This window comes from Sus scrofa, chromosome 12 (assembly GCF_000003025.6).
Source record: "Sus scrofa isolate TJ Tabasco breed Duroc chromosome 12, Sscrofa11.1, whole genome shotgun sequence".
In the NCBI taxonomy this organism is placed as follows: domain Eukaryota; kingdom Metazoa; phylum Chordata; class Mammalia; order Artiodactyla; family Suidae; genus Sus; species Sus scrofa.
The window spans coordinates 23,573,334-23,676,293 of record NC_010454.4 but is presented as its reverse complement, the minus strand read 5'-3'; the positions used below and the strand labels follow the sequence as shown (position 1 = coordinate 23,676,293).

Sequence of the window (102,960 nt, the reverse complement as noted above, 5' to 3'; positions counted from 1 at the left end):
AGCCCCGAGGTTGTGTGGTTGTGTCAGGTGTCACCAGCTTTCTGGATGTGCCGGAAGCATGGTGTGTATGAGGTGCTTCTGAAACCAGAGCTGCTCTCCCCACGCCAGGGGAAGCTCCTATTTTAAGTTTCCCATGTGCCGAGCCCTCTTGTGAAGCAAAGAATCCTTTTATAGTGCAGGGACCGCCCTGATGGGTCTGTTTGGTATGCCTGGATTTTGGCATGTAGGGTTTCCTTAAAGGGGAGCACGCCTGGAATCTCTTGCAGGGGCTGGAATGGCCGGGTGGGGTGGGTGCCAGGGCCGAGGGGCTTGCTCCCCTGTGGTCAGTGCCCTGCCCCTCTTTTCTCTCCAGTGAAGTCCCCTCCCCGCGTCCCCCCCTCCCAGGCTTGGCTCAAGGCCAGACAGAGGAGAGGGGAACAGCTGCCGGGGATTTCCAGAGCTTCCAGGGGGAGGTGGGCGCCACCCCTCCGCTCCTCCTTCTGCCCCTCCCCTCCAACCCTCTCCTCCCTCCTTCTCTTCCCTGCTTCTGTGTTCCCTTCCAATCTCCTCCGGTCCTTTTAACTCCTCTCCTCACCCCCACCCTCCTGAAGGGCAGGGTGACAGGGAGGAGAGGGGAGCAGCCCCTTCTCCGTGCATGGGTGCATGTGCATGTGTGCGCGCGTGCGGGGTAGGGGCGTGGGGGGGGGTGCAGGCAGGGCAGGTGGAGCTGGGAAGGCTCTGAGTGCTTGTGGCAGAAGCAGGGCTGCAGGCCATTCGCTGACAGAATTTCAAAGCCCTCACGCAGAACCATGGAATTTAGCATCCTGGAGCTCCGAGGGACTACCTGGCTTAGCTCCTCCCAGATCACAGACAGAGTAAAAGCTCATTTACATAGAGAGGCTTATGGTATGGTCATGGAGAGTCAATGAAAGAATGTTTGTAAAGGAGTTCCTGTGGTGGCGCAGTGGTTAACGAATCCGACTAGGAACCATGAGGTTGCGGGTTCGATCCCTGCCCTTGCTCAGTGGGTTAAGGATCCGGCGTTGCCGTGAGCTGTGGTGTAGGTCGCAGACTCGGCCCGGATCCTGAGTTGCTGATGGCATAGGCTGGCACCTACAGCTTCGATTGGGTCATATGCCATGGGAGCGGCCCTAGAAAAGCCAAAAAGCCAAAAAAAAAAAAAAAGAATGTTTGTATAGACCATGGCACGTATTAGGTGCTCAACACATTTTGATTCCTTGCAATCTCCATCTTGCTGTTTTCAAGCCCCTGCTAGGTGATGTCACCGTCCTTGTTAAGTCATCTGTTAACCTTGCACACACGCTCCCACATGCATAGTCCCAGCCACCGGGTCGGCAGTTGCCTGGTGTCACACAGTGGAGAGCCTGCGGGGCTGACACCCCAGCCCACGTCGTCCTCTTCCTCTTCCCAACCTGTGGCACAGGTTTCCCAGCATGATTCCCCTGAAGGACTGCTGAGAACGCCAGGGCCCAGGCATCTCTCATCACCCCCCTGTCCTGACCCTGGGGTTTCACTGGGTGTGGCTGCCTTGCCCTGCTGCCAGCCCAGAGAAGCTGCGGCCTCTCCGTCCACCCCCACGTCAGCTGTCCAGAGGGTGCCAGGCTGGGGCCCCAGCTGTTGTGCAGGTTGCCAGTGCCTCTGGCTCTAGCCTGGCCAGGGGGCTGTAGCCTCCCCCTCCACCTCCCTGTTGAGGGGTGTTCAGGTGGCATTCCTCTCATCCAGGATTCCTCAGGAACCTGGCAGCAGGGATGAGGGTGGAGATGGGCAGTCTGGAGTGGACAGTTGCCCCAGCCTGCATCATTCAAGAAGCTGACAAGGGGAGCTCCTTTCGTGGCTCAGCGGTTAAGGAACCCAAACTAGGATCCATGAAGATGTGGGTTCGATCCCTGGCCTCGCTCAGTGGGTTAAGGATCTGGAGTTGCCGTGAGCTGTGGTGTAGATTGCAGACACGACTCAGATATGATGTCACTGAGGCTGTGACGTAGGCTGGCAGCTGTAGCTCCAGTTCGACCCCTGTCCTGGGAACCTCCATATGCCGCAAGTGCGGCCCTAAAAAAAAAGCAAAAAAAGAAGAAGAAGGTGACAAGGTGCGAGGTCCCCTCTATGGGATGCTTGGGGCTCTGTCAGAGCTGGGCCCCACCCCCTCCCCAGCTCTCCGCCTTCAGGTCCTGCCTGTGGGGGGCCTTCAAGGTCTAAGCCAAACATTACCTCACAAGGCCCCTGCCTCCTCCCCTCCTTATCCTGCTTTGCTCAACGCCCTGCTTGTAGCCCCCCCACAGCACCATCCCAGCCATCCTCTGCTGTGCTTGTCGCTTGTCCCTATATGCGCTCTTTGCTGACAAGGACCCGATCTGGTTCATTCTCCACTACCCCACACCACCGCAGCTTGCATGTAGTTAGCACTCAGTAAATGGCTTTTGACCTGACTGAACTGGACTCCCACCTGCCTTGGAGATGAAAATTTGTGGGTGTGGGTTGCTTTGAGGGGACAAGCCGAGGACCTGGAGGCTGAAAGCCAGAGTCAGGAGAACAGATCAGGTCTGTCCTCAGCCCTTCCCTCCAAGGGGTGCCCTCCTAATCTTCTCCACCAGGGGGTGCTCTTTCCCCTTCTGCAGAAGGGCCAGAAGCTGTGGCCAGATTAAGGCCACCCGCTCTACAAGCCGCCTTCCATCCATTGCTTTGACTCCATTATCAAATGCAGTAGGAGGCTGGCGGCAGACAGGGAGAAGGCCTACTGTTTTCATCTAACAGAGGGTGAGACCGAGGTTCAGAGAATGTACTTTTCCTCAAAGACATTTAGCCACCACGTGGGCAGGATGGGAACTTGAACCCAGATCTTTGGACTTTTGGTTCAGGGTTCTTTGATGACACCATACGACCCCTTGCCAGCTGCTGGGCCAGGCTCAATCTTGACTCTGAACTGCTCTGGTCTGGAGACTCCCTGACCTCCCCACGCTCCCCTCCCAGCCTCACCTGGCTCTGGGGAAGGTGGGTTCTTCCTCAGGCACCGACTCTGGGTTCGTTTTCCTCTACCCCATTCTTCCTCCCCTCGGGCCCTCTCTCCCCTGGCTCCTGCTCCTCCACCCAAAAGTCTGCTCCAGTGTCCCCCACCCAAATGGAACCATGCCTCACCGACTCACCTGTGCTGCCCGGCCATCTCTTCCTGCTCATTCTGTCAGTGGCCCAATTCCGTTTCACCACCCTAGGTGCTCTTCCTCACCGCACAGTCTGGCCCCCGCCCCAGCCATCCCCTGCTCTACGCAGTGCCACTTCCTCCCGCTCTGTCCTCTCAGTCGTCCTGGCTGCCTCGTCCCCCCCCACACACCCCGAAAGATGGGTGCTCCTCGGGTCCTTCTCACATCTGGTCTCCTCGCTGCGCTGTCCCTGGAGAATCTGAACGACACTCCAGATCCGCCGATGACTTCCAACGCCAGGTCTCTAGTTCTAGACTATTTTTTCTTTTCTTCTTTTTAGGGCCACACCCGAGGCATATGGAAGTTCCCGGGCTAGGAGTCGAATCCGAGCCGTAGCTGCCGGCCTACACCACAGCCATAGCAACTTGGGATTTGAACTGCGTCTGTGACCTACACCACAGCTCATGGCCACACTGGATCCTTAACCCACTGAGTGAGGCCAGGGATCGAACCCTCATCCTCATGGGTACTAGTCAAATTCTTAACCCTTGGAGCCACAATGGGAACTCCTAGCTCAGGACTCTTTTCGGGGAGATGCACCCAGGGTTTAATTTGCCAATCACAACTCCATTGGCCACACAGCCTGCTGGTTAGGTATGTGGACTCTGGAGCCCAACTGCCTGGGCTCATATCCTGCATGGCCTTGGGTAAGATACTCAAGCTCTCTGGGCCTCATTTTCCTCTGTGGAGGCACCAGTTCAATTCCTAGCCCAGCACAGTGGGTTAAGAATCCAGCATTGTTGGAGTTCCCATAGTGGCTCAGCAGTAATGAACCCAAGTAGGATCCAAGAGGATGCAGGTTCGATCCCTGGACTTACTTAGTGAGTTAAGGATCCGGCATTGCCATGAGCTTTGGTGTAGGTTGTCGATGAGGCTTGGCTCTGGTGTTGCTGTGGCTGTGGCACAGGCTGGAAGCTACAGCTCAGATTGGACCCCTAGCCTGGAGACCTCCATAGGTGCAGCCTAAAAAAGCAAAAAAAAAAATTAAAAATTAAAAAAAAAGAATCCAGCATTGCTGTAGCCGTGGCACAGTTCCACTCAAATTCAGCCCCTGGCACAGGAACTTCCATATGCTGTGGGTGAGGCTGAAAAAGAAAAATAAATACATAAAATGAGGAGTTCCCATCGTGGCGCAGTGGTTAACGAATCCGACTAGGAACCATGAGGTTGCGGGTTCGATCCCTGCCCTTGCTCAGTGGGTTAACGATCCGGCGTTGCCGTGAGCTGTGGTGTAGGTTGCAGACGCGGCTCGGATCCCGAGTTGCTGTAGCTCTGGCGTAGGCTGGTGGCTACAGCTCCGATTCGACCCCTAGCCTGGGAATCTCCATATGCCGAGGGAGCGGCCCAAGAAATAGCAACAACAACAACAAAAAGACAAAAGACAAAAAAAAAATAAATAAATAAAATAAAATAAAATGAGAATATTATAACATCTATTTCATAGCTCCTTTGTAAGGCCAAAGTGGAATAACATATACAAAGAATTACTTAACCCAGTATCTGGCATGTCATGCAAATACTCCAGAAACGTTGAAGTTGTTCTAAAATCTTCCATCTCCTTCCTCCAACCCCCGGTTGGTCCCTAAGATCTGGGAGCCTCTAATAATTGGTACCCCTGACCCCTGTGTGACCCCCTCCCCCACTCCTGGCTGCCCTCTCCCCACCCCTTTCTTGTCTCCATTGTGCCACGGTGGCCCTGGCACATCTCCGCTTAAATCCCTGCGCTGGGCCAGGCTAGACTCTCCACGGTGACTTTCCCACCCGCATTTCCTTCCTCATCCCTCCACGCTTCCTGCCACGTACCTTCCGCTGGGCTCCAGCCACAGGGCTAGAGTCTGCTCTCTCCTGCCTCCCCACCTTTGTCCATGATAGTCTTCCTCCCTGGAGTGCCCTCCCCCCGCCCCGCATTGCCTACCCCACTTCACCCCATCCAGGAAGCCCTTGAAAGTTCATAGCCACCTGCTCCTGGAAGCCTTCATCTGTTTCTCCAGTCTTCTGTGGCTCCTTTTCTGGAATCTCAAGCTAGAATCAGGATTGGTAAGACCAGGACCCCCGAAGGCAAGGAGCTAAGCCTATATCTTCATACCCCCAAGGGGCAACTCCACTTTCCCACCACAGTAAGCATTTGTGAATGAAGGAAGGTGATTGGGCTGGGAGAGAACTTTCTTTTTATTTTGTTTCTGGTTTTTAGAATGAGAAAGTTATTGTTAGCACATGGACAAAATTCCTCCTGATAAAAAAAAGGATAACTGGGAGTTCCCACTGTGGTGCAGCGGAAACGAATCCGACTAGGAAGTATGAGGTTGTGGGTTCGATCCCTGGCCTTGCTCAGTGGGTCGAGGATCTGGCGTTGCCGTGAGCTGTGGTGTCGGTCACAGACGTGGCTCAGATCTGGCGTTGCTGTGGCTGTGGTGTAGGCTGGCAGCTGTTGCTCTGATTAGACCCTTAGCCTGGGAACCTCCATATGCCATGGGTGCAGCCCTAAAAAGCAAAAAAAAAAAGGGGGGGGGTAGCAATAACTTACTTCGCACTGAGGGTGGGAGAAGTTTAGAAAGAGGGGGCGTATTAAGAGGTTGTTCAGGAGTTCCCATTGTGGCTCAGCGGTTAGTGAACCAGTCTAGCATCCATGAGGACTAGGTTTGACCCCTGGCCTCACTCAGTGGGTTAAGGATCTGGCGTTGCCGTGGGCTGTGGTGTAGGTCAAAGACTCAGCTTAGATCCCGTGTGGCTGTGGCTGTGGTGTAGGCCGGCAGCTTCAGCTCCGTTTGGGCCCCTAGCCTGGGAACCTCCGTATGCCAGTCTACAAAGACAAAAAGACACAAAAGGGGGGGCCTTCATTGAGGGACCCCCTCCATCCCACGTTGGGCTTTACTGCCTCTAAAGCCCAGAGAAAGAGGGCGTCAGGAATCGTGTGAATTTGGGGGTGGATGGTGGCATGCAGGGAGTGAGACCCAGCTGTCAGAGGGGATGGGAAGCCAGGACAGAAAGAAAGGATGAAAGAGGTGCTGGAGAAGATGGAGTGGGGAGGGCCGGCACAGGATGGAAGTGCAGGTCAAGGTGCAGGAAGAGGTGGGAAGGGCAGCGGGGTGGGGGGAAGAGCGCACTTTCTGGGAAGTGGGAGAGGGTGGGGGAGGTGGGTGCAGTGCATTGTGAGGGAGGAATTGCCTGCCGGCCAGTGTGAGCTCATTTCCTCTCACCGCCTCCTGCAGTGTCTGAGGGCATCAGGCGCTGGAAAAAGTGAGCCAGGGGCACCCCAGAGGCCACCACCCGCCTCCCCTCCTCCCCAGCCTTGGTCCAGTCTGGATCTCCGATGCCATCACTCCCCCTCCCCTACACAGACCACCCATTTGTCCTGAAAGGAAAGGACCCCAAAGCCAGGGTGGCCAGGGTGGCAGCAAGCCTTGGACGGTTGGAGCTGCAGGGCAGAAAGAGTCCGAGCAACGCAGCTGAAGGTTAAGCAAGAAAATACAGACAGTATGACGGATTACAATTAGACGGCAGGAAGGACTTCTCAGAAGTGGGATGTAATTCTGGCTGCACCTGACCTTGATGAGGAGAGGTGGGGAAGGAAGAGGAGTCATTAACTGCCCCTTCATCATTACAAAAGCATCTCTTTCCATTGACCCCCCCCCCAGGAATGTAAAATAAATTTAATAGGGAGTTCCCTCTGTGGCTCAGCAGGTGAGGAATGTGTCTAGTGTCCCTGAGGATGTGGATTCGCTCTGTGGCATAGGCTGACAGCTGCAGCTCTGATCTCCCCATAGCCTGGGAACGTCCATATGCCACAGGTGCAGCCGTAAAAATAAAATAAACGTATGATTTAAAAACAAGTCAATATCTTCTTCAGGCTTACAGGACTAGGGATGGCCTAGCTGGTGTCTGGGCCACAGCAGCCCCCTACAGGGCCTAAGTCCCTGATTGTCATGGGGTGAGGGGGTCCAGGGCTTGGGGCTGATTTGTTCTCAGCAGTCAGGGGGGTGGTAAAGCACATAGATTTTATGAGGCTCATTGCCCCAGAGGAGGGGGGCCATTCCAATAGGCAGAGGTGGCCTTCTCACTTTCACTGCCTGCCTTCCCCTAATCCTATTCCTATTGATCTGTGGCTTCTGCCTTCCCTTCTTCACAATCTGGGTGAAAGAATGCAGGAGACCTTTAAAATGACAAGAAGGCATGGAAAGAGGCAAGCATAGGCTTTCCCCCTATAGAAAATAGGAGGTAGTAAGGATGTCAGTTAGAGAGCAAAAGAACTTGGCAGCAGAAACTAAAGACTGAGGGACAGTCCCTTCCCAGACCATCAGGGGATGGGCTGCAGGGCTCTTGCTTGGGGGCAGGGAACTGAGAATCTGACTCAGGACCCCGGTGGGTCTTCGGGTCCAGCTCAGAGCGAAGCCGAGAAGGGAAGCTGGAGGGTCTCTGCTCAGAATGTCATCCATTGCAGAGGGGGTCTGTGGACTGTCTAGAGGCCTGAGCCACACTGGGGGTCCGAAGGGCTGGATCACCTGCTTCTCTAGTACAGCCCCCATTTCCCTGCCTGCATGGGATCCTGGGCTGAGACTGCCTCGGAGGGGCGTCCTAGGTTGAGGGGCATGGAGCCCCTGAAGGTCCCCCCCCCGCCCCGCCCCATTCCCTCCCCGGTGGGTATAACCATCACTGTCCTTGTCTCAACCCCCGTGAGTCTCTGGATGGAAGGCTCCCTAAGTCTTTTCTCTTTCCCATTCTTCCAACGTCCCTTCTCTTCATCTTCGTCTCTGATTTCCTCTGCCATTCTCTACCCTGTCTCTGTCTTGTCTGCCTCTCTCATGCTTTCTGTGTCTCTCTGTTCATTTCTGACTGGCTGTGTTTCTCTCCGCCTCCCTTTCCCTTCCTTCCTCCCTCTCTTGGTGCTAGTTCTGGGTTCTGTGCCCTTGTCCTCTTTCCTTGGCCGCTCGGATAACCGTCCACCTAGGCCAGACCCCTGGAGGCCGGCCCAAACTGTCACCCCGAGACCACCTCTCTTCCGTTGGCCGTGTTGCGCCTTCCAGCTCCCCTGCCAGCGTGGGTCCCAGCTTCAGCCCTTTGTACCAGTCGGCTACCCCGGCGAGAGGCAGAGGGTGCGCCCCGTCGGGAACTCAGGGGGCGGGGCGAAGAGACGCCCCACCCCCTCTGCGCTCGGCCCCGCCCCTCCCGGGTCCCGGCCGGCGCCCCTAGCAGTGCCCTGGCCGCAGAGACGCCGCTGCCGCCCGATGAATGGAGTCGCCTTCTGCCTGGTCGGGATCCCGCCCCGCCCGGAGCCCCGGCCCCCTCAGGTGAGGGCACTGAGCCAGGGGAGGGGGCGGATCCAGGCGCTGCCGGGGAGCTGACAGCAGGGCTGGGGTCGCGGCGCCCCCGTTCGGAGGGCACAGCCTGGGGTGCTCAACGCGGACACCGCGGGCACGGCTGCCGGCAACATCTTCTGGTGGCCGGGGAGAGGGCCGGAGCCGGAGCTGCCCTGGGCAGGGGGCGCGGGAAGGAGGAAGGTAGGCAGGGGGCCGAGATGGCGCACGGGACTGCCAGGGCTGGGGGCACCGACCGGAGCGGCGGTGCCAGGCCCCGGGTGGCCAGGCAGCGGGGGCGGGAGGCCCGCGCCTTTTGTCCGGGTTTTTCAGGCGGGGCGCCTGCCGCCGTTTCCTCTGCCCGAGTTTTCGTTTTCCGTTGGCGAGGCCCCGGCACAGCTGGAGGGAGAGGGAGTGGGGGAGGGGGTTCCCGGAGCGGGATGTCCTTGGCCACTGTGGCCGGACACCCCCTCCCTGCGTCACCCTCTCCCCAGGCCTGGCCCGACCCTCACAACGAGCTGCCCGGAGCGGGCCCGCCGCCCCCTAGGTCCTGGGGAAGAGAAGCAGGCCTGGGACCCCCGGGTCCTGCCGGCGCGGCTGCCCTCTCCTCTGCCCCCTCGGACTGGCTGTGGGTGGGTCTGGGCGCGGGGTGCCAGGGGTATTACTCAGCGCTGGGCTGCTTTGCTTGGGTTCTTTCATCTGCCAGCTGCTGAGGCTGGGAGGGGCCAGCAAGGGCCCCCGGGCCCCACTGGGGCCAGCCCTCTACCTCCGAGCCTGCTGGAGCACCCCAACAGTGATTTCCCCTTTCCAAGTGGAAGGGTTGAACACCGACAGCCCAGTGGTTTTCTGAGCTTAGGAGAGAAGGTCCCTGGGGTCCAGGTTGGGATCAAGCCTGGACTGAGGCCTCTTCCTCTTTTGACAGGGCGGGGGGATTTAGGGACATCCCTCCACAACCCTCCCCTCGGAGTTGGAGGTGGGGTCTGGGGCTTTGCAAACTCAGACTGGTGTGTTTCTCAGGAGCTGGAAGTATGCAGCGTTCTCCCTCCGACTCTCCCTCCACCTTTCAGCCAAAGTCTTTCCTAATTACAAACTTGAATTTCAGGATGGACAGGGGATGGAAGTGGAGGTCATTATCCTTGAATCCCTTGGGTCCCCCCACCACACACACACACACACACACACACACACACACACCAACACACACACACACCAACACATACTTCATCTCCTCGGATCTCCACCTCCAGCCCCACCCTGTGGCCCCACTGTGGGTGGAGGGCCTTTGATTCCTTGGGGTTCTCCTTCTCTGCCAGGACAACAGCCCCATTCCCCAAAGTGGCCGCTTTCCCTGAGATGTTCTCATTGGCATGCGATCTGAATCTCCATTACATAACCAGTCATTTTGCCTCCAAACACAGCCCGCAGGCCCCCAGCCTCTTCTTCCACTTGCTCACAAGGTGGTTGGGTCCACCCAAGGTTGCTGGGAGCTCCAAGTTCCCACATGGGAGGCCCCACCCTCCCCTTGGGAATGATGAAAGTGGTAAATCCTTCCATGCTGGATTTGAGGGTCTCAAAATCCCTGGGTGGGTAGTCGTGTCTGAGACCACACAGTGATAGTGCCCGGTCTAGAACCCACGTCTTCTGATGGGAGACATAGCACAAGATGAAGCTCGGGGGGGGGGGAGCATTATTAGGAAAGTGGCTTTGGAACACCGTGGGGCAGGCATTTGAGGATCCCAGCTCAAACAGAGAGGGACTGGACCCTGGGAATAGGTTTTATGTTTGGGCAGCTTGGATGGGAACCTCTGTACCCCCACATCAGGCCAACCCTGAGCTCATGGCAAGGGGAGCAGGAGGCCCAGGGGTGCAGCATTTTTGGCACCGAGTGGGTGATGAGGGAGGGTGCTGGGTACAGAAGAGGGCCGCACAGGTGTGGGCAGAGGCATTTATTGCTTCATCCTTTGTCACAGGGGTACTTTGAAGGACTTCATGATATATCAGGTTAAAAGAGAGTCTACAGAGGAGAATGAGGGATTGCAGTTAGCCATTTGGGAGAACTTTTTGGAAGAGGCTTATAAGCTGCAACTAGCCTGGAGCATCTGGCAGGGAAGTTTTCTCCAGTATAGTGAGTTAGGAGATTGCTGTGATGTTGGATTCCAGTGTAGAAATCTGGAGATCCTTCAAATGGACTTTGAGTGCCAACTTAAAAAGAAATGTTTTGGGGAGTTCCCGTCGTGGCACAGCAGAAACGAATCTGACTAGGAACCATGAGGTTGCAGGTTCCATCCCTGGCCTCACTCAGTGGGTTAAGGATCCAGTGTTGCCATGAGCTGTGGTGTAGGTTGCAGATGCGGCTTAGATCTGGTGTTGCTGTGGCTGTGGTGTAGGCCGGCAGCTACAGCTCTGATTAGACCCCTAGCCTAGGAACTCCCATATGCCTCCGGTGTGGCCCTACAAAGCCCTCCCCCCAAAAAAATTGTTTTGGAGTTCCCATTGTGGCTCAGTGGGTTAAGGACCCAATGTTGTCTCTGAGGATGTGGGTTTGATCCCTGGCTTTGCCCAGTGGGTTAAGGATCTGGCATTGTCATAAGCTGTGGCATAGGTCGCAGATATGGCTCAGATTGTGGTGTAGGCCCCGGCTGTGGCTCCGATTTGACCCCTGGCCCAGGAACTTCCATGTGGTATGGGTGCAGCCATAAAAAGGAAAAAGAAGAAGAAGAAGAAAAAAAAAATAGTCTAGCTGATAGCTAAGACATAGCAATTACTCTGGGCAAGGATTTACTTAAGTTACCTCATTAATTAATTTATTTTTTTCAAGCGTATATTTTATTTATTTATTTATTTGGCTGCACCCACAGCATGTGGAAGTTCCCCAAGCCAGGGATCCAGCCTGCACCATAGCAGTGACCCAAGCCACAGCAATAGCAATGCCGGATCCTTAACTGCACCAGGAACTCCTTAAGTTACGTCATGTAATCCTCACAAAACCACCATGATGTAGGTGCTGCTATTGTCCCCATTTCACAGTTGAGGACACTGAGGCACAGAGAGCCAATAGCCTGGCCAAAATCACATTAGTAACAAGTGGCAGAGGAGTTCCATTGTGGCTCAGTGGTACCGAACCCAACTAGTATCCATGAGGATGCAGGTTCAATCCCTGGCTTCACTCAGTGGGTTAAAGGATCCGGTGTTGCCATGAGCTGTGGTGTAGGTCACAGACTCATCTCAGATCTGGTGTTGCTGTGGCTGTGGTGTAGGCCAGCAGCTGCAGCTTCAATTTGACCCCTAGCCTGGGACCCTCCATATGCCATGGGTGCGGCCCTTAAAAAAAAAAAAAAAGTGGCAGAGCCAGGGTAGGAACCCAGCAGTCTGGCTCAAGTCTGTAGTCTCGCCCCATTACCCTGCTTCTCATGACCTGCCTTGTCTGCTGTCACTCCCACCTTGAATCCGGGGATCCATCTTGGACACCGGCCAAGATCAAGGTCAACCTTCTGCTGGATGGGAGCTTGGTTGCTTGTCTTTCCGCTCGGACAGGGATGGGGACAAGAAGCCTCAGGGTGGTGAAGCCCCAGGTGTCCATCTGTCTTTGGTGGGTGGGGAATCAACTTGTTTACTCCTCCAGCCTGCCCATCCCACCCAGTGCCAGCCCATCCCACCCAGTGCCAACCCACCGCACTTGGGCCATGGCTTGGTTCATGGGTGTTTTCCTTCCAAAGGGGCATCAGGCCTGCTCTGTTGGCTGCAGGGGTTCAAAGGTGAGATATTGGCTTGGTCAGGGATTTGGACAAAGCCTGGTTTTAATTATCCTGCTCTCTCTCCCTCCCCAGAGAGAGTCATGAATAGGGCCTGTGGGAGCTGGCTCTGCCTTCCCCCTAGCACCCTCCACCCCCTTCAAACAAGCCGCCTTTAGATCCAGGCCCCTTGTTTCATGTGAAATTATGCCAGCTCGTCAGCAGGGCAGTGCCAGTCAGCACCAGGCAGGCATCTTCTTGTCACTGCTTCAACGGGACAGCAGGCGGGGATGGCCTCGGGACTGGACTCTGGGGCGAGGTGAAAGCTCTGTGGTGGTGGAGCGTATTCATCACCTGCCAGAGTGAGTCAGGACCAGAGCAGTCAGCTTGTCCAAGAGCGGGGAAACTGAGGCCAGAGAGTGCCCAAGGTCAGAGAGCCCGGGAGTGGTGGACATGAAGCAGGGGGCGTGGTGGTTCTGACCCCCCCTGGGTTCCCAGGCCATGCCTTTCCCCACACAGTTCTGTCCTGGGTGTCCCCGCTCCAGGGCAGGGTTCTGAGGCTAGGCCGGGGGAGGGGAAGGGGGGGAGCAGGGATGAGTGGACAATGTGTCCTGTTCATCTCTGTGTCCCAGTGGCCAGCACAGTGCCTGGCACAGAGTGGCCCTCTCTAAATGTTAGCGAAGTGCAGGCCAGGGAGCAGCCCCTCCCCTGGCCTCCCAGGGTGCCCTGCGCCCAGCTCTGCCCTGGCTTTGTGATGCCTGGTCTACACGCCAGGCTCCCCTGCTGGATTGGACTCATTTGATGGCAAGAAAAGTAAGCATTGCAACTACTTCCATAGAGCCTGCCACTGGGTACATTATCACCATACCATCTGACAGATGAAACTGGCACAAAGAATTATGTGGCTTCCTAAGGTCACACAACTAGTAGGTGGCAGAGCTAAGGAACTGACTGTGCTTATTCCAAGCAGCCGCAGAGGTATTGTGTTTATCTTGGTATCCACAGAGCCTGGTATGCAGTCAGTACTCAGAATGTTTGTTGACTGACTGACTGACTGACTGACTGACAGTGTATGGGAAAAAACCACAGAATTCTGTAATCTAATCCCTTGGAAGTAGCTGGGGTCTTGGGAAGGTAACCTAGAGCTGCATCATTGTGTTATCTGTGCCAGGAGTGACTGAGTCAGACCTAGAGAGGAGGAGTTCCCTGGTGGCTCAGCAGGTTGGTGGTTGTCACTGCTGTGGTGCAAGTTGCTGTGTGACTTGGGTTCTATCCCTGGCCCCAGAACTTTTACGTTAAAGACAAAGAAACAGGAGTTCCCATCATGGCTCTCAGTGGTTAACGAAGTGACTAGTATCCATGAGGACACGGGTTTGATCCCTGGCTTTGCTCAGTGGGTTAAGGATCTGGCGTTGCCATGAGCTGTGGTATGGGTCGCAGATGCTGCTCAAGTCCTGCGTTGCTGTGGCTGTGATGTAGGCCAGCAGCTGTAGCTCCGATTGGACCCCTAGCCTGGGAACTTCCATATGCCACAGGTGCAGCCCTAAAAAGACAAAAGACAAAAAAAAAAAAAAAAAAAAGACAAAGAAACAAACAAAAACTCACCCAAAATCTAGAGAGGCAAGGAAAGCTCGCCTACACCCTGTATCATCATCCTCCAAGGCTTAACAGGGCTGGTAGGGCCCCCAGCTTGTTGGCTTCTCTCTTGCTCTCCCTCCCTCTCTCTCCCAGTTCCAAGGGGGCAGTGCGACACCTTGAGCAGGTGGGAAAAGACTACAGGTTGGACTGAAGCTGTCTGTTCCTTTTGCATCTCTCTGGCCCTGAGATGTTCAGCCCCGTACCTCCCCTTGGTGGAAGGTTCTGTGCCTTTCAAGTTAGAGGGTGGACGGAGTATCCGGTTTGGGACAGGGCCTCTTATAGGTACCTGTTCTCCACCTCTCCCAGGAAGGGGTGTTGGGTGTCCAGGCACCTCTAGTCCTAAACCTGAGGCCCAAGGTCACCTCCTGAAACCTCCTCCCACCTGTGTGTCCCTAGGCAGGTGATCCCTTCCCCTCTTACTCCCTCTGCTCCCCATTGGCTAGTTTGAAGGAGCATCAATCTGTCCCTGTCCCCAGCCGCACTTCATGTGCTGACAAAGGCTGGTGGGAGCCAACTAGGAAAAAAAGAAGACTCCACGTGAGGGGTGTGGTCTGCCCTCTAATATAAGCAGGAACCCGTGGGAGATGAGAGGACAGGGCCTGGCACGGCCCCTGGTGCTTGGGGAGGAACCATGGGGTGTCTGGGCTCTGCCTTCAGCCTGAGGAGGTTCAAGTTTCAGCTTTATCCCTTATTCACTCCGTGATCTTGGCCAAGTTGCTTAGTTGTTTTTGGCCTCAGTTTTAGCCCTGAAATAATCCCTCAAAATTGTTGAGAGGATTAAATGAGGTAATACAGATAAAGAGGCTGACATTTGATAATCTCAACTATTAGCAGCAACTATTATTAAACAGACAGTACTCAATGGATGGAGGTGAGAACAACACATTTTGGGCTCAATAAAGAGAATCCTTGGAGTTCTCTTGTGGCAAGAGTGGGTTGAGGATCCAGGGTTGTCACTGTAGTGGCCTGGATCACTCCTGTGGCACGGGTTCCATCCCTGACCCAGGAACTTCCACATGCCCCAGGCACGGCCCCCAAAACCCAAAAAATTAAATGAAAGAATCCTTTATGTTTGGAGTAATCTGAAGAGGAAATGAGCCGTCGCTAGAAGTAATGAGGCCCCTGTCAGTGGAGGGGAGCAAGCAAAGGCTGGACTAGAGGGAATTCAGGCATTGATTGAAGGGTTGACACAGAAAACCTTAAGGACCTTGCTTTGGAATCAGCACCGTATGGTAGGAAATTAGAGGAGCAGATGAGACCTGGTTCCCACTGTTGGGAATTAGGAAGAGGAGTGAGAGTGGCTGTATGGTTTGGGCTATGAGGATCCTCTGGGGAGAGGGAGTCCTGAGAGGCTGCCTGGAGGAGGCCTGGAAGGATGAGTATGGGTCTGATGGGTGGGAGAAGTGGAGAGGCCATTGCAGGCCCGGGAAGGGCTTGGTGGGAGTTCCCATCGTGGCACAATGGTTAACGAATCTGACTAGAGGTTGAGGGTTCGATCCCTGGCCTTGCTCAGTGGGTTAAGGATCTGATGATGCCGTGAGCTGTGGTGTAGGTTGCAGATGCGGCTTGGATCCCGAGTTGCTGTGGTTCTGCTGTAGGCTGTTGGCTACAGCTCCAATTCGACCCTTAGCCTGGGAACCTCCATATGGCGCCAGAGTGGCCCTAAAAAAGGCAAAAAGACAAAAAAAAAAAAAAAAAAAAAAAAAAGAAAGAAAAGACAAAAAAAAGGAAGGGCTTGGTGGCTGAGGGGCAGTGAGGTGCCTGGACTGCTGGCTCTGAAGTCAGCCCAAGGCTGCATCCACATCCTGGCTGCCCCAAAGGGTGGGGAGTATGGTGGGGGTGGGGAACTGGTAGCTCCCTGACCCCCCGCCTCCACCCCCAGACCCTCCTGGATGAGGGGCCAGGGCTACTCCCTGTGGCAAAGAGCCAGGGCCTGTAAGGAACGGAACTGGGGAAAGAAAGACTGCTTATGCCCCGTACATTTGGGGGCGTCCGGGGGTCGGGGGAACAGTGGGGCCTTTGTCCCCAGCCACCGGGAATCTGGCCGAGCCGCCAGCCCTGGGTCTGGCTGGGCCCTCGGCAGGCAAGTCCTCTTTGAAGTGACCCTTTCAAAGCACAGTCTGAATCCCTGGGAGGAGAGAACTTGGGGCGGGGTGTGGGGATGACTGAGCCCCGAAAGCCAAGGGTGGAAAGAGACCTAGGGCCGGCCCCTTCGGGCCAGGCGAGCTGGCAGGAGGTGTGTGGGCGGGAGGAATGCAGCCAGGCTCAGAGGACATGGGGGAGCTGTGTGGGAGGACCACCACTCGGGGGGGGGGGGGGGGGGTTGCCCAGCAGGGGTGACTGTAGGCCTGGTTTCCAACCATGCCTAGCTTGGATTCTGTCTGGGCTCCTAAATCTGCGGCTTCTTCCTTTTTAGTTTCCTCAAAGAGGAGTTTCCCGTTGTGGCTCAGTGGTAACGAACCTGACTAGTATCCAAGAGGATGAGGGTTCGATCCTTGGCCTTGCTCAGTAGGTTAAGGATCCGGCGTGGCTGTGAGCTGTGGTATAGTCAGACTTGGCTGGGATCTGCTGTGGCTGTGGCTGTGGTGTAGGCCGGCGGCTACAGTTTCAATTTTACCCCTAGCCTGGGAACCTCCCATATACTGTGGGTGTGGCCCTAAAAAAAAAAAAAAAGAAAGAAAGAAAGAAAAAAAATTAATTTCCTTAGAGTGTGAGAGCTCCTTAGAGAACCTCAGTGTAGATACAGGACTTCAAGCCCTCGTAGGAGGGAGGAGTTGAGAACCAGGCTCTCCGGAGAGCCCCCGAAAGGCTGGAAGGAAAGGCTGCAGTGCAGAACCCTACCTTCCACCACGGAGCTCCCCTCACTCTCAGTGCTGAGGAAACTGTTCTCCACAAAAGCAAGGCATCGGGGAGAGAGGCCCCTGGGAGAGGGAACATCTCTTTCATTTTAGGTGGATGGATATGAGAGGCCACCCTCTCTCCTGCTCCAAGGGAAACTGAGGCCCAGAGAAAGGCAAGACAGAGAGGCTAGAAGCAGAGGCAAAAAGGATAGGTACAGAGTTCCCATTGGGGTGCAGTGAAAACGAATCTGATTAGGAACCATGAGGTTGTGGGTTCTATCCCTGGCCTTGCTCAGTGGGTTAAGGATCTGGCATTGCCGTGAGCTGTGGTATAGGTCGCAGACACAGCTCGGATCTGGCGTTGCTGTGGCTGTGGCTGTGGTGTAGGCTGGCAGCTGTAGCTCCAATGAGACCCCTAGCCTGGGAACCTCCATGTGCTGTGGGAGTGGCCCTAAAAAGACAAAAGACAAAAAAAAAAGACAGGCCAGGCACAAGCGGGAGGAAGGAAGAACAAATGAACTTATTGACTTAGAAAACAAACTTTGTGGAGGTGGAGGGCAGACCAAAGCAGACAGGTGGAGGGCGCGAGGGACGGACTGGGGGCTTGGGGTTGAGTAAGTGCACTGAAGTATGTGGAATGACTGGGCAGCAGGGACGAGTCTAGCACAAGGAACTCTACCCAGTGTTCTGTGATAATCTATATGGGAAAAGAATCTAAAAAAGAATGGATGTGTGTGTGTGTATAACTGATCACTTTGTTGTGGAGTAGAAATTGTCACAACATTAGAAATCAACTGTACGTCAATAAAACCTTTAAAAACGGGAGTTCCCATTGTGACTTGGTGGGTTAAGAACCTGGCTAGTATCCATGAGGATTCGGGTTCGAACCCTGGCCTCGCGAGGTGGGTTAAGGATCTGGCGTTGCTGTGGCTGTGATGTAGGCCAGCAGCTGCAGCTCCAATTCGACCCCTAGCACGGGAACTTCCATGTGCCACGGGTGCGGCCCTAAAAGGCAAACTAAAGGATAAAAAAGTGGGAGGAAGAGGAAGGATGGATGCCAGGTGAGAAGGGGGTTCAGGTTGCCGAGTTCTGACCCAAAGGTAGTAGAGACATGCCCATGGTCTCTTCAGCTCTGACCTGCTGTGACTCCATGATGGGGGGAAAGCAAGGGGCAGGTTTCTTTTGGATTTTTTGGGCTGAGCTTTGAATCCCTGTCTCCTCCGGCCTCATGGCATTCTCTCTACTTGGGAAGATTCTTCTAAATCTCCCTATCCTCTTCTAAGGGTGGGGCCCCTAGTTGCTCCCCAAGAGAAGGGGAGGAGGGAGCTGAGTGTCCCAGGTTGTGATGGGGGACTGTGGGCGGTTCTAGTACTTTCCCTATCATGCACCGGCATCTGCCAAGCTTAGCCTTCATTAGCTCTAATGAAGCCTTGGCACCGTGCCCCCCTCCGCCCGGCAGCACCTGGTGCGGGTGAAGGCTGCGGGGGCAGCCGAGGCTGGACCTAGAACCCAGGAGGGGGTGGGGTGTCTCTAAGAGGGGAGAGTGGGAGTCAGGAAATGGGGGTCACACAGCAAGGCTGGGACTGCTGATGGGATGAGAAACAGGGCCCCCTCCTTTCCCACTGGGACCTTGTCCTTCTCTGGTGGCTCCCAGATGCTTAGATCCCCACAGGGTGAGGGAGAGCATTATCTGAGACTGGGTGTGGCCCAGGGTGCTGAGGACATTCCCAGGCCTGGCTTGCAGGAGAGTGTCCCTTTCCGTAATTTCAGCCTGGGGCAGGAGAAGGCTCCAACTCCAGAAACTCGCGGCTCCATGCCTGGGAAAATCAGGCAGCGGCTAGATCTTCATGCAAACTGGATTTTGTTCATTTGGTGCCCGTCTCCTGTGTGCCCTCTCTCTTCCAGTTGCTCTCTGTGGGTCTTGGGACCTGGATGAATACGACATAGCCCTGTTCTCAAGGGGGTTCCTTGTCTGCTTTTCTCCCCGCCCAAAACCTCCATTCAGATTTTATAGGGGGCTCTGATGGGGGGCCCATCGCAGCTCAGTGGTAATGAACCCGACTAGTATCCATGAGGACGAGGGTTCAATCCCTGACCCTGCTCAGTGGGTTAAGGATCCCGAGATGCTGTGGCTGTGGTGTAGGCCAGCATCAGTAGTTCCAATTCAACTCTTAGCCTGGGAACTTCCATATGCCACAGGTGTGGCCTTAAAAAAAAAAAAAGATTTTATGGGGGGTTCTGAGATGTGCAGCTAGCCTATCCGCCAGTCCAGAACACCCCTTGCCACCTCTCCACAAATATTACATAAAAACAATCCTGATCTAACTGAGGAGGCAGACTCACAACAGATACAAATGAATATCTTCACTGTGGCATCATGTGAGTGTGAACGTTGTCATAAAAGTGGTCACAGGGTTTAAAGATGGAAATGGTGTCACTGGGTAGAATTGCTGTACAACTTGGTTCAAAACCAGTTTGTGGAATGATTAATCTCCTTTCTCTCAATTCCTGTTTCTAAACCTATTGCTAAGTTGAGGATTCTTTAGAAGAAGTTCAAACTTCTTTTGATGGATTTTCAAGGACCATCATGAAGTGGTTGTGTATTTACTGATACAAGAACCAAGACCCTGAGAGGGTGAATTACTCCACCAAAGGTCACGCAGCATCCGAGTTTAAGTCTGATGTGGGCAACATGATTTTGTCCTGCTTCTCCATGGTTCTGCTTGCACGGGGATTCTCCCTGTGCCTGCTTGGAGTTTGGGTTTGCTCATGAGTGGTATGGAAGACCCCAGGTTCCCCAAGGAACTTGACTTGCTCCCATAGATGGTGTGGAGCCACCAAAGGGGGTCAGGAAGTGGCGGCAGTAGACCAGGTGAGGGATGATGAGGGTTGACCGTGGAATTGGAGATGGACAGGACAGGATCGGAGTGGAAAGTATCACCCTCTTCCCCTTCCCAGGAACCTGCCATATCCCATCTCTTTGCTTTGTCTGATATATCCTCTCCTGCCTTCTGTTTCACAAACTCCTATTTATCTGTCAATGCCCAGTTCAAATATCTTTCTCTATAAATCTACCACCTAGCTTCCCCACCACCATCCTAAACTGCCAATTCCTCAAATATATGGGAATTTCATCTTCTGGGCACTAGACTAGACTTTAAGTCCCATGAGGGTAGGAACTTTGTCTTTTTTTTTTTTTTTTTTTTTCTATTTTAGGGCTGCACCCACAGCACATGGAGGTTCCCAGGCTAGGTGTTGATTCGGGGCTGTGACCTACACCACAGCTCACAGCAGCTCGTGATCCTTAACCCACTGAGCGAGGCCAGGGATCAAACCCTCATCCTCATGGATCCTAGTCAGGTTTGTTAACCACTGAGCCATGAAGGGAACTCCAGGAACTTTGTCTTGTTCACTGCTCTATCTCCAGCTTCTAGACTAGGCCAAGCTGAACGGCTGTTGTTGACTGATTAACTGAAACTTCCCACAGCACTTTGCACTGCATTGTGAGAACTGCATAATAATAACAGTAGGAGTATTGGTTTCGACTAACATTTATGGAACATTTCAGTGCCAGGCTCTGCTGTACTGAGCACTTTATACACACTCTCTCTTTAATCTGCACAACAGTCTCATGGAGAATAGATTGTCTCTTTTATAAAAGCAGAAACAGAAGCTCAGAGAGGTTAGGAACTAGCCCAAGGATACACAGCTAGGAAATGGGATCAAGTTGGGATTCAAAACCAAGTTCTTCAGAATCCTGTTTAGGAGTGTTTAAACACTATGCTTTGCAGCCTTTTAAATTTGTCTCATCTTTGCCTCCTCATAAAATCAGGAACTGTTTTATTAATTTAAAAAGATCTTTTTTTTGGAGTTCCTGTCATGGCACAGCAGAAACAAATCCGACTAGGAACCGTGAGGTTTCGGGTTCGATCTCTGGCCTCATTCAATGGGTTAAGGATCCGGTGACGTATGTTGCAGATGCAGCTTGGATCTGGTGTTGCTGTGGCTGTGGTGTAGGCCAGCAGCTATAGCTCTGATTTGACCCCTAGCCTGGGAGCCTTCATATGCTGTGGGTGCAGCCCTAAAAAGACAAAAAACAAAAATAAAATTTAAAGTTTTTTGTTTTTTTTTAAGATCTTTTGTGGACTACTGAACTAAGATTTGTTGAACAATTCCCATGTGCCAGGCACTCTCACAGAGTCCTCTCAAGGACCCCATTTACAGCTGAGGAAACTGAGGCTTGGAGAGGGAAGGGCTGGACTGGGATCACACAGCTGGCGCCTGGTCTTAGGTCTCTTTGACTGCTCACCCTCCCTGACACCTACTCAATAGTTCCAGAAAGAAAGAAAGAGGAGCCGGGCTCTGAGGTTGACGGACTTGTTTGGGGGCACACGAGGGGCTGGAATGGGCCACTGAATGGGTCTCCTGCCCCCAGCCCAGTGTGTTTCCTCACTTCCTGAGGAGGAAAGGAGTCCAGAGGCAGGGATGGGTCTGTTGTAATTTCCTAAATGTCCAGCTGCCTGTGAGACAGATGAGCTCCAGAGGAGAGGCTGACCTGGCGCTGGGGTGGGCAGGGATGGCGTCCCAGCAAAAGAGCCCTACCGGGGCCTTGACAGAAGAGGGTGAGAGGCCTTCAAAGGATGGATACACACATTAGTGTGACCTCAGCCACTGGGTGACCCGAAGGTTTGGGAACCTCTGCTGCCCGCCGCGAGGAAGCGGGCGTGGGCAGGGGCCCGGCAGGGTGCTAACGCCCATTCGGCACACCTTCCCAGAAGGGCAGAAACCCGCCAATCAGATAGGCCAGCTGCTGTCTATTTGCATGTCATCTGCATGGCCACACCTCTTCACTCCTGCCACTCAGCCTCCACGCCCAAGTGTGCCTCCTTGGCCCGCCGCCCCATTTCAGGACCCTGTGCAGGGCTGGCGGGCCTGAGAGCGCTGGGGCGGGGGCTGCGGGGCGTGAAGGGCCGACCCTGGGGCTGGCGTAGTTCGCATACTTGGCGTTACTCAAGTCTGGCTGGCCCGAGGCTGCCGCCTTTCCGCGCTCCTCCCTCCCACCACTCCTCTTTCCTCCTCTTCTCCCTCCTCCCTTTGTCTCCACCTCCACCTTCTATCTCGGCCCATTTTCCTGAAAACTAGGGGTGGCAGGAGGAAACTGAGGCCTGGAGAGGGGGCGTGTCTTTCAGCCGGGCCTCCAGGGAAAAACTGGTAGTAACGAGGCATGTAATGAGGTGGCTGAGGGCCTGGGCTCTGCCGGCAGAAAGACCTGGGCTTGAATCAGGGCCGCTGCTAGTGGTGGCACCCTGGCAACGTCCTTAGCTTGCAGTTCGGGAAGTTTTTCAGAAACAGTCAAGCCGAGACCTGGAGGATAAGGAATCAGTTAAGGGAAGATGGAGGAAGGAGAGAGACAGATGTTATAATCCAGGGAGAGGGAACTGTGGATATGATGGGCCAGCCCTGAGTGGACAAGGGCTTGACCAACTGGGGGAAGGGATAGAAGACCCTGCAGAGGAGATGCAGCAGCTCCCCTTTTCTCCCTACCTCTTACTCTCTTATTCTGGTAACCTCACTTTCTGAATCTGGTTCCCATTGAGGAAGAGTGGGGGGGGAGGGTAACAAAAAATGGACAAGGATCTGAAGCTGCTTCTGCCCCAGGTAGATGCTTCATCCCCATCTCCTGGGGATGGGGTTCTGCCAACCATTTGCTTCTCTGAGGAGAGGCCCCTTCATTCCCCTACATTCAGAAGCAGCATGCCGAGCACCTACTTTGTGCCAGGAGCCCTGCCAGGAGCTGGGGATTTGACTACCAGACATGGTCTCAGCCCTTCCAGATCTCACCACTCCAAGGGGGAGATGTTGGTCAAAATAAGCTCATAAATATATAGACACCATCTCAAGAGAGCTGTGAGAGGGTGCACAGAGACCTGACCTGGTCTGGGGACCAGAGGAGGTGTCTCTGGCAAGTGACTTTTTTGCTGAGAACAGCAGGGTGGGTAGGAGTTAATCAGGGTGTGGGTTGGTGAGGCAGGGAGGGAGCTGGGGAAGAGAGAAACAGCATGTGCAAAGGGCCTGAGGCTGGAAGGGTGCCTGGTCCTCAAAGGAACTGGAAGGAGGCCAGGGTAACCAGAGCATAAAGGAAGGAGCGGGGTGGTGGGCGTGGAACACAGAGGCATGTCCCTCAGGGCCTGGTGGTCATATTAAAACAATTAGTCTGGACCATGAGGGGCCAGAGAAGTGATGGGAGCTTGGAGCAGAGTGTCCACTATGGTGGACATGGTGAAGCGGGTGGACTCAGGGGACGTTTGGGAAGCAGGGCCTACTCTCTGATGGGTGGGATGAAGGGCTGGGGCCATTAACACCCCCCCCCATTAATTGGTTCTCGGAATGCTTTCCCAGCAACTTTTTCAGGCTGCTATCCCTAGCTTCATTTTATAGCTGAAGAAATGAGAAAGCCTGTGTGACCTTGAGGTCACACAGCCAGAAAGACGCGAGGGCCAATACCACTGGCAAGTGTCACCCTTTCTCCAGATCAGCCTTCTCTATGCTGGGCCGGGGGTCTCTCTCTCACCAGCCTCCTATCCCCCCACCTCCCCACCCCCACAGGTGCCCAATGAGTTTGCTCAGAACTCCTTCCCTAGCACCAGACTGGGTGGGGGGCCCAGAAAGCCAAGGTGGTGTGTGCGTGTGGGTCACACTTGTCCCAAGAGGCTGCTCTGCTGCTAAATGAGGTAATGCATGAGAAGCATACCTGGAACATAGTAAGGATGCAACAATTATTAATTTCTGCTGTGGCTGCTACTGTGTCCCCAAATGCAGAGCCAGGCACATGGTGAGGGGGAGGTTCTGGGCAGAAGGCGATGCCGTCTGTCTTCTTGTGACCACACAGCCCAGCCCAGAATCCATTCCAGCTCCCTCATAGGCAGAAGCCCAGGGGAGGTTGTTTGTCCCTGAGGAGCCACCATCCCCTCCATCCTTCCAGCTGCCTCTGGGGCATCATAGGCTGGATTAGGGAGAAGTTCAACTCTTAGGCTGGGTGATGGACTGAACTGGTCAGGTTGAGCAGGGCCTGGGGTGAGGGGGTGGTGGTTTCAGGGGTGGAGCTGAGAACCTCTCCCTGCAAGGGAGCCCCATATGCCCTTGAGGGAACTTTCCCGAATCTGTTGAGACCTGCCCGGGGAGGGGATGTGGTCTTGGCTTGACTAGGACTGAGTGTGCCCCTGAAAGAAACCAGTGAGCGCACCTGTCAGCTCTGCCCAGGTGGTCAGACAATACGAAAAACTTCCAGAGAGGGGTGTGGGGGCCCGGAGGAAGAGCCACGCCGAATTCTCCCCCAGTCTCCTCTGATGTGAGCTGTTCAGATATGATGATTTTGGGGAAGAGTCACTGCAGGCACAGTGACTGCCCCTAACACAACCTTGTCTGAAAAAGGGCTCTGGCCTCTGTCTCCAGCACTTCTAGACCAACCAACAAAGAGAGATCCTTCTTAAGATCCCACAGTCGTTCTGTCCTTCTGCAGAAGACCCTCTTCCTCTGTGGGCAATAGGGCCTGGAGAATGCAGTGGGGGAGGCAGAGTGGAGGAGATGAGGGCACCCTGCCATCTCTGGGCTGTGAGGGAGGTAAGTGACAGACCTGGGCCAGCAGGGGGCTCTGCCGCACGCTGGACCTGCCTGCGTCTCTGGCAAGACAGTGCCTCCTTCAGCGTGTTGGCATGCTTTTCTTGGTGTGTGCATGAGAGAGCGTGCAAGAGCAAGGACTGGCCTCCGTGTGCACACCCTTGTGTGTGTGTATATGTTACAGGTGGTATGTAAGCATATGTGGGCTTGGAAAAGACATGCGTGCCATGGGCTATTGGGCCTCGGCAGGGGGGTCAGGAACCCCACCCTTAGCCTGGCTTTTGCTAGGAAAACTTCCAGGGTCCCGACACCTTGGCATGCAGCATCTCAAGAGATTGTGTGCCCATCAGTCCAGCCTCCGAGAGATGGTAGATCCTCAATGCCAAGGACCTACTGCGTGTGAGGTTCAGAATCCCCTGGCAGTTTGAGAGCTCCCCCTGTGTGGGGACTACTAGGGCCCCAAAGATGAGCCAGGGGCTCAGAGAAGTCACAATGGAGAGGGGTTCGATGAACAAGGTCCTCCAAGCAGGAGGTCCCCAGCTGTCCTGGGCAACCTCTGTGGGCAGCGCCTGCTCCTGGGCCCCATTGGAAGACCCATTCATATGTTCCATCTTCCTTCAATAATATTTGTTTTCTCACTTGATTTCGGACTTTGCCGTTCTTTCTTATGTGTGTGTGTGGTAAAATATGCATAACTTAAAATTTAACATTTTTAGGGGGTCCTCTTGTGGTACAGCGGGTTAAGGATCCAGCGTTGTCACTGAAGTGGCTGAGGTCGATGCTGTGGTACAGGTTTGATCTGTGGCCTGGGAATTGCACATGCCGTGGACACAGCCAAAAAAAAAAAAAAAAGTCTATCATTTTTAAATGTACATTTCAACCGTTTCATCTTTTTTTTTTTTTTTTTTCTTGCTTTTTAGGGCCACACTCAAGGCACATGGAGGTTCCCAGGCTAGGGGTCAAATTGGAGCTGTAGCCACTGGCCTACACCACAGCCACAGCAATGCCAGATCCAAGCCCGGTCTGTGACCTACACCACAGCCCACAGCAACGTCGGATCCTTACTCACTGAGTGAGGCAACCCCAGATCCTTAACCCACCGATCAAGGCCAGGGATTGAACCCACATCCTCATGGATCCTAGTCGGGTTCGTTAACCACTGAACCATGACAGGAACTCCTGTTTCATCTTTCCAAACTGAAACTCTATACCCACTAACCAATAACTCACATTCCCTTTCCCCTAGCCCTTGGCAGCTACCATTCTATTTCCTGACTCTACGAATCTAGGTGTCTCCTATAAGTAGAATCATACAATATTTGTCCTTTTGTGTGTGGCTTATTTCACTCAGCATCGTGTCTTCAAGATTCATCCATGTTGTAACATGTGTCAGAATTTCCTGGTTTCTTAAGACAATAAAGTTCCATTGTACGTATATACCATGGTTTGTTAATCCATTTTTCTGTCAGTGGCCATTTGGGTTGTTTCCATAGTTTGACTCTCATGAATAATGCTGCTGTGAACCTCACTATATGAATAGCTGTTTGAGTCCCTGCTCTCACTTCTTTTAGGTACGTGGCCAGAGGTGGAATTTGCTGGATCCTACTGTAATTCTACATTTAATTTTTTGAGCAGCCACCACATCGTTTTCACCATTTTGCATCCCTACCAGCAAGGCACAAGGGTTCCAATTTCTCCATAATCTTGCCACCAGCAAATCTTTATTTATTTATTTATTTATTTTGCTTTTGGGGGCTGCTCTTGCAGCATATGGAGGTTCCCAGGCTAGGGGTCCAATTGGAGCTACAGCTGCCGGCCACAGCACGAGATCCGAGCAGTGTCTGCGACCTACACCACAGCTCCCAGCAACTCGGGATCCTTAACCCACTGATCGAGGCCGGAACCCACAACCTCATGGTTCCTAATCGGATTTGTTTTCCCTGCACCACAACGGGAACTCCATCAGCAAATAATTTTTGAGAGTCCTACTGGCACGACAAAGACATGTCTGAAAATTCAGTTGCCCTTGCTCTTAGGAAGCTCTCTGTCTAATGGAGGAGGCTCAGGCCAGGCCTTTGAGCAGTCTCCAGTCTGAGGGGAAAGACACAGGCCATGACCTCTGAAAGATCTTGGACTAATAGGGGGCACAACAGCCACCATCCTGCTCTCAGGGAGCCCTTTTTTTTTTTTTTTTTTAAAGGGCCGCACCCGTGGCATATGGAGGTTCCCAGGCTAAGGATCAAATTGGAGCTATAGCTGCCGGCCTACACCACAGCCGCAGCAACGCTCCAGGAGCCCAATCTGATGGAGGAGGCATAGCTTCTTCCTTTTGGGGAGCCTCCAGACAGGCTCAGAGACCAGAATGGATACGTGGAGGGCCTGCACTGAGACAGTTGAGGGGCTGCTGAGTGGAGTAAATCAGGGGGTTAGAGAGGGCTTGTGGTGGGCCCTGTCCCACGCCGGCCACGGTTGCCTGGGCGATGGCCCCACTGTTTACTTTGTGGCTGGCTCCAGACTTACCCTTTTCTGCAAGTGCTCATTTCCCACCATGAGGAAAGAGACTCATCTGAATTCCCCCTCCCTTGGGCGTCCCTGAGGAGGGACCTGGCTCTCCTGCTGGGAGGAGGCCTTGCCAGCCTGGCACCTTTGTCACCATGTCCCTCGTCTGCCCCAGGCTCCATCCTGGGGGGAGGTGTCTCATGTCACCTACCCCTTCCCCCCTCCCAAAGCGCTTACAGACAAGGCTCTGGGCCTGTCAAAGTCCTGCTAGGTGAGGGGGGCTCCTGGTGAGTCCTTCCTGCTTGGGGGACCAGCAGTGGGAGGTGGTGGTGATGCCCATGAGAGCAGGTTCATGGCTTTGTGCCGACCTCCTTGACTGCGTGTGTCTTTGTGTCCTGGTGGCTGAGTTTGTCTGCAGGCTGAATGAGCATGTGTTTGGGTGTGCGAGAGTGTGAATAACCCAAAGACAATGAAACCATCTTGCATTGACCTGGAGGGCATGCTGCTAAGTGAAATAAGGCAGAGAGAGAAAGACAAATACCGTATGTATGATCTCACTTATATGTGGAATCTGAAAAAAAAACACCCAAACCCCAAGTTCACAGAGAACAGATTGGTGGCTGTCAGAAGTTGGGGGTGGGTGAAACGAGTGAAAGGAGTCGGAAGATGTGAACTTTCTATTTTTTAATTTTTTTAAAATTTTTATTATAGTTGATTTAGAATGTTCTGTCAATTTCTGCTGTACAGTAAAGTGGCCCAGTTATACATACATACATACATATATATACACACACATTCTTTTTTTTTTTTTTTTTTGTCTTTCTTTTTTAGGGCCGCACCCATGGCGTATGGAGGTTCCCAGGCCAGGAGTCGAATCGGAGCTGCAGCTGCCGGCCTACACCACAGCCACAGCAGTGCAGGATACGAGCCACATCTGCGACCTACACCACAGCTCATGGCAACGCTGGATCCCCAATCTACTGGGCGAGGCCAGGGATCAAACCCGCAACCTCATGGTTCCTAGTCAGATTCGTTAACCACTGCGCTGGGACGGGAACTCCTGTTTTATTCTTTTTTATGGCTGAGTAGTATTCCATTGTGCATATGTACCACATCTTCTTAATCCATTCATCTGTCGATGGACATTTAGGTTGTTTCCATGTCCTGGCTATTGTGAGTAGTGCTGCAATGAATATAGGAGTGCATGTATCTTTTTCTTGTCTGGATGTATGCCCAGGGGTGGGATTGCTGGATCATATGGTAGTTCTATATTTAGTTTTCTGAGGTACCACCATACTGTTTTCCATAGTGGTTGTACCAATTTACGTTCCCACCAACAGTGTAGCAGGGGTCCAAAAGGTGCAAGCTTTAAATTATAAAATAAATAAGTCCTGCGGATGTCGTGTACAGCTCAGCAACTATAGTTAATCACAGAGTATTGCATATTTAAAAGTTGCTAAGAGGGTAGACCTTGGAGTTCCCGCTGTGGCGCAGTGGGATTGGCAGTGTCTCTGGAGTGCTGGGATGCAGGTTCTATCCCTGGCCCAGCCCAGTGGGTGAAGGATCCAGCAGTGGCATAGGTTGCAGCTACAGCTTGGATCTGATCCCTGGTCTGGGAACTCTATATGCCATGGGACGACCAAAAAACAAAACAAAAACAGCAAAAGAGGGTAGATCTTAAAAGTCCTCACCACAAGAAAAAAACTCCATAACTAAGCATGGTGACAGATGTTTAGCTGGACTCATTGTGGTGATCATTTTCCAAACATGTGTGAACATCCAATCATTGTGCTGTGCACCTGAAACTATTATAATAGTATATGTCAATTATGCCTCAATACAGGTTTTTTTCAAAGAAAAAGAAAAACAGGAGTTCCCATCGTGGTGCAGCAGAAACGAATCCTACTAGGAGCCATGAGGATGCGGGTTCGATCCCTGGCCTCACTCAGTGGGTTGAGGATCCGGTGCTGCCGTGAGCCGTGGTGTGGGTCACAGACGTGGCTTGGATCCCGCGTTGCTCTGGCTCTGGTGCAGGCCAGAGGCTGTAGCTCCGATTCGACCCCTAGCCTGGGAACCTCCATGTGCCGTGGGGGTGCAGCCCTAAAAAAAAAAAGAAAAAGAAAAACAAAGACTTTCATTCATTGAAGTCTTACGAAGCGTTCAGGACTTTACTTAATTCTTCCAACATCCTATGAGGAGGAACTTAGGGTAGTTCCCATTTTACTGGTGAGGAACCGAGAAGGTTAAATAACTCACCCAAATTCTCACAGCCAAACAGTGGTAGAGATAAGGACTCAGACCCAGAGGTCCTGAATTCCAGAGGATTCCAGGGCCCATGCGCTAACTCCTGTGCAACACTGTCACTGAAAAACCAGGGGATTCTGGAGATCCCACTCTGGCTCAGCAGAACCCACTAGTATCCATGAGGTTGTGGGTTGGATCCCTGGCCTCGCTCAGTGGGTTAAGGATTCAGCGGTGCCGTAAGCTGTCATGTAGCTTGCAGATGTGGCGCGGATCCCACATTGCTGTGGCTATGGCATACGCTGATGCGTCCCTTAGCTTGGCCCTATAAAGCAACCCCCCCAAAAAACCCCAAAAACAAAAAACTAGGGGATTCTGTGCAGCTTAGGATCATGTGGCTCTGTCTTTGAAATGACCATGGGTGTTCTGGAATCCCGAGGGCTTCCTCCTTCCTTTTTCTCTCCCCCTCCCCTCCCCCAGCCTTCCTTGGCTATGGCCCAGTTTCCAGGCAGAAGGGGGGGTGTCACAACACCCCAACGCAGCAGCAAGACTGGCCCTGGATGGGGAGAGCACGGGGTCTGGAGAGACCCTCTGAACCACCCCTTGCACACAGGCCGGACCGAGTATGGGGTCCCCAGGCTGCCAGTGATGTGGGCTTGTCTACACACTGAGGGTGTTGGGGAGACGGGCTTGCCTGGCCGGCTCGTCAGCCTGGCCTGTTGGGGCACGTCGGGACTGCACACAAGTGGTGCTGGGAAGCAGGCCTCCCAGTGGGGCAGAAGGGTGGAGGAGGGCCGAGGGGGTGGCTGCCCTTGAGCAAGGAGACTGGGGCAGGGGTCAGCGGCGCAGGCGTGGGCGGGGCGGGCATGCCTTGGGTATCGCATTGCCGGCATGCCTGGGATGGACGGGCTGGCAGAGGATTTGCTCCGTCTGTGTGTGAGGCCGAGGGGCGGTTATGGGTCCCAGTTTGGTGGTGTGTGATGGGTGTGTGGAACCATTCGGAGCTTTAGATTCTCTTGGGGCGGGGCAGGGGGGACACATTGTTTGTCCTGTTGGTTGGAGCCTACAATCTGGGAGGAGACACTCAGCAAACTGGAGGAAGGAAAAGTAGGCGAATTGACCCCGAAGCCCCTCTCACTCACTTCCTGAACCACACGCCTTTCGGTGGTATCAGTTTCCCTCCTTCTCACATCACCCAACCCTTGGGCCCCAAGAGGTGCTCCTGTTCCCCAGATCCCCGTGGTCAGGCGGGCCCCTCACGCTTCGGCTCCTCCAGCCCATCCCACTCTCTGGTTTAAAGGCTAACCTGGGAGGCCCCTAACCCCACCTGCAAACTGTCCCCGAATAGAGAGAAGAGGCCTCAAACCCCTGACACAGGGACCGCTTTGGTATGTGTAAGGGGGGGGGTCTCCCTTGGTCGGGGGCGGGGGGTAAGGCAGCTGGCTTGGGCCTGAATCTGGAACCTGGAGACCCCTAAAGATTTCAGGAGCTAGGACAACACTAGTAGAACTACCCTGAGGGTCAGGTCTTATCCTCTAAGGTGTCCAGCCCCTGGCCAGGCACCTGGCCCACAGCAGGCACCCAAGATGTGGCTGTTGAATAGATAAATGCGATGATAATGGAAAGAGATCTGAGTTAAGGGTTAGAAACCTGGGATGGTCCCAGTTTAGTCCCAAGTGAGCCTCGAACCAGTCACATGTCTTTGAGCCTCAGTTTCTGCATCTGAAAAATGGGTGTAAAAGCAATCTCAAACATCTGATTTTTTTTTTTTTTTTTTTTGTCTTTTCGCCAATTCTTGGGCCGCTCTCGCAGCATATGTAGGTTCCCAGGCTAGGGGTCGAATCGGAGCTTTAGCCACTGGCCTGTGCCAGAGCCACAGCAACTCGGGATCCGAGCCGCTTCTGCAACCTACACCCACTGGCCTGTGCCAGAGCCACAGCAACTCGGGATCCGAGCCGCTTCTGCAACCTACACCGCAGCTCACAGCAACGCCGGATCATTAACCACTAAGCAAGAGCAGGGATCGAACCCTCAACCTCATGGTTTCTAGTTGGATTCGTTAACCACTGCGCCACGACGGGAACTCCTCAAATATCTGATTCTTAGGGTAAGTCCAATGAGACCAAGTGAAAGTGCTTTGACGCAGTAAAGAATGATGATCTCATTTGGAGAGAGAAAGACTGGATGCCCTCCCTTTGGGGGTGTAGCCCCCAAGCCCTCCCCAGGGACCTTCGGGGAAGATCTGATTGAATGGATTTTGCAAGCTGGTCAAAGTAGAGGATGATGGGAGGGACGACTTAGCCGGGGTAATTCCTGACTTGGGGGGAGGAAGCTGGGGGGAGGGTGTAGGGAGGAGGACTCACACCAGGCAGGAAGCCTTGGAATAGAATCTCAGCTACGCCTGGTATTTCCCAGCCCTTGGCCCCCTCCCCCACCGCACTCTGGGGCCCACCCCACATTCCTTTCCCAAAGGAAATGGGGGAGGGGGCTGAGAGGCTCCCTAGGCCTGGAAGAGCATTTGTTCCAACCAGGCCCTACTGGGTGTACTCAGCTCCTGACCTCTCTGTAGAGGAGGCTGGGGTGGATGGGGCTGGGGTGGGGAAGGTGGGGGTTTGTGTTGGAGGAGGCTGTTTCCTAATTGGGGGGGCCTAGTTGCTCCTGCCAGGTTAAGAGGGCAGGAGATGGGCATCATATATGGCTTATCGTTTCCCAGGTCTCTGCAGCCCTGGACACAGAAACCCCCATGCTGCTTTCCCACCTCGCCTCTCCCTGCAGCCCTCAGAACCCTCAGCAGTCTCCTGGGAGGGAGGTGGGTTCCTGATCCAGACACACAGCAGCACCTGTTGGCCATGCGAGCCTCCATGGGGCGTGAGAGGAGAGAGTGGGTCCATTTCCTCAGAACCTGGGATTGAACTCGCGGCAAGAGGAAAGGAAGTTAGGCAGCTGGCCCCTTGCTGGGAAAGCAGGTCAGACTCTGAGTCAGGACATCCCTGTGGTCACTGCTCTCCATTTGGGGCGGCCGAGTCTGACACGGCTGAGGACATCTTGGTGATGCTTCCAGCTGGTCTGAGGACCCGGTCTTGGGAGAGCAGGACAAGGGCAGAGGTGGTCCTGGATCCAGGGTCCTTGGGTTTTCCAGTGATGGGAGGGCAGGTGCTGATGGAGAGGCCAGGAGTCCTGGTCCCCGTGACTGTGGTCCTTTCTCCCTGCTCTGCCCAGAGCCCTCCTGACTCAGCGCTGGTGGCAGCCTCGCTCTTCCCTTCCCGTCCCGGCTTCCGCCAGGGTGGGGGTGGGGGTCCAGCTTCTGCGCAGGGGGCCCAGCGAGCAGCAAACAGGAAACAGGAGAACAAAACCGCTCCCTGGCCCCCCACACGCCTCACCCTCACCCTTCCTCCTCCCTCCCTCGCTCCTGCCCACTCCCATGGTCCTCTGTTCCTCCTTCTACGCCTTGGTTTTCCCTCTCTCCGTGCCCCTCTGCCTCTCTCCTCTACCTCCCACGGATCCTCCGTCCTGGCCTGTCCTTGCTGGGGACAGCAGGTGACAGGATCAGGGAGGGAAGGGGGACCTGACTCTTCTACCTGGTTGTCCCTTCTGGCGGCCACCCCCTCAAGGGCCCAAGCCTTTGACTCGTCCTCCCCTGACCCTTGGATTTGGGAGTGGAGTTGGCCTGGATCTGCCCCTCCTGCCCCTGGCCTCGCTGCCCTGGATGCTGGCTAGAATTCTGGTATAAGATCCAAAGTTGGAATGAGGGGCTCTGGCCTTGGAGTCCCGTTGCGGCCATAACAAGCGGGGTGCTTCTGCCATTCCCTTCTCTGAAAACAGGGTCAGGGCAGTGGCCCCGGGCCCCGGGAGTGGCTGTGGAGGGAAGCACACCACTTGGGAACCACCACCGTCAAGTGGGAGAGAAATGGCGATGGTGCTGACACACCTATGAGCCCCACCCGGGAAGGGGCCTGGGAAGAGGGAGAGCCAGGAAGGGGAGGGCAGGGTCTGCCATCATGGACTGGGGCTTCCTGTCTGACTCACATGCTGGGGCGAGGTGGGCGCCAGCTTGGAGCCCATTGTGGACTTGGTGGTGGCCCTTCTGGGTAGAGCCAGTGGTCCGGGGGTGCTGGGGGAGGGGGTTGGTTACATGTTCCCACGAGGGGTGTGGGAAGGGTATAGCATGACTCTAGTGTGGGTATTATGAGAGACTGCTGCCCTCTGTGCAGGACAGTGTGTGTGTGTGTGTGTGTGAGAGGGAGAGACCAGAGGGGATATGGCGGCAACGCAAGGAGCAGGAGCACTAGGCAGTGTGTGTGTTTTCTATCTGCCCCCATGCCATTTGTGGGTGTCTCTGTGTCCTGTGTGTGAAATGTATGGCTGGGTATGTGGGGGGCCTGCTGTGCTTTCAGGGGCACCTGCTTGCACATGTGTCTCTGTGAGGTGTGGGGGCTCTTGTATTCATGGGAGGGAGTCCAAAGTGTGTGTGCATCCAGAAGGGTGGCCACGTGCAAATGTGTATGTGCGGGGAAGAGTGTTTCTGTGGGGTATGTGGACAGAGGAAGAGGGAGTGAGAGTGTGTGGTGGTGGGGGGCGTGGGGTGTATGGATGTGTGTGTGCTGCCGGTCTGTAAGAGTAGGGAGGGTGTGCATTTACACGGGTGCCCTGGAACGTGTATTTCTCTGGGGCGCAGGAAGCTGGATGAGCTTTGGCCTGGAAAGAGTGCACCGTGCGCGGGCGGGTGCAGTGAGTTTTGTGTGAGTTCGGGGGGTGGGGGGGCCCTGCCCGCCTGTACGGGGTGTGCAGTTGTGACTGCGGGGGCGCTGTGCAGGGCCTCTGGTGTGTGGGTGTGTGAGTATGTGGGATGGGGCGGCCGCGCACAGGGGCCGCCCCGGAGGGGGAGGCGTCTGCCCTGTGCGACTCGCCGGCGTGTCCGGGCTCGGGCGCCTTCGGCCGGGAGGCGCGGGAGGCGCGGAGTCGCTGCAGCCGTCCTGCCGCCGTCCGCGCGGGCCGTCCGTCCCCTCGGGGCCCCCGGGCCCCGGGCCCGCGGCTCCGGGGGGCGGGCGGGGACCCTCGGGGTCCGCCCGCCGCCCCGGGGGCCGAGGACGCCGCCCGCCGGGCGCCGAGGAGCGGCCGCTGGCCCCCGCGCGGCGCGCCCGGCTCCGGAAGCCCGGCCCTCGGCGCGCTGGGGCCGGGGCGGCGGCCGGGCCCCGGGGCCCCCGCCGGCCGCGGCGCTGGTGGGCAGCGCCGTGTGGCGCGTGGAGCGCGCGGGGGCCGGGGGCTGGCGCTGGGAGCGCGCCGTCGGCGTGGACTGCAGCGCCCCGGAGCCGCGCTGCCTCTGGCTGCCCTGCCTCGGCCACAGCGACCGCCGAGCGCCCGGGCCGCGCCCGGCCAGGGTGAGCCCCGCGGGGCCAGAGGGGTCGGGGGCAGGGTCAGGGGCAGGGCCCTGGGTAGGCCTCGCCGGAATGGGTGGGACCCGGTTACCTACTCCCTGTGATCCTTGAGGTGTGTGCGTCCGGTGTTCCGGGACCGATGCCCCGGAGTAGGGAATGAGTGAGGAGCGGAAGAGATGCAGGTGAGGGCGTCAGGGTTCTGGCTGAGAGCTTTTCCACGGGTGCTGGATGGCACACACACCTCCTCCCCCCCCCCCGCCCTGGTCTGGGTGGTGGCCTCCAGTGGGCTTGAGCCTCTTGGCTTACAGGCGATGGAAAGATGGAAGGGACCAGGGTTGTTTGAAGAGATGCAGGGCATGGAATCCTGGAGAGTTTGGGCCGGCACTGGATCTGGGTCAGAGGCAGACAGGGGTACCACTAATGGAGCAGGCGGGGCGTCACTCTGCCCTCCCTGTAGGGGACCTGGGCACAGGGACCCACAAGGGTTTTCAAGAGGGTCAGGGAGGCTGAGGAGGCAGCCTGGGCCCCAGCAGGTAGTGAGTGATCTCAGGATGAGGACTGACAGGGCTGGAGAGGGGGTGGGGATAGAGTTTCTGATGTCCGGGATGGACCAGGCTGGTAGGGTGTGAGTCACAGTGGGCACCATGCCCAGCATGAATGCCATGCTCCCTGCAGTGACCTCTTTATGCTCCTGGGGAGGGGAGGAGCAGGACTCCTGGGTTCTAGTTCCTGGTGTTGCCAACCCACCATGTGTCCAGCTCCATCTCCTTTGTGGCTCTGGGGGCATCTGTCCTTTTCCCACCATCACTTAGTATTTTTGGATGTCTCTTTCTTTCTTTCTTTTCTTTTTTTTTTTTTTTTTGTCTTTTTCTAGGGCCGCACCCATGGCACATGGAGATTCCCGGGCTAGGGGTCTATTGGGAGTTGTAGCTACGCCAGAGCCAGAGCAATGAGGGATCCGAGCCACATTTGCGACCTACACCACAGCTCATGGCAACGCCGGATTCTTAACCCACTGAGCGAGGCCAGGGATCGAACCTGCAACCTCATGGTTCCTAGTTGGATTTGTTAACCACTGAGCCACGATAGGAACTCCTGGATGTCTCTTTCTTTCCTCATATGAGGGTGGGAGCGTTTGGAAATAGACCTGGGCCAGAGAGCATTAATCAGTGACACCCCTGTGTCCCCCAAGCCTCTCTCTCCCGCCTTGTCTCTGTGCTGACCTCACACCCAGGGGATGTGTGTGAACTGTACCCCTTCCCCATCTCCTCGCCTTCCATTCCATTGCTGGCTCCTTCTCTGTTTCTGCATCTATTACCTCCCTCCCCGTCAAGATGAGACTGAGAACCAGTGTGGTCCAGGATCTGAGGGGAGCAGAGGAGAAGAAATCCATGCATATATAATAGCGTGAAGGATTGAGGCTAAACCCAGGGAAGAACTTCCCACAGGGGCGCTGCCAAATCTGGCCACTGGTGGGGGCTGCGGTGTCTCCTGTTCAGGCAGGGGTGTGGTCGCTGTGGCAGGGGGATTACCACACTGACATTCTCAGGAGCCTAGTTGGCAGGGATGGGGGGAGGGAGGCTGGAAGGAAGGAAAAGAGGAAAGGGAGAGGCAGAGATAAGGGAGGGGGCGCCGGTGGTGCCTGGGTGAGGAGGGGACCTGTGAGGGAAAGGCATGCCCACTGCCCTGGATTGCAGGCCCCCCTTCCCTCAGGAGTGGCACCCCCAGGCAGCTGGCAGTTCCAGGCAGGATGTGTGCTGGGGGAGGGGTGGGGGGCGTGCGGGGACCTGTCCCAGCCACTTCTCGTCACTGGGGCAGCTGGTGGCTTAAACCTTAATCCAGGACACCAGCAAAACAATAGGCCCTGCAAACAGCCTCAGCCTAGAGCCCGGGTGGAGGGCATGCAGGGGAGGCAGCCCACGCCGGGGAGAAGCAGGGCTTCTGGTAGGAGGGGGCAGTGGAGGGTCCCCGGAGGCCCTCTTCTCTCCCTGATCAGTTCCTTGCCAGGTCAGCAGAGATAGGAAATCCAGGGGATTTCAGACCTCAGCAGAATTCCCAGAGAATTTTCTCCTCTGGACTCCTCAGACCCCCATGAGGCCATGGGGCCTGGCGGGAGCACCCAGACTGTAGCCACAAGCGGAGGGAGCTGAGGGGCCATCGCTGGACCTCTGGTTAAGGCCTCCTGGACTGAGGGGTCGTCCAACTTTTGTTGGGACCCCTGTGAGGACAGAGAGCTCACAACCTCGCCTGAGAAGCTTTCCAGATGCATGTGGTTAGAATGGTCTCTGGGGCCAGAGTCTCACCCGGCCTCCCTGGATCTTCTACCTGGCTGTGTCCTCTCAGAATGTATGAAGCAAGCCTATTGCCTCTGTCACATTTTTCTTTAAGCTTCTGAGATTTAAGGCTATCTTCTCCCCAAACCTCCCAGCCCATGCAGCCCAGCCTTCCAGGCCACGCACAAATCCCTAGCTTAGGGCTGGGCACAGGATCCGCTCCTGCCAGATGTGTGAACAGGAGGGTGGGCGGATGCTTGCAGGACCATCTTCTGTCTTCAGATCAGTACATTTAAGGGGCAGCTTTGTGCTGGGGAAGCAGGGGGAACTTTCAGGTGAAATGGGAGCTCCTCACCCCAGAACAGCTGGGCTACTTCCCTCTGCACCCAGCCGCATCTTTCTCCCTGCAGCGGAAGGCTCCAGCCTGGTGCCAAGGAGGCCTGAGGGGGTAAGGCTGTTTCGGGGTGGGGGTGGATTCTTGCCCTCTGAGGGGTTTGGATGAGGGATATTCCATAGGTTAGGCTGCCTGAGATTGGGGTGGAGCCCCCGAAAGAGCCCTTCTGGCTTTTCACTAGGCAGCCTGCCTTTGGCGCCCATCTCCTCCAATCTCCCCAGGCACCCATCTCTCTGACACCCTCCTGTCACCCACTTTCCCTCTCTGTGTCCGAGCAGGGCATCTGAAGGGAATCCCCTCAGGCACTATCCTCCTCTTCTCCCTCTCGCCCAGAAACAGACCTGTGTGCTCTGGAACCCTTGTCTTCCGACACCCTCGGCCCTGTCGTCTTGGGGAATCTCAAGTATTCCGGGCGGGTGGGTCGGCCAGAGGGCAGCGGAGTGTCCCCTGCCTCCCCTCGGTTCCCCCCTCAGTTCCAGTGAACCAGCCAGGCCCCTGGGCTGTGTCCTGAGCCACAGTCCCTTCGGTTGTCTGATGTCCGGTCCACTCCCTTGTGGTTCTTCGTCCCCCATCTGTTCCCACTGCTGCCTCCAAAGGATGCATGTGTGTGTTAGCCCGATAGGTGTGTGCTTGGTGCGCATGTCTGTGTGTCTGTGCACCTTTGCATGTAAGTGTGCTTGTCCATGTGTTTGTGGTGGGTTCTGTCTGCGTGGGTGTGTATAGAGGTGCCGGTGTCTGCCTACGTGTGTGTGTTTCAGGTTGTGCAGCAGACAGGGATGAGTGTAGATGGCAGCAGACCGTGTCCATGAGCACTGGCTGAATTGAGCTCAACAAGCACCTGGTTCACTGCACAGTTATTTCCCTGGACACAAAAATGTCAGGAGGAGGAGATTCCGTTGTGGCTCAGTGGTTAACGAATCCGACTAGGAACCATGAGGTTGCGGGTTCAATCCCTGGCCTCGCTCAGTGGGTTAAGGATCCGGCGTTGCCATGAGCTGTGGTGTAGGTCACAGATGCAGCTCGGATCCCATGTTGTTGTGGCTCTGGTGTAGACCGGTGGCTACAGCTCCGATGAGACCCCTAGCCTGGGAACTCCATATGCCGCAGGAGCGGCCCTAGAAAAGGTAAAAAGACAAACAAAACACAAAGATGTCAGGAGGGGATTGAGGAAAGAAAGAAGGCTGATGACGAGGGAGTTCCCATTATGGCGCAGCAGAAACGAATCAATCCGACTAGTATCCGTGAGGATGCTGGTTTGATCCCTGGCCTCACTCAGTGGGTTGGGGATCCAGCGTTGCTGTGCAGAGGCGGCTCGGATCCGTGTTGCTGTGGCTCTGGCGAAGGCCGGCAGCTGCAGCTCCAATTCAGCCGCTAGCCTGGGAACCTCCAGAAAAAAAAAAAGAAGGCTGATGAGGATGGGAGAGATAGGAGGGGAGAAGGGGGGGTCAGGGGCACAGGAGGGTCTGTGGGTTCCAGGAGTCCCTCTCGGGTTCCTCTGGGCTGGTATGCACACTGGCCTCTCACCCTTGCTCCCTGTGCTCCCGCAGCTGCCACTGGGCCCCAGAGATGGCTGCTCTCCTGGGCGCCCCCTCCCCTGGCAGGGCCCGAGGACGCTGCTGCTGCACAAAAGCCTCCAGGACGGTTTTGGCTTCACGCTGCGCCATTTCATCGTGTACCCGCCTGAGTCCGCCGTGCACTGCAGCCTGAAGGTACCGCCCTGTGCCTCTGCCCGCCTGGCCTGAGGGAGCTTGGGGGGGGGTCCCTCTGTATTGTGCCCTCCATAGTGCCGCTGTGGCCTGGGGAAGAGGGTCACAGAGAGGCAGGGGCAGCCCTTATGGGTAAGCCCCCTGCCTGTTCTGGGCTCAGCCTTCTCAGGAAAAGGATGGCTCAGGACAAGGAGCTAGAGGTGGGGGAGCCAGGATGCTCACCCACAGCCTGGACTCTCAGCCTCTGGAAGGTGAACAACCTCTCAGAGAGGTGGAGTTCTGGGGCCCCCTTGTCCACTGGCCACTTCTGAGCTGGGTGGATTGCACCCCCTGCCAAAGCCTGAGCTCTTGGGGTGGGGTCTGTCCCTCGCACACCTGGCCTCAGCCGCGTGCCCGGGGTGGCGGGGGGGAGGGGGGCCCTTGGGCTGGGCTGAAGAGCTGGGCTCCAGTCCGGGTACAACCCCTAACTCGCTGTGGATCTTGGGTGGTGTAACCCTCTCCGGGCTCCGCTTCTTCTGCTGTCCCCTGAGGGCATTTATCTCTTTGAGCCCTGAGAATCCTTCCAGCCCTAATGTTCACATCAAGTTCTTGAGTCCAGGAACTAAGGCTGCTCAGGCTAAGCCAAGGGGTGGCCTGGGTGGCAGGGGGGGGGGGAATGGGCCCCTGACAGTGAAGCAGGCATGTGTGCAGGAAGGCAGGAGGGGGGCCCAGGCAGGAACCAGGGCTCCCCAGGAGGGCCAGCTTCCCCCCTCTCCCAGCAGGAGGGGAGAGAGTTGTCTTGGAGTCCATGAACCTGTCTCTCCCCTCCCCCAGGGCTGGGACCAGCCTGCACAGCTGTTGAGGGACTCTCCCTCGGGGAGCTTAGTCCCAGCTGCCTGAAGACCAAGGCATTGGATTTCTCTGCCTGTGTCTGTGTGCCTGCACGTGTCTCTTTGTATGCACACGTGCGTGCATGGTATGCTAGTCATGTGCATGCAGGCGTGTACCTCTTGACATGTGCATCGAGGTGTCTGTATAGGATATGCTGCACGTGTCTGTGTCACTGTGCAGCTCTCACCCCTGTGTGCCCGAGTCTGGGGGCCCCTGCATAAACTCTTCCCATTGGCTGCTTAAGGGTCTAAGTGGAGGTTGACAGTGTGGGGGAGGGGCGCGGCCGCACCTCCATGCCCAAGCCCCCCAACCCCCGACCCCAGTTCCCTGGAACCTCTGGTCCTTCCTTCCCACCTTCCTTCAGGGGATCCTGCTGAGGGTGACTCTGCAGCAGCAGCCTGAGAGGTCTGGCTGGGGAGGGGACCTGTTTCAGAGAGACCTCCGTCACACGGGGCGCTGGAAGACCCCAGGGCAGGGCAAGCCAGGGACGGGCTCCATCCCTTTCCGGAACATGCCCAGGGCTGGGAGCCTGCAGGGACCTCACCCGTCTAAATGCATCCATCTGCCTCTGCCACCCGCTCACTGTGCTGTCAGCTCACATCAGCGGGCACGCTCCCTGCACAGGAGGGCAGGGGCAGAGGGACTGCTCTCCAGCAGAGCCCAGCGGCCTTCCTGTCCTGGCTGGGCCGCCCAAGCCTCCTGGGTTCTGGCCCTGGCTCCTCTCCTGTCTCTGAGTGGTCCTGGAAAAGTCACGGCCTGTCATCTGTAAAACGGCTAGATCATCCATGGAAAAGATTAGTCTGAATGACCCCAAAGGTCCGAGGCAGCTCTCAACCACCACATCCTGCTGGCCCGTCCTGTCTGACTTCTCTTGTCCTTGCTCCTCTCTCCTCCCCACGTCTAGTGCCCTTCCCCCCACTCAGCAGGATGATCCCAGAGGCCTCCCCATTGGGTCTCCTCGATTCTATTAGCCCTGCACCTAGATGCCAGAAGTATTTTCACATCTACTCTCTCCCACTCGAGAAGCTTTGCTGGCTCCCTCTCTCTCTCCTTTCAACCTGAGAACTTTAGTCTGACTCCCATCACTTGCTAGTGTGGAGTGTCTTTCACCTTCAGCTCAGCTGATCGAGTCCTATTTCTGCCACGGAGTGCCTGCACATGCCAGTCGCCTCACCCAGAATGCCGTCTCCCAGCCGTCCTCACACTTGCCCTAAAACCCTCTCCCCCAGGGGTTCCTGTTGTGGCTCAGTGGAAACAAACCCAACTAGTATCCAGGAGGATGCGGGTTTGATCCCTGGCCTCCCTCAGTGGGTTAAAAGATCTAGCATTGCCGTGAGCTGTGGTGTAGGTCGCAGACGAGGCTCAGATCTGGCATTGCTGTGGCTGTGGCGTAGGCCAGCAGCTGTAGCTCTGATTCGACCCCTAGCCTGGGAACGTCCATATGCTGCAGGTACAGCCCTAAAAAAAAGCAAAAAAAAAATCTTCCCGCAGAGGGACACTAATCAGGCCTTCCCTCCCATTCTCTAAGAGCTGATAGCCGTTGTTTACACTTGTCACGCCTGCTTATCAGTGTCTGCCTGGGTCCTGTCTGCCTGTTAGTGTTTGGTCCCTCCTCTGTCTGGCTTTGAGCTCCCCAAGGGATGGGTGATGGGTCCCCCCCTTGGATGGGGGGCTTTCGGATGGCGGAGACGCTGATGCAATAGGAGCAGCAGGTGTAAGAGAGGGCTTCTGCTACTGGGGGAGATTGCCTGGGACGTGACCTCCCTGAGGACAGCCCTCTGCCCCCTCTGGCTGCTGGGCTCGTTGAAGGATGATAAGAGGGGAGGCTGCTGGGCAGGGAGCATTGAGGGGCCCGCCCAGGTGGAGCCGGGCCTCCCCCTGTGCTGCTGAGGGCCCACACCCGCCTCTGTCCCCCCCACAGGAGGAAGAAAATGGAGGCCGAGGAGGAGGTAAGGAGTGGCCGGGGGCCGGGGACTGGTCCTCCAGCCTGTGTCTCTCCCTGTCCCCCAAGGCAGCCTGGATTCTGCTGCGCCCCCACCCTTGACTGCCATTCCTGCCTTTGCTCATTGGACATCTGCTCTCGCTCTTTCTCCTCCCTTTTCTCACATGTATCTCCCTTCGGGCCTGTCCATTCTGTGCTGGGGGTGGCGTTCTGGGGAGCAGATGGGTCTCTGAGCCCCGGTCCCCGCCCTGGAGTTCCTCCCAGCCTTGACTGAGGCAGAGGCAGGGCCCACAGGGCCCTGGGAGCTGGAAGTAGAGTGCTGCTATCAGGGGTTTTCCTTGGGGACAGAGACACTGGGGTTCTCAGGGCATAGGGAGGAGCCCTGAGGTCTTTCTCTTTTCAGATATGAGCCTTAGTCCCCTGGCTGTCACCCTGGCCCTCCAAATGGCCCCTTACCGGCACCCAGGCTCCCTGGGGTATTCAAAGGCAGAACCCCTTAAACAGGCAGACTTCCTTCTCTGCCACCGGGGCTTCTGCTGAACAACCACGGGGACACTGTCCTCCTGAGTCCCGGTGGCAGAGGCCTGCGGTGGGGAAGGAGCCCGCTGACCTAGAGCAGGCCCGTTTCTCTGATGGGACAGTTAGTGGCAGAGGATATTGCTGAGGCATAACGTGATGTCCTCTGGGGATGAGTCCCTGTCCCGGGATCCTCAGGCCTCTGCTTGAAGCCCCCGACCCTGGGGAGCGGGGTGGGGTGGGAGATGCGGGTGTTGGCTGTGAGTTTCAGCACCTCGCCCGGCTCTCCCTGGTCTGGGTGTGGACATTCTCTGTGCATGCAGGTGGCTCTCCCTGCTGTGTATCTCTTATGACACCCTTCCTTTGTCTTATGATGGGCGTGTGTGTGTGTGTGTGTGTGTGTGTGTGTGCGCGCGCGCGCGCGCCCGCGTGCGCATGCACGTGTCTGTCTGTCCCACTGGACATTGAGTGTGGGAAGGGCAAGGGCCACGTCTGTCCACCCTTTGTCATCTACTTTCTTTTTCTGAGTAAGATTTGTATTTTTTCTATTACAGTTGATTTACAATGTTCTTTCAATTTCTGCTGTACAGCAGAGTGACCCAGTCATATATACATATGCATACATTCTTTTTCTCACATTATTTCCATCACGTTATCATCTACTTTCTAGCACAGTGTTGGGATGAAAGAGCCATTTAAGGAGTGACTCTGTGTGTCTCTAGAGGCGTTCATTCTCCCAGCAGTGTGTCCTGTGGTCTGATCCTGTGCATCCGTGTCCCTGTGGATGTGTGGGTCTGTGTTTGTGTCCATGTGAGTATGGTCATTCTCTGAGTGTGTGTCCCCTGTGTGTGTAGCTGTGCATGGGTGTGACCTTCAGCCGCCACCCCCAGCTAACCTGGCTGCTGCTCACCAGGACCCTCCCCCCGGCACCGCCTGGAGCCCATGGACACCATCTTTGTCAAGAATGTGAAGGACGATGGCCCTGCCCATAGGGCGGGGCTTCGCACAGGTGAGCTGTCCCAGTTACCTGGCTCATCCGCACCCCTCTGGGTCTCTTCTCCCCACCCTCCGGCCAGGAGGGAGTTCTGGGATCCAGGTGTTGGGGAGGTTCCTGTCCCCCATTGTCACCCATATGTGGTTCAGGGGCTCTCAGATGGGGCCATGGACACCCTTTGGCCTGCTCACCTGGGGCCCTGCCCCTTGTCCCCAGGTGACCGACTGGTGAAAGTGAATGGGGAGAGCGTCATTGGGAAGACCTACTCCCAGGTCATAGCTCTGATCCAGAATAGGTGAGCGCCCTGCCTCTCTTCTCCCATAAGCCACCCCCCCCGCCCACTCCCCCCCCACCTCCTTGGCCCTGGTGGTGCCCTGGCGACCAGGATCCCTGTTCTCCCAGACCCTGTTGCCTCAGCCTGGCCTGACCCCCTGCCCTGTCTCTGTAGCGATGATACTCTGGAACTCTCCATCATGCCCAAGGACGAGGACATCCTCCAGCTGGTGAGTCCCGCCCTGCTGTCTGAGGTGAAGGACCCTGGGTGCCGGGGGCAGGATACATCCCTTCTCCTTGGGCCTCCCTTCTGCGCCGGTCCCTCTGGGAGGCAGAGCAGAGAGTGTAGGGGGCAGCCCCAGCCTGGCACTGCCTGATTGAGCTTGTCAGACCCGAACCCGGGGCTGGGACTGCTTGTTGCTTCATTCAAGGCCGAACTGTGCGCGAGAGGGGGAGGCGCTGGCCTTGGCCGGCAGGATTCCTGCCAGGGTATCTGGAAGGAGGGTGGCCCAGCGGGCCCTGCCACACTGGCACGTTCCTGTGGCTCCTGTGAGATGCCTGTTCCCCGCCCCCCTCCCTGCCTGGGCCCAGGGAGCATGCCTCCTGTAGATGGGTCCCCCCCCCACACACACACACCACACTTCACCCCACTGTCGTATGCTTCCATTCACACACCATACCCTGCAACTCTTGATACATAAGTAGAACACACTAGAAACACAGCCACACAACACAGCCCCACCCTTCATTTAGCACGCTGTACACCACGGTGGTAACGTACACTCCACGCCAGACACTCCCCACCAGGCACTTGTCACGGTACACACCACCCCGCAGTACTGCCCACAGGCACCCAGGACCTCACATGAAACCTCACAGCCCATCACACATGCCTCGACGTCTCAGATCCCCACGACACCACACCGAGTGGGTCGCAGCACACACCCTCGAACTTCTCACCACAGCACAAACACTCATGACAGCCCAAGTGCTTCCTGTCGTCCCAACACGTATGCCCACAAACATCACAGCCTGCCTCATCCCAACACGGGCGTGCGTGCCCACCCGTGTCACAACAACCCACACTTACGCAATCACGACGCGCAGTGCAAATGCCTAGAACTCGGCCTTCAGCCCACAGTGCAGGTACAGACGTGGCCCGCAGCAGCCCTGCACTCACAGGTGGACCCGTTTACTCTGCACTCTCTGTGCGCATGCCCACAGGCAGACACATACACGCACACGCACACACGTGCACGTGCGGCCTCTCTCTCTGTTCCCCCCCATCTCTGACCCAGAGCCCAGGGCAGTCCTCTCTGCCCAGTTCCCTAGTCTTAGGAGTGCCAGCCAGATGCCAGCTTGCTTGCCCCCAAGGTCACTGCCCCCCAGGAGAGGGCTGAGGGCCAAGCCTGGGAGGCCCTGGGAGCTGCCGGGCTGGCTTCTGCCCTGGATGTGCTCTCATAACTGCTGGTAATCACAGTGCCATGCTTGGCACTCTGCCTTGCTGGGAACCTCCACCCTGGTGACCTCCATTATCCCCTGGTCCTTCCTGGGGAGGGGGCGGCAGGCAGGGGCCCCAGAGAGGTGGATGGCTCTCCCCAAGTCTCAAAGACCCCGCCTGCACACCCTTTCCCAGACTGAGGGAGGCACGCTGGGGCGGGGGCGGGTGACAGGGCGGGACCTAGGGCGTCGCTCTCTCCCTTCGGAGGGGGGTAGGGTGGGGCTGCAGCCTTGAGCGCGGGCTGCCCCGACTCGGGTGGGCAGGCAGCCCCAGATGTCAGCATCTGGGGGCCTGCGCTGGCCCCCCCCCTCCCCGGCTGGCCAGAGGGTGGGGCCCAGGCATTCCTGTGGTTGGGAGCCAAGGCTGGAGGCCAATGGGGCCGCGGCAGCTGCTGACGCCACCGCCGACGCGGCGAGGCCCCTCCACACCCATCCACCCCTCCCTCCTCCTCCCGCCAGCGAGAGAGAGCCGGTGGGGGCCGAGGGCAGCCGCAGGGAGGGAGGGCAGACCAGGGGTTCGGAGGCCAGGGCCGGCACCGGGGTCAGTGGGGCTTCGCGGAGGGCGGGGGGCGGGTGGAGGCGGGGCCGGGATGCTGCCGCCACCACCGTGATGCGGGGAGTCGGGGGAGCCGGCAGGATGGCAGGAGGGAGAGGTATGTGAGTGGCGCTGGCCGGGGCGTGTGGGTCGGAAGGGGGCTGAGTACGGGGGTGTGGTTTAGCGCATCCTCATCACATGATGTGCCTGAGACTGGAGGTGTAGTTATTTGTGTGTGTTTGTCTCATTGTGTTTCTGTGTGTGTGTGTGAGTGTGTCTCTGGGTGTGTATTTTCCTGTGTCTCCTTGCGATGTGTGTTTGGTTTCCCCTCCCTCTGTGATACTTCCCCCTGAGCTAGGCCCCCCAGGCCACCCATCAAGGGCCAGGCTAGGCCAGGGCCACAAGGCCACTGTCCCTGGGGGCTGCCTCCTTTTTTGGCCCGGCCTGGGCGCCGGGTCTGTCAGTCCTCAGCAATGCAGCGTCAGCCTCAGCTCCCAGTGCCAAATTCCAGGCCTGGGGTGGCAGAAGGTGGCCCAAGGCTCCTCAGTCGGCCCGGCCCCTCCCCCAAGCCTGGCCCAGAGGAGCGGGAGGCGGGCAAGTCCCTCTTCACCAGAGTGGCCCCAGCTGTGCCCCCCCCCCGCCCCCCCCGCCTCCACCCACCCCAGCCCACCCCACCTGGGTCACACCCCTTAGGCGGCTTCCTTCCCTGTCATCTGCCACCTGACTGGTCTCTGATGGGGTCTCCCAGCTCCGCCCGAGTGTCTTTGGGCACCGGTGGGCATGAGGAAGCAGGGAGGCAGCTGAGGCCAGCGTGGGGGGAGGACCCCAGAAAACAGATGTCGGAATATTTGTGGCTAAAGGCAGTCCTTGTCATAAGTCTTAGAAAATTCCTGGCTCTTTCCTGAGTGAGTGTGTGACTCTGTGTGTGTGTGTGAAGACTCTCAAAGCCTGCTTATTTCTTTGTCTCCCTCCCGGTTCTCTTTCACCTCCCCTCTCAGGGCCCCCCTTCTGTCCCCTTCTCTGGGGGGTCTTGACTTCCCAGGGCTGCTGCAGCCCTGCCTCTGGGGCCTGTTCAGCCCCGCTCACCTGCTTCTGTGTCCCCGGCCAGGCCTACTCCCAGGACGCCTACCTGAAGGGGAACGAGCCATATTCTGGAGAGGCCCGAAGCATCCCAGAGCCACCCCCGATCTGCTACCCCCGAAAGACCTACGCCCCACCAGCCCGGGTCTCCACCTGGGCCACTATGGTGCCTGAGCCACTCTCAGCCCTGCCCAGTGACCCCCGGAGTCCTGCTGCCTGGAGTGACCCGGGGCCCCGCATCCCATCTGCCACCCGCACCCGTCTGGACAGCCCTTCCTTGGGGATGAGCCAGCCCCGACCCAGCCCTGGTGCCTTCCCCCGCCTCCCTTCGGAGCCCCGGACGCCTCGTGCCTTCCCGGAGCCTGGCAGCCGGGCGCCTCCCAGCAGACTGGAGTGCCAGCAGGCTTTGTCACACTGGCTGTCGAACCAGGTACCCCGCAGGGCGGGGGAGAGACGGTGCCCTGCCATGCCTCCTCGGGCTCGCAGTGCCTCCCAGGACCGGCTGGAGGATGTGACTGCCCACCGCCCGTGGCCCTGCTCCACCTCCCAGGGTGCCTTGAGCCAGCTGGGCCAGGAGGGCTGGCACCGCGCTCGCTCGGATGACTACCTGAGCCGGGCCACCCGCTCAGCCGAGGCGCTGGGGCCAGGGGCACTGGTGTCACCCCGCTTGGAGCGCTGCGGCTGGGCTTCCCAGCGTCCTTCTGCCCGCACCCCCGCCTGCCCACCCAGGGACCTGCCCGGGCCCCAGGCCCCACCCCCGCCTGGCCTGCAGGGCCTGGACGATATCGGGTACATCGGGTACCGGAGCTACAGCCCATCATTCCAGCGCCGGACTGGCCTCCTGCATGCACTGTCCTTCCGGGACTCACCCTTTGGGGGGCTGCCCACCTTCAACTTGGCCCAGTCCCCGGCCCCGTTCCCACCGGAGGCCTCTGAACCACCAAGGGCCGTCCGGCCAGAGCCCAGCCCCCGGGCCCTGGAGCCTCCCGTCGAGGATCGCCGTGACGAAGTGGTCCTGAGGCAGAAGCCGCCGACGGGCCGCAAGGTCCAGCTGCCCCCTGCAAGACAGATGAACCTTGGGTTTGGTGACGAGTCCCCAGAGCCAGAGGCCAGTGGGCGAGGGGAACGCCTGGGCAGGAAGGTGGCCCCTTTGGCCGCTACCGAAGACTCTTTGGCTTCCATTCCCTTCATTGGTGAGTGACAGTGCGGGTGGCTGTCTTGGGAGACTTGGGTTTCTGTGCCTGGTTGTACTCCACCCACCCACCGCTGTGGGTGGAATTCTGGGTGGGGTACTGATGGGATCAGCTCGTTTCTTTGTCCGTTCATCTGTCCATCCATCCATCCATCCTGCTGTCTCCCTCCATCCTTCCATTCGTTTACCTTCCAACCTTCTTTCCATCCCCCTGACTTCCCCTCTCCCTCCTTCCCCCCTTTCCTTCCATGCTTCCCTCCCTCCTTCCTTTCATCCTTCCTTCCATCCTTCCATTCTTTCTTCTTCTATCCTTTCTTTGTTCTTTTCACCCTTTGTTCTTTCCATCCACCCTCCATCCCTCCATCCCTCCCAGATTTGTGTCACGCCCTGTGCTAGGCTCCATGCTCTCCTGGAGTGTGAGGTCCAACCGTGGGGACAGACAATCAGACAAGAACAGTCCAGTTGGGAGCTCCCATCCCTGCTCAGCAGTAATGAACCCGACTATTATCCATGAGGATTCGGGTTCGATCCCTGGCCTCACTCAGTGGGTTAAGGATCCGGCGTTGCCATGAGCTGTGGCGTAGGTTGCAGACGCGGCTCGGATCCTGCGTTGCTGTGGCTGTGGTGTAGGCTGGCAGTTGCAGCCCCAATTGGACCCTTAGCCTGGGAACCTCCATGTGCCACATGTGCAGCCGTAAAAAGCAAGGAAAAACAAAAAAAAAAAAAAACAAAAAACAGTGCAGTTGGATGGGTGCGTGATAGGCATACAGGCAGCTCTACAAGACAGAAGGGCTACAGCCAGACTGGGGCGTGGTGGCCAAGGAGAGAATCTTGGAGGAAGATTTCGGCTACAACTTGAAGAGTTAATCAGAGGAAGAATATTCAGGAAGAGAGGATAGACTATGCAAAGACCCTGGCGTGAGAGGTGGGATGCCCTTCCAGGTCACGGGGAAGGTCTGGAGGGGCCTTGTCAGTCGCTGGCGGGTTTGGGCTTTATTCTGAGAGCAGAGGGAACACTGACAGTGTGCTGCCTTGAGATGAGATGTTGGGTAACGGAGAGATGAGAGAGTGGCGAGGTGGGAGCTTCCCGGGTTTCTGGCCTCGCTGGAGGGTGGTGCCCTGACTCCAAACTGGGGAAGAGAGGGAGCGAGGCAGGAAAAGTTTCCGGTTTGCTGAATAAGAGGCGCTCATGAGGGAGCAGGATGCGCTGGGCTGGGTCTGGGGGCTTGGGAGGAAGGCTGGGGTGCAAGATCTTGGGACTGGGAGCCGGGAGCCCAGAGATGGTAACGAGCTGAGAGTAGTGAGCTCACCCTCGGGCAGCCAAGGGAGTGAAGGAGAAGAGGCCTGGCCAGGAGGGGAGGCACAGCCCTGGCCTCCCCCAGGCAGCCTCAGACGAACAGGGCAGGCCCAGCCTTTTGTCTTAGTCAGCACCAGATCTGAGGGCACGAGGTAGTCTACAGTTTCAGGGGACTTCCAGTCTGAGGCGGAGACGAGGCACTCACCAGCTGATGGGGGAGATGGTCCTTTTAACCTCAAGAAGCTCCCAGTCTGGGAGTTCCTGTTGTGGCCCAGCTGAAATGAATCTGACTAATATCCATGAGGATGTGGGTTCCATCCCTGGCCTCGCTCAGGGGGTTAAGGATCTGGCAGTGCCATGAGCTGTGGTATAGGTCACAGACACAGCTTGGATCCCACGTGGCTGTGGCTGTGGCGTAGGCTGGCAGCTACAGCTCTGGTTAGACCCCTAGCCTGGGAACTTCCTTGTGCTGTGGGTGTGGCCCTAAAAAGCAAAAAAAATAAAAAAATAAAATAAAAATTTAAAAAAGAAGCTCCGAGGAGTTCCCATTGCAGTGCAGCAGAAATGAATCCCACTAGGAACTATGAGGTTGTGGGTTCGATCCCTGGCCTCGCTTGGTGGGTTGAGGGTCCGGTGTTGCTGTGGCTCTGGCGTAGGCTGGCAGCTGTAGCTCCCATTAGATCCCTAGCCTGGGAACTTCCATATGTCGTGGGTGCAGCCCTCAAAAGACAAAAGACAAAAAACGAGGAGTTCCTGTCGTGGCATAGTGGTTAACGAATCTGACTAGGAACCATGAGGTTGCAGGTTCGGTCCCTGCCCTTGCTCAGTGGGTTAACGATCCGGCGTTGCCGTGAGCTGTGGTGTAGGTTGCAGATACGGCTCAGATCCCGCGTTGCTGTGGCTCTGGCATAGACTGGCAGCTACAGCTCCGATTCGACCCTTAGCCTGGGAACCTCCATATGCCGCAGGAGCGGCCCAAGAAATGGCAAAAAGACAAAAAAAAAAAAAAAAAAAAAAAGGCAAAACAAAACAAAAAAACTCCCGGTCTGATGGGAGAAGCACAGTCCATGGCCTCAGAGAGCCTTCAGTCTGGTGGGGCCCTCAGGAGCCAGGTCTAGGGTGGGTGGCTCCAACCCCACTCCTGGGTGCCCTCAAGTGTGATGGGGCTCAGCTTCCATGTGGGTTTGGTGGGTCGGTTCCCTGCAGGGCCTTGGAGGGCTTTTGGAGCCTCAGGACTGTGGTTCCTCGGATGTGAACGTGGGGCTGGGGGGTAGCAGACAGGTTCAACCTTCTGGTGCCTTCACCCACCACTCCCTCTGCTCTCGCAGACGAGCCCACCAGCCCCAGCATCGACCTCCAAGCCAAGCATGTCCCTGCTTCTGCTGTGGTCTCCAGCGCCATGAACTCAGCCCCCGTCCTGGGCACCAGCCCATCCTCCCCAACCTTCACCTTTGCCCTCGGCCGCCATTACTCCCAGGACTGCAGTGAGTGCTTCCCGCAACCCCAGCCCCACCCCGATCCCTTGCTGCCTGGTCCGCTGGGTCCCTGCTGGGCCCGCTGCCTGATGTCTGGCCTCTTCCGCCTGGCTTCTGCTCCTCCTGGGGCCCCGGGGGGAGAGTCCCCTCCCGGCCCTGCCTGGATGGGAGGGCTCCTGGGAAGCCCCCTGCCTGCTGCCCCGCTGACCCTGGGACCCCCTGTGGCTGGCTTCGCAGGCAGCATCAAGGCCGGCCGCCGCTCCTCCTACCTGCTGGCCATCACCACGGAGCGCTCCAAGTCCTGCGACGACGGGCTCAACACCTTCCGGGACGAGGGCCGGGCTCTGCGGTGAGCAAGGGGGCCGTGGCGGGGCTCCCGGCCCTGGGGTCCTCCACACACGGGGGCAGCATGCTTCCTCCCCCCCAGGGCCTTTGAGCCTTGGGGGCGCCGGGGAGGCCCTGGCTGGGCTTCCCGCACCCCTCACCCTCGGTCCTCACTCCCCAGGCGCCTGCCGAACCGCGTACCCAGCCTGCGGATGCTTCGAAGCTTCTTCACTGATGGGGTGAGTGGTACGTGTGTGCAGGCGAGGGGGTCAGAGAGCTAAGGAGGGGCCCGGCCTTGGCCTTGGACGTGGCCTGTGACTTCTATGATCTGAAATGGGCCGTTCCAGCTCATCTTCCCCTTTCTCCCTTGGGTCATCCCCACACTCCCCGAATGTCAACCAGGTGACCCACCTTCTTCCCCGGGCTCTGTCATCACCTAGAGACACTGAGCCCTCCCTCCCAGGGCCTTTGCACTGTCCTGCCTCTGCCCCCCACCGTCTTCCATGACCCTGCCATAGCCACCTGACCCACTTTTTCACTTTCTTCAGATTTCTTAGGACTCCCCTGAAATTTCAGCCTTTATTTCTTCTTCTTCTTTTTTTTTTTTTTTTTTTGTTGTCTTTTCTAGGGCTGCACCCGCGGCATATGGAGGTTCCCAGGCTAGGGGTCTAATTGGAGCTTGTAGCTGCCGGCCTACGCCAGAGCCACAGCAATGAGGGATCCGAGCTGTGTCTGCGACCTACACCACAGCTCATGGCAACGCTGGATCCTTAACCCAGTGAGCAAGGCCAGGGATCGAACCCACAACCTCATGGTTCCTAGTCAGATTCCTTAACCACTGAGCCACGACGGGAACTCCCTACTTCTTTTTTTTTTTTTTTTCCCTTTTTGTTTTTTTTAGGAGCTGCATCCTGGGCATGGAGGTTCCCAGGCTAGGAGTCGAATCAGAGCTACAGCAGCCGGCCTACTCCACTGCCATAGCAACGAGGGATCCGGGCCACATCTGTGACCTACACCACAGCTTCCAGCAACACCAGATCCTTAACCCACTGAGTGAGGCCAGGGATTGAACCTGCGTCCTCATGGATACTAGTCGGGCTCATTTCTGCTGAGCCACAACGGGAACTCCTCCTTCTTCTTCTTCTTCTTTTTTGTAATGTTTTATTGAAATATAGTTAATTAGGGAGTTCCCGTTGTGGCGCAGTGGTTAATGAATCCGACTAGGAACCATGAGGTTGAGGGTTCGGTCCCTGCCCTTGCTCAGTGGGTTAACGATCCGGCCAGCGTTGCAGTGAGCTGTGGTGTAGGTTGTAGACGGGGCTCAGATCCCGTGTTGCTGTGGCTCTGGCGTAGGCTGGCAGCTACAGCTCTGATTCGACCCCTAGCCTGGGAACCTCCATATGCCACGGGAGCGGCCCAAGAAATGGCAAAAAGACCAAAAAAAATGAAATATAGTTAATTTACAAGATTGTGATAATTTCTGCTGTACAACAAAGTGACCCAATCACACACATACACACATCCATTCTCTCTCGGATTCTTTTCTCACATAGATGATCACAGAATACTGGGTAGCGTTCTCTGTGCTGCACAGAAGGTCCCTGTTGACTAGTCGTTGCATGTACCTCTGTTCCACATACCTTTACTCCTGACATTTCATGCCACCGTCACCACTTTGCTTTCGCCTTGCACTTCTCGTATTATACAACGTATGTATCCATTTCCTTTCTTACGTGTCTCCCCATGAGACCGTAAGCCCTGGAGCTCCCGTCGTGGCTCAGCAGTTAGCGAACCCGACTAGCATCTATGAAGACACAGGTTTGATCCCTGGCCTCCCTCAGTGGGTTAAGGATCTGGCGTTGCTGTGAGCTGTGGTGTAAGTCACAGACGAGACTCAGAGCCTACATTGTTGTGGCTGTGGTGTAGGCTGGCGGCTACAGCTCCGATTCGACCCCTATCCTGGGAACCTCCATATGCCGCGGGTGTGGCCCTAAAAAGACACCCCCCCCAAAAAATAGAATGTAAGCTCCATAAGGGCAGGGATTTCATTTGTTTGTTCACTGCCTGACCCCTCTGGGTATCTGGACAGGGCCCTCACTGGGGAGTATTTGCATCGTGTCTTCAGGGGACTGGGGATGCCCTGGAAAGGGAGGGGCCAGGGTTGAGAGTGATGGAGAGGCCCAAGCTTCTAGCCTCAGGACCTGGGGAGACACGGGATTGGTTCTGATTATTGGACGGGCTGGAAAAGGCATCTTGATGTCAAACCCTCAGTATCTTTGGTTCATTTAACCCCTGATGACACTGTCACCTGGCTTATTCCTCATCACTTCCTCTGCTTATTTAACTCTCCCCTGACCTGTCACCTCTACTGCTGCAGTCCTGCTGATACGATCACTTCCTCTGTTTAACTCCTTGTGGACATGACTCCCTGCTCCACCGACTCGGGCTTTGTTGATGTTCCCACTTCCCGTGTTGGTGTAACTCCATGCAGGCACGATCACTTCCTCTGTTTCCTTAATTCCTTCAAGTCTCTAAAGTGACACGTGGTGAGGCATGTGGCCTGCAGGTCACAGCCTTTCCTCCTTTCTGGCTTCCCCATCACACACATCTCCTGACCTCAACACAAGTGATTCAGAGAGGGCAAGCAAGGCCCAGGAGGCCACACAGCACAGCAGAGCCCCGTGGCAAAGGCACACGCCAGGCCCGTGTGTCTGCGAGTGGTCCATGGGATTTCTGAGATGCTGGCACTGTGGGAGCCACCCTAAATTGCCCTCTGTTGTCTCTCTGCAGTCCTTGGACAGCTGGGGTACTTCTGAAGATGCTGATGCTCCTTCCAAGCGACACTCCACCTCTGACCTCTCAGATGCCCCCTTCAGCGATATCAGGAGAGAAGGCTGGTTGTATTATAAGCAGGTCCTCACCAAGAAGGGGAAGGTAAGATGGCTGGAGGAATGAGCTGGAGGTGGACGGAAGCTGGCTCCAGCAGAATTCTCCAGATTTCCCTTCGCCCATCCCACAGCCTCTGGAGCTGAGGAGAACCAGCTGAGGTGGCAGCATGAGGGCCAGAGGTTAGATGCTAGAAGCAACTTCCTGGGGGACCTAAAGAACGGATGAAAAAGAATTAACTAGAGAGGCGGTCTTTGCTCTGGGCTGGATCTGATGACATTGCGCTTGGAATTCTGACAGCGCCATCGCATGGCTGATTCCTGGCTGGCAGATCACTCCCAGCATGACCACTGGGGCTCATGGACAATGAGAGAGCAAGGCCAGGGTGATTCTTTTAGCGGGGGCTGAGGCCCCTAAAGAAAGCAGAGGTCAGCCTTTTTCAAGGCCAGAAAAGGTTTTAGTCTTTTTTGAGGAAGTTCCTGTGCCAGGGATCGAACCTGAGCCACAGCAGTTGACAGCTGCAGATTCTTAACCACTTGGCCACCAGGGAACTCCAAGGTTCCAGTCATTCTGCCAAGGGCAACTAAAAGCCCCTGAAGCCTTTTCCATTAGCTTCATTGTGAGTGAATTAGGGCGAGAGTGAGGCCAGAAGACCATCTAAGGGCGGCCACGAAGATCCAGATGAGAGATGAAGGGGGCTCGGGTGGGGCAGGGAGATTAGCAGCATCCCAAGGGGAGAAGGCAGGGCCCCCTGGGCCCACGGAGTATGAATCTCCGGATCTAGACAGCACCCTGGGCCTCGGAAGAGTGGGGAGGAGGGAGCCCGGCTGCCGCCGTCCCTCCCAGCAGCCCAGGCAAAGCAGAGCAGAGCAGTTACCGTGAGCCTGGGCTGGGCTCTTGTCTGTGCCATGACTCCAGGGAGCTCGGGCGGCTCGCCTGTCTATGACTCAGTTTCCTCGTCTGTAAATGGAGCTAATCATAACCCTGCATCACACTCCCTGGCTCAGGATTAAATGCCATCTCAGCAAAAGAGTCTACCCGGTGCCTGGCCCCAGGGAGCTGCTCTTCTGCTTATCTCTCTTATTTGAATTTTCTACCCTGCCTTCCAGGGGTCTTGGACCTGGAAAGAACATAAGCTTTAAAGTCAGACAGACTTAGATTGTCTGCCCAGCCACTTATCAAGGATAAGGCTTTGGGCAACCCCCTTGACTTCTTTTTTCTCTTTTCTCGTCCTCTTTCTTTCTTTCTTTCTTCGTTTCTTTATTTTTTTCATATTTGGCCACCCTGCGGCATATGGAGTTCCTGGACCAGGGATCAGATCCGAGCTGCAGTCGCGACCTAAGCCGAGGCTACAGCAACGCCAGATCCTTAACCCACTGTGCTGGGCCGGGAATCGAACCTGAGTGCCAGCGCTTCCAAAATGCTGCCGATCCCCTGGCACCACAGCGGGAGCTCCACCCCCTTAACTTCTAAGCCTCACTTTTCTGATCTGTTAAGATGGGGCCGGTGTGAGGGTGAAGTGGGGTGTGGAATCCAGGCAGGGTTTGTGCCCGTCTGTGCTCTCGTCCAGCCCGCGGATAGTGACCAATGGCCTGCCCGGCTCCAGTTCTCCGATGAGGTTGCAGGGATTCAGTGGTGAGGGAGCCAGGCCAGTCCTGCCCTGCTGGGGTTCATGCTGAGCAGAGAAAGCACATCTTACATAACAGTTACCAGTTATGATAGGGGAGTTCAGGGGAGCATATGACCCTGACCTCAGCAGGGTAGGGGGGTGTCTGGAAGGGTGTGTGGGGATCCACAGAGCAGGGAGGGAGGGCAGTCTGGGAGAAAGGTGGGAGTGGGTGCTGGGCAGCTGGGAGCCAGGGGCAGGAGAAAAAAGCGAGGTGAGGAATCGGGCGGCCGAGCAGCCCATCACTCAGGCTAAGCCTTTGCGGGGATTTAAAGTCTCAGGGGTGGGAGGTGAGCCCAGGAGGGAACTGTTACATCTGTGAGAGGAGGAGACGGTGCCATTGCTGTTGTCCAGGTGAGCCAGGTGGGTGGGGCCTGATCAGGTTGTGGCATGGGGGCTCCAGAGGAGGGTACAATTTAGCGAGATTTAAGGGGAGGGCAAGCCTGGGCTCGCTGATGGCTGGGCCATGAGGGAGGGTGGAGGAGGCAGTGCTGGTTCCTGGGGTCCCAGCTTGGGCTGTGGGGACGGTGAATGATGGGACCCTCCCCTGAGCCACAGGGCACTGGAGGGGCAGGTTTGGGGAGAGGAAGCCAAGAGGTTCCTTGGGGGCCTTGTGGAGTCTGAGGCCCCTGGGACTCATCCTGGTGGAGGTGTCCTGGCGACAAAGGCTCCAAGGGAGGCCCACCTGGGGAGGGCATTTGTCTATCAGTGTGGACGCACCTGCAGCCATGGGTGTGGGGACACAGCTGGGCCTCAGGAGGAAGTGCGGGATGGAGACCAGGGAGGAGGAGCCAGGTGTGGACAGACCCTTCCAACGCAAGGCTTGAGCCCCTCCGAGGGCCTGGGGAGAACTCCTGACTCCTGCCTGCCTTGTAGCCTGTCCCCCAGCTCTGGGCAGCCTGTGGCAGCCCAGCCACAGTGTCCTGGGCAAGGAGAGGAGAGGACCTTCCACTCCCATCCTAGTCCCTTGTGGCCAGGGAGTCAGGAGATGGAGCCTGAGGTCAGCTTCAGGCCCTGGGTCTGTCCAGGGTCCTGATCACCAGCCAAATGTATGCTCCAGCGAGTCCAGCCTCCTCCACCCTCCAGCCCCCAGCCTCTTTCAGAGACCACTGACTGTCAGGCAGAGGACGGGCTGGGTGGGTGTGACACGTCCCTGCAGCCACAGACCCAGCCTTTGAGCTGGATGTGACCTCGATCACCTGTTTTACCAGCAGGCCTTAGTGAGGCGGTGGGGGAGGGGGCCTGACTTGTCCAAGGTCACCTCGCTGGTTCAGTCTCAAAGTGGCACCCTCCTCACCACCTCAGGCTGACACTAAGCTTGTCTCCTGCTCTGAATGTCCTTGTCCTGTGTCCGGCAGATCTAAGGTGATGGGCAAAGGTTCATGGCCAGACCTGGAGTGTTCACCTGCCAGCCCTGAAGTTTCCTCATCTGATTGGCTTTGAGAACAGAGGCTCTTGCTGGGTGTGGCATAGGAAGGGGGCCATGAGCCTGAAGAAAGGAGCCCCGACTTTGATGGGGAAGATCCTGCAGGGTGCTCCAAGGATGATTGATTCATTGATTCAGTAAATATTGATGAGTGAATATTGATACGTGAACCAGCATGGCTCCAGGCTCTGGAGTATGGAGCTGAGAGGGCAGTCGAGCTCCCTGCCCCAGGAATTTTCCACCTACTGGAGAAAGCCTCCTACAGCCAGGACCCCGAGATTGCAGTGAGCACTCAGGGAAGATGAACAGGGTGATGTGGTTGCCTTTGAGCTGGGAGGAAGGGGGGAGCTGCCGTGACAGGGAAAAGTGCTTAGAGATGGCCTTGCTGAGGAGGTGATTTTTTTTTTTCAATTAAAAAAATTTTTATTGGAATTCCTGTCGTGGTGCAGTGGTTAACGAATCCAACTGGGAACCATGAGGTTTCAGGTTTGATCCCTGGCTTTGCTCAGTGGGTTAAGGATCTGGCGTTGCCATGAGCTGTGGTGTAGGTCACAGACACGGCTCAGATCCTGCGTTGCTGTGGCTCTGGTGTAGGCTGGTGGCTACAGCTCCGATTAGACCCCTAGCCTGGGAACCTCCATGTGCTGCGGGATGGGCTCAAGGAAAGGCAAAAAGACAAAAAAAAAAAAAAAAAAAAAAGAAAAAATTTATTTAATTTTAATTTTATTTTTATGTTTTGTTTTTTAGGGCCACACCTGTGGCATATGGACGTTCCCAGGCTAGGGGTCAAATCATAGCTGTAGCTGCCGGCCTACACCACAGCCACAGCAATGTGGGATCCAAGCCGTATATGTGACCTACACCACAGCTGACAGCAATGCTGGATCCTTAATCCACTGGGTGAGGCCAGGGATCGAACCCTCGTCCTCATGGATACTAGTTGGGTTCATAACCTGCTGAGCCACAACGAGAACTCCAGGAGGTGACATTGATGACAGTTGAGCTCAAACCTTAAGGGTGAGAAGAAGGCAGCCACATGAAGAAGCGAGAGCAGGGGCTCTGGGCAGAAGGCACAGCAAATGTGAAGACCCCGGGGAGAGGAAGGGCTTGGCTCATTCACTGGCAAAGCTCCCTGTGGCTCGCTCACCATTGTGAGAAAGAAGAAGAGAAGGTGGTTAGGAGAGGGAGGGACCCGATCAAAAAAGACCCTAGATTTGATTCCAGGGGTAATGGGAAGCCATGAGAGGTGCTAAGCCGGAGAGAGACAGAATCTCGTGGATATTTCTCTCTCTCTCTCTTTTTTGTCTTTTTAGGGCTGTTCTCATGGCATGTGGCAGTTCCCAGGCTAGGGGTTGAATTGGAGCTGTAGCTGCCGTCTATGCCACAGCCACAGCAACACAGGATCTGAGTCTCGTCTGCCACCTACACCACTGCTCATGGCAATGCCGATCCTTAACCCACTGGGCGAAACCAGGGATCGAACCTGCGTCCTCATGGATGCTAGTCAGATTCATTTCTGATGATCCATGACGGGAATGCCTTGTATGCATTTTCAAATGCTTGCTGCAGCCGCTGCGTGGAGAATGGCTTGCAGACGGGAGAGTGGAACCTGGGGAGGTTTGTGCAGTTATCCAGGCAAGAGGTGCTGATGGTGTGGACAAGACGGTGGCAGGAAAGAGGGAGTCAAGTAATATTTTGGGAGCAGAGCAGTTGCGGCTTCCTGATGGATTGCATGTCTAGGATGAGGAACAGAGAGGAGTCAAGGGAAACTGGGTGGATGTATCGAGCTGGAAAAGATAAGGGTGGAGGTGGAGAACAGGTCTGATGGGGAAAGTCAAGTGCCACATGGTGAGCAAAGAGCATCTGCAATGCCCGTGGGACAGGCAGGTGGGGACACTGAGCAGACAGCGGGAGGTACCAGAGAGGCTGGGCCGGGGGTATATCTGGCCATCACTATCAGCAGACAGACAGGCTTCAAAGCCACAGGCATGGACAGCATCGTGGGAGAGGTATGCAGAGGGAGGAGGGCTCAGGACAAAGTTCTGGACCTCCCCCCTCTTTCAGGGAAGGGACTCAAGCTCAGCTCTGTTGACATTTTGGGCCAGATGACTCTTTGCTGAGGGATTGTCCTGGGCATCTGGCATGCTTAGCAGCCTCCTTGCCCTCTCCCCAGCTAAACAACCGAAAGTGTCTCTAGGCAAATATCCCCTGGTGGCACTTCGCCCTAGTTGAGAACCGCTAGTGCAGAGGATGTTGGGAGTGGGGGGAACCAGGGAAGTCACCAGCGGAATTAGGAGGAAAACCAACGACCATAGGGTTCTGGATGCCAAGAGGGAAGGAGTGACTGCAGGCAAGAGGCTGTGCCAAGGACTGAGAAGGGCCCAGAAGCCACCACTGACTTTAGCAGCATGGGGACTGGGTGCCCTGACGAGCAGCTTCCTGGGAAGGGGTTGCTAAGTTATCCTGAGTGAGAGGCCAGAGAGAGGGGAGAGCAAGTGTGGTTGGCAATTTTTTTAATTTTTTTGATTTTTAGGGTTGCACCCGAAACATATAAATGTTTCCAGGCTAGGGGTCCAATCGGAGCTACAGCCACTGGCCTACACCACAGCTCATGGCAACGCCAGATCCTTAACCCACTGAGCGAGGCCAGGGATCAAACCTGCAACCTCATGGTTCCTAGTCAGATTCGTTTGCTGCGCCATGAAGGGAAGCCCTGGTTGGCAATCCTTGATTAGTTTTGCCATGAAGGGGAGCAATAAGTAGGTGGACCGGTGATGGCTTAGAAGGATTTTACTTAATGTAAGGTGGATCATGTTTGGTGATGGTGGTGGTAGGGTGGGGGGCTGTTTGCCCTTTGGAGCCCCCCCTGCCGGTTGTCTGGGGCATTGCCGACCCCAGAGGAGTATCGATGCCAGCATTTAAATATGTTAGCATTTTATTTATTTATTTATCTGGCTGTGACTGTGGCATGTGGGAGTTCTCAGGCCAGGGATCAAACCTGTGCTACAGCAAGGATCCAGTCTGCCGTGGTGACAAAGCCAGATCCTTAATCTTCAACTGGGGAACTCCTCAATATGCTAGCTAGCATTTACAGAGAAGGTTGGGGACCCTCTGGGGGCATCGAGAGCGCCGGGTAGAGGTGTCCAGGCAGGTGAGGGCTGAGAGACTGGGGGGACCGTGGAGGCTGCCCCAGGTGCCTGCAGGAGTGGAGCAGGGGGCTCCTGGCGGGCAATGGGTGGGGTCCCCACTGCTGTCCCCTGTCGGCAGCTTCTAGGCCCCCCCTGGGGCCCTGGGGGCGGGGAGGGCAGGCCTGGCCTCTCACCCCTCCCCTCCCCTCTCTCCCCCCTCCCCTGTCTCCCTGCAGAAAGCGGGCGGCGGCCTGCGCCAGTGGAAGCGGGTGTACGCCGCGCTGCGGGCGCGCTCCCTCTCGCTGAGCAAGGAGCGGCGGGAGCCCGGGCCGGCGGCGGCGGCGGGGGCGGCGGCGGCCGTCGCAGGTGAGGACGAGGCGGCGCCCGTCTGCATCGGCTCCTGCCTGGTGGACATCTCCTACAGCGAGACCAAGAGGAGGCACGTGTTCCGGCTGACCACCGCTGACTTCTGTGAATATCTCTTTCAGGCTGAGGACCGGGATGACATGCTGGGCTGGATCAGAGCGATCCGGGAGAACAGCAGGGCCGAGGGCGAGGTGAGGGCCGGGCCGGCCCCAGCCGGGCCGGGGAGGGCGGGCGCAGGCCCCGGGCGCCCTTCACCTGCCGGGCTTCTCCCTTCGCTGCTCTGAGCCTCAGTCCCATATTGTGTGAGATGGGGTAACCGGGGGACACTGGACAACCGTGCCCACCTAGGGTTTGGTGTGAAGGGAGGATGCGTGGGACAGTGGCTCACAGAGGACTTGGCATCCTCAGGGTTTCATGACTGGCAGGAACCAGAATAGCTGGGGGAATGATAATTATTATTCTCATGTTGTTATGTCTGCCTTGGGCAGGCTCTGGCCCAGAGGTCAGCTCCAAGCCAAGCTCAGGCTCTTCTTGCTGGAGGTTCCAGAGTCAGGGGTCTCCTGTGCAGCGTATTACAGAATGAGGTGCCCCCGGGCCAGAACCGTGGCTGGCGCCTCTGACAGAGCTGGCCTGTCTGCAGGGGCACAAACACATTGACCTTGGGAGCAGGCCAAGAGGATTGGCCTTTGGCAGCGGGCAGCGGGGGCTGAGCCAAGGGCTTTGGCAGAGACTTCAGGAAATTTTTCAATGGCGCCCCCTCCTGGGCAGCCACAGCTGCACACCAGGGGCCTGGGCTGGGGTTTCTGCCTCTGCTCACCCCCTCTGCCAGGTGCCCCCCACAAAGGTACTTTCACACACCTGCACAGAGTTATGTAGGGGTCTTGAGCTTGGGGGCTGGTCTCCCCCAAGAGGATGGTAGGCTTGGGCCCTGGTCCAGATGTGCACCTGCTCTGGCCACGGGGACAGGGGTGCTAGGGCATGCTGAGGACACGAGGTCTCATTGAGCCAGGCCCTGCTCCTCAGTACATTGTTTCTCCTCACTGCTGGGCTGAAAGTACCTGGCACCTGGAGCCCTTTTCTAGGGGGACTGGCTGTGCTGTCTCCAACAGGGCACGATCGGGGCTGGGGAGGTCCCAAGTCACCTTCATTATTGCAAGAGCTGCCCCTCTTGGGTACCTCATCTGTCCCTTGCCAGGACCACCATCAGTGCTATGTGCAGAATTCTGCAGCCCAACCCTGAGGTTGCCATGTTATCTCCCCCTGTTACTGCCCAGGAGACTGAGGCTCAGAGAGGCTAAGCGGATTACCCAAGGTCACACAGCTGGTGAGGGGTTGCTCGGGAGTCCAGCCCTGGTGTTTCTTGCTCCAGGGTCTGTATCCTCCAGCTGGCAGATGGAGGAGAGGGGAGGCGAGGCCGAGGCAGGGGCCAGGGAGAAGCCCTGGGTGGGCTGGCCATAGGCACTGATGGGGTCTGCTTTCTCTTCCCTTCTCCTCCAGGACCCCGGCTGTGCCAACCAAGCTCTGATCAGCAAGAAGCTTAATGATTACCGCAAAGTGAGGTGAGGCCCAGCCTTCATGGAGCAGCCCTGGCCGTGGGGTGGGGGACACCCTGGGCAGAGGTCATCTTCCTGGCTCACCTCCAGGCCGGAGGGCCACCCCCGAAACGCCCTCTGCTGGAGGCCAGGAGGGTGGCAGGGGCGTTAAGGCCTCCAGTCCCCCGAAGGGCATGCAGGGGTGGCCTCAGGGCTGGAGGGGAAGTCTGAAGTGGTGGGAGGCCAGGGCAGGGGGCATGCTGGTCACCCCCCCATGAAGACCTCTCCTCTCCCCTCTTCCTACACAGCCATAGCTCTGGGCCCAAAGCCGATGCCTCCCCAAAAGGCTCTCGTGGCCTGGGGGGCCTCAAGTCTGAGTTCCTCAAACAGAGTACGGCACGAGGCCTCAGGACTCAGGACCAGCCTGCAGGGAGCAAGGGTAGGAAGGCGGCTGCTGAGGGGGTGGCGTGCACGCATGTGTGTAGGAGGGTGGGGGGTCAGCCTGTGGGTCTACATGGGAGCGGAGGGCGTGTGTGTGTGTGTGTGTGTTGGGCTGTGTGTGGGTCTGTGGCTGTGCATCTCGGTTATCCTTGTGTGTCTGTCTGTGTGTGTACACCTGTGAGGGTCTGGGGGCTCTCTGAGCCTCAGGGCTGGAAGGGCCTGGAACTTGATGTCTTTCTTTCTGTGACATCCGGGTGGTCCTTCAGTCTCTGCTTGTGCCCCTTCGGGAGAAGGAAGCTCATCCTCTCTGCAGGCAGCCTTTTTCATCTTCACACAATTTTTTTGCCTTTTTTTAGGGCCACACCCATAGTATATGGAAGTTCCCAGGCTAGGGGTTGAGTCAGAGCTATAGCCTGTGTCCTCATGGATACTGGTCCCGCTGAGTCACAACAGGAACTCCCATCATCGCACATGTTTGGCTCTTAGAACGTTCTTCCTTTGGTTGAACTAGAATCTATGGCCGCCACCTTGTTAAAAAGGGGTCCACACAGAAGTCCTGACTTTACTCTGAAGCCACTTCTTTGGGGCCACACAAAAGTCCTGACTCTACTCTGAGGCCTCTTTTCTCCAGGGTAAATACCCTCCCCTCTTTGGCCTTCTCTGTTGGGGTGTAATTTCCCATCAGCCCTCAGCATCCCAGTTGCTTCTCTCACAGGGTCCCCGTGTGTCCAGTGTGGGAATGCGAAGGGGGTGTGTGTGTGAGCAAGTGCGGTTGCTGCCCCTCCCAGGGCCCCCAGCTCACCCCGGCTCTCTCTGCCTCTCCCAACCCCAGATGACAGTGCCGCCACCCCCAAAACCCCCTGGGGCATCAACATCATCAAGAAGAACAAGAAGGCAGCGCCCAGGGCATTTGGGGTCCGGCTGGAGGAGTGCCAGCCAGCCACGGAGAACCAGGTGGGTTCCAGCACACTCCAGAGCCAGCAGGGAAGTGGGGCGAACGAGGCAGCGAGGCACTTTGGAACCCGCTCTGCACCTCGTTTTGCTGCCACAGTTGGGCACACGGCCCAGGGAGGGAGCCGCAGAGCTGAGACAGAGCCCAGAATCCCTGACGCCCAGCTGGTGCTCCTCAGACTATGGCCAGGCTTTCGTGCTATTTCCAGCCCCCAGACTGGAGGTGGCGAAGGCCTTTGTACCCGTGCCCGTGGGTTCTGCCTTGCACTGCTCCTAGCTTGCCCTCCCCACCTCCTCTGGCCCATTGGTGGAGAATGTTGGCTTTTTTTTTTTCATATGTTGAAGCATATATAGTTGCTGTACAATATTGTATCAGTTGCAGGTATTCAGTACAATGATTCACAATTGTTAAAGGTTATACTCTGTAGGAGTTCCCGTCGTGGCTCAGCGGAAGTGAACCCAACTAGTGTCCATGAGGATGTGGGTTCAAATCCTGGCTTTGCTCAGTGGGTCAGGGATCCCACGCTGCCATGAGCTGTGGTGTAGGTCGCAGACACGGCTCAGATCCTGTGTTGCTGTGCCTGTGCTATAGGCCGGCAGCTATAGCTCCGATTGGACCCCTAGCCTGGGAACCTCCATATGCCACAGATGTGGCCCTAGAAAGATTAAAAAAAAGTTATGCTACTCCATAGTCTTTAAAAAATATTGTCTGTTTCCTGTGTTGTACTATATATAAATGTATTTTTGGCTGCCCTCCCTAGCATATGTAGTTCCCAGGCCAGGGATCAGAGCTGAGCCACAGTTGCAGCCTATGCTGTCAGCTGCGGCAGTGCCAGGTTCTGAACCCACTCTGCTGGGCAGGGGATTGAACCTGCATCTCAGGGCTCCGGAAAGAATGGAATTGGTGAATTTCATTATGCCACCAGTTCCGTTGCATCATAGTGGAAACTCCTGTACAGTATATTCTTTTTTTTTTTTTTTTTTGTCTTATTGCTATTTCTTTGGGCCGCTCCCACGGCATATGGAGGTTCCCAGGCTAGGGGTCCAATCGGAGCTGTAGCTGCCAGCCTACACCAGAGCCACAGCAACTCGGGATCCGAGCCGCGTCTGCAACCTACACCACAGCTCACGGCAACGCCAGATCGTTAACCCACTGAGCAAGGGCAGGGACCGAACCCACAACGTCATGGTTCCTAGTCGGATTCGTTAACCACTGCGCCACGATGGGAACTCCCCAGTATATTCTTATAGCTTCTTTTATACCTAATAGTTTATACCCCTTACTCCCCTCCACCTGTATTGCCCCTCCCCGCTTCCCTCTCCCCACTGGTAACCGCTAGTTTGTTCTCTAGATCTGTGAGTCTGTTTCTTTTTTTTCTTTTTTCTTTTTTTTTGCCTTTTTGCTTTTTCTAGGGCCACTCCCACGGCATATGGAGGTTCCCAGGCTAGGGGTCAAATCGGAGCTGTAGCCACCGGCCTGCGCCAGAGCCACCAGAGCATCTGCAACCTACACCACAGCTCACAGCAACGCCAGATCCTTAACCCACTGAGCAAGGCCAGGGATCGAACCCACAACCTCGTGGTTCTTAGTCGGATTCATTAACCCCTGTGCCACGACAGGAACTCTTTTTTTGTTATATTAACTAGTTTGTTTTATTTTTTTAGATTTCACATGTAAGTGATATCACACAGTATTTGTCTTTCTCCGACTTATTTCACTTAGCATAATGCCCTCCAAGTGCATCCATGTTGCTACAAATGGCGAAATTTTATTCTTTTTCATGACCAAGTACTATTCCATTGTCTATACACTACATCTTTATCCATTCATCTGTTAATGGGCGCTTAGTTTGCTTCCATATCTTGGCAACCATAAATAATGCTGCTATGAACATTGGGGCACATGTATCTTTTTGAATTGGTGTTTCTGGTTTTCTCAGATACATACACAGGAGTGGAATTGCTGGGTCGGATGATAGCTCTAGCCTCAGTTTTTTGAGAAACCTCCATACTGTTTTCCACAGTGGCTGTGCCAATTTACCTTCCCACCAGCAGTGTATGAGGGTTCTGTTTTGTCCACATCCTCGCCAACACTTGCTTTTTGTGGTCTTTTTGATGATAGCCATTCTGACAGGTGTGAGGTGGTATCTCATTATGTTTTTTTTGTTTGTTTTTTGGCCACACGGGCAACACGTGGAAGTTCCCTGCGTCAGGGATTGAACCCTCACCGCAGTTGTGACCTGCATTGCAGTTGCAACCTGCGCCACAGCTGCAGCAAGGCAAATCCTTAACCCCCGTGCCACAAGGGAACTTGTTCGTTATGGTTTTGATTTGTATGCCGTGGTGATTAGTGATTGAGCAGCTCTCCATGTGCCTGTTGGCCACCTGCGTTTCCTCCTAGGGAAAAAGTCTATTCACTTCTTCCGCTCATTTTTCAATCGGGTTGTCTGTATTTCTGATGTTGGGTTGTAGGAGATCTTTGTATATGTTGGCTGTTAACCCCTTATTGGTCATATCGCATGCAAATTATTTTCTCCCGAGAAAGCTGTTCTTACCCTCCCTAACACCCCAGCCTTGCTGTGTCCCCAGCGTGTCCCCCTGATCGTGGCTGCGTGCTGTCGTATCGTGGAGGCACGGGGGCTGGAGTCCACGGGCATTTACCGAGTGCCAGGCAATAATGCAGTGGTGTCCAGCCTGCAGGAGCAGCTCAACCGTGGCCCCGGTGACATCAACCTGCAGGACGAGGTGAGTCTGTGGAAGGGGGGCCACTGTGGTGCGTGTGTCTGTTGTGTCATTGTGCTCTGTGATGTGCCCAGCACTGGACCAGGGCACCACAGTGGACAAGACAGGACTTGCCTCTGAAGGCCAGCCCGAGGATGGGCATCGCCCCAGCTGCCGCCCAGCAGGTGGATGCGTTCATGGCCTGGGAGCCTGGAGGCAGAGGCTGGAGGCTGACAGAGTTTTGGGCCTCGAGGATGAGTCAAGTTCACAAAAAGCCAGTGAAAGCCAGGAAAGGGCACTCCAGGCAGAGGGAACAGCCTGAGGGAAGGCGGGGGCCCAGAGCTTTGCCAGCAGTCACCACGCCTTCTCTGGAAAGGGCCAGGTGGCAAGTATTGCAGCCTTTGGTTACCACGCGGTCTTTTGCAAACACTCCTCCTCCTTCTTCTCTTCCTTCTCATTTTTCTTTCCTTCCTTCCTCTGTCCGTTCTTTTTTTTCTTCCTTCCCTCCTTCCTGTCTGTCTGTCTGTCTGTCTTTTTCCTTCCTTCCTTCCTTCCTTCCTTCCTTCCTTCTTTCTTTCTGTCTCTCTCTCTCTCTTTCTTTCTTTTTAAGGCTGCACCCATGGCATATGGAGGTTCCCAGGCTAGGGGCTGAATTGGAGCTGCAGCTGCCGGCCTACACCACCGTTCACGGCAACGCCAGATCCTTAACCCATTGAGTGGGGACCAGGGGTTGAACCCATGTCCTCATGGATACTAGTTGGGTTCTTAACCCACTGAGCCACCACAGGAACTCCTCGTCCTTGTTTTTCCTCACAATCCTTTAAAAATGTAAAAACCAGTCTTAGCTCAAGGGCCACAGGAAAACAAGTTGTTGGCCATGGTTTGCAGACTCCTGGTTAGAAGAAGAGGAGTATGTAGTGTTTGCTGAAGTGGCTGCAGCTCGGGAAGAGAAAGGGCCGATCAGATGAGACCAGACCAACTCGTGAACGGATCTGACAATCACACTTCAGAGTTTGCAGCAGGTTATAATGACTATAAATGGAATATAACCTTTCACAGCTGTGAATCACTGTGGTGTACACTTGAGACTTATAATACTACACATCAGCTATGTCTCAATTAAAAAGAGAAGTGTTGGTGTTTCTGCTGTTGTGCAGTGGATTAAGAATCCAACTACGGTGGCACTGATTGCTACAGAGGTGTGGGTTTGATCCTTAGCCTGGCAAAGTGGGTTAAAGGATCTGGCACTGCCACATCTGTGGCATAGGGAGCAGCTGTGGCTCAGATTCAGTCTCTGGCCTGGGAACTTCCATATGCCTCTAGTGCAGCCAATTATTAAAAGGGGGCTGGGACTTCCTGTTGTGGCTCAGCGGTAATGAATCTGACTGGAATCCATGAGGACACAGGTTCGATCCCTGGCCTTGCTCAATGGGTTAAGGATCAGCGTTGTCATGAGCTGTGATCTTGCTCGAATCTGGTGTTGCTGTGGCCGTGGTGTAGGCTGGCAGCTGCAGCTCTGATTCGAGCCCTAGCCTGGGAACTTCCATGCTGCGGGTGTAGCCCTAAAAAGACAAAAAAAAAAAAAAAAAAAAAAACCAAAAAAAAAAAACCACCAGGAGTTCTCATCTTGGCTCATCGGGTTAAGGACCCAATGTTATCTCTATGAGAATGTGGGTTTGGTTCCTGGCCTTGCTCAGTGAGTTTAGAATCCAGCGTTGCTGCAAGCTGTGGCATAGGTTGCAGTTACAGCTCTGATCCGGTGTTCCAGTGGCTGTGGCGTATCCCTTAGTTGCGGCTCTGATTCAACCCCTGGCCCAGGAACTTCCATATGCTGCAAGTGTGGCCATAAAAGAGACAGAGAGAGAGAGAAGTGTTTAAGTCAGGAAAAAAATTACTTCGAGGAGCTCTAGTTAAAGTAGAGCAAGCACTGTCCATCCAATCTTTCCTACTGATTAAGCCTAAAAATCCTGGGCAGGATATATGAATACCATCAATAACTCTGAAGAATGGATACAGCAGACCAAAGAGGTCAAGGCCATGAATGCCGCATTCCAAGGAAGATCAAGGCCATCTAATGGAAACTCCCAAACTGTCTTTCCTGTCTAAGAATGTTTCTGCACTTTTTTTTTTTTTTTTGGTCTTTCTGTCTTTTTTAGGGCTGCACCTGCGGCACATGGGGGTTCCCAGGCTAGGGGTCCAATAGGAGATGTGGCCTCCGGCCTACATCAGAGCCACAGCAACTTGGGATCCAAGCCGCGTCTGTGACCTACGCCACAGCTCATGGCAACGCCGGATCCTTAACCCACTGGGCAAGGCCAGGGATCGAACTCACATCCTTGTGAATGCTAGTTGGGTTCGTTAACTGCTGAGCCACAACGGAAACTCCTGATTCTGCACTTTCATTGCAACTCATGCTCTTCTGCTCTCATGGAGAGAGATGTTCATGTCTGCAACCCATGTTTCCCTATTTTCTCTAGAATTCTGCTCTGTCAGTCATCTCCCCTTTCTCTTTTGCTGTGAACTGAATTGCGTCCTTCCAGAATTCATGCGTGGGAAGCCCTAATTCCCAGGATGACTGTGTTTGGAGAGGGCCTTGTAGGAGGTGATTAAGGTTAAATGCAGTCGTAACGTCGGGGCCCTGATACAACAGGGTTAGTGTCCCTTGTAAGAGGAGGCCCCAGAGAGCTCCCTCCCTCCTTCTGCTTTGTGAGGACACAGCAAGAACCAGGGTTGCCTGCAAACCAGGAAGAGAGCGCCCCACCAAAAACCGAATGTGCTAACACCTTGATCTTAGATTTCCCAGCCTCCGGGGTTTTAAGAAAATAAATAAAGCTGGGGCAAATATCCAAATAAATATTTCCGTTTTTAAAAAAGTTTGCAAGAGTTCCTATTGTGGCTCAGTGGTAACAAACCCGACTAGTATCCATGAGGATGTGGGTTTCATCCCTGGCCTTGCTCAGTGGGTTAAGGATCTGGTGTTGCCATGAGCTGCGATAAGCGTCGCAGACACGGCTCGGATCCCGTGTTGCTGTGGCTGTGGGGTAGGCCGGCAGCTGCAGCTCTGATTGGACCCCTAGCCTGGGAACTTGCATATGCTGCAGGTACGGCCCTAAAAAGAAAAATACATACCCACTTGCATACGTACATACATACGTAAACTTTGCAGCAGGGTCAGTGTTTCCCAGAATCCTGAGGTTCCCCAGAGAGGCTGTGGGAGGCCAGGGGCAGGTCAGGACCCCCCCACCCCATCCTTGTTTGAACCTAGTGTTGCGTGCTTTGCTCTGTCTGCTTTTTTACGTCGATTTTTTTCCTGTTGAGCTTTCACATGTGATTTTACTTGACAAAAAAGACTCTGCTGGAAAAGATGTTTTGGAAAACCATGAGCCCAGGCAGTGAAGTCCCCTGAGTCACATACTCTGAAGCTGTATGTGAAGTCATAAGACAGTTTTCCTGCCCTTGGGAAAAGATTGGGAGACAAGACAAGTACGTGTGAAACAGCGGACAAGAGAAAAGGCTGATTCTCCTCAAGGACCAGGCTGTGTGATGAGGAAGGAGGGGTTGCTGGGGGCTGGAGCAGCGGTGACCTTGAAATGTTTGAATCTTTGAAGGATGAATAAGGAAGGCAGTCCAGGCAGGGGGTGCCGGCATTTTCCAGAATCCCAGAGAAAGGTCTGGGTGTCAGAATGGACCCACCTCCTAAGCTTGGGGGAGGGTGAGGCCCAGGGCAGGAGACAGAGGGCTTTTGATGGCTTCATTAAAGCCTTTGACCTTGAGCCAATGGACAATAGGGAGCCTTTGATGGTTCTTCAGCTGGGGAGGCATAAATGAGAGTGGGGTTTGAGAAAGTAGTGCTTTAGCTTTTGCCTAATGGGTATGAACCAGGGAGGCCCAGAGCAGGGCATCCTCGGTGGAAGAAATTACCAACATATTGGAAGTGGGAGGGGTCAGGAGGACCGGCCGGGGGTGGGGGTGGGGGGGAGCGGATAAGGAGGATGGGAGCAGTTCTAGGACTTGGCTGCCAAAGGGGCTGGAAGAGCCAAAAGGTTGAGCTGCAAGCTGGTATCTGTCCCTGGCAGACCCTGGGGAATAGGGCAGGAGGGGGAGGACGTGTCAGGCAGCGGCCCTGTTGGATTCTGGGTGGCAGTAAGTCACCCACATGGGTTAACTGAGGCTGATGCATAATCAGGCTCTAGATGGAGGGTGGACTGGGGGGTGGGCTTAGGGTCACTCTAGGGCACAGAGGTGAGAGGATGGAGGGAGCTGCTGTTTGGGGAGAGGGTGGGCCCCTGGAGACTGCAGGGGCCAGGCTCTGAGTGGGGCAGAGGAAAGGGGAGCCCAGGCGAGGCTCAGGTTGGGGGGCAGATAGGACAGAGCAGAGGATGGGTCAAGAAGGGCAGGGCAAGGCCTTGGGTTTGGCGGCTGGGAGATGAGAAAAGCCCACGAATCAGGGCCAGGAGGTGATGGAGGGAGGTGGGCAGGAGTGCACTGGGTGGGGTGGGGGTGCATATCAGCTGGGCCCCAGCCAGGGAGGGGGGACCACGGTGGGGGCGTGCATTGGGTGTGTGGCTTTGTTTTAGACATGGGTTGAGACATGTCGTGAGGAGTGCTGGAAATTAAGAGCTGTGTGCTGGGTAAACCTATCTCCTATTGAGCCTGTGGATGGCCCGACATTAAGCTGTGGACCCACTGAAGTGAGTGTATATATCTCTGAGGTGTGTGTCTTTGTGTATCATGCTGCTTTCTGGGCATGAGTTGTTCTGAGCCCTTCCTATCAAGGCTGTCATCTTTGACTCTGTGAAGGTTGATGGTGCCCCCTGGTGGACAGAAAAGACAATGAGCTGGCTCTTCATTCCTAGACCAGAGTTTCTCAACCTTGACACTTTGGGCAGAATAATTCTTTGCTGTGGGAGGCTGTCCTGTGCCCTGAAGGAAGTTTCGGACGTCCCTGGCTTCTATCCACTCGATGCCCGTGGCACCCCCCACTCCCCAGCTGTGAAAACTGAAATGGTTCCAGACGTTGCCAGACGTGGGTGGAGGCAGAGTGGCTCTGGCTGAGAACTCATGATTTTGACCACTGAAGTGCTGGGCTAATAGGGCTGCTAGGGGATAGGATCGCGGTGCAGCCTAAGACAGACGGGATCCCTGCCCCCATGTGGCTTACAGTTCCGCCAGGGAAATCGACAGGAATGAGGAAACGAATGCATACGGTGATGATCGATTGTGGTAGGTGTCGAGGAAGGAGAGACCAGTCAGGGCTGTGATCCAGGTGACAGGAGGTGGGGATGGCGGCCGCCTTAGCTGCCACGGTCAGGGGTCAGATGAGGGAAGGTCTCTCTGAAGAAGCTGGAGGTGGGGAGCCAGTCCTGTGAAGGGCAGGGGATGGGAGGTCCAGTGGAGGGAACTCGTAAGTGCAAAGGGCCTGAGGCAGGAAGGCGCCAGGCATGAACAGGCGCCATGCGGTGGATAAGGAGGGGAGTCCGAGGAGGACTTCCCTAGACGGGGAGCACTGGCAAGCAGGAATTGGCACCAGCAGGCCCAGTGGGGGTCTAATGGGCAGGCTCGTGTGGGGCTGGGTTTTGCTCACTTTGCCCCGCCCCCCATAGTGCCTGCACCAGGCAAGATACCTGCTTCTTTCTCTGGATGGGCCAGGGGATCGGGGGGCTAGGACCTGGCTGGGGACTCTGTTCTGCTGTCCCCTGATGAGTGTTCTTAGCCCAGAGATCCCTGGTCTGGGCATAGCTTGGTGTGAGTGGATCCCAGCGAGGGCCTGGGCTGTAGGACTGAACCAACTTGGAGGTGTGGACACCCGGGCGGGGCCTTGCTGGCTCTGAACCTGAGGGCCGGGGGTGGGGAGTGGATCTGGGCGCCTGGGCAGGTCCTGCCTGTGGCCTGACATCTTCATCCCCTCCCCAGCGCTGGCAAGACCTCAACGTGATCAGCAGCCTGCTCAAGTCCTTCTTCCGAAAACTACCTGAGCCGCTGTTCACCGATGGTGAGTAGGGGCTGGACGTGGAGGATGCGGGGAGGGGGGGATACCTGTCTGTGCTGCCTCCTGACCACCTCTACCCCGGGTGTGCTGGCGTTCCTTTGGAGGGGTTTGTTTTATTTCATTTTTCCTTATTTACTTTTTTGCTTTTTAGGGCCGCACCCACGGCATATGGAGGTTCCCAGGCTAGGGGTCAAAATGGAGCTGCAGCTGCTGGCCTACACCACAGCCACAGCAACGCGGGATCTGAACAGCATCTGCGACCTATACCACAGCTCACGGCAATACTGGATCCTTAACCCACTGAGTGAGGCCAGGGATCGAACCTGCATCCTCATCATGGATGCTAGTCAGATTCGTTTCTGCTCAGCCACGATGAGAACTCCTGGAGGTTTTTGTTTTACTGCAAAAGAAACACGTGCTTGTAAAAAACTTAGTACAGATAAGAATAAACGCAAAGGTCCTTGTCATTCTCCCATTCCCTGTCCCCAGATCTTAGCTTAACACTCTCTGAGCATTTACTGTGTGTCCAGCACTACTTCCTACAACTCCACGAGGTAGGTACTATTACTTCCTCAGGGAGGAGTCTGAAGCACAAAGGCCCAGTGACTTCCCCAAGGTCGCAGAGGCTGTAAGTGTCTGGGCCAGGATACAGCCTCAAGCATCTGGCTCCAGAGCCCAGCTCTTGACCATTCACTGAGCTGCTTAGTAATAGTACGTTGTGGAGTTCCCCTGTGGTGCAACAGGTTAGGGGTCTGGCGTCGTCACTGCAGCGGCTTGGGTTGCAGCTGTGGCTCAGGTTCGACCCCCAGCCCGGGAACTTCCACGTGCCGTGGGCGCAGCCAAAAAAAAAAAAAGAATCGTATGATGTGTTTCCTTGCAGACCCTCTTAAGCACATGACAAGGACACACATGTGTACACAGGGCTTGAGGTTGGATGGGTGCAATGTCGAGCTGGTAAACAAGCTGGGAAACGTCTCACACGTGCCTCTCAAGGGAAAAAAGCCGTGATGCGTAGCATTTTCCAGCTTCCATGGGAGAAATGCCCCACCCTGGCTTATGTCAAGCTCCTAATTTGCTGTCACCAACGTGAGTTGGGAAGAGAAACACAACCCTTTGTCAGGAGCCCGTGTGAGCGGCTCCCGCACACTGGGTGAGTGGTTCTTAACAGGAGGCTGGTAATTTTGACTTTCATGCACGTCCTCCAAAGAGCCCTACCTCATTCTTCTTTTAAATCAACCCACTAGTGTTTCATAGTCTGAATAGACTATCATTTGTCTAATCACTCCCCTCCTGTGGATTTTCAGGTTGTCTTCATATTGTTGCGATTTCAAAACATGGTGCAGTGGCTTCCCATTGTGGCTCAGTGGTAAAGACAACGACTAGTATCCATGAGGACTCAGGTTCGATCCCTGGCCTCGCTCAGTGGGTTAAGGATCTGGTGTTGCTGGGAGCTGTGGTGTAGGTCACAGACGTGGCTCAGATCCCTTGCTGCTATGGCTGTGGAGGGCCGGCAGCTGTAGCTCTGATTCGACCCCTAGCCTGGGAATCTCCATGTGCCCAGGATGCAGCTCCTAAAAAAAAAAAAAAAAAAAAAAAAAAAAAGTAGGGAGTTCCCGTCATGGCTCAGTGGTTAAGGAATCTGACTAGGAACCATGAGGTTGCAGGTTCAATCCCTGTCCTTGCTCAGTAGGTTAAGGATCCGGCATTGCCATGGGCTGTGGTGTAGGTCACAGACACAGCTCAGATCCAGTGCTGCTGTGGCTGGGCTGTGGTGTAGGCTGGCAGCTGCAGCTCCAATTTGGGGCCTAGCCTGGGAACTTCCATATGCCGTGGGTGTGTCCCTAAAAAAAAAAAATGTTACAACGGCTTTCCTTGAATATGTCCCTACACACCTGGACGGGTGCCCCGAGGTAGATTCCTAGACGTGAAATCACTGGGTCAAAGTTCTGGAAAACTTTTTTTTTTGCTTTTTTTAGGGCCGCACCCTTGGCATATGAAAGTTCCCAGGCTAGGGGTTGAATCAGAGCTGGAGCTGCCGGCCTGCACCACTGCTTGCAGCAATGCCAGATCCCACTTGCCTTCCCACTGAGCAAAGCCAGGGATTGAAGCAGCATCCTCATGGATGCTGTATTGGGTTCTTAACCTGCTGAGCCGGGGTCATTTCTGTCATCACTGGGGAGATTAACCATCTTTTCATTAGTTTATTGGCCTTTACTATTTCCTCTCTCATTTCTTGTTCAGACTGTGTGCCTGTTTTGCTGTTAGGTCGTTGGTCTTTTTTTCACATTGATTTGCAGGCGACAGGCTCTTTGTATATTGTGGATGTTAGCCTTTTGCAAATATGGTAATGAATCCTGCTAGTGTCCATGAGGACTCAGGTTCTATCCCCTGGCCTTGCTCAGTGGGTTAAGGATCTGGCTTTGCCGAAAGCTTCGGTGTAGGTCGTAGACACGGCTTGGACCCCGCATTGCTGTGGTTTGGCTAGTGCCAACGGCTGCAGCTCCAATTCGACCGCTAGCCCGGGAACCTCCCTTGGGTGTGGCCCTAAAAAGACCAAAAAAAAAGGAAAGAAAAAAGAAAACAGTTATTTTATGTGTCATCAGGCTGTTAGCCTTTAATGGATTCTGTTATCTCATGTTTAGGAAGAGTTTATGATTAAAGTATTTTCTTATTTTTCCTGATATTTTCATAGCTTTTCTTTGGGGCTCCGTAATGCAGTTAAATTTGTTTGTGTATTATGTGAGCCACAACTGAATTTATTTTCCCAACAAGACAGCTAATTGTCCCGGGGACATCATCACCGCCTCCATTCCTCCCCCACTGACTCGAAGAGCTGCCCTTATCACATTATGAAGATCTGTCTCCCTCCTTTCTGCCCTGGCCCTTCATCGGCTTTCCCTGTCAGGGCCACACTGCCTGAGCTGTGCCATCTTTTTAGTGTGTTGCAGTATCTAACAGGGCAAATTGCCCCCATCATTCTTCCTTTAAGAAATATTCTTGGTTGGAGTTCCTATCGTGGCTCAGTGGCAACAACCCAGCTAGTGTCCCTGAGGATGAGGGTTCGATCCCTGGCCTCGCTCAACGGGTTAAGGATCCAGCGATACCCTGAGCTGTGGTGTAGATCGAAGATGCAGCTCAGATCCCACATTGCTGGGGCTGTGACGTAGGGCGGCAGCTACAACTCCGATTCCATCCCTAGCCTGGGAACTTCCCTACACCATGGGTGTGGCCCTAAAAAAAAAAAATTCTTGGCTGTCTTTGAGCATCCAGTCATCCAGATCAATTTTAGGATAAACGTCCCATGTCTCATTTTTTTAAAGTTCCCTGTGGATTTCTTCTGAAGGGAGTTGAGGGAACCGTGTCACAGATGAGGAGGGGTATCTGGAGGTTGAGAGGCCCCTCCCTTTTCTCTTCTGACCTTGTGGTGCCCTTGTCCCGGAGGCTGGGGCCAGGGCCACCTGAGAGCGGTGGTGATGGGTTTGGTGGTGTGAACACAAGGCCACGGAGCCCTCCTCCCCCAAAGTGGAGCAGCCTGGGTGCAAAACGCTGGCCTCCCAGCAGGGCCTCCTCAGCCAGCGGGGCCTTCAGCTGGAAGCAGACCCCTCTAAAGAGCCCTCACTGTGTTCTAGACAAATACAACGACTTCATCGAGGCCAATCGAATCGAAGACTCGAGGGAGCGGATGAAGACGCTGCGGAAACTGGTAAGGAGGGAGCGATGCTGTCAGGCAAGAGGCAGACTCGACGGGGCGGGCAGCCCCGACCCCCAGGAGCCCAAGCCCCATGCCCCCATTCCCTCTGTGACCCGGGAAAGCCCTTCTCCACGCAGGGCCCACCACAGGGCCAGTTAGAAAGTGGATTCCAGACCCCCTGAGATACGGCAGTGGAGCCCCCTGGAGCGGGGTGGGGAGGCGGGAGCCCTCACAGCCCGGTCCCCTGTCCCTTTCTCCTGCCGCCCAGATCCGGGATCTCCCAGGACACTACTATGAGACCCTCAAATTCCTCGTGGGCCATCTGAAGACGATTGCCGACCACTCGGAGAAAAACAAGGTGGGTGGGGCCCCGGGGTGAAGTGCCGGGAAGGGGGGCCCCCCAGGGTCTCCTCAGCACAGTCTCAGCTCCTCCAGGTCCCGTTCATCTCAACCCCCTCTGGCCACGCCCTCATTCTGTCCCCACCCCTTCCGTCCATACTGGCCAGTGCTCCTCTCCCTGCAGAGACCTGTCCTGAGTTTCTGAGGGTCCTCCAGGGGCCAGAGTGCCTCAGCCCCCCTTCGTCTGTCGGAAACCTGTCCTGTCATCCGGCTCAGATCCCTTGTGTGGCATTTTCCGGAGCAAATCTCTGCTATCCTCTGATTCTGCAGGGAGGGGGAATGAGGGGGGCTCTGGGCTCTCTCCCAGTCCCAAGACACCCTCGGCACCTCCAGTGGGTCCTCAGCCTGGGATCTCCTGCTCCCAGCACCGTGTGGGTGTGCAGGTGGGGAACTGCCCGTGACTGCTGAGCCCCGGGCTGTGTGGGGCTGAAATCTGGCCCAATCTCTGCTTACCAGGCACCTCCGTGCCCAGAAAGGAGGCCTCCGGCCCCTAAACCAGGGACAGCTCAGAATGTGGTTAGGCTGGGGGCCTGAGGGGTCTGGAGGGAGGGAGGCCTGGGGGCTGGAGATCAGAGCTCACAGGGTGTTGACACCGAGCCACGTCCCTCCTCTGCCCAGATGGAGCCCCGGAACCTGGCCCTGGTCTTCGGGCCAACGCTGGTGAGGACATCCGAGGACAATATGGCAGACATGGTGACCCACATGCCTGACCGCTACAAGATTGTGGAGACGCTGATCCAGCACGTAAGTAGCCACCCTGGCCCGGGCCATGTCGGGCACCTCACTCCTGCTTGTCTGGGTGGATGTGCGGCTGGGCTGGTGGATGCCCTTCAGAAGCAGTAGGATCTGTTTCAAGACTGGATGGCAATGGGAGTTCCTATCGTGGCTCAGCGGAAACGAATCTGACTAGCATCCATGAGGATGCGGGTTCGATCCCTGGCCTCATTCAGTGTAACAATCTGGCATTGGCATGAGCTGTGGTGTACGTCACAGACATGGCTTGGATCCCAAGTGCTGTGGCTGTGGCATCGGCCAGCAGCTGTGGCTCTGATTAGACCCCCAGCCTGGGAACCTCCATATGCCGCGGGTGTGGCCCTAAAAAGACAAAAGAAAAAAAAAAAAGGACTGGATGGAAATGGATCCTGAATCCCTGTCTTTGGAACATCAGCAAAAATCAGGAGGCCCCTGGAGTTCCCATCATGGCTCAGTGGTTAACGATTCCGACTAGGAACCATGAGGTTGCAGGTTCGCTCCCTGGCCTTACTCAGTGGGTTAAGGATCCAGCGTTGCAGTGAGCTGTGGTGTGGGTTGCGGACGTGGCTCCGATCTGGTGTTGCTGTGGCTCTGGCATAGGCCAGCGGCTACAGCTCTGATTAGACCCCTAGCCTGGGAACCTCCATATGCTGTGGGAAGCAGCCCTAGAAAAGGCAAAAAGACCAAAAAAATAAGTAAATAAATAAATAAAATAAAATCAGGAGACCTCTGAGCTTCCAAGATGCCCGTGAGGGTCAGAGGGAGGAGGAGCATCAGGGAAGGGTGCTGCTGGGTTGGAGGGAAGGTGGAACGAATGCGGGGGTGCCTTCAGAAGGTGGCCCCCACGAGAGGAGTCCTGGCAGAAACTGCAAACAGATGCAGAGATGGGGGCAGAGCTCGGTCCTGCAGGCCCACTGAGACTTCGGGTAGACAACAGTGATGCCCAGGGTAGGGGAGGCAGATGGGGCAGGAACCTGCACTCCTGCTCAACCTGTCTTGGGCTGGCCATCTTCCTTGTCGTGGCTACTGGGAGGCTCCAAGAGTGGGTTATCTCTAAGGATTCTTTCTGTCCACCACCGAACAAGAACCCAGAGCAGCCAGCAGAGGGCGCAGGAGGCCTTGGTTTTCCAGCGCCAAATCCAGGCCAGCACCGCCCCCTTCTGGGGCATTCCGGGGGATGTTTTTATGAATCATAGATTTTCCATTTCCAGACCTTGGTGTGGCCTGCGGTCTAGCCCACAAAAAATGGAACCAGAACTCTCCTGCCAGGAGAAATAAGATTGGCAGCGGTCAGAGCAAGGGAAACCGCAGCCTCCCCCACCTCAGGCATGTTAGGGAAGGGAAACCAGATCATGTCAACTCCCGTTTTACAGATGAAGAAACTGGGGCTCCGAGAGGCAAAGTGATTGGCCCAAGGTCACTCAGCTAATAAGTAGCAGCTCCAGGATTTTAGGCCCAGGCCTGTCTGACCAAAGCTTTACTCCCCAACCGACGGGGAGGGCCGACTCCTGGGTCTGTCCTGGCATTGGCTCTGGAGCGAGGGAGGTTGGTCAGAGTCAGCCAGGTGAGGCTGTAGGTAGATTGCATCACGCGGGCTGGCTTTGTCTGCTCGTTTTCTTTCTTCACCGCACGGTCAGGGCTCTGGGCCATAGCAAGGTGCTTCAAAGCCTCTTCTCACCCTCACTCTAGGACTGCCAGCCTGGAGGCCCACTCTAGAGTTGTCCAGGAAACTGGGCCTGCTGGGCAGGGTCGGGGGGTCCTGATGAGGCCTTGGTCTGGGGAAGCTTATCTCCCCTGGAAAAGTTCAGCTTCCCACGTTAACAGGGAGACGCTGGATCCCCCATGAGTGTAAGCCTTAGGGGTCGGGGGAAGAGAAGACCAGCCCTCTGGCTCCTACCAAAGTCCCAGGAAGCCTGAGGCCTGTGGTCAGCTGGGAGGTCAGGAAGGGCAGCCTTCAGGAGAAGGGAGGCGCAGCGTCCACTTACCGTCCCCTAGGCCCCTGGGGTAGTCCCCAGCCAACAGCAGCCCCTTCTTTGGATGGGGCTGGGGAAGGTGGGACACATCAGTCTCCTTTGTAGGTGTCACTCCAGTACCCAGTCTAGTTCCTGGGACATAGCGAACACTCAGTGTTTATTAAATGAATGAATGAATGGCTTTTTTTTTTTTTTTTTTTTGTCTCTTTAGGGCCGCAGCATATGGGGGTTCCCAGGCTAGGGAGCTAATCAGAGCTGTAGCTTCCGGCCTATACCACAGCCACAGCAATGCCAGATCCAAGCCACATCTGCAATCTACACTGCAGCTCACAGCCATGCCAGATCCTTAACCCACTGAGCGAGGCCTGGGTTTGAACCTGGGTCCTCATGGATACTAGTCAGATTTGTTTCCACTGAGCCACAACGGGAGCTCCCTGAATTGCTCTTGTGGTTTTGCCAGTGTGGGCCTTCCCGCTGAGGGATTCATTCCTGGGAACTAACCGAGCCTGGCAACCCTCCATTCTCTGCCTCCTTGGCATTAGAGCGTAATCAGCCCTGGGTGATTGCCAAAGGAATGAGCTGCCCGCTCTGTAAGCCCACTGAGCCTGCCCTCCCAGGTTGGCCAGGGTCTGTTTAGCCCAGAGGCTCTAGAGCCAGGGATCGGTATTGTCACACGCCCAGACAGGGCGGGACTTGTGGCAGAGACCGCTTTGGCTCTGAGCCCCTGGCCAGTCAGCTGACCAGTCAGTTGGAGTTGGTGGGTCACATGACCCCCTGCTGGGAATTTCTGCTGCAACTGTCCCCTGGCCCCTCTACCCAGGGCTTCTGTCTTTGGTGGAACTCTCAGGCAGCAGAGCCAGAAGGGCTTAAGGCATCAGATCAGACCTTGCATTGTACAGAGGGTGGAAACTGAGGCTGAAGAGATGTGATGACCTCCCCAGGGTCGCACAGCAGGATAACGGCAGAGTGGAGACAAGCAAACTTACCCAGTGGCAAGGCACCAACCAGCTCATACCCATGTTTACTAAGTCAATTGGAACCCAAACAAAGACCATGCCAAGGCATTTGTTCATTTATTCACTCAGCAAACGTGGTGATTCCTACTCTATGTACAGTGGGATTACACAACCCGCCACTGGGGCTTTGCGGCCAGATCATTCCTCTTTGTAGGGGGCCGTCCTGAGTATTGTAGCATGCTTAGCAGCATCTCTTGGCCAGATGCCAAGAGCATCCCTCCATTTGTGACAGTTGAAAATGTCTCCCCGGTGGTCCAGTGGTTAGGACGGGGCGCTTTCACCTCTGCGGCCCAGGTTCGATCCCTGGTCTGGGAACTGAGATCCCACATCAAGTGGCTGCATGCTGGCAGCAAAAAATAAGAAAGGAAGGAAAGATGGAAGGAAGGGAGGGAGGGAGGGAAGAAAATATGTCCAGACATTGCCTGGGAGGGTGAGGCAAGAAATAGCCCTAGTGGGGAACCGGTGGCGCAGAGGCTGAGCGCGCTGCCTCTGGAACCCGCCTGCCTGAGGTCGAACCCCGGGTCTGCTCCTTACATGTTGTGTGGCCTTGGACAAGTTACTTACTCTTTTGGTGCCTCCATTTCCTCACCTGTAAAGTGGGGGTGATGATTGGGTTACCTCCGCGTGTTACCGTGAGGGTAATGTGGGTTATTATCCTTAAAGCACTTTAAATGGTGCCTGGTAAGTAGGGAGTGTTATATAAGAATTTGCTCTCATCATCGCCAGTGTCAAAATTCCATGCCAGCGGCAGTGCAGGTGCCAGGAACACAGAGGAATGGAACTCGGGCCCTGCACTGAAGGAACGCTGCCTGATGAAGGCATCTCTTCTTCCCACCCTGGGCTGTTGCCCACGAAGCCCCCTGGCAGGACCCAACCCAGGCCTGGGTGTAGGGCTGGGACCTTAGTCGGGAGTTTTTGAAAGACCGGAAGGCAGAGAAGGGAGAAGGAGCATCCAGGCAGAGGGAACAGCATGTGCAAAGGAAGGCAGGCATGGAGTTCCCATCGTGGCTCAGCAGTTAACGAACCTGACTAGTATCCGTGAGGACACAGGTTCCATCCCTGGCCTCACTCAGTGGGTTAAGGATCCGGCATTGCCATGAGCTGAGCTATAGGTCGCAGACACGGCTCGGATCCCATGTTGCTGGACTGTGGCTGTGGCTGTGGCTGGCAGCCACAGCTCCAGTTCAACCCCTAGCCTGGGAACTTCCATATGCTGTGGGCGTGGCCCTGAAAAGACACACACACACACACACACACGCTGGCGTGATGAGCTAGTGTGAATTCTTCCAGAAAACCCTGGGCGTGGCCCTGAAAAGACACACACACACACACACACACACACACACACACACACGCTGGCGTGATGAGCTAGTGTGAATTCTTCCAGAAAACCCTGGGCCACCCAGACGCTTCCTGTAGATTTCCAGGTTCCCAGAGCACTTACAGGTGCCTGCAAACCCGAGTTAGAGGCTAGTTCTTTAGGGTTCTCTCTCATCAGCCTGTCTCCAGGGACTGCACCTTCTCATAATAATAGCTAGTATTTATTATACACTAATGTGTCGTATCAGATGTTTTACCTACAGGATTTATTTCTTTAGTTTTCTTTTAAAGTTAAGATGTAATTGACCTAATACTGTGTTAGTTTCATGCATACAACCTAATGGTACAATGTTTGTAGCGATTGTGACATGATCAGTACAAGTCTAGGTCCATCACCATACATCGTTACAATTTTTTTTCTTGTGATGAAACCTTTTTTTTTTTTTTTTTTTTCCTTTTTTGACCACACCCGAGCATGTGGAAGTTTCCGGGCCAGGGATCACATCAGAGCCACGGCTGCGACCTACGCCGCAGCTGTGGCAACGCCAGATCCTTAACCCGCTGTGCCACAGCAGGAACCCCACGTGATGAAAACTTTTAAGATCTGCTCTCTTAGCAACTTTCAGATATACAGAATAGTCTTATTGGCTATAGTCACAGAGATGGACATTACATTTCCAGGATTTATTTTATGACCGGAAATTCGAACCTTTTGACTACCTTAACCCATTTCAGCCACCCTCCCCCCCCACCTCTGACAACCACCAGTCTGTCTGTATCTAGGAACTCAGATTTTTTTTTTTTTAACTCCACATATACGTGAGATCTTGCAGTATTTGTCTTTCACTGTCTGGTTCCACTTACAGCGTAATGCCCTCAAGTTCCACCCAGGTTGTTGCAAATGGCAAGATTTCCCTTTTTCTAATCTTTATTTATTTATTTTCTTGGCCGTGCCCGCAGCATGCAGAAGTTGCTGGGCCAGGGGTTGAACTCATGTCCAGCAGTGAGCCGAGCCACAGCAGTGAAGTTGCTGCATCCTTAACTGCTAGGCCACCAGGGAACTCCCCCCTTCTTTTCATATATATCTCACATTTTCTTTATCCATTTATCCACCAGGGGATGCTTAGGTTGCTTCCATGTCTTAGTTATGGTTAAATAATGCTGCAGTGAACCTGGGGGCACATATATGTTTTCAAGTTAGTGGTTTTGTTTCCTTCAGACAAATACCCAGAAGTGGATTTGCTGGATCCTCTGGTCGTTCTGTTTGATTTTTTGAGAAGCCTCCGTAGAGTTTTCTGTAGTGGCTGTACAGTTTACATTCCCACCAACAGTGCATGAAGGCTCCCTTTTCTCCACATCCTTGCCAACACCTGTTATTTCTTGTCTTTTAGATAACAGCTATCCAGTATTTTATTTTTAAATTTTTATTTACTTATTTTTTTTTAATGGCCGAACCTGCGGCATATAGAAGTTCTTGGGCTAGGGTTCACATCGGAGCTGCAGCTATGGGCCTACACCATAGCTACAGCCACGCCAGATCTGAGCCTCATCTGTGACCTGCACTGCACCTCAAGACAATGCCAATCCTTAACCTCGGTGAGCGAGGCCAGGGATCAAACCCACCTCCTCAGGGACAGCGGTCTGATTCTTAGCCCACTGAGCCACCACGGCAACTTCCCAGTATTTTATTTTAAACCTCACCACAGCTCTAGAAGTAGATTCTCATATATTATGCCCATTTTATTTATTTATTTATTTTTTTGTCTTTTTTGCCGTTTTCTTGGGCTGCTCCCGCGACATATGGAGGTTCCCAGGCTAGGGGTCCTATTGGAGCTGTAGCTGCTGGCCTACGCCAGAGCCACAGCAATGCGGGATCCAAGCCATGTCTGTGACCTACACCACAGCTCACGGCAAAGCCAGATCCCGAACCCACTGAGCAAGGGCAGGGATCAAATCCACAACCTCATGGTTTCTAGTAGGATTCGTTAACCACTGAGCCACGACGGGAACTCCTGCCCATTTTAAAGACAAGCAAATACACTTAGGTAATTTACGTGAGGTGAGCTTGAGCCCAAGGCGACTAACTCCAGAGCTTGCATTTCTCCCTTATCCTGTCTCACTCTTTTCTCTTCGATCTCTTTCTTATTCCTCTTCCGTGCTGCTTATTTGAGTTAATCATATGCATGATTTTGGTGAACAATAACTGAGGTTCGTGGCACAGGGTCATAATCAACATTGCAGGTCTCCTTGTCTCCACACTTCATTCCTGACCCCGATCTGCCTGCCCCCCAATAATTACCCGCCTAATAGATTAATGCGTCTTTTCAATCCACCTTCTATATGCTAATTTTATTTTTTATGTTTGTTTGTTTATTTGTTTTTTGATGCACCCATGGCACGTGGAAATTCCCAGGCTAGTGATGGAACCCGAGCCACAGCAGTAACCAGAGCCATGGCAGTGGCAACACCTGATCCTTAACTCCTGAGCCACCAGGGAACTCCCATCCTTCCTTCTTAGAGCTTGTCGCCCTATCCTGGATTCATTTCCTCACGTGCTCATGTAACTCAGTTAAAAGAGTCTTTGTGTAGCAAACTTTCTGATGTCTTAGCTTTATTTCACACTCAAATTTAAATGAGAATTTAGCAGGGTATAAGATTCGAGGAGTTCCCATCATGGCACAGCAGAAACGAATCCGAGTAGGAACCATGAGGTTGCGGGTTCGATCCCTGGCCTTGCTTATTGGGTTAAGGAACCGGCATTGCCGTGCCTGTGGCGTAGGCCAGCAGCTACTGATCCGATTAGACCCCTCCAATTAGCCCCTAGACATCCATATGCCATGGATGCAGCCCTAAAAAAAAATAAATAAATAAAATAAAATAAAATAAAATAAAATTCTAAACACATTGAAAGTATCACTTCCTTATCCTCTTGTGTCTGTTGCTGCTGAAAGTTCTAGTCAAAGCTGATACTTGGAAGCATCACCTGTAAGCATTACTGTTCAACTATAAGCAGTCTGTGTTTGTGTTTCAGAAAACTTTTAGAATTTTAGCGTCAAGATTTTCAGATTTCACAAAATAATGTTTGAATGGGATTTTTCACTTATTTTCTTTTCTGTTTGGCATTTATGAGAAAACCCTTGACTGCCCCTCAGGGACCCTCCTAACATCTCCCTCTGGCACTTGCCTTTTCTGGGGGCGAAAAGGGTACCACTCCTGTGTCAGTGTAGAGCCACAGGGCTGGCCTTTTCCCTGCAGTGAACCTGGCCAGCACTAGATGGCGCTGCTGTCCCCTTCTGGTTTGTATTAGGGAGCCCGCCTTGGCGATGCTCTCGGACTGTCAGCGAAAGACAGGCAAAGAGAAGCTCTCCCTGAGCCAGTCACCCACCTGTTCCTGTGTCCTCTCCCACTCCGGGCTGTGTTTCCTTTCGACACTGGAGTCCAGACTTTTCCATCAGGTGCCTGAGCAGGTTGTCTGAACTGAGCAGGTGGGGAGCCTGTATCTCCCCATCTTCGCTCAGCTCCTTCCCACGCTGATGCCATCACTTCCTTTTGTCTCCTCCGCAGTCAGACTGGTTCTTCAGTGACAACGAGGACAAGGGAGAGAGAGTGAGTATTGCAGAGGGCCTGTGGGGTGGGGTCTGGCCTGAAGTGGGCCCTCGTCCCAGGTGGGTGGGGTGAAGGTCTCTGCCGTGACGACATCCCCAAGTCTGATGGAGGAGACAAAGGCTTTGTCCTCGGGAGCCTCCAGTCTGATGGGGACAAAATTTTCGCCTTCATGAGCCCCCAGTCTGATGGGGGAGATAAAAGATTTGTCCTAAAGAAACTGAGTCCAGTAGCAGCGGCAGACTCCAGCCTCCAGTCTTACGTGGAAGATAGAGGTTTTAGGAAGGTCCAGTCTGATGGGGGAGATACAGCTCCTGCCCTCAGCCGAGCGCGGGCCTTTGGGGTTCAATCGAGGTGTTGGAAAAGGCACCAGACAGTCTAATGGGGGGCACGTAGGACCTGCCCTCAAGAGTGCCTGACTGATGAGCGACACAGTCCCTGCCCCGCTGAGCCCCAGTCTGACAGAGGGAACATGAGCCCTGTCTTTGGGACTCCCCGTTCCGTGGGGGTGCTGACTGACACTCCTTCTGTTCACAGACCCCTGTGGACGACAAGGAGCCCCAGTCAGTGCCAAACATCGAGTACCTCCTGCCTAACATTGGCAGGACAGTGCCCCCTGGGGACCCAGGTTCAGGTGAGTGGAGGGGCCTGGGGGAGGGCAGAGAGGGGGTGGGATCCCAGACACCTGGCCAGACGCCCAGCTTCCCCGCTTCTGTCCCTGTGGGTCCCCCCTGGACTGGGTGGGCTGTGGTGGGGGCTTCTGCCTCTCTGGGGAGGCCCGGCCTGTGTCGCGCCCCCTCCTCATCTGTGCAGCCGCCCCACCCCCGGGCCGGGCAGGTGCCTTGTTCGCCCTCCTTCACTGGTCTCTTTGCCGAGCCTTTGATTTCTCATGGGCTTTGTGTCCTGGGCACATTCCTCTTTTTAATTTTTCTTTCTTTTCTCCTCGCACCCCTCTACCCGCCTCCCTCTTCTCCCTGTGCTCTGCCCCCGTCCCCTGGATTCTGCCCCTTCTCTTCTCCCCCTTCCCTCCTCCAGCGGACCTGTTGGAGATTTAAAGGGTACAGTGTGGCATCGCGGCCGCGGTCACTAACAGTGGCGGGTGATTAGAAGAAGGCTGGGCAGGCAGAACCGTCCGGGGCTCTGAGGACCTGGCCCTGATGCACTAGTCACCCCTGCTTGATAACAACGCACCCCGACCCCACTCCTGGCGAAAAACCTTTTCTCAGGAGGGAGGCGCTTGCCAAGTCCGATCCCCCTTGCCAGGAAGTCTGGGCACTGCCTGGCTGTCCTCCCACTGTCCCCCACACTCTGTGGCTTTCTTCTGTCCCAAGCTCGGCCACTTCGGGCTGGTAGTGGGACCCGGCCTTTTCAGATACCAGGGATGTTCCCGCAGAGGCCTCCGTACACCAGGAGCTCCTGCCTCAGCCGCCTCCAAGTGCTGGTTCTTCCTGCTTCCGAAACCAGAGCCCCTGGGCCCTCAGCCCCTAGGTCCTGCTCCCAGGCCTCTGGCCCTATTAGAGGGGAGTAGCCCAAGGACCAAAGAACAGCCAGTCCCTGCTTGTCTCCAGCCACTAACTCCTCCCACTCAGTGGGTGACCCGCCCTTAGTATTCTGATCGCTTCTGTCTGTGACAGAGGCATGCTGCAGCACCCTGAGTTTGCAAGAGGCAGTATGGGGAGAGGGCCAAAGGACAACAGGGAGTGTAGATGACAGAAAGGAGCCCCCCGTCTCTTCTAATCACCTGCTGCCACTCTCCTGCCTGCCCCGTGTGTGTTGCTGTGTGGTCAGTCCATCTGCTCTTCTCACCGTGGGCGGGGGCAGGGGCGGGGGCAGAGGGCTGGGTGGTGGTAGCTGGGGAGGAGGCATCTAACTTGCTTGCCCGAGAGTGTGGATTAACCGCACCTGCCCGCTGCCCCATCAGACCCCAGGAGATCCTCGGGTCGGCCTCCCCAGTCCTGGAGACAACACTGCCAGGACTTGTCTCTGGTTCTTCTGGTTCTTTCTGTACCCCAACAATATTAAGAGAGTGGGAGCCACCTCTCTTCATAACTCTGATTAAAAACAGAGGCCTACGGAGTTTCCGTTGTGGCTCAGCAGGTTAAGAATCCAACTAGAATCCATGAGGATGTGGGTTCGATCCCTGGCCTTGTTTAGGGGGTCAAGGATCCGGCATTGCTGCAAGCTGTGGCATAGGTCACAGATGCAGCTCAGATCTGGCACTGCTATGGCTGCCAGTGTAGGCTGGTGGCTGCAGCTCTGATTCAACCCCTAGCCTGGGAACCTCTATATATAAAAAGAAAAACAAGCAAGAAACAAACCAGTAGAGGTCTTTCCCCATAAGAGCAGACTGACCCTGATTCTGGAGGTTGAACCTCTCCAGGCTGTAACCACCAGCGCTCTCTACCTCCTGCCCCACCCACTCCCTGTCTGTCCCTGTATGCCATCCTTCACCTGGGCCCTCTGCCCTCTCACGCCCTGGAAGTGGGGGAATGGGGGTGGATATTGGGCACCCACTTGTCTTTTCACTGTGTGGTCTCCATTTCTCCAGAGCACCTGTGGTTTGCTGTGTTTTGTTATTGTGGTTTCCATGGACTGCATCTGATATTTGGCATTTTTCTCTCCAGTGCTTCAGAGTAACAGGGACAGGAGGGGAGGGGAGAGAAACTAGGCCAAAGCAAAGCCCCCACCTTGTCCTTAATCCTGGGCCAATGAGGGTCCGTGGCCAGCAGCCTGACGTCACTTCCTGTCTCAAAAGGAAGTGGCGATGGACATCCTTCTCTGCTCCGTCCCTGTCCCACAGGAAATGCCCTCAGAGGGCCATCACTCTCCCAGGACCTGGGGCGATCTCAGGTGTCTGAACTCCCTGGTTTCTGAAGCCTTTGAGGAGAGGGAATTGTGTTCACAGGACTCAGCCTTCCCTCGCCCAATCCAACTTTCATTTTTCTTTCATTTCTTACCAACAGATTCCACCACCTGTAGTTCAGCCAAGTCCAAGGTAAGTGCCATGGCAACTTGGAAAGTTATACCCTTGTAGGAGCCGGCCCACTTTGCTTTTTGGTCAAGGGAATTGGGAGAATGTGATTGGCTCCTTGAGGAAGACTGATAGTCACGGGGAAGGAAAGTAGGAAATACCACCTTGGACACGAGGTAGACTGAGAAGTCGCTGACCTTGGCAGTGCTTGGGGAGGTAGCTGGTGTGGTAGAAGATCTAGTTTGGGAGTTAGGTGGCCTGGAGGCAGTGTCATCCAGTGGTTAGAAGTACAGAAAGGAGGAGTTCCCATCATGGTGCAGCGGAAATGAATCCAACTAGGAACCATGAGGTTGTGGGTTCGATCTCTGGCCTTGCTCAGTGGGTTAAGGATCTGGCGTTGCCATGAGCTGTGGTGTAGGTCACAGACGCACATCAGATCCTGCGTCACTGTGGCTGTGGTGTAGGCTGGCAGCTGCAGCTCTGATTAGACCCTTAGCCTGGGAACCTCTATATGCCATGGGTGCAGCCCTGAGAAGACAAAAAAAAAAAAAAAAGAGGTACAGAAAGGAGTTCCCATCATGGTGAAGTGGAAACGAATCTGACTAGGAACCATGAGGTTTCAGGTTTGATCCTTGGCGTTGCTCAGTGGATTAAGGATTTGGCGTTGCTGTGGCTGTGGTGTAGGCTCGCAGCTGTAGCTCTGATTCAACCCATAGCCTGGGGACCTCCATGTACCGCAGGTGCAGCCCTAAAAAAAACCAAAAAAAAAAAAAAACACCCAAAAGATGAAGTACAGACAGTCCTGGGCTTACGTCCTGGCTCTGTCACTTAGTACCTTTGGGACATTGGGCAAGTTTCCTAACCTCTTTCTGATCCTCAGCTTCCTCATATTATTTACGGGCATAGGGATTATATTGGGTTAACAACAAATATGGCTGAGATATGATTATTTTTTAAGGTCTTTGCAGAGCCCAAAGCCCACAGAAGGAAGGAAATTATAATAAGGAAAATCCGTGAAATTGAAAATGATTGAGAAAATCAGGGAAGCCCAAGCCTGTTCTTTAGACCAGCTTGTCGCCTGCTCCAGAGCCTGCCCTCTGAGGCAGAACCAGTAGGGCCAGAACAAGATGCTGACCTCAGGCGGGCCCTGCCCAACTGTTAGGTTAGAGCTTGAAGACCAGGGATGTGTCTTCATCAGCTCTGGCTGCCACAACAAGATACCGTAGACTGGGTGGCTTAACAACAGAAGTTTATTTTCTCACAGTTCTGGAGGCTCCAAGTCCAAGATCAAGGTGTCAGCACGGTCCGTTTCTGGTGAGAGCTTTCTTCCTGGCTTGTAGATGGCCGCCTTCGCACTGTGTCCTCAGAGAGAAAGTGAGCAAGGGAGAAAGGGCGAGCTCTCTGGTGTCTCATCTTATGAGGGCACTAATGCCACCCTAAGGGCCCCACCCTCATGACCTCATCTAAACTGAATTACCTCCAAGGGCCCCAAATACTATCACACTGGGGGGTTAGGAATTTAACATATGAATTTGATGTGTGTGTGGGGGGAAGAGTTCTCTCCATAGTAGTGGGTGAAATTAGTTCAATGTTGGCTGATCAAATGGGCTCATTTCTGGGAATTCCTGTCATGGTGCAGTGAAAATGAATCTGACTAGGGACCGTGAAGTTGCGGGTTCGATCCCTGGCCTTGCTTAGTGGGTTAAGGATCCAGCATTGCCGTGAGCTGTAGGTTGCAGACGTGGCTCGGATCTGGGCTTGCGGTGGCTATGGTGTAGGCCAGCAGCTGTAGCTCTGATCTGACCCCTAGCCTGGGAACTGCCCCATATGCCAAGAATGCGGCCCTAAAAAGCAAAACAAAGGGGGGGGCGGGTAGGGGCTCCTTTTGGTCTGGATCTCTATGCACTGGTCAAGTACCAGTGAGACCAGTGTGCCTGACACCAAGCAGGTGCTCATAATGTGTCAGATGGAAGCACTGGACAGCAAGAAAGAAGGCTGCTCTAGTTTGGTGCAGGGGTTCCCTGTAACCCCTCCTTAGAGCCTCTGCCTGCACACCCTCTAGTGACGGGGAGCTCACTCTACCTCAAGACTGCTGTGGCAGGGAGCAGGTTCATCATAGTGACCCGAATCTAGCTCCTTGTCCCCTCCACCCCCTGCTCCTGCTTAGCCACGTGGTGTCCTGTAGCCTCTCCTGGACTGACCCCTTGACCTTGAGGTGACCCCTGCATTCCCTGGAAGTGACCATTCTGACCTCACTGCTTCTATAACTAGCCAGCATGAGAGGTCATTTGATCAGATGAGTCAGAGAGCAAAGGCCAGGAAAGAAATCGGCCTTGGCTGCCATGGGCCTCAGGTTGGTCACAGCAGTGCTGTGTGTCACACAGCTGCAGCCCTCTGGAGTCGCACAGGGTGGGCACCCAGGGCCCAGGAGCCACACACCTGTGAACCCTGAATCCCCAACGGATTCCAGCTTTATCAGAACTGAGCGATAGGAGAGTGTGTAGGGTGCAGAGGCAGCATCTCTGGGTCTCCAGATTCCAGCAGGCAGACCTCGTTTTCTCATACTTCCCTTCATTGTACTTCACAGATACTGCTTTTTTTTTTTTTTTTTTTGGTTTTTAGGGCCGCATCCATGGCATTGGAAGTTTCTCAGGCTAGAGGTCTAATTGGAGCTGTAACCACTGGCCTACATCACAGCCACAGCAATGTGGGATCCAAGCTGCATATGAGACCTACACCACAGCTCACGGCAACACCGGATCCTTAACCCACTGAGCGAGGTCAGGGATCGAACCTGCGTCCTCATGGATGCTAGTCAGATTTGTTTCTGCTGAGCTGTGATGGAAATTCTGCTTTTTTTTCTCTTTTAACAAAATGAAGGTTTGTGGCAACCCTATGTTGAGTGAATCTGTCAGCACCATTTTTCCAAGAGCATTTGCTCACTTTGTGTCTCTGTGTCACATGTGATAATTCTTGTGACATGCCAGGCTTTTTTTTTCATTATATTTGTTTTGTTTTTGTTTTTTTGTCTTTTTGCCATTTTTTGGGCCGCTCCCGCGGCATATGGAGGTTCCCAGGCTAGGGGTCCAATCGGAGCTGTAGCCGCCGGCCTACACCACAGCCACAGCAACGCGGGATCCGAGCCGCGTCTGCAACCTACGCCACAGCTCACGGCAACGCCGGATCGTTAACCCACTGAGCAAGGCCAGGGATCGAACCCGCAACCTCATGGTTCCTAGTTGGATTCGTCAACCACTGCGCCATGACGGGAACGCCTTTCATTATATTTGTGATGGTGATCTGGGATCGGTGATCTTTGATGTTACTATTGCAAAAAGATTACAACTCTCTGAAGGCTCAGATGATGGTTAGCCTTTTTTAGCAATAAAGGTTTTTTTTTAAGTTAGTGTACATTTTTTAGACATAATGCTAGTGCACGCCAATAGGCTACGGTGTATACATAAGTTTTATATGCTCTGGGAAACCGAAAATTCATGAGACTCATTTTATTGCGGTGTTAGCTTCACTTCTGTAGCCTGGAATCCAGCCTGCACTATCTCTGAGGTATTCCTATATTACACTGCAGCTGAAACAGGAGGTAGCCTGTGAGAAGGGATGGAAGGACCCAACATTTCTCTTGGAAGATGCGGGTTCAATCCCTGGCCTTGCTCAGTGTGTTAGGGATCTGGCATTGCTGTGGCTGTGGCTTAGATCAGCAGCTGCAGCTCCAGTTGGACCCCTGACCTGGCAACCTCCATATGCTGCAGGTGCAGTCTTAAAAAAAAAAAAGGAGGGATGAAGGGCAGGTCATTCCAGCCCAGTAGGGGACCAGTCCTGGCATCGGCTTCTACAGGGATCCTTGTGCTCAGGGGACTCCATTCACCCATTTGTTCATTCATTTAACATTTCTCTCTCTCTCTCTTTTTTTTTGGGAGGGGGGCTTTTTTAAGGTCACACCAACATATGGAAGGTCCCAGGCTAGAGGTGGAACGGGAGCTGCAGCTGCCGGCCTACGCCACAGCCACAGCAATACGGGATCCAAGTCATGTCTATATCAGGTTTTTAACCCACTGAGCCACAAAGGGGATCTCCTCATTTAACATTTCGTGAGCACTGTGCTAGGAGTCATGGATGCAAACACACATAAGCCACTGCCCTTGCTCTCAAGGAACTCAGGGTCCGATATGCATGCTGTGGAAACAAAGCCATTCTGATGTGAGAGGAACTGGCGTATGTGCATTTTCCAAGGCCTATGAGAACAGAAAAGGGATTTCCCAGCTCAGCCAAAGGGAAGGCTGGGTGGGAGGTTGCTGTGCAGGAGTTGCCCAGTTGGAGTTGGGCCTAGTAGGGAGAGTAAGAGCTCATCCCTAAATGAAGGTGGGGAGGGGCTGAAAACAGAGCCCTGGAACGATGCTTCTTAGTGGGTAAAAGGGGAAAGAAGAGCTTCCCAAGAGACAGAAGGGAGCCCAGAAAGGGAGGATTAAAAACCGGTTGGGGGCTCCCGTTGTGGCTCAGCAATAACAAACCTGACGAGTCTCCAGAGGACGTGGGTTCCATCCCTAGCCTCACTCAGCAGGTTTAGGACCTGGCATTGCTATGAGCTGTGGTGTACGTTGCAGACATGGCTTGGATCCCATGTTGCTGTGGCTGTGGTGTAGGCCGGCAGCTGTAGCTCTGATTTGGCCCCTAGCCTGGGAACATCCATATGCTGTGGGTGTGGCCCTAAAATAAATAAAATAAACAGGTTGGGAGTTCCCGACGTGGCTCAGTGGTAATGAACTCAGTATCCATGAGGATTCCGGTTCAACCCCTGGACTTGCTCAGTGGGTTAAGGACCTGGCATTGCGGCGTAGAGCAGTGTCTAGAGCTCAGATTCGATCCCTAGCCTGGGAACTTCCCTATGTTGCAGATGCGACCCTAAAAAGACCAAAAAATAAAAAATATATGTATATATATATAAACCATGTTGGAGGATGGGCAGCTTGGGCTCTGCTGGGGGATCATGGAAGGCTGGGACCAAAAAACATCCAAGTTGCTTAGCAGTGAGAACAGTGGCAGAAAGTTGCCCACCTCCGGGTCGTAAATCACAACTTGGAGGCAGTTTCAATCCAAACCATCAGATTGTGCAGGATTTTTTTAGCCGCTTTGGCAGCAGAGCTGGTGGTTAGATTGGTCTAGGGTTGGGGATTGTCCAGATGGGGCGCTGGTGGCATGGCCAAAATGCAGACATGTGGTGGGAAGTGACGTGAACTTGGGCAGGTTGCCTTGGAGAGGTGTGTATCTGCTGCGTTGGTGGAAAGGCAGGTTTCCCAGGTGAGAGTGAGTGGGGAGGGAGGGAAGAGCTGTGGTTCCAGAAAGGTCCCTGCCGACTTTGGTATTACAACCGCAGGATAGTACATGTGAAATGGGTTCAGACTGGCAAATGTCATTCGCTGTTGAGAGCCTATTAGTACCAGAGCTGTGTCTAAGAGGATTTATGTTGCACTGGATGCAAGTTGGAGCGAGGTGAGAAACCAGCCTCCAGCTCACAGGCAAGAGCTGAGAGTCTGGATTACGACCTGGAGGAGGGGCCGAGCCGGAGGTTTCAGGTTGAGGGGGGCGCAGAGGGCTTGTCTTTAGAGGGGATAGTGATGCTTCCAAGAGGAAGAGTGGACATGTGCCTATGGAGGTGCAGGGCTTGGCTTGGACCTGTTGAGATTGGTGTGGGGCGCGTGGCGGGGGCGCGTGGCGGGGGCGGGGTGGCGCTGAGGCTCCCCGGGCGCCTCCGGCACACTGACCTGTCTCCCGCCTCCCGCACAGGGCTCGTGGGCCCCCAAGAAGGAGCCGTACGCCCGGGAGATGCTGGCGATCTCCTTCATCTCGGCGGTCAACCGCAAGCGGAAGAAGCGGCGGGAGGCGCGGGGGCTGGGCAGCAGCACGGACGACGACTCGGAGCAGGAGGCGCACAAGCCCGAGGAAGGGGCGCCGGCACCGGGGGCTCAGGACCGGCCGAAGGGGCAGCTGCCGGGCGCCGCCCTCCCCGAGGCCCCGGGCGCCTCAGCCCCCCGGCGGCGCCGGAGGAGCGGCCGGCCGCGGACACGCGCTCCATCGTCTCGGGCTACTCCACCCTGTCCACCATGGACCGCAGCGTTTGCTCGGGCGCGGAGGGCCGGCGGCCGGGCGCGGGGGACGAGGCGGACGACGAGCGCAGCGAGCTGAGCCACGTGGAGACGGACACGGAGGGCGGCGCGGGGCCCGGGGGACGCCCGGCGCGCCGGCCCTCGTTCAGCTCGCACCATCTGATGCCCGGCGACACCCTGGCGCGGCGCCGCCTGGCCCGGAGCCGCGCGGACGGCGAGGGCGCGGCCGCGGGGCTGCCGGGCTCGGCCTCGTCCAGCAGCCAGGAGTCGCTGCGCCCCCCGGCGGCCGTGGCGGCGGCGGCGGCGGCGGCGCTGGGCTCTCGGCCCTCGCGCCTCGAGGCGCTGCGGCTGCGCCTCCGCGGCACCGCCGATGACATGCTGGCCGTGCGGCTGCGGCGGCCGCTGTCGCCCGAGACGCGGCGGCGCCGGAGCAGCTGGCGCCGCCACACGGTGGTGGTGCAGAGCCCGCTGACCGACCTCAACTTCAACGAGTGGAAGGAGCTGGGCGGAGGGGGCCCCCGGAGCCCGCGGGCCCGCGGGCGCACAGTGACAACAAGGACTCGGGCCTCAGCAGCCTGGAGTCCACCAAGGCGCGGGCCCCGTCGTCCGCCGCCTCGCTGCCGCCCGCGCCGGGGACCCGGGGAGCCTGCAGAGCCAGCCCCCGCGCCGCTCGGCCGCCTCCCGCCTCCATCAGTGTCTGTGAGCCTTTCTCTCCCCCGCACCTTCCCAGCACCGTTCAACCCACCCCAAGCCCCTTGGTTTCCCAGGAGTCGCCTCTGCTCGCACCCCCTTTCGGTTGCCGGTGGGTGCATGGGGTGCAAGTGAGAGGCGCTGAGACCTCGTCTCCAGTTTGTGCGCTGCAGTTGGTATGGGGTGGGCAGAGGGGAAGGCCGGGGCTGGACACAGAGTGTAAGTGGGAGGGAGGGGGGCTCCCGGAGTGACGGCACGGGGGACAGATCGGCTGCTAGGGGTCTCACGTCCGTCCCTTAGATAAGTGACAGACAAGCCCTTCTGAGCCTTTGCGGCTGCACTTAGGGACCCCTGGCGGCCAATGAAGTGTGGATCGGGAACCCCTAAGTCTCAGACTAAAGAAAAGACACTGGGTGATGCTGGCTCTTCACCTCCCCCCGCCCCCCCCATTAGCTCCTAGCTGCCAGCTAAGGTGGGGGGTTGTGTATGTGTGTCTGGGGAGGGGGGTGGGGGGGGAGGGGTGGTGTGTGCGAATGTGTGTAGTCACTGTCCAAAAGTGTTTCCAGTAGCAACTTCTGCCACTCCTGCCCTCTTCCAGCCCCGCCCCCGCCAGGACTCCCCTGCCTTTGGTGCCCAGGGATCCTACCAGCAAACCCCTGCCCCCTTGTCAGAGCCAGAGAAGGGGGTTGAGGCCGCTCCACAGAGGAAGCTCAGAGACTCTCCCCAGGGTTGCTCCCCACACCAGCCTTTTTCCATCTCTAAATCACCCCCCTTCCAAACGCTGTGACCATGGGGAGCTGCCTATTCCCCAGATAGTTTGGGGAGGGGCCAGGGTCCCCCCTGCTAGACCTCTCCTGCCTGTCTCTTTGTTCTTCCAGCTGTGCCTGCTCCTTCGGGCACACAGACCCCATTTTCTTCCCTTTAAGAGGGAACGTAGTAAAACATCCCTGGTGTTTCTCTCTTTCTCTCTCTCTCACACACACACACACCCCTGATTTACTGATCTGAGCTGGGCTGTTCCTTCAGGAAGGGCTGGACCCAGCCCCTCTTCTTCCCATGCATTGTAAATAGTCCTCAGATCACAGGCCTCCCCCCACACACCCTCACTCATTCCAGGGAAGCCCAAGTGGGCTTGTGAACCCACTGCCACGTCTATCAGTCCTCTTGTTTTATGCAAAGATTTGCTGTAAAGTAGATTTCTCTGGCCCGCCCTCCCCCACCCTTTATTGTAAATATTGTCTCTAAATGTGTAACATATTATAAAGAATTTATAAGGATTTTTAAAGATGTTTTGCTCATTTAAAAAAAAAAGTGTTGTAACAGTGTTGGATAAGCCTCCGCCCCACGTGCGCATGTCTCCTTTCACTGTGTCCTCGACACACTTCTCTAGGCGACAACTAAGATTTCCTGCTTCTGAAAAGTCCTGTCTGAAAAAATATAGTCTCTATCTTGGAAATAAACGGCCTTCCTGGAGGCATGAGTCAGCGTCTCACTTGTTCTGGAGGGAGGAGAGGGCCAGGGTGGGGCTGGGATCGGGGAAGAGGGGGTCCCTGGCTCATGGAGGAGGGCAGGGGGCGCTGGACCGTGTGGTGGCAGAATGGAAGCAAACCTCTGCTCCCTGGTAGCTTGTAGGTGTCCTGGGAGACCGGCCTGAGCGATGACTTGGGCTCCGCATGCAGGACGGAAGGGCGCTGCCCCTCATTGCTGCGGAAGCTGTTCCTGCATCTGCTCTCTTTTCCTGCATCTTCCTTCCTTCTCAGGCCTTCCCGGATTCGGAATGGTCCAGAGAGGTTGCTTGGCAGAGAGAAGGCTTGGGCAAAGCCCAGGCCACTGATGGCATCCATCCTGGCCAGCTGTCCTCATAGGCACTCCAGACCAGACAATATCCCAGCTGGACAGTATGGGTTTTGCCTGTTGTTTTATTCGCACAGGTCAGCCTGCAACCTGGGATGGACTTTCTTCCATGTCATGTCTCTGGAGTTGTCCCTGCCAGCTTCCAGGCCACCTCCGATGAGCCTGGTAGCCATCTGTAGGGAAAGCAGGTGACAGCCGTCAAAGAGAACCTAGGGAGGAGCCCTGGAGCTGGGAAGAGCTTAGTGGCTCCTGAATCCCTTCCTTCCTCCAACTGTGCCCACAGATTGGTTTTGTTTGGCAAATGAGCTAAGAGCTAAGTGTTATTGTGGGCTCACAGAAACCCCAAGGGCTTTATGTGCCCTAAATTAATCCTCCAGCAGTCTTTTTTTTTTTTTTTTTGCTTTTTAGGGCCGCACCAGTGGCTTATGGAAATTCCCAGACTAAGGATTGAATCAGGGCTGCTGCTGCAGCCGCCTACACCACAGCCACAGCAATGGGGGATTCGAGCCGTGTCTATGAACTACACCACAGCTCACGGCAACGCTGGATCCTTAACCCACTGCACGGGGCCAGGGATCGAACCTGCGTCCTCATGGATACTAGTCAGATTTGTTTCCCTTGTGTCACAATGGGAACTCCGAGTCTTTTGAGCTCTGGCCATGACACTGTTATGTCCATTTTATATATGAGGAAACTAAGGCACCCAGAGGTGATATACTTGTCCAAGGTCACACAGCTCGTAGGTGGTGAAGCCAGGCTACATCTAAGACTAGAGAAAAGACATAGGGACTGCCCGTTGGGCCACCTTCAAGGTGTAGTAAGCAGTAGGGCTTTGGATAAGAATGGCTCAAAACACTTAAAAAAAAAAAGAATTCTCTAGTGGCTTAGCGGTTAGGACTTGGCGCTTTTGTTGCTGCAGCCCACTTCAATCCCTGGTCCCCGAACTAAGATCCCACCCACATCAAGCCGCTGCAGTCTAGGGGGAAAAAAAAAAAAAAAAAAAGGAATGGATCAAAACCTTGTGCTGTTCTTCAAAAACAGAGAGAAATGAAGACATCTCCAGCAAAAAAAAAAAAAGAATTTGCCGTTAGCAGACCTGCCCTATAAGATATACTGAAGGGAGTCCTGCAAGCTGAGATGAAACAGACTAGGTGGTAACTTGAATTCACACAAAGACAAACACCAGTAAGGGCAACCACATAGGCATTATGAAAGATGGTATATACATATATATATATATATATATATATATACACACATATTTTTTTTTTTTTAGGGCCACATCCAAGACCTATGGAAGTTCCCAGGCTAGGGGTTGGATCAGAGCTGCACCACAGCCAGATCCTAGCTGCTTCTTCGGCCTATACCACAGCTCATGGCAATGCCCTATCCTTAACTCACTGAGCAGGGCCATGAAAAGAATTACAAAGAAAAGCATTTATACTGGAGTTCCCATTGTGGCTCAGCTGGGACAAAACCGGCTAGTATCCATGAGGTTGAGGGTTCGATCCCGGCCTCCCTCAGTGGGTTAAGGATCCGGTGTTGCCATGAGCTGTGCTGGAGGTCGCAGACACAGCTTGGATCCTGCATTGCTGTGGCTGTGGCGTAGGGCGGCTGTAACTCCTATTCAACCTCTAGCCTGGGAACTTCCATATGCTGTGAGTGAGGCCCTGAAGAGCAAAAAAAAAAAAAAAAAAAAAAAGCAATTGCATAAAGCAATAATTACAACACTGTGTTGACAGGCTTATAATATATAAAGATCAGATTTGTATGACAGGAATAGCACAAAGGAATCAGGAGGGAATGGAGCCATAATGAAGGAAAGATTTTGCACAAAATGAAAATTAAATTAGTATTAACCTGAACTATATTGTTTTAAATTAAGATGTTAATTATAGGAGTTCCCGTCGTGGCTCAGTGGTTAACGAATCCGACTAGGAACCATGAGGTTGCAGGTTCGATCCCTGGCCTTGCTCAGTGAGTTGAGGACCCATCGTTGCTGTGAGCTGTGGTGTAGGTTGCAGATGCAGCTCGGATTCCGTGTGGCTGTGGCTCTGGCATAGGCCAGAGGCTATAGCTCTGATTGGACCCCTAGCCTGGGAACCTCCATATGCTGCAGGAGCGGCCCTAAAAATGGCAAAAAGACCAAAAAAAAAAAATGTTAATTATAATCCCCAAAGCCACTAAGAAAAGTAATGTCCCCAAATATTATAAATGAAACAAACAGGGAATTTTTTTTTTTTTTTTGGTCTTTTAGGGCTGCCCCCACGGCATGTGGAGGTTCCCAGGCTAGGGGTTGAATCGGAGATGTAGCTGCCAGCCTACACCACAGCCACAGCCACGCCAGATCTGAGCTGCATCTGCAACCTACACCACAGCTCAGGGCAATGCTGGATCCTTAACCCACTGAGCAAGGCCAGGGATTGAACCCGCAACCTCATGGTTCCTAGTTGGATTTGTTTCCACTGTGCCACGACAGGAACTCCACAAACAGGGAATTTAAAAGATACACCAGAAAACATCTATTTTACAGAAAAGAAGGTAGGAATCACAGAATAAAAGAACAACCACTGCAAACCAAATATAAGACACATGAAAAAAATAGTAAAATGGCAGACAAAAATTCTACCTTATCCGTAACTGTATTGAGGATAAGGGCAGTTAACACCCTAGTCAAAAGGCAGAGATGGGCAGAATAGATTTAAAAAACATGATCCAGGAGTTCCCTTGTAGCACAGTAGGTTAAGGATCAGGCATTGTCCCTGCAGCGACTCAGGTCACAGCTGTGGTGCAGGTTCAATCTCTGGCCTAGAAACTTCCACATGTGGCAGGCATGGCCAAAAAGGAAAAAAAAAAAAAAAAAGATCTGACTACATGTTCACAAAAAGTTTACTTTAGATTCAAAGACACAAGAAGATTGAATGTGAAAGGATAGAAAAAGATACAATGCAGGAGTTCCCATCGTGGTGCACTGGAAACAAACTTGACTAGTATCCATGAGGCCACAGGTTCGATCCCTGGCCTCGATCAGGGGGTTAAGAATCTGGCATTGCTGTGAGCTGTGGTGTAGGTTGCAGACACAGCTCGGATCCCGTGATGCTATGGCTGTGGTGTAGGCCAGTGGCTGCAGCTTCAATTCGACCCCTAGCCTGGGAACTTCCATATGTGGTGAGTGCGGACCTAGAAAAGACAAATAAAATATAAAATAAAATAATAAAATAAAGACAAGTAAAATATAAAATAAATAATAAAATAAAATAAATAAAATAAAATTGTAAAGCACTATAGAATTTAAAGATTCATTCATGGTTCGTGCTTACCCAGGGACGCCAAAAATAAATAAATAAATAAGACTCACTCAGTAAAAATGAAAATTAAAAAAGAAAGTTTCTCAGAGAGGAAATCTTAAGTTCTCAGTACAGAGGCTGCTATGATGCAGTGGGTTGAGGGTCCGACTGCAGTGGCCCAGGGAGCTACAGAGGCATGGGTTCGATACCCAGCCGGCTCAGTGGGCTAAGGATCCAGCATTGCTGCAGCTACAGCATAGGCCGCAGCCTAAGCTACAATACTGGCATCCGGATACACTCATGTTTCCCAGGAAAAATTTCTTTGGGAAGACCTCAGATCTGTTTGGGTTGAATTAAGAGGAATTGGGATTCGTCCCTGACCTGGGCAAGTAGAAGGACTATGAGGGTGGCCTGAGCTGAAGCAGAGAATCTGTGGATTTTGAGTGAAATTGCTGGCACTGTGGCCGGGGGTGTGGGATGGAGCTTCCTGCCAGGTGTCGCTGCGAGTGCTGTCAATCAGCCAACCTCAGGGAGTGTCAAGGGAGCCAATATCAGCTAATGGGCATGGTGGTCTCCGGCCCAGGCCCCAGCTCTGTGGACAGTGCTCAGCTGCCCTGTACTGAGAACAGGCTCCACAGTTGCTTAAGCCACTCAGATATCAAAGAGGAAAGACAGGCGTTCCCGTCGTGGTGCCGCAGAAACGAATCCCACTGAGAACCATGAGGTTGCAGGTTCGATCCCTGGCCTCACTCAATGGGCGTTGCTGTGAGCTGTGGTGTAGGCCGGCAGCAACAGCTCTGATTCAACCCCTAGCCTGGGAACCTCTGTATGCCACGGGTGCAGGCCTAAAAGGACAAAAGACAAAAGACAAAAAAAAAAATAAAAATAGGAGTTCCCATCGTGGCGCAGTGGTTAACGAATCCGACTAGGAACCATGAGGTTGCGGGTTCGGTCCCTGCCCTTGCTCAGTGGGTTAACGATCCGGCGTTGCCAAGAGCTGTGGTGTAGGTGGCAGACGCGGCTCGGATCCCGCGTTGCTGTGGCTCTGGCGTAGGCCAGTGGCTACAGCTCCGATTCAACCCCTAGCCTGGGAACCTCCATATGCCGCAGGAGCGGCCCAAGAAAGAGCAACAACAACAACAAAAAAAAGACCAAAAAAAAAAAAAAAAAAAAAAAAAAGGAAAACATTCCCAGGGGATTCAGAAATGCAGGGACAGCGAGGGAGAGAAGATGAAGGTTTCCCAGGTTTCTTATTTATTTATTGTCTTCTTCTTCTTTTTTTTTTTTTTTTTTTTTGCCATTTCTTGAGCCGCACCTGCGGCATATGGAGGTTCCCAGGCTAGGGGTCGAATCAGAGCTGTAGCCACCAGCCTACACCACGGCCACAGCAACAGTGGATCCGAGCCATGTCTGCAACCTACACCACAGCTCACGGCAACGCCGGATCCTTAACCCACTGAGCGAGGCCAGGGATCGAACCCACAACCTCATGGTTCCTAGTCGGATTCGTTAACCACTGAGCCATGATGGGAACTCCAAGGCTTCCCAGGTTTCTGTGTGTGAAGCAGTCTCTTTGCTCCTGTGAATTAGGATCCAGCTCTGAGGCCAAGCTGATGTCAATCAAATCCTTGCTTTGCTCAGTCGCTCTCCGCATCAGTAGACTGGAGATAATAATACCAATAGCCTACATGGTGAGGGTTAAACAGACAATAAATACAGGGATGAGTATTATAAAGCACTAAGAAAGCATGGCTACCAGGAGAGCTAAGTTGTGAGTTGGAGTCTTAGCTCCATCACTTTGTAGCTACAAATCTCTGAGACTCAGTTTCCCTCCCTCGGCCATCAGACTGTTCACTTTGAGGGGGTCCAGGCAGCAGTCACCTACACCTGCCCCTAAATAACACTCCGAGCTTCCTCCTGCCCCATCACAGCACACCACAGCCGGAGCTAACTTCTAAAACAGTGTCAGGTCATGTCACTTTCTTTCTTTTTTTTTTTTTCCTTTTTGTCTTAGGGCTGCACCCTCGGAGGTTCCCAGGCTAGGAGTCCAATCTGACCTGCAGCTGCCTACATCACAGCTACAGAACACAGGATCTGAGCTGCAGCCTCGATCTTTGCCACAGCCAAGGCAATGCCAGAGCCTTTAGCTCCCTGAGCAAGGCCAGGGATCAAACCCGAATCCTCATGGATACTAGTCAGGTTCTTAACCAGCTGAGCCACATTGGGAACTGCAGATCACATCAATTCCTGACTTAAAACTTTCCAACTGGTTCAGTGGCTTCAAGGAGAATTCTGCCTCCCTTCACTACATTCCTGGGAGTTCCTGCTGTAGTGCAGCGGGTTAAGAGCCAGTGTTGTCTCTGTGGCAGCGAGGGTTTGATCCCTGGCCCCGCACCGTGGGTTAAGGATCTGGCGTTGCTGCAGCTGCGGTGTAGGTTGCAGCTGTGGCTGTGATTCAATCCCTGGCTGGGGAACTTGCCATATGCCACACAAGTGCAGCCCACCCCACCCCCCAAAAAAACCCTTTCCCACAGTTCTGGAAGACCTCTTACGGTGAGGCTTTGCTCGCCACTCCGTCTCCTTGGGTTTCATCCATTTTCTAGAACCCACAGATGACATCCCACTTCAGGGCCTTCTTACGTGGAACACTCAGCCTCCAGCTCCCACGCAGCCACCCTCTCCATTCCTAAGATCTCCCCTCAAACGTGACCTCCGGGCCTGGTCACACTCTCTGAGGTGGTCCCCATTGCTCACGGCCACAGCTGTTGCAGGCCTGCAGGGCTGCGCTGTCTGTCACGATTTTGCCCAGGTATTTGTGTTTTGGTTGGTTCTGCCCCCAGGTGCTGAGCCACAGACCCAGTGAGTCAAGGAGAAAGGCCCAGCAACGAGTAGTCAGCAGGCATTCGAAGGATGGATGAAGGGCCTGGTGTAATTCCTGCCATGCACTGATTGTCTCATTCATTACTTGATCTTGAGCCGTCAGTGAATGGGGTGATTATGGAAGATAAGGGGGGGTTGGCTACTTGCTGAGCTTTCTGGGAATAGGAGGCCGAACAGGATGGGCGAGAGAAGGCAAGACCAGCTGACATTTAAAAAGGGTCACAGGGGAGTTCCTGTTGTGGCACAGTGTAAATGAACCTGACTAGGAACCATGAGGTAGCGGGTTCCATCCCTGGCCTCGCTCAGTGGGTTAAGGATCCAGTGTTGCCATGAGCTGTGGTGTAGGTCGCAGATGCGGCTCAGATCTGACATGGCTGTGGCTGTGGTGTAAGCCAGCAGCTGTAGCTCCTATTGCACCCCCAGCCTGGGAAACGCCATATGGAGGTTCCCAGGCTAGGGGTCTAATCAGTATTTTTCGAACTGTGGGTACTGACCCATTCA

The 102,960-nt window shown here is 54.9% G+C and overlaps 1 protein-coding gene and 1 non-coding gene across 2 annotated transcripts; both read left to right on the top strand.

The window, feature by feature from the left end:
* Nucleotides 8,355–94,596, top strand: ARHGAP23 (Rho GTPase activating protein 23). The gene is given in 27 exon segments (XM_021067077.1): nucleotides 8,355–8,479; nucleotides 38,641–38,802; nucleotides 41,591–41,618; nucleotides 43,041–43,136; nucleotides 43,338–43,416; nucleotides 43,570–43,624; nucleotides 46,538–47,702; nucleotides 50,327–50,482; nucleotides 50,711–50,822; nucleotides 50,979–51,036; nucleotides 53,588–53,731; nucleotides 60,140–60,460; nucleotides 61,767–61,828; nucleotides 62,110–62,240; nucleotides 63,075–63,196; nucleotides 65,783–65,938; nucleotides 71,828–71,906; nucleotides 75,533–75,606; nucleotides 75,863–75,952; nucleotides 76,612–76,737; nucleotides 84,620–84,661; nucleotides 85,196–85,292; nucleotides 87,622–87,653; nucleotides 93,429–93,651; nucleotides 93,654–94,256; nucleotides 94,259–94,378; nucleotides 94,381–94,596. Coding segments are annotated over 27 exon segments (4,467 nt in total). The 5' UTR covers nucleotides 8,355–8,416; the 3' UTR covers nucleotides 94,452–94,596.
* TRNAE-UUC lies at nucleotides 79,979–80,050 on the top strand. Its single transcript has one exon. It is a non-coding gene; the product is annotated as a tRNA-Glu (tRNA).